This window comes from Etheostoma spectabile, chromosome 10, assembly GCF_008692095.1.
Source record: "Etheostoma spectabile isolate EspeVRDwgs_2016 chromosome 10, UIUC_Espe_1.0, whole genome shotgun sequence".
NCBI classification, from domain to species: Eukaryota; Metazoa; Chordata; class Actinopteri; order Perciformes; family Percidae; genus Etheostoma; species Etheostoma spectabile.
The window spans coordinates 21,980,450-22,124,628 of NC_045742.1; the positions used below are offsets into that span (position 1 = coordinate 21,980,450).

Genomic DNA, 144,179 nt, shown 5'->3' on the forward strand with positions numbered 1-144,179 from the left:
AAGCACTATTTCTCTCAAATATTGTTCAGGAATCTGTCTAAATCCGTGTTAGTGAGCACTTCTCCTTTGCCGAGAAAATCCATCCACCTCACAGGTGTAGCATATCACATTGCTGATTAGATAGCATGAGAATTCCACAGGTGTGCCTTAGACTGGCCACAATAAAAGGCCTTTCTAAAATGTGCAGTTTTACTATATGGGGGGGGGGGGGGGTTCTAGTCAGTATCCGGTGTGACCACCATTTTCCTCATGCAGTGCAACATCTCCTTTGCAAAGAGTTGATCAGGTTGTTGATTGTGGCCTGGGGAATGTCCACTCCTCTTCACTGGCTGTATGAAGTTGCAGGATATTGGCAGGACCTGGAACACGCTGTCTTACACGCAGATCCAGAGCATCCCAAACATGATCAATGGATGACATGTCCACTGAGTATGCTGGCCATGCAAGAACTGGGATGTTTTCATCCAGGAATTGTGCACAGATCCTTACAACATGGGGGCCGTGCATTATCATTCTGCAACATGAGGTGATGGTTGCAGATGAATGGCACAACAATGGGCCACAGGATCTCTCTCATGATATCTCTGTGCATTCAAAATACCATTAATAAAATGGCAGTCTGTGAAATGGTCACGTTCCAAAATCATGACATGTACACGTAATAAACGAGAAAATTGTGACATGTACACGGACCAATAAATCAAAATAACGTGACCATTTCATAAAATAGCGTGAGATTGGGTTGGAGGTGGATTGATTTTCTTGCCTTTTGTGTACATCAAAAAAGTCTTAGATCTTGGAGCTCAGCTCTCGAAAAATGGGGGCAAAAACAAAAGTGTTGCATTTATAATTTTGGTCAGCATATATATAATTATCCAAGGCTTATTACATGCCCGAATGCTTATTACTTCAGTATATTCAATCATTACATGTGTTTTAATCATTCTTTGTTCCCAACAACACTGGCCAAGTTAATAGCACTCCAGCATAATTAATACAAGATGAGTTTGTAGACACACACAGAGAGAAGGTGCATTTAGCTTTGTGCCTTACCCTCAGTCGCGCTAAAAGTAGCATGTATACATTTTAATCAACAGAAACATACAAAACAGGAAAACAGAAAAGGCAAAATCAGTTCTAATCAGCAGGAACCTGACCTATTGCTCACTATGCGGTGCTGAGTAACTTGCAGTAACTGATGGAGGCTATCCACATTAGAAAGATTTTTTTTTTAAGAAGATCTACAGAGTTTGCCTCCCTAATCTCAACAGACAGACCATTCTAATGCAAGGCTACCTGGTGACATCAATTGATAGCAATGACCCTGTACGGCAATGTCTATGATTCAACAAGATCTGATGAACAGGATGATATTAATACTATAACAGTACGTATGCTAGCTGCACATAAGTGTCACCTCCCAGCAAAGATTGGACAAAAGACCCCTGGACTAGTTGCTGTTCTCCTATCAAGCTAACTTGAATGTCATTGAACTGTGAGAAGGAATCAAAGCATCTTGGAAAACACAGATACTGTATAGGGAGAATATGCAAACTCTGCCCAGTAAGGATCACTTTCCAATTTGATACCGCCCTGGGACATTCTTGCCGTGACAACTAAGAGGCCATGGGAAGTCTTGCTGTTGTCAAAACAAGTAAGCAAAATTTTTGTTATGACTGAGGAGCATACTGTAGAAATTGGCAGACATTTGTAGTTTGAATTAAGTCAAACTCAACAATTAGACACAAATAATTTATTCTGTATCATGTTTAGAAAAAGTTGAGAGATGGCAGTCGTGAAAAAAAATTAAAGCAGAATTTACAAATTATTTCTCAAAGCAAGGGATAGAGAACTATAATCACCCCAGAACAAAGGTTTTTTATGCTTTAAGGTCATTCTATTTTATACTTAAAACCTCCATCCCTGCCTAATTGAATATAATTTCTCTACTTTCGCTGTTCAACGCCACAACAATGTGGGCAGGTTCCAATGCTGTTAAGCCCTTTAGAAAAACTTGTCGGTCTTGCATTAAAAGCAACACTACTGGGACGTGAAATTGGCCCTAGTTCACAGTTCCCCTTTAGTTTTTGTTGATGACAATTTATTATATTTTCAACTCACTTTAAAGCAGTTCATCTTAAAGTCTCCACTGTTATGGTTGTGTGTTTCTGTTTCCTGTTTTAGTTAGGTAGTCTGTTTTTCTGTCTTGTCTTGTCTTGCTTTACCTTGCCTTGTGTTTTCCCGCCTTTTGTGATTGTCTGCCCCACCCATTTGTTTCACCAGTTCCCAGTCCTTGTGTCACCTGTTCCTTGTTTCACCTCGTTACCCCAATGTATTTAGTCTCTGTGTTAGCCTTGTCTGGTGTCAGATCATCATATGTGACTGTTTAGTGGATTTTGCTTGCCACTGACTCTGTGTTTTACCTATTCCTGTTTTTTGGATTCTGCCTGTTCCCGTTTTGGGATTCTGTCTGTTCTCTCTCGGTTCTCTGCATTTGGGTCAGACATTCCCTGTTTCCACATGACATCCACCTTGTATTTATAATAAATTCTTCAGCACCGAAAGCATTAACTCGGTGCAATATGTATAGGATGGTGCATAGTGTTAACAGCAACAACAAAAAAGTTTTGTTTTATGCTCAAAAGTTTTGCGGAAGGACAAAAAATGTTGACATAATTAAATAACACTGGAATCTGTCAAGAGTATTAACTGTCATTCTACTTTTTCATTAAGAGATTAGGAAGTGGCTCGTCTTTCTGTATAGAATGGCATCTGCTGATGAGTGAAGGGCACTTATTATGAAAAATGTGTGACTCAATCTACCAGCTTATAAGACATAGACACACACACATGCGCATGCACGCTCGCTCACACACACCCGCTCACACCACACTACCAGTGTCATCACTGTTACAGAGACTGGAACATTTAGTTGGCATTAAAGGAATCGCATTAAGTTGGTTTAAGTGATATTTATCCAATCGCTCTCAATTGGTTAATGTTAATGATAAATCCTCCAAGTACGCTGAAGTTAGCCATGGCGTTCAACAAGGCTCAGTGCTTGGACCAATTCTATTCTCCTTATATATGCTTACTCTAGGCAATATTATTAGGAAACACTCAATTAACTTTCATTGTAATGCAGATGACACCCAATTAAATCTATCAATCAAGCCAGACAAATCAGTCAGTTTGCTAAACTTAGGCAGGCATAAATGATATAAACTCCTGGATGACCTACAATTTTCTGATGTTAAACCAGAAAAAAAAATGAAGTCTGTGTAGGCCTAAACACCCAAAACTTTCTTTCAGGTATGGCTCTCGGTTGGTATTCCCGGGCCCCTCCAGCCAATGTCAAAAATCTAGGATTATTTTGTCGGTAACCTTTTAAAGCCAAAAACAAACTAAAGAACAGCCTTTTTATTTTTTAAAAATGCAAAATTAGGAAATTTGTCTAAAACGATGTGAAAAACAGTCATGCATTTTATCCAGGGGACTACTTTAATAGGTTTTTTTTAAAATTTGAATTCTTCTCCGCCCTACAAAGTCTAAATGTAAAAGCCCCATTATTTGGTAGCCCTTGGCCTTTTTCCCATAGAGCACTACGCCCCAATTTCCCTTATTTTATTTGATTCCTAAAGTTTTAAAAAAGTAAAAAGGGACCAGGCCCCCCCTACAGGCTCCCTACGTGGAATCGTTTCCGGCGGGTTGGGGGGCAGAAATGTAAAACCCATTAAAGAGTAAACAAAACTTCCTTTTGAAAGTTTAATTAGGGAGGATGAGGCAGCCCCCTTAACCCGGCCCACTGCTTTCCCTAGTGTCAGTTCATCAAAATTAATCACAATTAAAAAAATGGAGGGGGCAGGGCAGTACACCCCGCCCAGTTCTCTCTTTCCGTCTCTTTTTAGTTATGCGATTGTTTAGACGGGGGGGATTTATTTGACACACTGACTCCTTTTCCCCTTTATTGTCATTTGGGGCGCCTATGCCCACAAATCTTTTACAAACCCTGTTGGGATCACCCCCCCAGTCCTTTTTTTCTTTTCCCCCATTGTTTCTTGGATGGGAGGCTCCAAATATGGTAGCAGCTGCGCCGTGGTACTAACGTCCTTTGATCCCCTGTTACACCCCTGCTACGCTCGCGGTCCCCTGCTATGCCCGCTGAGCCTTGAAAATGAAATCGTGGTCCGTACCATACAAACCAACAAAAAACTAAAAAATACTACTACAACTATATTACAGTCACTGTTCCAATTTTTTACTGGATTTTAAACCACTCTTCATTTCCCCCCCAACCACCCCGTCCCCCTGCCTACCAAGAGCCGGGTCTGCCCCGGGGTTTTTTCCCAAAAAGGGTTTTTTTTCCTCGCCACGTCGGCGTTGCTGCTCTGGAAAAACTCCCCAAAAAACTGGGGGGCCCTTGTAAATAGGGTTTTTGTCAGACCCCTCTATCTGGAAAGGTCTCGAATAACTTTTTTATAATTATATATAAAAATTGAATAAATGAATTGAAGGATAATCTTTTTTTTAACTAAAATAAGGGGGAAATGTCATTTTTTTGATTTAATATGGAAGTATTTTTTGCCCCACAAAAGAAATTAAAGGACTCATGATCAAAACCAAAACCCTTACATGTAAGCTGCTTTCGTGCTGATTTTTGCCCAGTAGGGGTCCTTATATTGATGACAGCCACACAGTCCCTACCATTCTGTGCCAGTATAAAGTTTTAATGGCTATCATATTGGCAAACAATTGCTACGAACACATCGGGTAGAGCAACATAAAAAGTGATTTGGAGATTCTGATTTTTACAACTGATGCATACAAGTCCCATATCTACTCTCCTTTTAGCTGCACTTTCAATTGCCCTGTTGCTGAAATGTTCTACACAAATAAAGCTGCCTTGCCTTGCCTTGCCGTCTTTGGGCTCCTTCAACTCCTGAAAAATAACATCTGGGTTTTTAGCTGCTAGGTGTTCAAGTTTCTTCACCAGCTAGTAGCCAAAAATTGTCTGTGTTTAATTAGAATGGCTCCTACTCAACACCGCAGTAAATGTGTGAGTTGTGAAAACAAAAACAATGAGTAAAAAGAGTCTAAAAATGTCTGTCGAGCTGAAGAGCTGAGTATTATTTCTCAATGATTTTGGCACCTAACACATAAAATGTTGATGAAGGGTAATACCAGCCTTGACTTATTCAAGTTTTGAAAAAATATCTTCATTCCAAAATATTTATAATAGCATACATGTATTATTCCAGCCCAATTTGCAATTGTGCAACTTAGTGGCTCAATAACTTCGATATTAATGATTTGCAATTATATTCTTCAAATGCTTCTGCCTGCAAGGCAGCATTTGAAGAATGTGTCCTCATAGTGAGCATAGATAGCTTTCTAATCAATTCTCTGTTGGCTTAGATGAGCGTTACATGGCAGTAGAGGCAGACCTAGACATCTGTTGGCATAAATTTTTCATAGGGAAGCCCTCCTTGTGGGCATACCCTCTCCAATAGTGTATGAAACATTTACTACAATCAGTGAAATGAAGCTAAGCAATCAGCAAGAAATGAGTCGAAGGTGCGAACTGTGGGCCTGCATGTGAGAAAGGGGCCAACGAAAGCTCTTTGACGTACACGCAATGGAGGACATGATGCTGCAACACCCGGGCCGGCTGCAGATTCCTTACATAGTCTATGTGCTTTGATCGCTGCCGCCTCTTAACTTGGACCATCTCTCACTTTGCGTTCTCCTTTTATTCTAAACTCTCCAAACCCATTTCCACTCTCCGATTCTGTAACAACACAGCTGGGTCATTCCTCTCATTCCACTTGTTATTCTCATCTTTCATGCTTCATGCTTAATGGTTTCATTATAGTTAAGAGAAGACATCATTTGGGATAAGTTGCATTATATTCGTCACACGCTGGTTATATTTCTTCAGGCTTGTCTCCTGTCACTAGATAACCTTGGTATGTTAAATGGAGCAACAATAGTTCTTTCCCCAATGAAATTGCAATATGACAGTGTCTTTTATTATCACTTTGTCTCGTCTTTGCCTGTCTTCAAAGACATGTCAGCACCACAGACAAAAGTAGTTTAACCCTGGGATTAGTTTTCGCTGCCGTGCACTTTCCTACCGTAGATGTGCTGTTGTGGACTGGATGTCAGGTCTGTCACACAAAATGAAAACTGACAGGGTGTGATTAGTGCTTTTCTGGACATTAATCATTGTCTTTTAGTTTAGCTTGTTTGTGAACATCCAATTGTAATTAGAGGACGTTTCAATGAAAAAGGTCACTAAGTGAAATGTAATTGTGCAACACCTCTACTTACTGGACAATTTATTACAGTTGATTAGTGTTAGGACCTTGGTTTTTAACCGGTGCCAGGCATCTGAATTGTGTTCAAATTTGCAAACTGTGTACAATAATAAAGATGTGACATCACTATGGAAAGTAGTAACATTTTCTCACACAATTTGACTTTTTGTGTTATGTATGTCAAAATAAATATCTTAAAGTAATAAAATATTGGTTTTGTTCTGCTTGTATTTTGAACTGTTGAGAAGTGCCTATTTAGTGTATTTATCTTCCTTTCCATCTTAGACTACAGAGTGAATATTAAATTACGTTTTGAGCACAACACTGACACATCATCAACTTTTAATTTGATATGGCAAACTTGTCTACAAACAGTTCCTTTGGCATTCATTTGGAGTTGTGTTTATGGCAACCTGATGAATGTAAGTCATGTAAATGGTAACACCTTTTAGCTGTGGTTTTGGTCTCTATCAATTCCTGAGGGGAAATATCTGGCTCTTTAGCGGCTAAATGCTCCACTATTTTCTATATTCAGCAGCTAGCTTAATGTGTCTGCCTGTGGTTTGATCCTGAGCAAACTTGGGCTTTTTTTTCTGAAAACAGCTGCCTGCTGCAGCTGAAAACGATGCTGTGAGAGCAGTAAGAGCGGACCAAAACAGTGCGAGCCTTACAGCTAAACAAAAAGCTGAACTCCAGATGCAGATTCAGTTGATAAATCTCTATAGGTTCATCACTACGAGCAACTTTCACATTGTCATTTTCAACATTGTTATTACTTAAACATATATATTATAGCCACTTTAAAGTTTCTCAGTAAATGACCCTATTGTGACTCGATAGCTGTATACTGTGTACAGTATGCAGTAGAGCTGAGTCAATTAATCAATGTATTCTGCATGTTGGATAATGAATTAATCATTTGAGTAATTCTTTTGGACAAAGATGTAAAAAAAATTGTTCTGGCTTCTTAAATGTGACCATTCGCTTTTGCTTTTCTTATTTTCTTTAGTCTTCTCTGATAGTAAAAGTGAATTGCTTTAGGGATTGCCTTTTGCTGCATAGATCAAATGTATAATCAAGAAAAGAAGATTAGATGGCTCCTCTCTGTATAACAGGAGTAAAAATTAACAAACTCATATTAAGGTATGGTTGGATAAGGCAATATGATGTCCAAAATCAGTGAATTAAAAAAAAGTCTAAGAAATCTGTTTATTGATTTGATGCTACAACAGAATTTATCTCCTCTTATAAAATATCATGAAACTTTGTTAATACACGCATGGGATTCCCTGTTATTGGCAACATTGACGTGTCAAAATAGAAATCCATAAACCTCCCTTGACAGTGCATTAAAGTGGACACATCCCCATGATTGATTAGATATCCAGCTGACAGATACCCAGCGATTGTTTACTGTGGTGGACCCTGGCAACGACTGGGCGTTTATTGCTGTCTGTTCCAGCAGTATTTCAACATTGCATCTCATTCCTCGGAGCCATCCGCAAACAGGTTCAACCACACACTCCCAAGAGAGCAGCACTGGTTTGTTACCAAACTGCAGCACAGACCTGCTGTGTTTGCCACTTCTACAAACTGATGCTTTCACTTGCAGGTGTATTTCACGTAAAGAGAGAGTAAAGAATTTCACTCTGTATAATTTATGGGTAATTATGCACTTTGACGATTTGACGAACATTTTCACTAAATTCAGGTTTATGAGTACTCATAGAGGAATACAAAACTGGTGTTTACCGTGTTGGTATTGGGAAATGGCATGTAAAACATTAAATGGGATAATCACTTCAGTTGCATTTGTGGTTTGTGTATTTTTTATTTTGGACAAGAGTCTATGCATATGAGTGGCTTAGCTTCTTTTTTTTTTTAAATCTCGTATTCATTATTTAAAAGCTATTTTTGCAAAAAAAAAACGCTTCTTGAATTTTAAAACCCTAAAGGGTGGGGAGGCCTTTTGCAGCTGTCGGGTGCTGCTAAAAACTTACAACTACACCTCTTCATCCATTCAGATCCCAACAGCACATGAGATGAAAGTGGCTGACAACAGCTCAACATGAAAACCACAAATAAACGATGATACTGGTGACATCCTCCCAACCAGAAGTCCCTGCATCATAAAGAATCAATGTCAACCTGATGGAGCATCACGTTCCCTCGCTGCAGTTTCTGTGATGTGTGAGAATTTTATGCTTTCAATGACCCAGGCTTTGCATTGTGCCAAAAACAAGGCTCGGCCGATTACACAGAAAGAGCAACATTACTTCCCCCCTTTTACCTCTGTTTCATTGCCTGAAGAAAGCGTATGTAGTTCTGTGAAGGTGATTGCATTTGGTGTGTTTGGAAAAAAATGTATGCTTCAATACATTGTGTGAGGTAGTTTCTAAGCAAGCCGGTAAATAAGCAAACGTTTGGGCGTGTAAGTTCTGCTTGAGCTAGAGGAAAGAAAAAAAAATGACTGCCTTTCAACAAGACATCAACAGCTGTGTGGAGAGTGGGAGGATGTGCTCATTGAATTACTACACTTCTGCTGCTGCCTTTAATAAAGAATGACTCACGCTCAGAGCGTGGTACTTGGTTTGATACATTTTTATTAAAGTAAAAATGGCGACCATTGTTCTGTGGGTGAGCAGATATTCTCATGCAGTCACAACTATTCATTTCCTATTGATCACATGTTCCCAAAGAGGTCCCGATGATGTCATGGCTCTCTGCATCATTAATATTGAAAGGTCATTTCCCCTACTTGGAAGTCGTGTCTATCACACTCTGGGTTCAATTTCCAATTTGCCACAAGACTGCCTGGGTCATTTCAGCTATTTATCTGGGAAAAGACTACCTAACAGTGTTATAGAATTCCTCTGGAAATTAGCTGACTACTTCTTTTATTGTATCCTATGGCGCCCTTGACTCGGACAGCACCATGTACCATGTACAGTCCTGTTCCTACTGCAGTCTGACTCAGACGCACATATTATAAAAGATGAAAATAAGTAAAAATATGCTTTGATTTAGTGTAACAAAAAAACACCACACCAACTTCATATGGACTGTAAAATGTGTCAGGCTTCATCAGTAGTATTTCAGTCATGAACACAGATTTGATGCCTGTGTTAAGATAACATTTTTCTGTTGTTTTATTTCTTACATAGGTGACATAGTTCAGATAGTATGGCACATTAGAATTCACAAGCAATAACACACAGACGTTTTTTTTACATATCCAAAACTAACTCCAAAATTACAGTTTTTTTCTTGAGGCTGCTTTGCAGTGTTCTAATTAGGAACCTAAGGCAACAGAGTTACTTTTATAGGCGTAATTAGTTTTGAAACCTCAAAGAAGTCTTACTTTCTATCAGCCCAAATCCTTCTATGTGGTCTATGTTATTCTATTTCCATTCCAGCTTCACTTAAACATGTGCCCTGGGTAAAGGACGCTCTACACAAGTCTGTAAGGTAATGCTCTACCAATACATTTGTGTCTACATTTGCAGAATTTGTACATAAAAAAAATACTTAGCTGCTAAAAGTCACAGATCACATTTTATTTTAAAGCCTCCTTTTCAAGGTCCTTATTAAAAGAATAAAGCCATACAGTAATGTGCCATCTGAGGTTAAATATGCTGTATTCAGCTCTTCAGTGCCAGTTGTGACCTTGTGCATGTTTGGTGCTTACAACAGCAAAGTGTGCAATGTACACTGCATATCTGAAGCACACAGGTATTCCATGGTGTCTGCACCTGTAACTCATTACAACTTTGAAATGCATTATGTTTAATTTTGAGCATCCTCCACATTTTCCACATTCTTTTTAACTTGAATCCCATTTGGAAAGCAAGAAATTAGGGCAGTATCTCCCTGGAGAATTTTGGAATAAAACAAGGTTTCTGGAATAGTGTGTGCACTGTGAGTGACGAGTGCGTTTTCAGTCGGTGGTCTGCTGGTAATTGCATTTCAGTCAGTAATCATTGATTGTTTCAGAATGATTATGAACATGCTACAGCCTCCCCATCTGTGAAACATATCTGGAAACAGAGGTAATATGATCATACAAACAACTGCAGGGAGGGCAGAAACAGCAAATTGCTTGTTTATGTATTGTCAACCACACTATTTCCCAGAAAAGTCAACATCACTTCTTCAAGTGGAACTCACTGCTCTTGTAATACACTTGTTTGATTTTGAAGACCCCTCTCAGACTAAACACAAAGCTGGAGAGATAGGCACTTACAGATCTTAGTTTTTTTCTTATAAGTTAAAAACAGACCATCTGAGGGAAATGGTCCCACAGTGGTCCCACAACAGGCACAGAAACATGTCATTCAGTTCCTGTCTGCTCCTTCTAAAGCTGAGGAGAGTCGCCACACAGAACAGAAGGCATCAGTCTGATGCCATAGTCTAAAACCAGCAGGTGGAGCTCAGACTGCTAACATTGGGTTAGCAGATTTTGTTAGCAGCAGTTGAGTCATGAGAGCTGTGACCTTCTTAATGTTCCAATCAGATGGCAAGTCTGCCTTCTGAAACCATGACATCACTGTCCTAACATCTAACTGTAAACATGTCTGATATGTCCTCCCATGGGACTTTTTGCTTATTCACTACAATAATGCATGTTTCTTTACACCTCCGCAAGAAAGTCGCAGTGAACAACTGCTAATGAGGATAACCCTTAGTGTTACTGACCTGTTGACTTTCTTTTCCACCCCTTGGGTATTGTCGTGGAAGAGTGACGCCTCCATTGCACCACACTCAATTCCAATCATGGAGGTACAAGGCCTTACTAAGGCAGGAAGTGCCTGCAGATGATATCATGCAGCTCCATGGACAGCTGTCAGGATGAGTCAGGTGGATGTGGGCAGAATGAAAGTCGCTGTGTTCGTTATGTCAGGGAACAAAATCCTCCTTCAGTAAAGGAGCTTCCGATTCAGTCAACGTCAAAGTATGAGGAACTACTCTGACAGAGAGCTATAATGTAGAGTAACTTCCATGTCTGCAAAACAATAGATAACACAATCGTGAAAGAAGCTCACCTGTGGCTGCAATCACGAGTCGTTCTCTTATCAGCATGGAGCAGTGCCAGCCCAAGACTGCCATTCGATAGTACATTGTGTTTCCTGAATAGAAATGTAAAACTAATCTATGTAGTATTACTGTGCAGTAAGTTCAGAAAACACATTTGCATAACATAAAACATTTTTTTTCTTTTTCTTTTATATCATAGCAAAAATAACATAAAGCCTAGTTACCATCTTGTTTTACTTTTTTGGTGCACCGTGGTGCCACTGCATATTTGCATGTGCTGAATTATACATTCAGTGTGTGACAAACATGTGCACTTTCTCATAATGAGAAGGAATTATTTATAGCATGCTGTGCTCTTATCATTTGTCGGGCCCAATAGGTACAAAAAGATTAAAGTTCAAGGACACTCAAACTTGTCCTCCCAGCAAGCTGTTACTTGGACAAACATTCATCATTCAAGCACACAACTGCAGCACATCTAATCCCTCTTCACTACACAGTATTAATTTGATAAACAAATCTCTGGTACACTGTGCAAGTGGCAGGTCCTCCTGTGTCTGACTGAAATTAATATTGCACACAAGATAGTTCACTGATATATCTCAGTTTGCAGGAATTTAATATGCCTATTTAATGTACAACCCTTTGGTTCCGGCATGGTCAAAACTCTATGGAGAAAACAATTACTTGGCAAATTATTATTGCACAAAAAACTTATTCAGGAGTGCCTTTCCAGAAGATAATTATATTCTGAGGCCTTCATTAAGAGCTTTGTGAATACATTTGTAAGCTCATTCTCTTCAGAACTGTAATTCATGCTGCACTGGTGGAGCTTCTTAATTAACACCTACTCCAGCCAACAAATAGAAGTGTGTTAGTTGTACTTGCTTGCAGAACAAAACACCATTGTTGTTTGTAATGTCCTTTGTGGCCACCTTCCTGAATTGCAGATGACTGTCTCCTCTTTTTTTGATGTATTTTTCTTTACATATATAATGTGAATTATGACCCATCTGCTTGCATTGCTTTGTCATATTGGATTATACATTCTTTTGTAAGACGTATCTTTAGCCAATGAGGTTTACTGAGCACACACACCAATGGAAAGGTCCTAAAAGGATGCAGGCTGAAAAAAAAATCAATTACCAAATTACTTAAAGTAACAGTCAGACTCTTTCCAGTTATTGTATATGATCATGAGGTAAGCTCTATTGGCATGATACCACTGTTTAAAGATACAGTGTATCCATTGTTTGTCTGTGTGTGTGTGCGTGTGCGTGTGCGTGTGTGAGGTGAAAAAGTGAGGCGGAAGGGGTGGCACCTGGCCTCTTTAGATAATCTATTTATGGCTTTCACAGTTAATTAAGCCCAAACCAAAATACTTGGCTCTTGAATATGTTTATCAAATGTCTCAACGTTCTCAGTCACATCTGCAACAAACCATAAAAGAGTGACAACTGCATACTCATCATAGCTTATATATAGTTTTTCTTGACCTTGAAATTGTAAAATGTGTGGCATCTGCAAGCCATCTCTAGCTATCTGAATAAAAGTCTTATCTGAATTGCCAGTGCTACTGTAGTTTGATGTTTGTTATTTAAATTAATAAAATATGAGAACCCGGAGCTACAACCTGCTCATTGTGTGTGTGTGCACCTGATGCTGCATCAGCTGACTTTGGAGCACTGTCTTTCTCTGAGCCTTGTGTTGAATTTGAACCCAATGACTTAAAACAAACAAATAAACATATAATCAGAGTTAATGATAGGAGGATTGAATGCATCAGTATATTATTTTTGAGAAGCTGCTCTGACTTTGAATAACCAACTAACAGGAAACAAACAGAGGGAATAAAATGGGTTTAAAATGAGTTTAAAATAACATTGACATTCATCAGGTTGCTAATCGAAAAAGGCTCTTTTCTGCCCACATCCACCTGACTCACCCTGACAGCTGTCCATGTGAGCTCAGAGTTTAAACAAGAAAATAAGTCAACTTCCAAAAATGATACATCTACCAGTTATAAAATATCCCACATATTCTGCCGAAAACCTGTATGTGGACAAAAAATAATTTGAAGATTGTCACATTTGGCTTATTTAGTAGGCCTAATAGTAAACATATTTCCCAAGATACATATTGCTAGATGAGTCCTTAACTTAAATCCTTTTTATTAAGGTGAACTAATACAGTACTGTGGGGGTTAAAATATATTATGTACAATCCCATTATTTTGAGGCTGAAATAACGTAATATTTTTTGATTAGTTTGGATAGGTAGCCTAGTTTTGACATGGTACAACTAGACAGTATTTGAAAACTGAAGAGAAGTGACAAAGGCTCAATTAAATGTAACTACAACAGAAAATGATTAAAATCCCTAACCATGAAATTCTGGTACTTTGTATGTTGCCTTGTTAAGATTACCTAAATGAGTTCTGGATCAAACACCAGTTTCCTCTTTAGTAGCCAAACTGAATGACTAGAGATCATGTGAATTGCTGGTGATTTTATTAGCTATAGGCTACTCACTGCAGGAAGTGCATATTTCGAAATAAAACTTTTATGTTTAAAAAAAACCTTTAGGCTATATACGTACATGAACATATTCAATTTCCAAGATTATCAAATATTTGTTTCTGCCACAGTATTAACTCCAATGTCCCGCATGACTTTCTCACTCCAAGGTTCGTCATTCCTGGGTAAGTTCCTTCGTCAAATTTAGCGTAACGTTACAACTGGTGTCCCACAGCTTGGTCTGGTCATACACTAGATTTATGGAAGCAATAATTAAACCATATATGGGCACATACGGTTAGTGCCACGCCCAAAACACCTCCTTGTTTTGCGGGCTTGCTGTGTCCTGTGGTTGCCCTGCCCCGCTGCCAGGAAGTTCAGGAACTCGGTCACCGCCCCAGCCCCCCTACGCCTCATCTATTGTTGTGCAATAGTCTGCGACATCGAAACAATCCTAACCGAAACTTTTCAGGTAACTAACAACTAGAGATCGGTTCAAGCCACTCTTGTATTCCTCTTTCGATCATTTTTCAAGAAGAAGTACCCTGTAAGGTTAGGAGCACAACTGAACCGAGTCACTGCGGGGAGGAAAAGGGAGTGAAACTTTTGAGGCAAGGAATTCCGTAATTCCCGTTCCTCCATTTTGAACTTTTAAACTCCAGTTTTTGATAGTGAATTGTTTTCGGTAAGTTCACAACGTTACCTTACTAACTCTGTTACTTGAAATAGTTAATTGTACATCGCATTAACACGACAGTTAAAGTTTTCCGTAGTATTAAAGTAAGTTAATGGCGCTAACGTTAGTGTTTGTTGTCGCCTAGCATTAGCTAGCATTAACAAGGTGCCGTGTTTGGCGTTACATACGTTAAGCTATATTGGCTCAAGTGTTAACGATGACCTATTAATAAGGAAATCGGTTAATTTAAATCAACATCGGGTTTAAAGCCTGCATACGAACATAGTTTACTTGTTACAGTTTCAATTAACGTTACTTTAACTGGGTAAAACCAAAGGTAATGTAGATAAGTTAGCTAACATTGCAACAGGTGCAGGTGCTGTGCTTAAAGCTAGCTGCATAACGTGAGTATTAGCGCTTAGCTAGCTAACGTTACTTTAGGTGTTTGACCCACCCTGTTGCTTCTACATTATTGAGTTTAACTTTAAAAGTGTTACTGTATTGAGGACGTTTCTTTTTTGGAACGAGCATTCAAACTACCATACAATACGCCATCTTGTTGTTTCTCAGGCCAAATGGCTTAACGGTACTTTGCTGAGAGTTTAAAGGGTAATTTCACCCGAATTACAAGCAACTACCCCCAGTGGTATCTAGTCTTGCAGATAGTTTTGTTTTTTATTTGACCCGATTTTGAGATATACGTTTCTGAGACTCCTTGTGCCACACCCATACAGAGGAGGTGAACCATTTACTCGGAGTTATTAGTTATAAACAAGTTATAAAAAAATTCAATGGACATTGTCCACACATCAGCAAATGACACCAACATTACCCGCATGGTTAGATAAATCCAGGGAAACACAAAGTGGTTTGTGTGACCTTTTTCAATTATAGTGTATGAGAAACCTTGCAGTGGCTGATAAGTAATTGTAGATTAAAGCCTTTTGTGAGTAGTAGGGAAGTGTTTTAAAATGTGTTATAACTGTGTCAGACCTTCTGCATCCATCCATACTGATTACAAGTTAAAAGGTGCCATAGATCATAACAAGTTAGCCTCAATACAAATTCAAACATTAGTAAGGATTTTTACGCAATATCGAAGCACCACACCCAACCAATAAGCAGTTCAATATAAACATTAAGAAGTCATAATTCAAATGTTTTCCTGGTGTTTTCAATATTTTAGCCACTTTGTTGACAATGTAGGTTAGTGGATATCGACGACATTGTTCTCGGAATACAGCTGACTAACTTTTCAGTTGAGGCCCCTCAGCCCTCAGGGCTTGATGATTATCCCTGCCCCTTCATGTCAGATAACTAATCAATGGAGTTGCAGTTGCTGCCTGAAAAGAGGAATCAAAATTGGGCCACAGTGTTAATGTGTTCTGCCTTTGGCAGTCACTCTGCGAGGGATGGAGCATTGCAGGCTCAAAGAAGGATCTTAATGTTTTGACTATTGTACAAACCTTCAGAGACTAGTGCGAAAATCATAGGAAGCTTCATTTAGGCAAAGTAATCAAATGTCTTTCTTTTTTTCCTCTTTCTTGGCAAACCAAAAGCCTGCCCTCCATTACATAGAGCCGTATAGATATTCAGAGTTTTGGAAGACAAATGTTGATGTTTGATGCAGTCTAAATTGTGTTTTATCTTTGCATTTGTAGAATTAATGCGTCTTGGTCATCTGTTCCAACTTTTTTTCTGACCTTGCCAATTTTTTATCCCCAGAATTCCAGACACCATGACAAACATCAATACAGCGAACATTAACACAGCTAACATCAACTTCAAATGGGACCCAAAAAGTCTAGAGATCCGTACTCTGGCTGTGGAGAGGCTGCTGGAGCCCCTGGTAACCCAGGTAATGTGAACACAGTTTTCCTTTTTATTTTGTGTATATAACATAGAGAAAAAAACAATAGCAAGTGAGAGATCCCGAAGTAGCTGCTTCTATTGTTGAACCATTTTGTATCCCTGCCATAGGTCACCACTTTGGTAAACTCCAGCAACAAAGGCCCATCTAACAAGAAGAAAGGACGCTCCAAGAAGGCTCATGTTTTGGCGGCATCTGTGGAGAATGCCACCCAGAACTTCCTGGAGAAAGGAGAAAAGATTGCAAAGGAAAGTCAGTTCCTAAAGGATGAGCTTACTGCTGCTGTGGAAGATGTCCGCAAGCAAGGTATATTGAAAATGCATATTGCAAAAGTGTGTGCTTTACAGCTTGCACAGAGTGCTTCTTAAGATAGGAAGGATGATAAATAAATCATAAGCTATGTACATATCATCTGCCCCAGTAGAAGACGTAGAAATAAGAACATGCTTTGAGCCTGATAGGTTTCCTTTTGCTACTGGAGCGTAGTCTCTCATTGTGAGGCCTATCGCCAAAGTGCTGCGAAGACCTGGCGAGTCCACACAACATTTCGGGATAAGAGAATAACGTGCTCTGGTTTATTGGTATTTCTTTAAACCAATCACAATCGTCTTGGGCAGCAAATCCGGACGCAGGTACGGTGCCTCTGCAAAATAGCCTCGGGACGGAACTTGTTTCAGTGGAACATGTGTACGTAGGGAGGCCTGCTCTGGAATTAAAATGGCTGTTGAGTGTGTGATAAGAATTTTACTCAAAAAAAAAGAAATATAATTTGTTTTTTCTATCGACCGGAGTTTAGAATGCCAACATAAATAAAGCGGAAGGTGAGCGACACCCGGCAGAACTTCCAGCGGCACCGGAACAATCATGTAAATGAAACGTTGTCGATATAGACTTAACAGCAGCGCAGCACTAAATGATTAGCGCTGCTGTTAGGGATGTCTACAGTTAACTGTGATTCGCTCATTGGTCTATAGCTTACTTTGCATACACCCTTTGCTAATGCCTTTGCTGGCTAGCACTCTGAGGTAAAAGGTGCTGAGTAAAACTTGAAGGAGTGTAGTGTTTGCACTACATGGTAAAATGGAAATAGCTGGTTTGCTTTAAAGGTCAGTCCACCTTAAGTAAGCCTGTGCTGAAGCTGTCGCTAGCTTTGGGACTAACCCCTTTAACTTCTATTAGGTGGCAAGCAAGACACAGGACTTTGCTTGGGTCTTGAGGGGTTAATTCACTGATGAATGGCACTGTACATGCACTGCTACTTATTACAAATGATTCCTTACAGGAATTTGTCACTTTAACTTATTTAAGTTAAAAAACCATGTAAAATACATATATCTAACTACAAAGCGGGGACCCTCTGTGTGTTTCTGTCTTTCAAATATAAGAACCATTCACCTAATCTACTTGACAATTTGTGGGTGTACTCCTGGGTATCCGATGATGCGGTTTTGGTGCAGTTTTGACATGCAACACGTTCAGTATTGACTAACCGTGAAACCTTTTATTTTCTTCAATTAACTGTGAAATTGACCGGACCTGTGTGCGTGGATGCTGTTGCACGAAAGACATGACACGCAGCATGGTGTTGTACGAGCAGGGTTGCTACGTCCATAGCGGGCTCATTGACTGTGGTTCATCGGCTCTGACAGTGGTTCACTTTTTGCTGCTACCAACATTACATTATTCCCGGGTAAACCATATACTAATCAATTATTTATTTAATCTTTGGAGCTCCACACGGAACACTTAGCTTGTTTGTCATATATCTTTTGAAAATTTCAGATGACTTTGGTAAACTGGTTGGTATGAAAAAGAGGCTGACTGTCATGATGAAGCTTAGAAGAGTTTAGTTGGATAAAATTAAGGGGGAGGGGAGGCGGGTATTTTGTCACCTTTTATGTGAAGTGCCTAGCAGGAGTTATTTGATTTTCATTCTTGTAGGTTGTTTAATCGAGCATTTCACTTCATGTATTCCCTTATTAGACATAACGACAGGTTGTAAAGGTGACACAGGAAAGTGTGGAAAGAGAGGTGAGGGCAGAGTAGAAGGACAGGAAGGAGGATGAGAAGCAAAAAGTCTTAAAGTAATTTATTTAACGTAATTTAAAATCTACAACTGTCTATATCTTCTTCGTTCTAGCAAATGTGCTAAGTATACTGTATATAGAATATATTTTATTTTGGATATTATACTATATGGAACAAATCACAAGTGTAATTGCAATGTTAAGCGGAAGAGACAGATATTCCACATAAATATCTAAGTCACGTAAGTCAACAATATGATTGGTAAATACAAAATTAGGTCATTTTGGTCAGTGTTTTTCTGATGTAAGGTACAATGTGTGATGTACAACATTAAAAACTTAAATAGCAATTTACATCTCTGTTGGAACATATTCTTATTAATTAATAAATCTTAATGAATAATTCCAACCATGTTAAGTCCTAACCTAGATATCACTTGGCCCTGCAATATAAATGTACTATAGTCATCCTATTATGTAAACCTGCCTTCACTCTTTTGTTTGAGTGGTGTCTGACCTTTGATAGACCCTTGTCCGAAGCAGAAGCATATAGTCAGCTTGATTTATTTTTGTTATCACATTTCAAACTTGTGACAAAAATGAGTCCTTCGTGGATCTTTGTCAGTCAGCATGTAGGTCGGACATATTAGTTGAATAGGGTTATCTGTTGGGTTGCTTAGTGGAGTACCAGTGTGACAGAATGAACAACTGTGCATCTTGAGACCCAAATCTGTTATCAAATCACCAGCTAATTACCCAATTAAATTACCATTTGGCTTGCGGTAACGGATTCATAGCAACTTCACTTGGAAATCTCATTTATTCCTCTCTGCTCTGGATATCTTTGTGTCTTTTGACACACTAGCAGACCATTGAGACCAGGGGTTATTACTTGAGGGATGCTGTTATCACCTTGTGAAGCAATATTTGTGTCAGTGTTTTTTCTCCCCAGATGCCCGGCGAGTTAGATGTCCCCTGCTCGAGCTCCGCTCTGAGTAGTTGGGAAGTAGATGACATGTCGCTAGATAGCCTGTGCAGTGCTCAATGCCCAGGAATGTTACTGTAGTTGTGGCAAGCTGTCACTGGACTGGAATTCACTGACTGTTGTAGCTGGTGCCTCCGCCTGGCTGTCAGCTATGCCATGCTGCTCAGTGGAGCGTGCCTAGACTGATAATATGGCTATTGAGTAAAGTAACACCCCCCATTCTTGATTCAGAAAGTATTTTCCACCCAGCTGTGGCTTACCAGCTGTTTTTAAAATGGGAGAAAGAAAAATCTGACATGATAATTAAGAATGACTGTGCATACATGAAAAGGCATGTTGAAGTGGCTACTGAACAAGTTTTTTTTCCACCATTTAAAAATGTGTGGATGTTTTTCCCCTGTTAACATATTCTCCAAATATTTTAAATCTTATTTTATTTACCATACATTTCATATCCCTTTTTAAATACGCAGTCCTTTCTGTCTGCTTTTGTCCTTGTTCTCTCTGTGTTGCCCTTCCCTCCCTGTCTGTGTCTTTGTTCTCCTGCTGTGTGGTGGGCTTATTGTGTGATATACATTTTAATCATTTCATCATGCACTTGGTGGGCCGCAGGTGAGCGTTAGATAGATGAGAGTTTATTAAAGGAGCACTGATCACTATCTGTCCCCTGAAAATGGCCTTATTGATTTTGTTCACAGGGGGGAATAACAGCCTTGGGTGCGGACTGTGTTTGAGGTCCGTGTTGTCGATCATTTGCACAAACTGCTTTTTAGCTCTCTGTCGGGTTAAAATGATCAGAATCTGTGTGGGATCCCTGTTCTACAGGTTTAATAGTGCATTTTTTTCTCTTTCAAACATTGCTTTACTGAATTTTAACTGGCAAAATTGAAGTCACTGAAGTAATTTCCCAACACAAAAACCTAACATCACCTGAATCTTAGTTTCTCAATGTGAGGTGCTTTATTTTCACATCACTTTAATTAAAATATCTTTGTATTTTGTCTGTCACTTTGTTGTGGAGCTGATAGTTGCTTAATTGACCAGTCGATTGGCAAAAAATTTAGCTGCAACTATTTTGTGTATCAACTTATTGGTTCGACCATTTTCAAGCAGAACTACCAAATATTGCCAGGTTCAAGCTTTTGCTCCTGCTGGTAACTTGTTGTTGTTTCATTTACTAAGCCAAATAGTAGGCTTGGGTGATTGTTTATATTTTCAAATCATCCAATTGTGGTTACTTGAGATCGCTGATATGCGATCTGGTCGCCAGTCTGACAGGCTGTCAACATTGGACCTGTAATTGGACTATAGATGGTCCAATACCACTTTTTGCTTCCCGATACTAATTCTGATACTTGAACTTGTGTATTGGCAGAACCAAGTATTGATCCATCAGTGTGTCATATATTTTATTGTGTCTTAACAACTGTACTATCCCTGTATGGATGTGATATGATTTCTATCTTTGTTGGTCTGGCTCAGGTTAAACTCTTTGTAACACATGAAGAAACACAAACAATGAATGCCACAAAAACTTTTGTTTATCATCCAGTTTGACAGTCAGTTATAACGGAAAAAGAACAAACTACTTTAACATAGATTTTCTCACGTGGTATCAGATCCGTGCATAAACTCCAGTACTTCCCAATACCAGCGTTTTAGGCAGTATCGCAGGCAATAGCGATACTGGTTTTGGAACATCTCTAAATTGGACATAACATCCACTAATCAACGAAACTAGCTGCACCGTCTCGGCTCTCCTACCTGGCTGACGTGCAGCGCCAAGCTGGTAGCGTCTTGCTTCAGTAGCTCGACACGGTTGATTTAGTCATATTCTCCATTACAGTGACCAAATAGCCTCTTTACATTTAAACCTACACTAGTTCACTCAGTCACTCAAAGCTCTCTCCTTCTTTCAGCAACTTTCTGGCTAATCCCACAGTTGTTTACACGCTATTAGCTCCGTTAGCTACTTTAGTTTAGCAGTTAGCAATGTCTTCTCTCACTCTCGGCATCCATGTTAATTAGCGTGTCAAATGTTTTACCTTTTCCGCTGCCTCCTACAGTGATAATTGTACATGTAATAACTGTAGTTTATTTGCCATGTTGGAAGCAAGGCGCCGCACCAGGATCGATCGTTAACAGAAGCTGCTGTAACCTAGGTCTCAGTAGTCGGTGCGGACCTGATGTAGCTCCTGTTAACCATCCCCTAGGAGCAGCTGGGAAGCTAGGGAGTCCGAGTGGCTGTCCTAAAAATAGCCCATCAGACGTCAGGTTCATGGGAAAACAGACGGCAAACCGGTTTGTAATTATCGTGAGGATTTAAAGTTCACTCGTTAATCATGCTGATTAACTTGGATCAGCCGGTGGACTTACCGCCTCACCAGATCCTAGATATTATTTTGACATCTTAGTTCGGATAGTAAGTTAGTTAAAATTGCTTTAATATGGACATAGGAAAAATCAATCGGCAATCTTTTTTTTCAATCGTCGATATATGATTTCATTGCCAATTGGCACAAGCCTACAATCCAGTCAAGTCTGCAACATTAGCCTACACTTGTACTGTTCCTTAAAGTTGCATGTAAGACATTCACCAGCTCGTTGATTCACAGTAAATTGAAGAGGCACATATTTGATAAACAATAGATCTTGATTGTAATTGAAGGCTTTCTTACCAATAACATGTTAGTAATAATTAAAGAGGTTTATAATGCTTTACTTGTAAGAACATTTAATCATTGCATTAATATGTCCACTGTTGAATACATAAAATAAGTCATGACAGATTAGTTAATCTTGTAATAACTTGATCACGTATTAGATTGATGAGCATTTATTGAAATGCTAAAATGAAAATCATATCACTACCAGTTGCAACATTAGTATTCAATAAATCGTTATTTAGAGGTTTGCTCATATTTTCTTCTGATAGTTGTTTTGAGAAGATGTTCACCACTCGTCCAATTGACAATATCCAAAGCAAATGCTGATTTCCAGTTCTTATTTAGAGGTGGCATGAATGCAAGTCAGTGGATAGATTTAAACATAGACAAACTGAAGCCCGTTTGCTTTAGATGCTGCAATTGATGTCTGCTGAAATTGAAAATGCTTCTACTTGAGTGAAAATATGTAGTTATTCTGAGTTGCATGACTCAATGAATGTTAAGACACAGGTGCCGAAAGGAGGTGGTCTAGAGGAAAATAAGAGAAACTGGCGTTTGTGATAAATTTGGAATTCAATCTGTCTGAACTGTCACGCATACAGTCGCCTTTTGTTCTTACAGCAAACATCAATTGGGGGACTCATCTTTTGACGGCTTGTGGTCAGAGCACACAGAAAACATTCCAGAGGTCAAAGCCAAGAAGTCACTTAACGTTGTATCTAAATACAGCTTCGTCGTTATCTTATCGTGATAGATTACACTGCCACTTTGACGTCTAATGAAAAAACACTCACTGGTCACTAGTCACGTAGTCAGTTTATAAGATTTATTAGATATTGCAATCCATTTTTCAGTGTTGCCTCTTTGTTTTACGAAATTCCATGCTGCAACATTTTGTTACATCCCCAAACTATAACCTGTTCTCTTTGAAAGCATCCACAATTGTCTAAACTGTTTTACCATGTTTGGTTTTGTGGTGGCTGGAGTCGATCCCAGCACACAGTCAATAAAAGAGTAAAAGTATGCTCTCTATCATAGCATGGCTTTGTAAGCACTGTTGCCAAAAGAGGAAAGCTGCTCTATATACACAAAGTATTTAGCAAGACAGTAACAACTGATGAGAATGATCTGCTGCTAAACTAGTTTTTGGTCTTTTTTGCAGACCAAACCTAATGGCTGTAAGAGAATCACTTACTTTAGGTTAGTGCTTGTCATACCATTTCTTTATTCTCTATAGAGCTGTGCCATATCATAGGAAATTGGACAAGATAAGTACTTGTCTCTTTTGGCTTAGGATCTCAAATACAGACATAGCTGTTGTAAGGCATATTTTAGATTTTGAATTCATCTGTGCCTTCACTGAAGGGAACTATTTCACGGATTTACTGTTGTGTTCGTAATGTGAGCTTACTAAGTCTATTTGTGTGCCCAGTCAACTGTGCAGGTCCATCCAATGTAGGACAAAGCGTGGTGCTGGACAAACCAGACAGTGAGCCCATTGTTGTAGCTTTGACTTCCTTTTTTTGATATATTTTGTTTGTTTGTGTATAGATGAATGTTTGTGTGTGTGTGTGTGTGTATATAGACTTTGAAGAGGTGCGTGTGTCTGTGTGTTTCTCTACATGCTGACGCTCTGCAGTCAGGGGAAATGCATCAGGTTGTCTCTCTCCAGATGAAGATTTCTGTTGCAATTAACTTGCCTGGAAAGTATTGTAACTGCTCTGACTGCTGCCAGCTTCTGTAGACTACTACTACTACTGTAGGCTAATACTACCTAACTAATACCTAACTACTAATAAACCGGTTTATACATTAAGGATTGTGTCTTATTTAATGGCTAGTAAAACAATTATTTTATGGGATTTTGCGATAACATTAATGTACTGTTTTTGTGTCTCATATTTTCATATTACAACCTGTTGATGAATCATATGCCTTGGTGATTATAATGTTAACAGCTTGATAGTAGTTGGGAAAACTGCTTCCTGGTCCCAGACAAATAGGGCTTAGGTATTCCTTTCAACACTATGAAAGCTTTTTCAAGGGGTTCAAAGCTATTAATGTTTTTTGCTGGTTCAAAAGTCTGTTTCTGATCCAGTTTTCATTTGAAGTTTCAGTTTAAACGTCAGATTTAAAACAGATGTTTTGTTTTGTCATTCTCAGGAGAGTCAATGCGGCAGGCTTCTGGAGAATTTGCAGAAGACCCCTGCTCATCTGTGAAGAGGGGCAATATGGTTCGTGCTGCCAGAGCCCTCCTGTCGGCAGTCACACATCTGTTGGTGCTGGCAGACATGTCTGATGTCTACAAACTTCTGCTGCAGCTTAAACTGGTGAGATAGTTACATCCATCCCTCTGCATGGTATACATTACAAACCTAATCATAACTTTAGAGAATAAAATCACCCCTTTTTTAATAAAAAAACAAACATATTTTGTCCGTTTTATCAACAACAGTATTACCAACTGATATATATCAGTACTGCGTACTACCAACCTGTTACTGTTCACCCATTAGTGCAAATTTTTGTGACTTGAATGTCCACAAAGATCTGTGGTAATGCATTTGGTCTACACTGATTAGTAACATGTAGGCATACCTACATTTTAATAAATGAATTCATAAACTTAACATTTTTGAATTTCTCTGGAAATAACCCTTGTAAATTTATCAAAACAAAAAAATGCTTCTTCAGTGGGTCTATTTTATTTTTCATTAATTTCTTTCCAAATTGATATAATTTCAGCTAGCTGGAAGTTTTCACCTGTTTAAACTTAAGATGACTAGCAAGTTATAATCACTAATTAAAACCACAGCTGGATTGATTGGCTTAAATTTTAAGGCAGTTTTAAACATTGCTCTTTGAAATCTAGATGTGTTCAGCCCTAACTTGGAGACCTGTACATTATAAAAAAGTGCAGTTATATTTCACGAGTTGTATGTTAATGTTGTTCAAATTGATTATGCGAACTGGCAGTAAATAACTATTTGTAAGTACCGTATTTAACTTTTTCAACCTCTGCTCAGGTGGAAGAAAATCTTGTGAAAGTGCGCAATGCAGGAACAGAGCAGGACCTTGGTATCCAGTATAAGGCCTTGAAACCAGAGGTGGACAAGTTGAACATCATGGCTGCCAAGAGACAGCAGGTAATGTACAGTTAGCAAACAAAAGTGACAAAGTCTGATTGTGGGAGCAGAGAAATCTGATGGATTTAACCCCTTAGCATTCTGCCCCCTTTTTACTAGAGGGGTGGGGGACAGGTTTAGGGGGTGATAGCAGACCAACAGATTACACATAGAAATGGTATACAGCCTTTGAAAGCTGGGAACTTGAGGAGACATGCAGTTCAACACTGTGACAAGTTTTTATAGTCATCAAATCAGAAATCAAAGATCTCACTAAATTGAAATGGCTACTATACTACATCGTCCCTCATGAAAACAATTTCTCTCATTGAATTCACACGAGTCTGTCTTCTAGTCATACACATATGTGCAACTCCAAGAGTAAAGAAAAGCAGGTAACTGAACACAACGTGTCAGCGTATCATATTATCAACATGGACAAGGTCCCCCCTTCTGTTTGACATCCCCATAGGCTGAAGTGTTGCAGAGTTAGGGCAGGAAAGTGTGAATATAGTGACAAGTGGTCATGAGAAATCTCACTTCACAGTGGTGCTGGCATGTTGCGGAGATGGATCTAAATTGCCACTGATGGTTATTTTCAAATGGAAAACCATCCCAAAAGACTAATCTCCCTCCACAGTTGTCGGGCCCTGAATGAGAAGGTTGATAAATCAAGAAATTATAAATATTTGGCTTTTAAAGTGCTACACTAAGCGTCCTGATGGCTTCTTTAAAATTACCCTGCTGGAGATGAACAGTATGCGAGCGCACATAACGCCACAGTTGAAAGATAAGTTGTTTTAATTGATTAGTTGTCAACTCTTAGCTATTTTGATAATCGATTATTCTTTTTAAATTATTTTTTTAAGACAGAAGTCAAAATTCTCTGATCCCAGCCTCTTAAATGTGAATATTTTCCAGTTTCTTCTCTTCTGTCTGACAGTGAACTGAATATCTTTGAGTTGTAGACAAAACAAGACATTTGAGGAAGTCATCTTGGGCTTTTTGAAAACACTGATCCACATTTTTCACTATTTGCTGACATTTTATAGACCAAACAACTAACTGATTTATCAAGAAAAAAATCAAAAGGTTAGTGTATTATGAAAATAATCGTTAGTTGTAGCCCTAAAATGGCCATGCTCGTTTTCCCTCATCAAAATGTAGACACTTTGGAGCATTATTCAACCACCTTCCCGACAAGCTAGCATGGCGCAGTTGGTACCTTTGGATTCTTTAAATCATTACAACTTGCTCCAGCCTCTGGAAGACAAAAAGTTGTCTGGGCCCATCGGTGGGCCATTGGATTGGCAAGGGGTTTTAATTGGGTTGGGAGGTCATCGGGTACCTGAATGGGTGTTCTCCAACCCACATAGCAAATGGTAAGTAAAACAATAAGAGGGAGTTAACAAGAAGAGTGCCTCATACTTTAACTGGGCGATTAGATGCAGTAAGCATGAACAATCTACTTATTACCAATTCCAGTGAAGTGGACCGGGAGTGCAAGAAAAGAGCACAAAGGCTTGACTCTAAATGTGACAAAACCCATTTCCTTGTGATGAGAAATGGCATATTGTTTTTCTCCGCTATGGTATAAGTGGTAGTCAAAAATAAGTGTTTTAAGCTGCATTTTCCAGATGAAACCGCTTCATAAGGTTGTTGATCCAGAAAATGCACACACCTGCAGTTTAGTTTATATCTATAGGGTTGTAACGGTTGTACACATATACCACCCCGGTTCCAAAGTCACAGCTTAGTTTGAGTTTGGTGCAGTGGAAAAAAAAACATTTCAGATGGGGCTTTCAGCTCCGTCGTTTCATTTGCGCTCGTCATAGTGTGACTGACTCGCACGCCAATCAGCTTGCTGTGTTTATCTTAGGAAATGCTAACGATGTACACGTCAACATTTTTTATTTGGTTCCGCATGAAATGTATCAATCTACATACCATGTATTCTGCGGGCACTAGACGCTGACTCCAGTACAGTGAAAGTTCAGCCTAATATTTTAGTAATGTTTTTAAGCTATCCTTCATGGCCCGTGGTATACATCATACATGGATGTGTACATTTTTTAGTTCTAGGAAATGGCAACCACAGTGATTGGTAGTAGGCTACATACATGTTTGTTAACTACTAGTTTTACACAATACTGAAACCAACATCATGACATCACACCTAGATTTTAAAGTTTATAACATGGCATTTCTCTCTGATGTGCACTTTTGTAAAAACCATCAAAATGATAACTGGAACCTTGTTTGAAAGTGAAAATTAATGTGAAATATTGTTTATTGCAAAGCCTCTTCTTGGTCAAACTCTGATCTAAAACACGTGCGTAGGCAGTATAATAATACAACTTTGTGTTCGAAATTTTTCTGATTGCACCTCTGAAGCGGCTGGGATGAGGATCAGCACCTCTAAATCTGAGGCCATGGTTCTCAGCAGGAAACCGATGGAGTGCTTTCTTCGGGTAGGGAGTGAGTCCTTACCCCAAGTGAAGGAGTTTAAGTACCTTGGGGTCTTGTTCGCGAGTGAGGGGACTATGGAGCGTGAGATTGGTCGGAGAATCGGAGCAGCTGGTGCGGTATTACATTCTGTTTATCGCACCGTTGTGACGAAAAGAGAGCTGAGCCAGAAGGCAAAGCTCTCGATCTACCGGGCAATTTTTGTTCCTACCCTCACCTATGGTCATGAAGGCTGGGTCATGACCGAAAGAACGAGATCCAGGGTACAAGCGGCCGAAATGGGTTTCCTCAGGAGGGTGGCTGGCGTCTCCCTTAGAGATAGGGTGAGAAGCACAGTCATCCGAGAGGAGCTCGGAGTAGAGCCACTGCTCCTTCGCGTCGAAAGGAGCCAGTTGAGGTGGTTCGGGCATCTGGTAAGGATGCCTCCTGGGCGCCTCCCTAGGGAGGTGTTCCAGGCACGTCCAGCTGGGAGGAGGCCCCGGGGAAGACCTAGGACTAGGTGGAGAGATTATATCTCCAACCTGGCCTGGGAACGCCTCGGGATCCCCCAGTCGGAGCTGGTTGATGTGGCTCGGGAAAGGGAAGTTTGGGGTCCCCTACTGGAGCTGCTGCCCCCGCGACCCGACACCGGATAAGCGGTCGAAGATGGATGGATGGATGGATGGACCTCTGCAGTGCACTACCATGCCAAAATGCCACTGAGAACAATGCCATCAAGTCAAAAAAGTTGTAGTGAAGACAATTACCAGCTAACTGCAAAATCCACCTCAAGACTAGACATCACCCACCCCTTAAATGGAAACCTTGCCAAAATGATCACGGATTATTTATATTTTTTTATAATACTTGTAACCATACTTATTTATGGATAGCAAACTGTTTAACCAATGTTTAACCTGGGAGTGTTCCAATTGGAGGGGTGGTTTGGTTTTGTGTAAGCAGGCTGGCTTTTTATACTATAAATCTATGCCAGCAATCACTATCTTCTCTCCTCTCTTCTATTAAGATATGGCGCAATATAATGCTGAGGTCTGAATGGCAACGTATTAATTTGCAACGGCATACTATAATGGCCTGATTATGACTGTTGTGTTACCGCAGGGGACAGAATAAATCTGGGTCATCCAGAACAAACTCTGTCACATTTAGTGTCGCCATAAGGGCATGACAGGCCCATCCTGAATCTAAAGTACATTTTCACCCGTCCTCCTGTAAGGATTCCGTCCTCCAGTTTAATCTTTTTTTTTTTCTTCTTCTACTTTTCTTTTCATCTAATTCTGCTAGGAACTAAAGGACGTCCACCACAAGGACCAAATGGCCGCTGCTCGCGGGGTGCTACAGAGGAACATCCCCATGCTGTACACAGCGTCTCGTGCCTGCCTCCAGCACCCTGACGTGGCAGCCTACAAGGCTAACCGTGACCTGATCTACAAGCAGCTGCAGCATGCAGTCTCCGGCATCTCCAACGCCGCTCAGGCCACTGCCACTGAGGACTCAGCTCTCAGTCACCCAGCAGGGGGTGGAGAGCTTGCCGATGCCCTCAACAATTTTGATGTAAGTCAAATGACTGGCTTACAAGTCACAACCCATTTGCCTTTCTCACAAGTACAACCAGACATCCAGGTATCTGCCAGATCATTAAAAATATGAACTTTAAAATTATATTTTATAACTGTGTTGCACCGTTCCAAAGTTATGACAAAACTATTAACAGAGATGGACGAGGGCTTGTTCACAAAAGTTATAGTCAGGTCATATTATTGCTTATAGATAGAACTAACCCAACTCAACCGTAAAATGACAAAACACTTGAGGGCGTTGGGGTGGAAATCAGGATAAGATATGTGGTCAAATTGGGACATTGCTTTGGGATACATGTAATATGTTCTTGAGTCACTACTACTTCATTCCTTGATTTGCTTCTATGTCAAATGAAGGACATTTACACAGCTCTAGCTTTCAGAAAGAGACCTGCATTAGGCTATAGCTATACTTATAATTATATCTTGTAAATAACTTGTTAACCACTTCTCTGCTGATAGCTACAACAATATTTTATTTGGTTTTTAGATCAGACAGGAAAAAAAGGCATTACAGCAATGTTTTTGCTGAGGACCAGACATAGAAAACAACTGTGTTTTAGAGTCTTAATATATTTATTTATTTATTTATTTATGGGAAGAGGTAAAAACATGCAAGGCAAGGTCCTTAAGTTGCAAACCAAAGTGTACTTAATGTTGACTTTGTGCAGGGAGGAACATAATCTACTAAAAACACTTTCCATGTTGCTGTCTTGTCCCTCACATATTAATGCTTAAAACCTTTTATATCTCTGAAAGTCACTGTCATCCAGTGTTTACTCAAACTATATCCAGCAGGTACCTAAAGTTAACAGTTGACTCAGATTAACTAGTTTTTACTTTTTCTATAGTTTTTATTTCTCTATTCTTAGTTAACTTGCTCTGTAATTGCTCATATTGCTGTTCTGGAGAAAGAAACTGCAATTAGCTTTAACCACAAACTGAACTTTTAAGACTGAATTTACATAAGGTACCTTAATATTAATAAGAATATGTATCCACAAAGGTATAAGAAACTTATGACATACTAGTCGTCATAATATTGACACGAAACAACATCAAGATAGCAGCTGGATAAAACGTTGCGATAATCATCCTAATACTGCCTGTGGTGATAAATGCAAAGATGATTACCCAGATTTTTTTTTTAACTGCCTCTGATTTCTGTCAGGCTTGCACTTTTTTTATTTACAGAAGATTTTTGTTAATATTCAGACGGCTTCTAAAGAAACCCCTTTGTGGTAAACCTGTAGGGACATTGTTTACACACATGATTGATGCGGTCTGCATGCTCATGTGTTACGTGGCCATGGCCATATGACGCGCAGTTTAATTAATCGTGGCGTTTTGGGGGAATCTTTAAAGGGTGATTATTGCAAACAAGGGATGTTTTATGGTGGAACGGGGGAAGCAAGTTTGTATTTGTTTGATTAAGACATGACCTTTTGTAGTAAATAGATGTTTATAGTAATTACCTAATGATAGGTTCAAAACCAATTTACAGGATGCCCAGTTCACACATGTAATTTGCGCTGACTTGTGTAATTCCTATATGGACATGACAACATGACGGCTGTGATCAGATCTATGCTCCCGCTAAAATGAAACGTCACAAAATAATAAGTTGGACATTTTCAATTTGTACAGGTTATTAAAAAAAAAGGTTTTCTTTTTATTCTTGCCTCTGATTTTAAAGTGTTTTAGCCCATATGTTTGGAAAACATAAATATTTTTATATTCAACCAGGAAATCTCTTGCGATACAAAACGTCTTTTTCTAGAGCGACCTGGCCTAAATGGCAGTGTAAAAATGATGGACATAGGATGAGTGACGTCCCCCATTGATTCATCGACTGCCGTTTAAAAGCCATTTTTCCGTTTCAATTGTTGAAACAGCAATATTTGTTACACTGTTATAAACTATAAAAGCATTTTTGCTCTGACAGATGGTATGCAAAATGCTTAATCTACATAAAACAAGCGTCAACTATGCAGTCTCTTAGATCTGTTGCATCAGTGATTATTTTACAGGTAGCCATGCGGGAAGTCACTCCCCAAAAAACTCATACTGGCTCATACAACCATCTCATTTTCTGATGCCCAATTTCAAGTGCAAGACAAAATTTGCAAATGACTCAACCCCCCCCCCCCCCCATCGTGCCTGTCTCTCTCTCTCTCTGTTTCCTCCTCCATGTCTGTCTCGTGTGCCTGTTGCCATGGTGATATGACACGCAAGCAGAGGAGGTCAGATGAGACAGAATGGAGAGGCTGGACTGCCACGTAATAAACTACAACTCTAACAGATGAATTGTTTAATATTTTGTAGCAATAAAGCGTTTTGCGGTACCCCCATAGTTTGTCATTGGGGAATTAGCTTTCTTTCTTTAGCCTCCACAAGCGTCATGGTGATACCTTTACTCTCTGCAGTGCCTCTCCAGCATTTCAACTAGTTGCCTCTCTCAGCAGTCTTGTCCCTGTAAAATCAGACATTTAAGTGTTCTCTCTCATCCTGCAGATATGAAAGAGAGGACAGTGGTTTACTACAGCACTTCTGTCACTCAAAAGAAAGGGAGCAAAGGCTATCATATCAGAATAATTTCACCAAAGGGACACACACACACACACACACACACACACACACACACACACACACACACACACACACACACACACACACACACACACACACACACACACACACACACACAGTAATCTTGGAAGGCATAAGTTCTTTTCAGAACTGCATTATTCATGGTTTTCTGACTTAGATTGTTCATCCCAGTTAGAACGTATGGATAAATCAGGACGTGTTGCTTGATATGAATTGTTTTCTGCTTTTTTCCAACATTGTGCTGTATAACAGAAAACATAAAAATGTGTTATTGTTATTCCTCTTAACCTTTTCTTTGAAGACATCGTTACATTTGAAGGGGCATTTAAAGCTTCTTTTTTTTAAGTTATTTTTAAAAATCTGTGGGCCCTTAATGTCAAACATTCAACTGCTGCTTTTAAAATTCTTGATAATTCTTTATTACCCACACTAGACTGGAGACATCACTTTGTGCTCAGTATCGGGCTATTTCATTTAATTGAAGGCAAAAGTGACCTTACCCTAATTCCCTGGTTGTACCGTTAATTAGTGAAAAAACTGTACTGTACATTATTTTGCCGTTTCTGAATTTGTAGACAAAGTTAGGCTGTCTTATATATTTCCATAGGCCAAAAAGACTAACACATTCTTCTCTTCATGTTTTCCAGCCACAGTCTGTCAGTCTGTCAAATCAGCCTTCCCCTTACCTGCCTAATTTCTCTCTTCGGACTTGTAGAGAGTGAGATTAGTGTACTATAATGCCTTTTTTAGCATTTTTTCCTCCCTGTGTAATTTCCCCTCTGACCATTTTCTTACAGAAACAAATCATTGTGGACCCGCTGGCGTTTAGTGAGGAACGCTTCCGCCCTTCCCTGGAGGAGCGTCTTGAGAGTATTATCAGTGGTGCTGCCCTCATGGCTGACTCTTCTTGCACACGTGATGACCGCCGGGAGCGAATTGTGGCCGAATGCAATTCTGTGCGCCAGGCTCTTCAGGACCTTCTGTCTGAGTATATGGGCAATGTAAGTGTCTTAACTTTCTATTCCCTACCTGTTAACACCACATTCACCACCTACTCTGTATCCTCAACACATGTCTCTCTTAGTTTAATTTTATTTTTGCATTTTAACTTCATTGGACAGTTGGACTGCAAAATTTGTTAGGTCAAAAGACAAACAAAAGTCTAAGATTTTATTTGCGGTCTTAATTTCAGCCTACATAAACTTAGAAATCACAACTAAGCACGAACTCTAAGTTGAACTTAATCCAGTTTTTGCTTGCTTTACAAATACTTTCATACTTGCATACTGCTAGGATCCATGGGAATCCTGTCACTTACCTGTACAAAACCCTGTGGAAAAATCATAATGGTTAGGTTTTTCACTTACCTTATGTCCTAAAGAAAAATATCAAGCGCCATCTAATTCTAAGCAAATTCGGTTCCTACCCAATATCGTGTGAAGTTACAACTACTTAAGTACCTCTACTTAACCTCTCTTCTTTAAGCTATGGAGAGAGTGTCTTTACGATATCTGAAAGTTAGCCTAAATCACACTTGGTGTGTTTATATGCACAGCAGTAACTAGTGCTGCACTATTGATCTAATTGCGTTGTCTCCCTGACGTCACAACAACTTCCACAAAAGATATCACCAAGGTTTTATAATACATCCATGGAACGGTCACGCTTGGTTTATGGTCGCCACTGTGCAAGTATAACTGAAGCTGTTTAGTCAGAAGCGCACATGTCGCATTTGGTCACACGGGTATCAGAAGTGTAAAGGGTTTCAGAGCATGCAGAAGAGGTTGTACAAATTAAATTTTGTAACTTAATTACTAGTTAACATATTACACCCATCTTGTATCATGGTTTACGTATAAGGTCATACAAAATGTATTTTAATAAGATTTAAATTAAAGGAGAATTCCGGTCAATTTCAACATGTAGCTCTGTTGTTTGTAAATTTGGCTTGCTGTCAGTAGAGTGAAAAATGAAAACAATCGGTGCTGTCTGCGCCGTGTTATCCTCTTGCTAGAGTTAGCATCCAACGGGTTTAAACAGGGCAAGTTTTAAATTAGCCTCTAAACATGCTCAAAATGTTATTACAAGTGCCTAGCCATGTTTAGAGGCTAATTTAAAACCAGTTATAACCTACAGAGCATATGTGGACACATTACACAAGCTTACCAGGGGTTAAGGTTTACACACGCATGACTACTAAGCAAGTTACCTAGGTCTGTTATCAGGTGTTTGAGAACTCCGATTTTAGCTGGGATGAGGGGTTTGTATGGCGTTTTAGTAACCAAGGTATTGCCTTAACCCCAAATTTAATTGGATTTTTAAACTGCATATAAACACACTGAATGTGGTGGGCTTTCTGGGAAACTCATTGTGCTTGGTACAATTTTTTTTAGTTAAAAAAAAAATGGCTGCAGGTCCACTTGGGTGCATACTGTGGATGCAGTTCGGTCTAAATAAAAACATTTTCAGATAAATGTTACTTTTGTATTAAAATTACAATTAGATTGATTACAGCATCCTGCTGGTATATAGTTATTTTGTCTCATGCAGTCGTAAAACTTACATGGTACGTCAGCTGTAGTCTCTGTGGGGTTGTCCAGGGCGAATGTTTTCTGTTGGCCAGTCCACGGAACTGATTACAATATGTTTTTTGTTTTTCTGGGCTGTATGCAAATTAGGGTTGGCCCTCCTCCAGTCCAAAAGGAGGGGTTATGCACCTGAGGGAGAATACCTCATGCACTTAAGCAATTTAGTTACAATGATAGCAGTTTAACTAGCTTTAGCTAACATCCATTTAAACCAACACAACACAAACAAATACATCTTATATATGAACTATGAGTGAGACAAAAGTGTTGCCATCTTTACAGGCTCTAACTCAACTCGATTGTGAAACCCACCAGACTCCATTTTAAATATTAGCAATTTGATCATCTTAAAACCTACTTTCATCAAAAACCACCTTGGTTGCTCTTTCCACTGTTTGGCCACTCTGGTATGTTTAAAATAAATAAAAATACTAAATCTTTAAATTTACATAAGAAATTAAATGTACCCAAAATCAAATTAAGTAATTCATGGCAGGAAATAAAGTATATAACAAAAGAGTCAGCTAATCCTACTCTGAAATTTTAAAAATTACAACTCAGAATCCCCAGGCTTTGTTACAGCTATTTTTTCTACCTTTCAAAAGAATTCTATCCTGTAAATAATTATGCTTAAGAAATAAATAAACTAATAACAATGTCTTTTGTATTGCTGAAAATAGGTTTTTCCAATTAGAACAACCGTATTAAGTAATACATTGTGATCCTGAAAAGCCAAAATTAACACTTAATTCACCCATTTACATGTGAAATCTGTGTTGGCTTTATACACGCTATAAGCATTGTTTATTTAAATGGAGTCGGAGTTTGGTGATGCTGATTTTGGTGCTGGTCTATCTCTGTAGGGATCCTTGCCATAATGTCAGACCCGGAAGTTGGCACTGCGCATTTGCCCTATAGGATTACATTGTAGCCTGGTTGGCGGTTACCACTTACAGCGTTCTCGCTCAAAATTGAACCGATTTCATATTTTATATTAGTCACTTCGCCACAAATGCAAGGGAAAATATGGTCCAAGTTGGAAAAACACAGAATTTACTATATATTATTTGGATACAGCTCTGTTTAACCACTCCCTGATTATCATCCCAGTTACAGCAGAATTTCAGAGTAAGCCATTCATCCACAGCAATATGCCTTTTTTATTATTATGTATGAACTTTAACTTTATCTGTTTTCGGCCGTTGTTGCCATCTTTTTAAAAGGTAAAATCATAGTGCACAGCATTCCCATTTCATTAGTGAAGTGTTCCAGTGGTCCTGTGGCTGCAATGGAGGTCTGGCCAGCCAGGATGTGATAGTATTACAGATTCAAACTAGAGCCCGACCAATATATCAGCCGTCCAATATCATTGGGAATTTCCCGATTTATCGACATTTATAATGGGCGATTTATTGAAAAAAATTTTTTATTACATTAATATTTAAAAAATAAAACTGACTGTTATGAGTATTGGCGTCGCATAGTTTGTCCACCAGAGGGTGCTCTACAACGTCACTGTTGGCAAGTTTTTTTTTTTTTGTTCCAAAGACTAAGTTTCGTATCTTAAGTTTGTATTTGTATTTAATTTTGTATTTATTTTATTTATCTGTTTATCTATGTTCCTCTGTTCTGTTGTGACAATAAAACAAATTATAATATTTTAATGAGAACTAAATGACAAATGTTATGGAAATCTTATGTTTTGTAACGCGTTTCTGGATTTCCTTTTTTTATATATATATATATATATATATATATATATATATATATATATCGGATTTTTAAATAACCAAATATTCGTATCGGCCTTAAAAATCCTTTTATTGGTCGGGCTCTACTTGAAACTATCATCCACACACAGCAATAATTCTGCCAGAGCACCAATATTTTAACAATGCCTTTTTTAAATTTACAATTTGTACAAGCACCTACATAGGCTTAAATGGTAGAGAGGGAGAGATTGAGATGTAGTATGTATGTGTGGGTGAACTAGAGGTTGCCCCAGACATTCATTCATTCATTCATTCATTCATTCATTTATTTATTTTTTTATTTTTTTATTTATAAACACGCCTTTATTTTGTTATGTTCTTTCCGGCTCTAAGTTTGAACTTTCCAAGCTGTGCCTTACTGTACTTTAATGTAGCACATTGATTGGATACGTGACTGTACCCCTGGGTTAAACTGTTATTGGGGAAAGGAAGGCTAACTTTAAGAGTTGGGAAATTAAAATGTGGCAAATGTCTTAACATATAGGCCGCATAGGTCAAGTGTCGTCCCCCCCCCCCTTCCTGGAGTGGAAACTGTGTGCTGTTACAATGATCATTTAACAAGACAAGAGCTTGTCGACTCAGTCAGTGAAGAGGAAAGACGGGTGTGGGTAATGTAGCCCCAGCACGGCCGCGTAGTGTGGCCTCAATTATTCTATGTTGTTATGACCGTTTGGCATGGCACGTGTGGGTGTAACTGTTTCTGCCACTTTTTTATCAATAATGCATCTCTAGTTCCCAGCATCTGTCAGGGTTTTGTTTCACAGAAGAGAGTGATGCTAGGTTGCTTTGACACATGAAGCTTCTGACATTTAAGTTTCTTCAACTTGAAGTGATACATTATTATTTGGACCTGCATGAAAAAGACTTGCCTGGCCACTGCAGTGGGACCCTTGCGTCCGCCTTCACTGGCTTTTGTGTTTCTCAATATACCCCTCCACTCAAAACTTCCACTTTCCTTACAGTTTGCTTTTTCCTCGTTGAATCCTTTTTTCTGTTTTCCCAATTTTTGCAATCTTTCCCTTCCAGTCCCCTTCTCTCTTGACAGCTCACTATTTTCACGACTCACACAATCTTTTTGCCTTGGGCATCTATAGTGAGTGGCAGAATATAGCTTTACCCATATTCCTCTCTGCCTGCATAGTTGCCGCTCATTTTGAACACACTGCTATCTGATCCTGTTATGAGCTATGTGTACGTGAATGGTTTGCGATATGCGTTTTAATGGCATGCTATTATGGATGGAGATGAATTCTGAAATGGTGCCTAAACGCTTGCAAGGACAGAGATTGTTTTTAATTTTTAAAACACCGGTTTAAAATGAAAACGTAGAAGTGACCTTTTTACATGCCCTTTTATTTGTGCTGCGACAAGTTAAGATTATAGTGTAGATCCAGGGCTAGAAAACTAACAGACAATTTAGTGGAATGTTCTAATGTGTTTTTTAACCCATTCTTTTAAGAAAACAAGGGGAAGAAGGTTCAAAGGGGCAAGGCCTAATGCAAGACCAGTGTGAAAGCAGTTCAATTTATCTAGTTGTAATCTCATCTAAATGCATAATTAAAACAAATTACACTTCCCTCAATGTAACAGGAAAAAGATTTAGTGTCCCTAAGGCTTTTCGTATATTTACAGCCTCCATAAAACACTGGTCTGTCAGTAACAGCCTGTCAGGCAACGTTTCCCAGACCTGATCTTTGCTGGTGAATTCTAGGCTTTTTAAATGGCTTAGCTGGCAGGTAGATGAGATGCACCCCTCCCCCCCCACAACCATTAAACAGAAGAAAGAATGCCATGGTCTTACAAATGGACATTTTTGCAGTTGTATGGGTGAATGGACTTAATCCATGTGAAACATGCTTGCTGTCATAAGATTATCTGTGGCTTTCGGTAATGGATGATTTTATCGGCAAATATATCAGATTAATATATAATTGTGTGCCTGTCTGATCTTTTCTCCTTTGTTGTACAGATTGAGGCACAATGTGTTGTCACCTCATAAAGCTGCAGTACTGATTTTAAGTATGCAGTTTGCTTTCCATCCTAAAAAGCTGTCTGTTTTGGCCCTTGGGGTTACTTAATTCCTCCAAATATCCATTTTGTGCAAACATGGCAGATGTGATGCTGCAGAGGAGTCTAATTCATCTTGCATGCTTGTTTTGAATTGCAGTTTTATTACTTCTAAGGAGTGAGGGAAAAGTAGTTTTCAAGGTTAAAAGGAATCCCTCCTTTCCACCTCCATGGTCTTCATATTCGTTGTTCAGGTATTTCTCCCATGCACTTTATTACGTAATGCTGGAAATTTCTAGAAATGCCTCAAATGCAATTTATTCAAAAAGTCTGACTTTCTGATTATGGCCGATTTGCATTCTAAGAACTATAATCGACAGCATACACAAATATTTGTACAACTTTTTTAATGGAGAAATCAATTGTATTTTCATAATAAAACATTGACTATTAAATAACTTACATTTTCTCTATAATGGCACCAGGTTACAGGACTTTTACTCACAAACACATCTCAAAATATAAAAGTGCTCCCGGTTACTGTACACATAAAATCAACTGACAATAAATTGTAGTATGACCTACTTTATCTAACACGTTTACCTTTTCCAAAGGAAACCTGTGTGTGTTGACAAATAAAAGAGTCAACTATTTATCATCCATCTGTGTATTTATTTATTTATCTATTCATACAAAACTATTTATGAATTAGTATCTAATTACGATAATGTAAAAGGTCCACTCCTGCGGTGAGGGGTGTCTACCTGCGCTACACCTACTGACTGACACACACGCACGGTGCAAGAGGAGTAGAGCAGTTGGCAGTAGAGCCGGTCACTGCAATTACTCTGAGCAGCATGGATGAGAATGAATAAAAATCTATTTTAATGTGGTCGGAATAAGTCGCTAAATTTAATGCTAGTCTCTTCTCAGAAATAAAGTTGCTAAATCTAGCAAGAAAGTCTTGCGACGTGTGTAAATTTGACTGGCTGCTCAATCGCATTGCATATCTAGAATGTTTTATAATGGTCCGCACCCATGTCACTTTTTCCATAGTTCCATAGTTGATTATCTTGCTAGATTGGGCCGAGTAACATTTCCATAATGCTTACCACACATTTGAAGTCTAACTTGAATGCTGTCACATTAACAAAGGCTACAGCACGCTCAATGTTAAACCTGTAATAGCGTGCATTAGGAACTGCACAAAACAAGCTGTAAACACCAAACTGACATTATCACCTTTTAACTTGATATGGCAAACTTGTTAGCAGTTGCGTATTTACACATGGTACACATCAGGGCTTTAGAGCTGATGGAGATGAGTGGTGACAGTAAACCCTAAACGGTAAAGTTGCGGGCCAGAAAACAAAACCATGACATTTTATGAATTATATCTTATATATCATATCTTATACGATATTAAGTTTGCTCTTTGTCCCACTTCTTAGAGAACTGTAATACATGTATTATCATGAACAAAATCAACAATGTTTATGCTGCATACTACTGTACATTCTGAGTTTGTTTCTTACTTAAATAAGTCTGATAAGCAGTTGTTCTCCAGCCAATGGCACAAAGGTTTTCAAAAAATGACAAATCCAAATTAGAATCTGCAGATTGCAGGTGTGTTTAGCCAGGGAATTCCACTGGCTTGAAAGTGAAGTAGGTAGACTAACTGAAGTGAATTGAGCTGTGATGAATATCTCTGAATTGAAGGCAAACCACATCTATGTTTTAACACATGCACACACATTCGCACGCTAAGCTGTAACAAGTCCTTCTGCTTTTATCAGACATCCCACTGACCTTGCCAACAGGAAATTACTGTTCACACCTCTGACAGTAAAGAAATTATATTCAATTTAAGGACAATGGAGTATGGGGATAATTATATTTTATTATAATACTAATAACAATAATAATTATATTTCTTTAAAAAAAGTCATTCCATTTCTTTTCCTTTTCTAACATGAGTACATTGAACACATACTCAAGATGTTTAATATTTATTTGTTATAGCATTTAACCTTGTCCAACTATCCATTACCTATGTCCTGTTCAGGGAACCCATCCAAGCATACATTCAGCAAGATGCAGTGTACACCATGGACAGGTCCCCACTGTATTGCAGGGCTAAAACACAGATGAACAGGTCCAGGCAGACAATCTACTTCATGTCATGGTGAAGTATGGCTTTCCAGTTCACCTGACCTGCATATCTTTGAACTGAAGCACCTTGGGGAGAACACGCAGATTCCACGCAGAAAGTCCCAGTCTGTGTTTGGACAAGGTTCCTTCTAGCTCTCAGAAAACAATTCAAACCACTAGTGGTTAGGCAGTTTATTAGGCAGTTTGGGGAAGTATTCGGGGTAATGTATCAATATTTTCTGTCATCCATTTATTATTTACAGAAAACATTTGTCTAGACTTGAAGTGGAATTGTCAGAGCTGTTACCTAAAGCAAGTGCTTTCAGCAGTGTGTTTTATTTAATGAAGTATCACATTCTGAACTATTTGCCTATAATTTAAGATTATTGCTTTCCTGGGTAGTAGACAGCAATGGTGGGCTTGTCATCTGGAGTGCTTGGATTGTTCTTATTTAGCCTTTTTTTTTAACTGAGCCAATGCATCACAAAGAGGGAAGCAAGAACTAGAACAAATTTAAATAACTGGAGTATGTGACAGCAGACGTGAGTGAGTGAGCCACTGCATAATGCCATCCGTCATGGATGCCGTCAGAATCAGCACATGCGCCTAGTCTTTATAGGTGATAGCAAGGCTCTTCTACAATGGGTTCATTAGTTTTGGCTTTCAACCGTTAATGCTCAGAGGTTTGTTTGCTTAATATCTTCTCTCTTGCACTCTTGCATTATTCTTTAAAGCTTTGTCAATATGTGGTTGCTTTAAAGACCGGAGTTTGTTTGGTCCTGGGCTTAACATCATCACCTTTTGCATCACTTGTTAGGATAATCACTGGTGTATTTTGTACAATTAAAGTTGTATAGACAACTTTAATCATGTCTTTAATGCCTAGTTGCTTCAAATTCTGTATAGTTTTCAAGAATTGCTTTGTGTCTGGGTCTGTTGCTGACTTTGCTCTTACCTTTTGATGTAAGGAAGGATTTAATTAATTATGAATGTTAGATAAAAGATGTAGATAAACAAAATGCTCTTGTTTATGATGCGAAATTGGTGTTGTCTCCAAAAGATCAATAGGAAAGTTTAGCATTTTGTTATTTGGTTTGCTCATCCCTCTATTGTTTACACCTGGATCCCCCAATGGCATGGTTGAGGAATGGCTTTAAATGTGTTAAGCAATAAATATATTAGGGCAGTATTGCTGGTGTGAGTCCAGATGAATATGTCCTTTTCTATTAAGCATTTTCTAGCGTTACTGGAAGCCTCATAATAAGTACGTGAAGCTTACATGGCATCTGAGTCCTTAACCCCTGCAGACCACTGATGCCATGAAGTCAGCTTAGTGCAGTGTACCCCAACCTGGGTACATTGCGTGGTAATTACTGAAGCTTCCTTTCTGTAGGCCTCATCAAAAAAGAGCAGGTAAAATTGAAGTGGTTCTTACATTTGGATTGCCATGTCGGCTTACATTTCTCAATGTTTGTTTCTTTTGAAACTCCAAACCGCTTGATACACAGTAAGTTGCCTTCAGATAAAGTTTACTTATCAGTAAAGCTGTGTGCCTGAAACTGCAAACTTAAAGTTTTTTAATGGAAACTGTTATTCTTTCTTTTGAGCACATTAGGCTTGTTATGGACTTTCTGACAAAAGGGAACAACTTGTATTGAAGATTTCTTGGCAGAGTGGTTGTGTTTTCATGAATAATATCTATGAATTAATTTCTTAAAAATGGCAACAAATATCTTAAGTGACCTTGAGTTACCTTGATTTACCAAATGACATGTAAGTGTTTTACTTCTTGCCAACATCTATGTAAACCTAAAATGTGGGAAAAATAGTTCTTCACACAAATGGGTGATGCACTTTTACTAATTTTGGCATGTGGAGAGATGGATTTGAGGTTTAATTTTACAAAAATTGTTCCCATTGTGTGTTAAGAAACTTTATGCTGTGGTAAAAAATGCTGGGCTTCTATTCCTGGTGAATACCACGCCACTTCAATTTATAAAACTGCTACATGGTATAATACGTAAACTTGTCTTAAACTAACATGTATACAATCTGCTCAATTGGAAACCCAGAGTTGCATCTCTGCAGTTAGTTTCTGCCATTTCCTCTTTGCAAATATTAGAGTATGAAGCTAGCTTTTTAAAAATGCTTTCACCCCTCCTTGATCCAAAAACCCCACGAGCAATGAATGTGTTATCTGTTGCTCCGGGTCACTTCTGGTTTAATTGCATTGCTGAGATTATTTGCTCTTCGGTAGTTACTACTCAACGAACACTTGTCTCACAATACTTAAACCTAGTTTAATTTGTTAAAACCTTTTTATAATTAAATGACAAACAAAATCATAATTGATCAATGCCAAATAGTCAATTTGTCTAAGATGCTACAGTTGTAACAAAGCTTATACATGAGAGGAAATACAGGTTTAGGTATCATTTAATCTTGTATATATTGCCACATTACAAAGAAATGTACTTCACTGGAGCATTAACTCACATATAGGCAATTAATGACTAAAAGGCACAAAATTCATAATCATAGATTTTATCTTCATGGTTCATGGGCCTGTGGCATTGCATGTTTTTCCATTGCATGACAAACTTTACTATTGAAGTTATGCTGACGTGGAGAGTCAGTTCTTGCTTTTTTCAATATAGTTATTTATCAAAAATTCTAAAAGAAAGGTTTTACTGTTTAAATATTGAGTTTTATCTACAATATGAAGAAATTACCTTGGGTTCTTGAGAATTGTGTTGGGCATTTGTTGCTATTTTCTGACGCTAAATAAACAAATAACCAATTAATAAAAAAAAAAATTGAGAAAGTAATTGATAATTAAAACAATCTATAGTTTCAGCCTTCTTTTGAAGCTTCATACCAATTCATACCGGTAGACATAACAGTAACAACATATTTTTCTGTATTGAGAATTATTCTACTTAAATACCCACATTCAGAAATGTCTTTACATCACTCTGCCTTTAAAGGAAGGGGATTCAAGCTTCTTCAAATTGTGGACCCTTGAAGCTTGTTTTGCATAACATTATTAGAATTGTATTCAATCGACTTGTAAAGTAGATGATCTAATCATTATGTTGACATGCATTGACGGAAGGCAATCCTATGAATTCCTCAACCTTTTAGTGCTTTAAATCACAAATGCTCTATAACAAAAGATGACATTGCAAGCTGCGGCGATGGTGGAAATGGTATCGACTTCCTGTCTAAGTCGGTGCGGTCGCCTCCCCTCCATCCCCCCCACCTCGTTTGGAAGAGTAGCAAACGTTGTGCATTGTGTATTTATATTTTATTTTGCTAACATTAGATACATACATAGCTAATAGCCATATGTCACATTACAAAAATGAGTTAGCTAGGGCTTTTGCAAACGTTAGTTGACGTTAGCTTAAAATGTTGACGCAGTTTGGCTAATTTTAACGCTATCTGTGTTGTCAGATCTCACAAGTGTGTGTTGCTGAGACGGTCTCAAACAAAGTTAATTTTCTTCTAATTTGTCCGTCTGAAGTTTTAGTGTCGGAATGTTCGGATGATATGTAGCTTTTGAGGAATGGGTCCAATATTTACTTTGGTGACTTTGGGTCAAAAGAATCTGCCGTAATCTGTGCTCATCTTCACTTCTCCTATTGTCCTGCTGCTAGTCTCCTCAAGGGGCGGGGCAGTGGCAAAACACATATGACGTAGATACAGAAAATGAACTTGTAAATGTGGTGTCTCCTTTCTGAGCCATCTGTTTAAACTGTGCTTAAAAAAAAATACTAGAAATTGTTTCATTTGACACATACTTTCAGAATTTTCACAATATTCCGATGCCTATCCACTTCACCAGTTCACCGGGTTTTGTTTGGCAAAGTATTGCTAAATATTTATACATTACAAACTGTAATAAAAGACCAAACTAAGTTGTGAGCATCCATCAGTTAGCCAACACTCTGTAAATTATAACCATTTTATTTAAAAAATATATGTTTTGAGGGGAAAATGTTTTTTCTTTTTCTTCAGTTTGGCACAACTTATCCACTATACAGATATGAAATTGTACATATTACAAATACAAAAGGATAATGGGAAGAGAAAAGCATTCATTTTGCACAAAGAGGTTGGGTTAGAGAGAAGGGATTGGTTCACTTGTTTTTTTTTTTGTTTTTTTTTTTATTTTTAGGCAGGGTGGGGACCAGAGCTAGAGGTTGACAAGAGGAAACAAAAACAGTTTACAAAGAGCCAGAGTGCAAAGGGATGTATACTTCTACAAATTTTGTGGATTTTCAATCACTTGGTACAGCCGTAGTCTTAAACAGTGAAATTAACTTTATAGGACTTCCACATACATCCCCATTCTTGGTGTTATCAAGAATGAGGTCTCACCATAATGTTTTCTGAATGACATAAGAAATATTCAACTTAATTGACTTTTGAACATGCAAGACAGATTCGAAGGGCAGTAGTAAAAGCAGTGCGAAGCTGGAAGAAAACAAAATTAGAAAGAAAGTGGAGGTGCTTGACTTTGGAAATTGGTACGAGCAGTGTATGCAATGTTTTTCTTTGAATTCAAATGTGAAGTGTAACAACTTTTGGTTGACACAAACACTTTCTTTTAAGATGTTGTAGGGCACCCAATGACCATGTGTGCAGAGACATTTACACGTTGACACAAGCATTCATTTAAAGACTGAAGCCAGATTTTGACAACCTCCTATAAAGAGATGAAGCCACAAATGGCATCTCCTGACTACCTAACTGCATACTAATTGCTCAAAGCCGGATATCTCTTTTCCAGGTGTTGTGTTATCAGAAGCATCTTGTTGTCCTAATCACTGACTTGATGAAACGGCAACATGAAAGTTGAACTGTTAAGAAAAGGGAAAGGCCATATTCTAATTTCCATTGTTAAGAATTTACTTGTAGTTAAATTGTAGCTGCTGTGTGATCAGTGTGCATTTCAAGCCAAAGGTGCCGTCACTCAGTATTTATCATTTCAGTCTCTACTACGATATTTGTCAAGAAAGATTAGTTTGTTGGTTTAAATAAACTGAGACATTACCCTTTCTTTGCCCCTCTCCATCTTCCCATCACTTACTTTAAATCCCTCTCTTTTTCACCCTGCCCCCATCACCAAACTGAACACAAAGAAGTGCGGAGCTGCGGCAGCAGCTTTAGTCTGATGCTAATGCACATCCTCTCCCTGCTGCATACAAATGTGTCCTGACCCAGGCTTGCTGTTTGCTTATCACTGGATCTCCATTTGCTTTCAGGCTATTGACTGCAGTATATCTTGACACTTGTGACTGCTAACCAAGGAACTGTTATAATATGTATTATTCACGGTAATCCCATTTTTAATACTGTAAATGACAAGACGGTATCCCTTACAAGAACAATGTCTTAAAGTAAAAGGTCCAATGATGTTTTTATGTGGTGTGGAGGATGATTCTACTAGAACTACTTTTGATTGGCCGAACAAGCTAAATGTTGCCAGATCATTGGTGTGGGTGACAGAATATTAGATTATTTTTGCCTTGTCTTAATTGGTTCAATCTTGAGTCTGTCAGTCCTGATTAGTGTGGAGGCACTAAAGAACCTGGGCTGCTGGGACAAGGTTTTATTTTCGGAATGAAGTGCTCTCCTATCTGGCATTTGCGCTGGTCATTACCCTTTCACTTGCTACCCTCACACCTCACACTAGCTCGTCCGTATATTGATCCTAATATATTATAGCAAATCAGCGAGCTGTTCTCACTAGATTAAGATGTTGACAATATTATGGTCACAGTGTGTATGGCATTTGAGGGCTAGAGAAGCCATGTACTGGTCATTGAACATTTAAAGGTCTAATCATTTCATTCTTGATTTCCAAGATCATCCATGTGTTTTTGCTAAGCAGAGTAGTATGTTAAAGATTAACCACAGATGAACAATGCTTGGTGTTTCCCACAGGTTGAGAATTTTATTTTGGGTGGTTGCCCCTTGTGGGCGGGAGCTCCAACATCCAACAAGCTGCAAAACAGCATTGCATTTACGAGGTAAAGCCCGATCAAAGAGGCCATTTTCCCAGTATACATAATTGAACGTAAACGCATCATTTCGTTTTCTTTTCAAACAGTACACACTGTAGTTGCATTTCCACACAGAATAAATTTTGGAAGAAAATCAAATATAAACAAAATAATCCCTTTTGGCTAAAGACAGCTGTTTTTTAGGGTGGGCTGCCCAAATTTATTTTGTAGACAGGAAACGCTGTGAGGCCTGATGGGAGAGTATAGCCTTGCCTAATTGACTCATGTCTGATTTGGTAAATGTAATGACATTTGATTATACTGAATAAGATTTCAGGGTTCTTTATTTTTAACATAATAATGACAAAAATGTTTTAGTTATAATAATTTGATTTTGTTCTTTGTGGCCTTTAATGTATGTTATTTTAAAATGTATTAAACAAAAAGTGACAATCCAATTAATTTGCCCTAGTAATTGAGTGAGTTGCTTACATTGCCTGTGGTGCAGTTAGAAACACGATCTTAAATATTTACTTTTTAAAAGAAAGAAGACATAAATCACATTTCTCCACTTAATGCATTCCGTTAGCAGAGGGCCATTTGGCTAAGTATTTTCTCTGTGCTGCAGAATATAGAGACAATGTGGAGACAAATCTCACAGTTTACAATTTTCTTGTTTAAAATGATTGCCCCTGCCTGATATGAACAACCTTGCATTCATAGAAAAATAAATTTGTGACTATCTCTAAATCATCTCTAAACTGTCATGTCCAACCTGTGTCATTGTAGCATTCAACATTTCACACATATTCTCAAATCTTACTTGTAGAAATTATGCTTTTTACACAAACTGGAAAAAAAAATAAAAAAAGCAAACCCTGTATCATCTGAAATGGTCAAATGGCAAACCATATGCTCTAGGAATAAATAAGAGTTCATACTTCACACTCTTTGTAAGGCAGTTGCTGACACTTGCACTGCCCATAGCCGTTTATGATCACAAGTGCCCCTTCTTCATGGCTGGGCTCATACTCATTATAGGGTACCTGTGTAGCTAGATCTGCCATAGGCTGCCGCTGCTGGGTCCTCATCTGTCTGCGGTTCTGAATAGCCGAACAGTGGCGTATCCGGCGCAGGGTGGGAGGGCAGCACTTCCGTGAGATGTACACAACGAAAATGATGAAAAAGAATGAAAATAGAAGGGCCATAGTTCCAATGATAACCCTGTGAGTCATAACAGTGTTGTCCATTGCAGAGAAGTCCTCTGTTACAGCTGCCTCTTCCAATTTAGCAGTAGTTGCTTGAGCAGTGCGTGGTGGTGTTGTTGTAGTTGTTGTGGTAGTGACTGTGGTAAAGCTCACAAAATCCTCTGCGTAGTCCTGCGTGGGGGTCGGCTGCATAATTCCGAACAAGGAGCTTGTGATCTCTGCAGCTATAGAAGCGTCTGTGGTAGTACTTATGGTCTGAACAACCGGCGCTGAAAAATTCTGGCAAAGCTGGAATCCATAAACGGCATCAAGTATCTCCTCACCTTGGGCATATTCAGGACTATGGCAGAGAATGGAATGTTCCCACCTTCCTTTAAAGGTGCTTAGCCAAGTGGCCAGAGAGCAAATCCTTTTGGTACATTCCCAAAAGTTGCTAGACAGCCCAATGGTACCCAGAGACTGCCACATATCCATGACTTGTGGATCCAGACTGCTTAGTTTGTTGTTATCCAGCAGCAAAATCTTTAAATTTGGCAGCGTTTGAAACACATCAGATGTCAGGACACGGATTTCATTCCCTGTGAGGTCCAGCTTCTCTAAAGTGGTCCAGGTCCACTCCATGCCACATGTTAAGTTGCTGATTTTATTCCACTGCAAATAAAGAAACTGGAGGGCAACAAGGCGGGGGAAATGGGCCAAGTTGATCTTGGTCAGCTGATTGTGCTCCAAGTGGAGCTCTTTAAGCTTAATGAGCCCAGCAAATCCATTCCGGGCCAGACTCCGTAAACGATTGCTGCTTAGGCCCAGATATTCCAGGCTGCGGCAGTCCCAGAATGCCCGAACAGGTGTGGTGCGAAGTAAATTGGAGCGGAGGTGGAGTATCTGAAGCTTCCTCAGTCCATGAAACAGTTCTGGTTCCAATGCAGTCATCTGATTGAAGGACAGGTCCAGTATCTGGAGATTGATGAGGTGGATGAAGGTTGTGTTGGGCAACTTGGTGATACGATTGGAGCTTAGATTGAGGTCTTTCAGCTTGTAGAGCCCTTGAAAGGCGTCCTCTTGTACGGTTGTAATCTGATTGTGGTCTAGATGTAGCCAGGTGAGCTGGCTGAAGCCATAAAATTGATCAGGGCTGAGCTCAGTGATGCTATTGTGGCGTAGTGACAACCCTAGGGCCCCCTTGTCCACACCATCTGGGGGTGCCTGAAGCCCCTGGGTGTCGCAGTAGAACTGCAGGTCCTCACAGCGACATTTTTGAGGGCAGGTTGTGCACGATGCAGGAGGCAGCAGGCACACTAGGAGCATGCTGATCACACACAGAGCCGCTGGTGCAGGTCCCACCAATGACCACCTTGAATGGAAACCTGGGTGGGTTCAAAGATAACAAAATGAACTGTGGGGGGGGGGAAGCTTATCTCTGCAACACTTTTACTAATTCCTTGGGGACGATTGTGCTTTTTTGTGTTGCTTTTCCCTTTCATCCCGTTTAGTTATTTTTTATTGCCCAAATTTACAATGTACTTTAAAAATGATTTTCTGTTTAGCTTTTCGTTATTGGGGTCTAAATTTTCTTGGTCTTTGATGATCAATTTCATAAATTTTTCTGGCTTTGTTTCCACACCCTTGCTAAAAAATTTCTTTTAATAAATTTTTTGTTATTTGGGTTTTAAAAAACATTTTTCATCAAATTAAAGCCATATGCTTCCCTTCCCTTTTTTTTTGTGCCCCAAATAGCTTTTTTCCTTTTGAAAAATTTTTAGTTTTTTTTAAATTATTCAGTTTTTTCCCCAAAAATCCTCTTTATCCTAAAAGGTTGCTTTTAAAATTTCCAAAAAATATTTATAATTTTATTTTCCAACTTTGTCGTTTAAATAGAAAAAATGAAAGGGCATTTGCAGCCGAAGGCTTTTGTCCCTTTTCCCCCCTCCTTTACTTTTATTCCCTTTTTCAAAGTCCAGACCTGCAATATAAAGGGACTAACTTACCCATTCTTTTGTGCACATCGGAGGCTGCATTCAACTGTCCTTTTCCGCAGAATCTTGAAGCAACCAGATGGAAGAAAAATCCAAAGGGAAAAAACCCTTTTGAGTAAGCACAAAAGGAATCAGCCTCTTTGGAAATAAAGCAATTCTGAACCCACCCAATTGAAACAAAATATGAAATTCCATGTCCCAAGATGATGGTTATTCCTGTTATTTTGCTTCGAGTCCTTTAAAATCCAAGCTCAAAGAAAGGTTGAATCTTCTCCATCCCACGAATCCTTGAAATAAATATTTATATATTTTTTTAAGTTGATCAGTTGCATCCAGAGCGACTCCGGTGAACAGACCCCCCCTCCTTTCCTTTTTTTCTTTTTCTTTTTTTTACCCTTTTGTTTCCCTTCCACCGCAATGATGTCAGCTCAGATGGTTAATTGAAGATCAAGCTTTTCTCTTTCATGGCTGTGGTTTTCCAACCCTAACTTGTTGATGGCAGCCAGAGATCCCGTATCCGAAGCCGGCTCAGCCTCAGCATAGCCTCTGCAGAGCTGTGAGCGGAGCCCTCGTCTGCTAGCTGAGACGCAGGGAGAGAGAAAAAAGCAGAGCAGGGAGTCAGGGATGTTATTCTGTGCTTTTTGTTGCAGCCACTCACTGCTACAGAGTGGTGGCAGCCTGGCGTCGATCATCACTACTGTTTCTCTCTCTCTCTTTTCTCTCCCACACTCACAAACCCCCTCTCACTCTCTTGCTCAGTCACTTGCTCTCTGCCTCATACACACTGCTTGTGCACCTCAGTCTTCCTCCACCTCCCTCTTGTATCCTCACTTCCCTCCCACTGGCTCGTCACCATCAGAATATTGATATCTTGAACGTGTTGCAGCAGCTTGCTGTTGAAATTAACCACAGCTGTAAATCTCAGCCTTGCCTTGCTGTTTTGCATGCACTGTGTATGAATATATACCAGAGACATATTCAAAATGAACACAACAAAGCAAAAACCTAGTTTGTAACATGTGGCTAAAGACAACATAAACATGAGCATGGATGAGCAAAGATGTGCTGCATTCCCATATCTCTGTACAGGAGTGAGTATGCTATAGCACTGCTAACATAAGTTGTCTGGCATATATTCACAATTTACATATCCTAAGTGCAGTTCTGGCATGTAGTGTATGGCCTGCTACTCTGAAGTTAAATTAAGCTAGCTTTAAACATGTAGTCGACAAGGCTGAAACTTACTTGATGATGTGAACCACAAGGTGAAATAAAAAAAAACTAAAATGCTGTTAAAATGCATTTCATTTGTGGTTTTGCTCAATGAAAGTTACATTTCAGCACCTTTCAGAGTGCTAAAGAGATTGAGATGTCTGTAGTTCAGTGCATGAAAATGCTGACTTTTCTTTAAATATTTAATGTGGGTGGAGATGAGTGTGGGGTTAATTTCAATGAACTAGATATAAGAGATAATATGAAGCACATATACTGGTTCTTTAACTTTGGCACTTTAACATATTATGTTTCACTCAAGCATCTATTACTTAAACATGCTTGCTGTAGCCCACCACATGCTTCCCTGCTTTATACAGTATGTATATATTACTTTGACATACTGTAGGTATTTGATATGGATTTGAACTCTTTTTGCAACTGTTACTCGCAAAAAAATGTTCTTAATGAAAGCAAATAATTACATTTCCCCTCTGTTTTGGCAGAGCAACTGAAACTCAAGTCAAATTTGAATGTGTATTGTTACTAAATTTAAACATTATTTTCGGGTCTTAACAAAACATGCATGTAGCTGTGACTTTCCAGATCACTTGACCAGCGTGCTGCTGTCATTCTCCACATTTATTGTGGTAGACTACATGTCCCCACTAGGACTTTTCTTCAGAATGTGAGTGGTAAACACAGGGAGGAATTCTTAATCTGAGGAGGCATGATGGATATTCCCTCTATTTGATGTGTGCTAGTTTCCCGTTTTTGAATTCAAGATGTTTAAAGAGCACTTAAAGAATAAAAATTGTTAAATTAGAAGTCAACGTTCAACTTGGAAATGAACTTGCTGAAATAAAAAACAATATCCTGTAACTCTGATCATTTGACATTTGGGGCATACTTTATTTCCATTGGATTTTTCCATAATCCAGCAGAATAGTGGTTTTGTAGAAATGTGATGTTCCTAAATCTGTCCTAAAGGAGATAGATAGAGACTCACTTGAGTATCATAAAAGATGCCTCAGAGAAACTGCCTCCATAATAAGCACCTGAAGAAGTGCTTTAGAAACCTCTGGCGTGGAAATGAAATATAGGCTAGGCGTGAATGAAATAGGATTGAGAGAGTAGGGGCAGAGCAGACTAAAGCCCGACCTCAGCACTGCATCCAACCAGCACAAAATTAGAGCCCGACCGATTTATATCGACGGGCCGATATTGGGCATTTCCTGATCTCTCTCTCTCTCTCGATGGATAGATGGATAGATGGATAGATATAGAATCATTTATAATGACAAATAAATTATTCTGATAAATGAAAATTTAGAGAATAAAAAAAGTCAATGTGTTGCCGTTGCATAGTTTGTCCACCAGAGGGTGCTCTACAACGTCCCTGTTGGCAACACAGATTTTTTTAGTTTTTGTTAATGTGTTTTTGTTCAAATTACTTTAAGTTTCATATCTTAAGTTTGTATTTTTATACATTTTATCATAACTTTAATATATTTTGATGTTCCTCTGTTCTGTTGTGACAGTAAAACTGATTATATTTTAGTGTGAACTCATAACTAACTACAGACTAATGTTAGGGAAATCTGTTTATTTTTTGTAACGCGTATGTTTTTTAAAATATATCTATCTATCTATCTATCTATCTATCTATCTATCTATCTGATTTTTAAATAACCAAATATTCATATTGGTTAAGCCTTAAAAATCCTTTATCGGTCGGGCTCTACACAAAATCACAGGGGATTAGCTGTTGGAGCTAACTATTTCCACAACCCCCCAATGGGGAAAGGGCAGTGGGGGATGGGGCAGGTCAAAGCCGCCACCATCAGTGCTTTCATGTTGCTGTTGATTTGAGCATTATAAGCAGAAGGAAAAGCCAAGCGTCCAACTGGTTCTTTGCCTGTTCTCTGTTGCCCTTTTCTGTTCTTCTAATTTTATTATTCTCCAGTGTCTCTCTTTCGATAGATAGATAGAGCCTCCTGAAAGTTTTAGATTTTCCACATTTCGTTTGAGCAGTTTGCAGAATGTATCTCTGTCAGGCTTTCAGTGGGGACCAGTAGTTAGGACTTTGACTTGCTGTCTATTGCTGAACTCTGTGACTACTGCCAACGGTGTTGCAACATTACACAGCCATGGATATTAAATTGTAACCTTTTAATCAACACATGTTTCTCATCGAAATGAGAAAAAACTGTGGGGAATAGATTAGAATATTTTTTCAGTGTTACTTTACATTATTAGTGCTCAGTGTTGCCACAGCAATTAATCTTTTTACAGCGGAGTTTTATTTATTAACAAAGAAGAGGCCCGGTGTAGTGTTGATGGAGAGAGCAGCGCGCGCACCGAACCGAGTGCAGTTGTCATTCTGTCTTGGTCTGCTGCAAGGTTATTATAGTTTTGCATTTTTCATTAGTTTATTTTAATTTCGTTTCGACTTATAGTTTTAAGAGTCATTAGTTTTCAAAGCGGGTTTGCTAGTTTTAGTTTTAATTTTTGGAAAATGCTTAGTTTTACTTTAGTTTTTATTAGTGTTAGTTTGTCTTTTTTGTAATATGGGTTACCTAAACAGCCAACAGACTAAAGAAGACATACATGGGGTTTTGAACTTTGGTTTAAGTAAAGTGAAGGAACAAAGAAAGAACAAGTCCCTCTCCCTGCTGAATTTAAACCGATCTCCATGCAGATTTAGGCAGGGCAATTCAATCCATAGGTAAAGCAAGACAGGTTCATCCTTCTCGCCAACATTGCAGCAACACCGTAAATCCTGAATGGGATTTTTTTGCAGAGGAACATAGAATGAAAGTAGAATAAACAGAATAGGGTTGGTTTGGAAACAGTGTATGTTTTTGTTATGTTATAATTAAAGAGGAACTATAGCATTTCCATGCTCATACTTGTATTTTTACTAGACAATGTTTACATGATTTAATGTCTAACGTTTAATCTTTCTCAAACTGCCCATGTAGAATTAATGTTACAGGCTACTGCTGTTAAAAAGAAGTCTAGTGGTGGTGAAGGTTATGCTTCACGTTATGTTGATGGACTTAGTCTATAATGTCACTGTATTTGTATAGAAATATAAAAGCTGCTGAATTTTTTGAATTAGAAAACCATTTTTTTTCTTTTTGTTTTGTTTAGAATTGACAAAGATTACGTTCCTTATGTTCTTAGCCACTTAACTTTTTTTGTATCAAAGTGAAATGAAAACCGTAACCCCAAAACTGTGATATGAACCTTTCCATGGCTTTTGTGAACCGTTTTACCCCTAGTATATATCTATCAATGTGGTGTACAATATCCATGTAGAGAGCTGTGGTGGCAGGTAGGCTTGGGACAGGATTTGGATAGCCTCCTCTGATCCCTGCATGGATAAAAATTCAGATTTAATAGCAGTTTGCGACAGCAGCACTTAAAAGGGTGTGGTGCCCATGAATTATAGCACTGTATGGATGCAAATCAGCTGTTTTTTTAACCCAAAGCAGCTGTGCCTTTTACTGATGCCTGCATTGAGTGTGTGTATATATATATTATTAATTGAAACTGTTGGTCACTGTTTGTTTGTGTGCTCAATGGTTTGTTCGCAATGCAATCTGTTAGGAACAACAGAGGGCAATGGGGTGCCTTTGACAGCTGGTCTACCACAATGGGTTGCAATAAATAAAAAGATCACAAATGGATCAGGCTGGGGTATCTGCAAAACAATGGCTACACTAAAATGTGAAGATCACTTTTATTCCCTCACACTGGCACTTTTTACATACAAATGAATGGATGAATTATTTAGTAGTTTTAGTTGTATGTCCCTCATGGGATTGATTATTTAACAAACCAAAACATTCATAAATAGCCCAAATTGTAGTTCTTTAGGGTCATCACAATGTATGTGATATGAGCATTGGAAAATAGTTGTCACAAAGGTTCAAATTATGATTTCATCTTTGTGGGGGTCTCTTCAAAGTAGCCTATGAGCAGACACGGCGTATGTAGATAGATAAATAAATAAATAGCCAAACACTGCACTTTATTCATATGAGTTTGTTTATTAATAGAGGAATAGAGAAATGGCGATAATAACAAACCACCTTATATTACCCTGTTGCTACTGATGGTATGACTTTGTTGTCTTCATGCCAAATAATGGGCTATTCTAAGTGGTTTCCTTTGGTATTTAATTCACTTTTACTTTACAACAAGCAGCAACCGATGTATAACTTGACCAATAACACCCCCATGCATGGTGAAATAATGCGAAAAGGAGGATAATTCCACTTAACGCACTCATACTGTCAAGAACAGGATCATACAAACCAAATTTTAGAACATCTTCCCTTAGATAAGAGCAATCTTTTTTTCCTCTAAGGACTATATTTAAATTAATATTCAAATATGAAATTAATTAGGGTTTAAATATGTCATGAAATTGATATTAAACTTGATAGCTGAAATGTCTTACGTGTTTACAATAAGGCTATTCATTTTTAATATTTAGATATGTACATGTCTTATTCAATGAAAATGATTGGACTTTGTCGTAGACAGAATGAAAAAAACTAAACCTTTCTCAATTGTGGCTGAACATTTAGTATGTGTTATTTTCCAGTATAATCTAAATCTTACACGGGAGAATGCAATAGCCAATTAAACAGTAAAAGCCATTAATTACAACTATGCAGAGAAAGTGGACTAAAATGATCTGATTTAAGCAGGCTGTGGTCGTGGTCCTGGCCTGCGGCGCATGATGCTGACGTCCAATGTCTGGTCTTTGTCCACGATTGGATGAATGGTGCAGGATCAAATTTGTCGAGGGGAGGCCCATTTAAGTCCACGAACAACAGTCTGTGTCATTGCATGTAGAAAATCCTCTCTCGCACTCTGCAGAGGTCGGGACAACTGTGTTTTTGGTTTTAGTGTCTCTGAACTCACTGACTGTTTCAGTAGTGGACTCTCCGAGAAGTTTAGCAATTGTCTCAAACTCACGCTCTCCAAAGAGAACTAGTTCTGTTCTCTCTTTGGGCCAAAAGTGTTGATCTATTGGCTTCAACATAGTCACTGCACTTCGGTGAGAACGACTCCTTTTGAGCTATCCCCTGGTTATGGCCATTTCATTTCAGTTTTGTCCTCTCGGCCTTCTATGACAGAGAGCACCTCAATAAAACGGCTTGTATTAAACAGAGATGTGTCCCGTCTCTAATATAAGGGAGAGTCTTTCATTGTCGTTAAATCCTCGTCAAACCCGGTGGCTTGGTGGTGAGGTACATAAACAACCATGCTGCAATCACGACATGCGCCTAGCTGTCGCATAGGCCTAACGCGTTCTTTTGGACAACACTTTTAGGCTGTTTTATTAACATAAATATGTCTCGATATATTGAAGGAAAAAGTGCTTTATTTGTGATTTTAAGTAATGCTGCTAATTTTTTGAGACCCCCACAGGTGTATGATTTTACTGCTTTCGTGGGAGCTCATCGTCTCGCTACGGGAGCTCAGCTCCCACTGGCTCCCACGTAATTCGAACCCTGGTTGTCACTGCACCATGCTACTCATTAAATCCTCTCCTTTGTTCATTTTTGCAGGCTGGAAGGAAGGACAGGAGTGATGCTCTGAACACAGCCATCGACAGGATGACAAAGAAGACCAGAGACCTTCGCAGACAGGTTTCTTTTTTTCCATCTTGAATTTTTTTTTTCCATTGGGTTTTAATCTTGCACATAGCCTGCTCACTGCGCTGCTTTTAATTGCATCAAGCTATCCTCTTAGGCAACTGGTGTCTGTCTTGACTATGGAAGTAAAGTGTACTATGTAGTCGGGTCAGCAATCTGTACTGAAGATGTCAGTGCATATGCACAGGGGATCTATTATTTTAACCTATTTTCTTTCTTCTTTTCTTACTTCACAGCTGCGTAAAGCTGTGATGGACCATGTCTCTGACTCTTTCCTGGAGACCAACGTTCCCCTCCTAGTCTTGATTGAAGCTGCCAAGAATGGCAATGAGAAAGAAGTCAAGGAATATGCACAGGTGTTCCGTGAGCACGCCAACAAGCTTATCGAGGTAATGTAGGTTTTTTAAATTATATTTTAGTCAAAACTTCATGTGACCCATATACAGAACATTTATATTGTTACTGTCCATCCCATCGGTTAATGACATTTTAGCTTAGTTTATAGTAAACATCATTCTTAACATTCAGCTTCTCTGTTTTCTCTGTTTTATCTTCTGTAACTCTGTTCTGAAGTTGGGATACAACTTTAGGTTTACAGCGCCTCAGAAAATTATAATCTGGGATTTTTTTTTCTTAATGAAAACAAATGCATAAACATTTTCTTGTTGTTGTTGTTTTTTTTTCTGTGTTTAGCTGTAAATAGAAGGTGATACGGACTCTGATACTGTGATGTGATAGTGAGCAGACAAGCAGAACATTTGTGTGTGGTTATAGCAACAGATCAAAATTTTAAGCAGAACCAAAGGACTGAAACAACCACAGCTGAAGGATAAGTGCTACCTCTGGGAAACTGTTGTCCTTGCCGCAACAGATTGATGTTCTGCTTCTTATTGGCTAACTCCACATGTGTGCTATAGTGATACTCACAGGGTAAATATCATAAAAGGGGCCTAGTGTGTCCTGCTTTGTACCCCTCTCTGTGGTTGGTCTTTCGTCTTAAAAGAGATTCGTGATTTGGAAATGACTGGGATTTTTATGTCTTCAGTGCTTTATACATAGCAACAAGAATACATATGCAAGGGAGAAGGCAAGGAAAGTGTTGGTGTGGCAACACACTAACAGAAACATGAGTGATCCTCAGTAGTGGGTTCCTTCAATTTTATAAAAGTGTTTATTATATTACAAAAATATAGTCAAAACCTTATCAAAAGTGCAACTTTAACATCAAAGGAACAAGGGTTCAGCATGTAAACAGCTTATTTGTCAGGAACATTTTCAGTAGTGCAGATTTAAATTTTACAAATCCAAACATTCAAGCTAAGACATACAGAACACTATGTAAACAAATTCAAGAAACACCACTAATTATGTACTTGTTTTTGTTCGTCATCTTCAGCAGACTCGGGTGAAGCAGGGAGGGATTAAGCACACGGTTTCCACACCGTGGTAATCCACCGTGATAATGATATTTTAAATGAAAGCGGTAATTGTTATCGTCAACATTTTTATCGTGGTTTACCGTTACACCGTTAATCGTTACATCCCTAAGTAGTTGATGGTGATAATTTTCACTATCATCTCCTTAAGCCAAAATATTTTATTCCCTGGCCATTCTCCAGGGATCTCATTTATCAACGTAGCGTAAGCACGAAACGGGCTGAAAGTGTGCGTCAGCACTTCCCACGCAAAAGTTGGGATTCATGAACAAACAAACTTGATGGGAGAAAGTGCGGTCCTCCACCCAAACTCTGACCCATGCTTACGCACATTTTGGAGACGATGGGAATTGACGACACAGATGGTGAAGTGGTGAACTGAAGTCAGACTGCAGAAAGTAAATGTGGGAATAATGATTACTCGTAATATTCTTGTAAGTATTAATGCCTCACACACGCTTCTCTACAGATCATCCTCGTTATCATGAAGATCCTAAATGAAAAATCAAATCTTAAATGAAAAAATTAACACTTTCACATTGTCAACTACGGAGCACATGAGGATGAGATGGCCCAACTCCATGGAATACAGGAAAGCATCAAATACCCTAGCATTAAATAACGGCAGAACACAGTGTAAATAACTAAATGTCTGTCTTTAATACAGTGCACGTATCCTCAAATGTCAGTCTAGAAATACAGCCGCAGTCGTTTTTCCATTACATGGTACTTGCTCGACTCGACTTGCATTTTTTGTTTTTCCATTATGAAAAAAAAGTCTACATTATAATTCAATTTACAGCAATTCCTGAGTGTCTGAAGTTTTTTGCTTTTTTCCCCGCCAGTCGTAAAAACTTTAGATGTAAATGAATGGAGCTTCAATGTCCACAGCGAGCTGTAACGTTTTGCATGGCATTTGCAGCATAGTCATTCTTCATCAGTTAAGAAATATTTTTTTCTAAATGCAATATGTCCCTTATTCAGAGGCAAGAACAGCAAGTGCCACCAATCTCAGGCTTTGTTTCTATGACACGAGTTGTGCATATGTAGGCCGCCTTAGGCCAAATGCTCCATTAGTTCACACACTTATTTGAAAGCAACATTATGATTGACCCACATTCATTTGAAATTTTCGTTTTAAACAACTCCTCTACTCGTTTGTCAAAACATCATGCTTTTGCGAGAGTGGAAATGCGCGCAACAACACACACGCACACACACACGCGCACGCACGCACACACGCAGATTGAGTCAGCAACCCTGGTTGAGCAATGGTGAATTGAAATCTACCAACGTCCGACTCACCTCTTGACTTGGGTCGAGAAGACGAGTTGTTCAGCACGGATTAACCCTTTTAAACACAGTCAACCCTGGTTGAGCCCTTGTTGTGACAGGGGTATAAATCTCTAAATTAATTAAATAAAGGTTATTTGACCTTACAACAGTCTTTGCCACCACTGTAGCCCTTTGCTCTTGAGAGTTGGGCTGAAATGTTCTACATTGCATTCATAATCTATTCACTTTGTTCCTAATGTTATTAGACTGTGTTCAAATGCAGTCGCAACTTGAAAGAAACCATGGCAATAAATGTTTCATATTGCTATTTGTTGCCAAATCCAATGGTTTAGTGGTTTTTGTCCCATGATAGTATGCATTTTTAAGCAGTAAAATTCATCATCTTAAGAGCAGGGTGAAAAATAGACTGAGCTTAGTGTCCTTGCCTCATGGCCATGTTCTTAAAGCTTCCAGGGTGCTCAGGAATGATGTGGAGATTTTAGCACTGAGTTAACAGAGAAAGAATGTAGCTTTGAAAATCAGCTAAATATATACAGCATATGTAATGTCCTCATGTAAGGTCTTCTTTGAGGCTCTCAACCATGGAAAGGGATGGTACTGACATTAGATAGGGGGTTAGTTTACGTTATTTAAATAAGTTAATGTTTATTTTGAGTGCACATTCTGTTTTGATTACGGGCTTTGGAGTGAAAAGCTACTATAAGTCATAGAGATTTGCAACATGACAAGTCAAGATGCAGAGATTCCTCCATTGAGGTGTGACCAGTGATCCAATGGAATAGCGTAATCAGCAGTGAAAATTGCCAGAACCCTCTGGATTTCTAAAAGCTTGTTTTTTAATTCATTTATCAGAAAAATAGGCTTATGTCTTTACATTTCTTTGTTCAGATGTATAATACATAACTCAATGTCTAAAGTTTAATCCCTTGTCTTCATTAATTGGATAATGGAAGAGATTTTATTAGTTAAAAATTAGAAATAAATTTGTCAGTTTATGAGCATGACTAAACTTAAGTTTCCAACCTTTTTATTTAGGGAGCTACTAAAAAAAGAAATACAGCTACAAATGTTTACCCCTGATTTTATTAATACATTGATGACATTGCATATTTGGCTTCCAAAACACCACCTTCTCTCTCACCCTCCTCTCCTCCTGTCCTCTCTCCTCTCCTAGCAGCAAGGGGGAATATAACCCTGTTTGGCTATACGTCAGCTTTCTCTCTGCATTTTCTCAGCTTTTCAAAGTCTGCTCATTAACATGTATACATATTATTTTCGTGACACCCAGTAATTCATTGCTCCTTGTTTTATTGTATTAAATTGGAATAATGAGATGGTAGTGGTACATATGTTATGTACATTGTTATATCATCTTTCTAAAACCTACATAATATCCATAATTTTATACATGGACTCTCACGCATAGCATTTCTACTAAGCCAGTGGGATGAAGAGATGGTGCGGTAAAAACAGTACACCATAAGGAAGGAGAAAGTTTATAGGATTGTCCTGACATTTAAAATGGTATGGTTACAGCAAAGCAAGTGAAAAAGCATTACTTGACTTAAGGTTAGAATTTTCTTGTTCGGCTTCCCCCACAGTCCCTTTGTGCTGAAATGGCTGCTTTCCCAGTGGTATCATGGTGAGGGTAAGAGAAAGCTGATGTGAAAGATCATCAAAGTGAAAATGCAGGTCTCTTCATAAAGTGCCAGTTTTTCTTTATGCAACCACTCTCACCCCTCCTCTCGGGTTACTGAATGTTCCCCCTGTTGTCCCTGCATGTGTTTGCACTGTGATGTAGGGATGTGTTTATATCAATGTTTCAGTGCTTCGCCAGTGCAATGGAATAAGTGCTCATCAGCAAAATTGCTCAGGAATTTTGAGGTGGTGGCATCTTCTTTTAGAATTGAAGCGACTGAGGAGGAAGAGGAGAGTATCTTTCACTCAAGTACTCTGCCAGTCTTGCAGCCGGCGATGCATTCCACCACCACTGCTTAAATGGAAATGCAATATTTTTACAACTTGATTCTTATTGTTGTAGATTCGCCCCGCATTTATATCATTTTATAATAGCATTTTATCTACCAGCTTAAATTTGGAGTTCCCAGACCGCAGTAGAGTTCATTAGGGAAAACATGAGCAATCAGTAGATTACACAGGTTAAAAATAAACATTTTCCTTTCTTATTTTCTAGAGAAAACATTACAAATATTAAATTCAATACCCATGTTGTGTATTATAAACATTAATTTGATCAAATGCTACTCTGTGCCTTAGCTTAGTTCTATCCAGTGTACAGTAGCTAGTTGAAAATGCATGTAGTGCTTAGATGCAGTGTATGATCATAACTGACTTGCAGTTTTATAGTGTTATGGTAAAAGTATGGTTCTCCTTACAACCCATGTGATAGTCTCATTGCTTACGTTGTTCTGTGACCCAGATCTCAGTCATTCAATTGTTGAGTAAAATATAACGGATTGATGGCAGAAACTACAAAAATAAGACTTCAGTCCTTGTTGTGCTGTAGTGCAATCAAGAGTTGTTTTTTGGCTTTGTAATTGATTATGTTTCAGCACATTTTCTGTCCATTGGATAATCCCACTTTGGCACACTTCCTTACATCCTAGGCATTCTGTTTCAGCATTGTTGCCAGCACATCCCAACCAACAAATGGGAATCTTCAAAGTCTCTGACCTATTTTTTTGTGACTATGAGTAGATGCATAATGTTACTCTGGAAGAGGCAAGAATATTTAGAAATGATTGTGCGAGAGCATGATTTGTTGGTCAATACAAGAAAATATACTCCGCAACCATAAATGTTGGCAGCCACAAGGAAGACTTGCTTAGCTCAGCACTCCAGTTCTCATTTTTGAAAGTGTCAGGAATATTTGCCTCTCTGATCCAAGAGTGTAATGGCAATCTGGCAGCCTTGTGATTTAGTCACAAAATAACCACGTCTTTTGAGTCACCAGCTACAACTTGCTTTAACATTTGGAGGAATTTACTATTTTTGTATTTTATCTATTCATTCAACAGCTTAGCTTTTGTTTTCTGTCCTGCTTCCCTTTCCCCCTCTGTGCTATCATATTGTATAATTTTAGCAGCTTTATAAATTAATCCTCAGCAGTGGGTTTGTATTCCACAGGGATTGGTTGTATTGCAGAGCTGCTCCCTTTCTGATAGATACACTCATTATGGTAGCATGGGTTAGGGATTCTTTAAGTTTAATTACTGTATGCTTTTTTTTTTGTTTCTTTCAAAATAAGACTGTCAGAGTCCCTGTCTGTGGCTAAAAAAGAAGATGTGTGTGTTCTTCTGTTTAGGTGGCCAACCTGGCATGTTCCATCTCCAACAATGAAGAGGGTGTGAAGCTGGTCCGCATGGCAGCATCTCAACTGGAAACTCTTTGCCCCCAGGTTCCTGGTTGTTTTGCCCCCAACTCTGTTCATTGATTGTGCACCTCTTTGAGAGGCTTCCACATTGTGTATTAATACAAGCACTAGGAATTGCCAATATATATCAATATGGTTCATACACATAGTGGCTAATCTAATTTCAGAATGTAAGTAAAATTGCAGCGCTAATTTCTTTTCTTTCTTTTTTTCATTAAAATCATGATTTTGACACAAAGATTTTAACTACTCACATGCAGTTAAGGATTTTATGACAGGACAAAATTACTTTTTTTGTAGTTGCCACGTACACACCTTAATTTGGTTAGTGTCAGCATTATCAAATATTAGAGCTAGCTTTCTTGTTAATCTTTTGAATCAGGGTGGTAGTCTAAATTCTTTCATGCTGTGATCCGCATTTGTGCTAAAACGGTGGTGGAATGAAATGGACACAGAACTGTGTGGGTGTTTTGGCCTTCCACCCACAGTGTATTCATTTGAACAACAATACAATTACATAGAATATGGAAAACATGCCACAAACATGCCAAACAAAAGGTAGCATGAGTTGCCAGTGCAGCAACAAGGACATTAACACCCAAGGGTGATTTTTGTTGTTTAATTGGAACAACCAAATACAAATACTACAACCAAGCCAAATGTAACACGACTACATTTTAGGTCTCTGTGCTGGCGTGGTAGAAATTTGCCCCTATGCAACCTGTTTACCACCCTCATACTGATATTAAGAGGTTCTGTACACCAAAGGGCAGTACAATACTGACTGGTAACATCTCTCTATAAGCCATTTATATTATGTATTAAATTAGGGCGCTCTGTTTACGTTTGTTAAACTGGGAAACAAGTGATTTAGATTTTATTTTTTTAAACATGAAATAAGAATGGTACAGTTGAAAGACTTAAAAGGGTTTTTTATGTGGTCATTTACAGTGACAATGTTTTGGTGTGCTTTTGAGCGAATTGATTGACTCACTTTCTGTGCCCTCAACCTTACTTCTGTTGGACAACATTGGGTCTGTAGTTGTACATCTCCCACCCTTCCTTCTCAAAAGCTTAGCTACATAATTTTCTTACCAAAACTACAAATTTATGGGGTGCTTTGTGCATCCAACACTGGGGTTTTAATTTCAAACATATTTTAGTGGATATGGGGGACAAATTGGGTAGCGTAAGAAGAAACCTAAAACATCCATACCTCAAGTCTTGTTGTTCATGTCCGTGTCCGCCATCAAGCCTTTTTTTTTGTATCCCCCTTACCATTTTAACTACCAGTCCCTGATGTGTACCTTAGTCTTCCCAGCTCGCACCACTATCTGCCACTGCTCCTTTTAATCTCATCTGACTCCCATTTATCCTGAGCTTTGATATTCACAGATGTTTCTTTCCCAAAAACAAGCATCTTTAGTTTTGTTTCATTCAATCTTTTAAAAACACTGTGTCTATAATCACTCCAGGAATAAATTGGCTTCATGCTGCAGTCGCAACATTGGGGTGGGAGAGTGGGGGGCTTTGCGCAATCAACCTATGCTAATGTTGTGACTGAGAGCTATGTTGTAATGGAGCTTTAATGGCTGTAATTGGGTGATTACAGGTGATTAATGCAGCGTTAGCCCTTGCTGCCAAGCCCAACAGTAAAGTGGCCCAGGACAATATGGAGTTGTTCAAGGAGCAGTGGGAGAAGCAGGTCCGCATCCTCACCGATGCTGTTGATGACATAACATCCATTGATGACTTCCTTTGTGTGTCTGGTGAGTGGTACTTATTTGCATGTCTTAGCCATATAGGGAAACAATAAATGTTTCATACCGTTAGCCCATTGATTTTTGTGACTTTTTTCTTCAAATGTAAAAACAGAAAGTGCACTGCTGATTGGTAATAAGATAGAGTTGCACGAAGCACTTGAGACCGTTCTTAAGAGGAGGTAAATAACTGTAAAGTATCAGTGGTATTAGTCTTTTCTGATGAGAGCCATACATACAGTGGCTGATTGGGCTCTACAGAGGAAAGCCCTGAAGCATCAGCAGCACTACGTCTGAAATTGACATCCTGTCACGTGTGTTAAAGCACACAAAGGGTTTGTCGGACATACCCTTAGAGTTAAGCATTAAGCAGAGAGACTTCTCTCACCTCCAGCCAAGGGCGGACTGTAATTTACACAGTGGATATTTGCCTTTTACAGGCTCCCCATTAATAAGCAGTCTGAGTCTGATTTGTCTTCAGCCTTAGAATTACTTCTATAAACATTGTTCATCTTTCTAACCTCACAACCTCTTTGCATCCAGTCAGGATTATGGCATATTTGGATTGAAGTGTTTGAGTAACACAAAGTATGCACATCACTAACCGCAACACTTTTTTATGTCCCCAGAGAACCACATCCTGGAGGATGTGAATAAGTGTGTCATCGCTCTGCAGGAGAAAGATGTTGATGGTTTGGATCGCACTGCTGGGGCTATTCGAGGCCGTGCTGCCAGAGTCGTCCATGTGGTCACTTCTGAAATGGACAACTATGAACCTGGAATCTACACAGAGAAAGTCTTGGAGGCCACCAAGCTCCTTACTGACACAGGTACCACAAAAACTAATTTATGTAACTTGCCAAAGAAAATTGGTTTATTTCTGCCAAAAGATTGCATTCAAATACACTAAAAAATGTCATTGTAACAGTGTCTGTAAACAGGAAAAACTTTTAATTTTGCAATCTCACAGTTACAGGCTATGTTTGTGTGATTAGGGGAAGGTGCTACATTGATGTTGGTGACATGTGGTGATGTATTCATTTTCAAAACTTAGGTTTTAACGCCAGAAAACGTTTCTCCTGTGTATACTGTATGCCACAGACACAGACCGATTTAGGCCCACAGGATTAATTATCTTGCTTTTGAATTATTGTAGCAGTTTTTGCCTTAGTCAAAATTAGTTTTTGTTTTAAATGTGAATTCACGAGAAAGTTTATAGATGCATTATAAGGGGATGCTTGGGCTGCACAATTACGGCCAAAATGATAATCCCGATTATTTTGATCGCGATTATTCTCACGATTATTTGTTGATTTTAGCCAAAACAAATTTTATTGTCATGTAGGCTATTTATAACTGCGAGAGGGAGTGTGATGGACGTACTCACAGAGAGACGGCTGATCATTATGAACGGGTCCAGCACGGGTCGAACGGCGGATACACATGTCGTGTGTATGAAATGTCTGTATCTTCACTGCGCTGCATTTTTATGAACTATAATATTCTGGCCATGGGTCATCTCTCTGGTCCAGGTCCAGGTCCAGCAGCTCCGTCTCACGCTGTTACTCTACCAACTGAAGTTAGTTGCATTCAATAACTTCTTCTGCGTTCTTCGCTGTGGCGGCCGCGATAGCAGAGTTATCACGGAAACACTGGTACAAACACAGGTTTGCCCCTCATACTTAACAATATACAGCTGTGTTAATAAAAAATTAAAACTGTAGACAAATGTCAGAAGTGTGGACCGCCGCTGTGTGCCCGTGCGCGGACAGTAAGAGTAGAGAGAGGAGAGATCCCACACAGGCACGGCTTTACAGAAGAAATGGGTCATGTACGCAAAATTAAACCACCATATAACAACATTGCAGCGGGTGCAAGGACATTAGCGGTGCGTCTTAGAGGAGTTAACAGCTAACAGACGTTACTAGCACCGACTAGCACTGGTCACTGCTGTTGTCTGAAAAACAACAGACAGGACAAATGTTGCGTTTACTGGCAAACTGGTAAACCTTGTAACCGACGTATGACCGACTGCTATCTGAGTTGAGTCCTCCTGTTACTCTGTCCTCTGGGACTGTCTACATCTAGAAACTAAGCTGCGTGGTGCAGGGACAACTGGCTGGCACATGAGCAGACAGGTTAACCGAGAGGTAGATGGGCTATGCAAAAAAACCGGGGCGTTCTATGAAATGACGCTTTAAAAAAAATAATCGCTTGATAACGCAAATTTCATCGTGGGAAGTCAAAATCGTGATCGCGATTAAAATTCGATTAATTTTGCAGCCCTAGGGGATACTATGCTTTATATTGATGTAACTATGTATATGAAACTAGAATACAATGGGCCCTCAAGGATACCGTGTTTTGACTCAGTGTGATGAGAAAGAAGGTCAAACATTCCTACCTGTTCTATCCTAATAGTCTAAGTAAGGCAGGCATGGTTGAACATTCCCAACCCTCCTTTTCAGAGATCTCCAGAATTGGCTTGGAAAGTGCAATTTTCTGTTCAGTAAAGTTGAGGCCCTCGTGTATTTATTATGAATGTTGCATTGTGAGATCCATCCATCTCCGACTCAACTGACACTACTATCTGCACAGCCGGCACTGTTCCGTTGTCAGATAGCCCTGAATATCTTAACCCACGTTATGTTATAGAAGTTGTTTTGTCCATATTCTGTGCTGTATCATTATCAGCCTTTATGTGTGAGCTGTGTTAGCTTTCATCACTAGCAAGTTAAGAAGATGGCAGAATGATTTGTTGGTTGTCAGATTTGGAAATGGCTTGATCCTCTTGATAGTGTGCCCATTAAAAATCAGGAAATGCAGGCTGTAGCTCAAGCAGGATTTTTTCTGTGGGTGAGCTCTGGAGACAGAGTGTTGAGAGACTTTTTGTCAGATTTTCTCATATCGACTCCACAATAAAGTGAGTCAAGTTCCACTCAACAGAGTCACTATTGAATGGAGAATTTCTACTCTGACATGCACTGTCATCTGTGTGACAAATATAGGCAAGTATTTGTACGTGTAACTGGGCAACAACTTTAAGTTTGAGAGACTATGGCTGAATCCCATGTCTCTGTCTTACCCCTACCCCTTACCCCTATGAAATGGGACACCACTTGGTGACATCACCGGACAGTATTGATCACAAACTTCCAAGATGCTGGCTCTGTCTGTTGATTGTGTGGGTTTGGACAACGGTGTCATATGTGATGGAGAGCTTTTGACTGATCTCTTGCCCTTTTCTACATTGTTTTTGTTTATTTTATATTTATTATTTTCATGCTCTCCATGTGTTTTATTTTATCACTTACTTTTTTACCATGTAGCACTTTGAGATTTTTGCAAATATAAAGTGCATTACAAATTAAATTTATTATTATTATATGTATTTATATATTTTATAGTTATTTTAGGTTTACTTTGGTGGTGCAGAGGCAGATGTTCTTATCTGTGTAGTACTTAAGTCTGTTTTCAAACCAAATGTGTATACATATGTATCATGTGCACATACATATACACCCTGTATACATGGTGTGTTGTATATAGGTTTCAGTTATCACCGTTTTAATGTCATTGATGTTCAGAAAAACATTTTGTTGACAAAAATCTGTTTTATTGCTTATAAATTGAACATAACAGGCAAAAACGTTTCATAAAATTATGTTACAGAACCATTATCAACTATTAGAACCATAGCTAACATGTCACACACATAAAAAGGCACTAATATGTGTAAAACTAAAAAAATACACACAAGACCACAAGCAAACAAATTAACTACATCTGTTCTGATACTCCAGACCAGTCTGATGCATGTTGGCCAGTAACCCCCCCCCCCTCACATTTCATCAGTGTCCCATATCAAAACCAACAACAATATACAAGTGCATGAACAATGAACAGGAATTAATTACAAATTATTACAATAATACAGTACCAATGCAATATGAATGGGTACAACATGAACACATGAATTAGGAAACGTCTGCGTTTTCAGCCCCAAAGTGGAACAGCTGCTGTGTCCTCCTGTGTGATACAGGACGGTATATGTAAAGCACATAGCGATGTATCATAGGCCATTAAAATATATATATATATATATATATATAATCTATGTGATGTATACGATCCATTCAAGGCAGAGAAATGTGGGACTGTTGTGCAAATTAACGATTAGAGTTAGCTACTAGCGTTAGCATTCCAAGCTAGCGATTTTTCAAAAGTTTCAGTTCGGAACATGGTTGCAAGTATATATGCACAGGACTGTATAGACCACAAAACAAGACTGTTGTAACTTTTAAATCAATTATTTAAGCCGAAAGTACTTACATTTATGTGTCTCTCTGGTCGATGCAGCAGCCACACACTGATTGTGTGTTTTCAAGTGAGGTCGCGTCCACACTCGGTTCCTAGAGTATACACCCCTTGGTCAATCCCCTTCCCCTCGGTCGTAAAAGGTATTGGGGCAGCACTAGGTCCTGCGTGAACGCGCAAAAGCTAGGGTAAGGGGTAAGACAGAGAAGGTAAGGCAGGGCAGCTTTATTTGTAGAGCACATTTCAGCAACAGGGCAATTCAAAGTGCTTTACACAAAATCAGTTAAACAGATAAAACACAAGTACAAACAGTTAAAAATCATAAGCATTAAAAACCGGTAAAACACATGAATAGACAGTTAACAACAAAATAGAAACATTAGGACACATAAAACACAAGAATAAAAGTTACAGTGCAGCATAAGAAATTTAAAGAAATGAGCATTAATTTAAAGAAAGGCAGCATCAAAAAGAAAGGTCTTCAACCTTGATTTAAAAGAACTGAGAGTAGCAGCGGATCTACAGGTTTCTGGGAGTTTATCCCAGATATGAGGAGCATAGAAACTGAAAGCTGCTTCCCCCTGTTTAGTTCTGACTCTGGGGACAGAAAGTAGACCTGTCCCAGATGACCTGAGAGGTCTGGGGGGGTCATAGTGTAGTAGCAGATCAGAAATGTATTTTGGACCTAAACCGTTAAGGGATTTATAAACTAGCAAGAGTACTTTGAAATCAATTCTTTGAGACACAGGATTCCAGTGTAAAGACTTCAGAACTGGAGTGATGTGATCCAGTCTCTTGGTCTTAGTGAGGACTCGAGCAGCAGCGTTCTGAATCAGCTGCAGCTGTCTGATTGATTTTTTTAAGGAGACCTGTAAAGACCCCATTACAGTAGTCAAGTCTACTGAAGATAAAGGCATGGACAAGTTTTTCCAAATCCTGTTGACACATAAGTCCTTTAACCCTTGATATATTCTTAAGGTGATAGTAGGCTGACTTTGTAATTGTCTTAATGTGGCTGTTAAAGTTCAGGTCTGAGTCCATGACTACACCAAGATTTCTGGCTTTGTCTGTTGTTTTTAACATTAACAGTCTCTTTGGGGGCCGGACCCTTAAATAAAAATTAAATAAAAAATTATGATTGATGTTTATTGTTAATACTTTTTCCATTTCATTACAAAACTGAAGGCACTTTATGAGTCAGGTTCCTATCACCTATACCACAGACAACCACCAGGGGTGATAGATATTTTGCCTCAACTCAATTAAGTCAATTTTACTTATAGAGCACTTGAAAAACAAACACCGAGGAAGTGACAGGAAAGGGTCTCTTAACAGAGGTAAAATGGCACTCTCAAAGGCTATGAAACGCAAAGTTGATATTGAAAACAGGTCCTTCAATGATGACTGGACTGAAAAGTACGCATTTATCATGCCAACCTTCCGGAATGCCTCACCAGTATGCCTAATTTGCAACGAAACTGTTGCTGTTGCAAAAGAATACAATCTGCGCCGTCACCACCACACTAAACATTCAAATTTTAAGATTTCATATCCTGAGCAGTCAGAGGCGCGTCAGAGAAAAATCGCCGCAATGAAATCTGCCTACTCCCACGCAAGTGGCATTATTACTCGAACTTTAACTGATCAAAAGAGAGTAGTTTGATTTTGGGGTGTAGCCTAAATAGAGTCATACATGGTGGTGATTACTGAGAAGAGACTCAGTTGTTGCTACCTTTAGTTGCTTTAATAGTGTAGAATAGGCCTACATATTTTCTCTTTGATCCTCACAATTTTGGAATCAGTCGCGGGCCGGATCGAACGGCTTGGCGGGCCGCATTCGGCCCGCGGGCCGCCAGTTGATGATCACTGCTGTAGGCATTATCAGCTATAGTGCAGTAGGCTGTAATACCATTGCATGCCCACTGCCTGAATTGCATATCTAGACCCGATGGTATAAACTCTGAGTCATATGAAACTCATTTCAAAATCTTGGCATGTTTCTCAAGATGGCATCTTACTGTTCCAGAAAAATCTTGATACCATTCTATTCCCTTCCATAAAATCCTAGGGTACCTCTACAGGGAGTGAGTGGAATAAGTACAGAAGCCGGGGAAGGACATTCATTTTTATTGTTTTGATTCTATTAGACATGTCTAGGGGCAGTACAGTCGATCTTTCTAAATCTGTCCTGATTGTCTTAATAACTGGATCATAAGTTGTTTTATATATTTTAGTGATGTCTTTTGGGATCCAGACTCCCAGATATTTGAAAGCAGGGGTGTCCCATTTAAAATTAAATCTGCCTTTCAAGTCAGTATTCGGAGTGAAATTGTATAAGAGTATCTGTGTCTTATGTGTATTCAATTTATACCTCGAATAGGAGCCAAACAATCTCAAAAGGGACATAAATTCAGGTGCACTTCTCTGTAACTCAGTCAAAGTGACCAATATATCGTCTGCAAACAGACTTATCTTGTATTCATTCTCTCCAATTGAAATCCCTTTAATCTGTGGGTCTTCCCTTATTGCCTGAGCTAAAGGCTTGATGGACTGAGTTAGGTGGCCATTGATTCTTATCCTAGCAGTGGGGTTTGAATAGAGTGATCTAATGCACCGAACAGATTTTTCATTAAAGCCAAAACGCTGTAGTACTAGGTAAAGGTAGCCCCATCCAACTGAATCAAATTCTTTCTCTGCATCGAAACTGATCTGTGTTGCACTAATATTTTCCTTGATCACATAGTCTACCACATGGAGTGTGCGTCGAATATTGTCCTGTTTGTCTTTCCCGGACAGTTTGGTCTGGGTCCATCATTTCAGAGACAATGTTTTCTATCCTTTTGGCCATAACTGAGGCAAATAACTTATAGTCCGTATTTAAAATGGATATTGGCCTAAATTAACCACATTTGCCCTTGTCCTTGCCTTCCTTAAGAATATGCACCTGGCCTTCCTTAAAGGTGTGGTTAAAGCATCTGAGAAGAAGTGGAGTCAACTCAGGCCTTCTGTACCATTCATTAACAAATCTATCCGTGCCTGGAGTCGACAAACGGCGCCACCCAGTTCAGCGGTTGATATCTCAGCAGTGAGCACATTATTCTTTTCTCCTATTGAGGGAAGATCCAGAGATTTTAAGAACTCTCGTGTTTTTCAAGCCCCCCCCCCCCGATATCTCCCAGGGCCTGATTAATCTCGTCTCAAAGATCAATCGGCTCGTTCTTCACATCCTCTCTCAACGTAGACCGGAATGAGAGCAGCTCACTCCTTACGTTGGACCGTATTGCCTTAATCTCTGAGTGGATGCTAGCTAGCAGGCTAGTTTCAGCCGGATCACATTCGGCCATGCTAAGTGAGCTAGGATTAACGTCGTCATCGCTCTCCGCGGCCATTTTATCATATTTCCCAGATCTTGTTGTCATCTTACTTTTAGCTTTGCTGGTTTTGTCCCTTCCATAGTATACCAATTAGATTACAGTGTTAAAGCACTTGTATCTGGGGAAATAATCAGTGTTTTGGGGAGAGTTTTAAGTCAGCCTGCCATCTGGTCTACGTGCCAACCAGAACAAGTCGGTAACTTAAAAATAAAAATCAACACATTTAAATATCTATCTATCAATCTATCTATCTATCTATCTATCTAGTTATTTATTATTATTTATTTTGGCATTGACTCGTTCTAGAGAGAATCACAATGCACCTAAGAATCGATTATTAATAATCTCAAACCTAACTTTATCAGATTGATTGTGTTGATGGTTTATGCCAAGTAGCCTTTGATAACATGCAATCTCAGGAGGAATGTAATAAACATGGAATAGAAAGGAAGTCGTTGCGAGGCACACAGCTTTGGTGAGCTTCCATCTTAGTGCTAATGCTTTTACAAACAATGTTTTTTTTCTTTCTTTTTTACATTCTTGTGGTACAGCACATGCCATTCCTCACTCAAGGTATATGTCTCTGTTCTTTTATGGTGTGCCCTATGTACCTAACTTCTCTTTGTTTGTTGTTTTGAGTGAATCTTCATCAATATTGTTTTTCTCTTCCCCTTCTTCCTCCCACCCTTTATCTCGCCTCTTTCAGTCATGCCACGGTTCACAGAGCAAGTGGAGTCTGCAGTGGAGGCCTTGAGTGCCAACCCCTCACTACCTGTGGATGAGAATGAGTTCATTGACGCATCCCGTCTTGTATATGATGGCATTCGCGACATTCGCAAGGCTGTCCTCATGATCAGAGTAAGTTCCACTGTTTTTTTAATTTATTTTTTATTCTACTGCAAAATAGTCATTTCCCCTGCCATGAGGTTAAAACAAATATTTTTTGTTGCCTTTCCTGTTCTGTATTAAATCTGGACAGAGCGAGTAATGTTTCCTCACTAAAGCATTGACACAGTGTAAACTGTCAGGAATAAATAAGTGCTGTTCCACTTCAGGATGTTTTCACAAGTTTAGAACGGTTTGCCATTGGCCACATTAAGAAGCTGTAATCTTGCATTAATTTGATGTGGTTTGATTTAAAACATTTCAAAAGAAACCATCTAACCCACAACATTGTGAAAGTCCTTGGTTATTGTAGTGTAATGAAATTGTACAAATATGGCCATTGGTCTGTGCACCAGATGCTACTTTTAATGGTATGTGAGAAACTTTATATGCGTGCAGTCCTAGAAGCCAATGCTGAACTTGTCTCATGCAAGAGCAGACCTAATTGACCAGGCTTGCAATCTAGTGCAACAACAGCCTTAGTTGTCTGTGGGTTAATGGTCTTTGCTTGAGTAGAACTATAACTGAGACAGATGGTAGTTGGGTACCTAATTGACTGACAATGAGCAAACAACAAAACCCACTCCAGTTATAAAAAATAAATGGATAGATCTTAAGGCTTTATAGTATAACTAGTTTGACTACTCAACACTGCCAAATTAGATTTTGTATATTATTAAGAAAGTGGATTTATTTAAACGGCATCTCATGTGTCATGGTACCTAATTATGTATTTACTATGTTAAAATACAATGTGCTGGTTGGTTGTATTATGCCATCTTCTATTATTTTCAACACTTTAATCTTTTGAATTGTAATCATTAGTCTTGACAGCACATTTTGTGTTGACAATGGTGCTCCAAAACTGTGCCTGGACTATGAATAAAGCTGCTCAGACAGACAAGAACCAAATGAGAGAGGGACCATTATGCAGTATTCACATTATAATAAGCAATTGATTTAAGATGGAGGTTTTAATTAGCATTCTTAAGTTGGACTGCAAGCCACAGAACTACATTCTCTTCCCATCTGCCCCAGCTTTTCTCTTGTTATCCAAATTGATTATGCTGTTAACATTGGGCCTGTGGGGCAGGCTGTACACTTGCAGCACCGTGTGTGTGTGTGTGTGTGTGTGTGTGTGTGTGTGTGTGTGTGTGTGTGTGTGTGTGTGTGTGTGTGTGTGTGTGTGTGTGTGTGTGTGTGTGTGTGTGTGTGTGTGTGTGTGTGTGTGTGGTGTGAAAACTTACCTATAATTAATCCGTCAGATTAATTTTGCCATTCTTAACTGTGGGCAGGAGATAGGGATGAGAATCAACTCTAAACTAAAAAACGATGCAGTTCCCCATAGGTTTGACAGGATTTCTTGATCAGGTGTGTGAGGTAATCCTCACTTGTTTTCTGGCTTTTATTCAGCAGAAAATGCTTCTGCTACTTGGCTGGGTAGTGATGGAATTTCCAGAAGCATGTGCACAGCAGTCTACTTAAGCGTACTCTTAATTGCTGTTTGTAATCTGTTTCTTTAAGATCAGACACGTGTATCAAAACAATAATTTCTATCCAGAAGAACCCTTTGCTTGGCTGAACTGACTTATAATAATAATAATTTATACTTTACTAATTCAGCAAGGAAATTATGTTTTCACTCAGTTGTTATTGTTATACACATTACACATAGGCCCGAATTACACACATTTGCTCAGTACCTATACATGCACTGATGGTGAGATGTCAGAGTGAGTTGGCTGCCCATGGAAAGGTGCCCCAAGCAGTTAGGGGTTCGGGGCCTTGCTCAAGAACACTTTGGCAGTGCCCAAGAGTAGAACTGGCACCTCTCCAGCTACCAGTTCACCACCATACTTTGGTTCGTATTAGGACTTGAACCAGCAACCCTCCAGTTCCCAACACATCTCCCTACTGACATATGTGACACTAGGCATGTTCTGCTTGGAGTCTAAATAAATATGAAATATTTAAAATCAACTGAGTTGAGCACTATGAGACAACTTCTCTGAAGTGCACTGACACACACACACACACACACCACACACACACACACACACACACACACACACACACACACACACCACTCTCCAGCCATCTTTCTATAAACCCTCACATGCATGCATGGCACAGTGGCCCAACTCCTAAATCAGAACAGACAAGTGTGAGGTTGGGGCTTTTAAGATAGACAAGTCTTTAACCTCTGTAAGTGGTGCACAGGCAGCCTATGTTGGATGTCCCTTGGATATTTGACAGCTGGCCAGAGCCCTCTCTCCACCTACAGCCACATCATAGAATATGCCTCCCAGACATCGAACTGTCTCAAAGTCAGGGATCTGCTGACAGTGAGATACATGGGGCAGCTGTCGTTATTACCTTATGATTTGTGCAGTGCGTCACAGCCCAAGGTGATTTAGCTGGCTCTGTCCCTAAACACTTTACTCACAGGGGCTATAAGAATAATGTCACAAAAATAATTGCAAAGGGCGATTTTACTGTTTGACTTCCCACATCTACATCAGCAGACAAAAATACTAGATACGACTAAAGCCTACTTCCTAGTGTTGTCACAAGACTATAATTTTAGCTCTCTCCCTGTCTTCTCTTAACTATCACACTTCAGATACCGTGTGGTCATATGGCTATACAGAGGTAATACAGGTGGAACTGAATATTGCAGCTTTTAGACAGACCGTGTACACCCTGGACATTACAAAATGAAGTATTGATTAACACATTTTTCCACAGCATGACAAAGGGTATTAAAATGTCATTTACTGTGCCAATAGTACTACCTTGACAAAACCCTTTTTAATTAAATTGCAGGCTATTGTTGTCATTTCACTATAGTAGTGTTGTAATAGGTGCACAGCATGAGCTATAATTTCTGAACCTCCCACATTTACAGGTTATCTGTTGCACAGGCTACAGCAGGTGATATCTCTGCCCCATTGAGCAGCATTGTCTGGGTTGAAAGAGATGCCTATGAGTCACTATAGCTTTGTATCTAAAACCATACCCCTATTCCCTTAAGAACAAGAGCATCTCTACATTTCATGAAGCAGTGTAAGGTTGGTAGACCTTCAGCTATTTTTAGATGTGAGGGCTCCAAATCCATTACAGAAGGGAGGTATTGAGACAGCTGGATAAACACAAGTAGTGGCAGAGGCGTCATGATGCACCTTTATCTCTCCACATCATCTTCCCTGTGCCCATATTACTACCAACTACCAATTTTTCTGTCAATCAGTTTTGTATTTTGCCTTAAGCATGACCTGTTGAGATAATATTATTCATTTATGGAGAAATACTTCCTTGTAGCTTATTTTGCATTCAACGCTAGGGAAGAGGTGAAGGCTCAGAGATGAAGTAGCTGCACTCATCGAGAACACAACTCATGCCTCACTTGCCTTTGTACAGATAGCAGCGACAGATGGGACTCTGAAGTATTTTGCTCCCAATATGTTTCATACCAGCTTGTACCTTCATTTTCCCTCTCAAAATGCACAGGCAGCACATTACACTTGATTTACAAATTCATTTAGAGTGTACTGTTTCTTGTACCAAACTATGGGGAAGAAGACATTTATCTGATCCCGCCCTGGCTGGCAGAGTCGAGACATTTCTCATAATAGAAACATTTTGTTTTTTTGATTGGTAAAAAGGCTGGGTATGCCTCATTTTTGGGTTCTCCCTTAGAAAAATTCTTTTTCGCCCTTTTCCCCTTTACTTTTTACCCCCTTTCCTTTTTTTGTTTTAAAACCATTTCTCCTCTCTTTTGATCCTCACAACCCAAGGATTGGACGCCGGGATTTTTGAACGAAGACTTTGATGTTCGCGCGGACCAGTGTGCGACAGAGGATACCAGTTTATTCCGGGCCCAAGTGCAGGGAAAGATGTCAGCTTCTTGTATTTTTTACAACATTTTTGGTTTGGATCGCTGCCTTTAAACTGGTTGTCAAATGGACAGAACCTGATAAGAGATTAAGATATTGGGAAGGTAAACACATTCCCTAATAAAAAAACAAAAAAAAAGAACTTTTTTCCAATGGAGTTGTTTTCACTAGTGCCCCAAAAAAAAGAGGCGTACTGAAGTGGTTCATTTTGGCATCATATTGGACGTCAATTTCTTGGGAATACTATAAATTTAAAAAGGCAATTTGAATTAAACCCCACAAGGCTGTAGTAGTAGAAATAATTTTACACATCTTTAAATTTGTAACAAGATAATTTGTTATCTTTTGTTTTTGTATTGTACGCTCATGTTAATGTCAGAGCTACTGTTATTCTTTGAAACACAGTTAATGGGTTTAAAAAATTCAAAGACGTTAAGTAAGGTCAAGATTTTAGAAGACTTCGAGTGTACTTAAGGTGCGCAATAAAAAAAATTCAGTAATCGACCCAAATACCAGTAAAATAACACGTTCCAATGAAATTTTTAATTTCACGGTAAAAAGGAAAAAAAGGATTTATTAAGTTCCAGTTTTAAACTTGAAACAGAACTTTTTTTTTTTTAAAATATTTGAAAAATTCATTTAAACAGATGTAAAAACATTCCCAATAGGCATAGCCAACATAGGAAATTAAATATGCACAACTAGTGCCCCCGAACCCTTCCAAACTTCCGGGGATCTTTTAGGCGTACTTCAAAACAACAGTGCTTCTAACGTTTTCTGACCCAAAAAGTTACAAACCCCGGTAAAAATATGTATTTTTAAAATTGTATTTTTAAAGAGGAGAGACTTGAGCCCCAAAAAACACTGATTGGTAATTTTGCCCAACAGGTTACTAAGCTTATTCAGGCTAATTTTTTCCAGCTACGGGGCCGGGATTTTGGGTTTTATTTGTCTTTCAAAATTCAGAACCACGTTGAAATATACTAGGGTACCCGGTTGGTTACTCGCAAAAACAAAAAAGACCAGCCGTAAAGTGATGCCGACCCGGGCTTAGCTAACCGTGGGAACGCGCCATGCTAACTGTAGCTAACGTTACTGTAGGGGAGGGAATTGACCACGACTGTTTCCCGCTTTTGCCGGTTTTTCCGCCTAGCAGACAAAAAACGAAGCCAAGAAGGGGGGAAACAAAAGAGACCGCGGTTGAGTAACTCCGGGTTTTTTTTGGGGGGAAGAATTTCTCTGCGAAAATTTCCCTTTCCTTCATCTAATTTGGGCTGTAACGGGCTTCCCCATATGACTCAAGTAGGGTAAACCCCGTTAAAAAAAAAATTTTGCGTATTACATCTGCCGTCTTAAAAAAAGGGGGGGTCAAAAAATTTTTGGGTTGGGGTTTTTTGTTTAAAGGGTTTAGGTTAGACTTTCAACCTTTCCTTTGCTCCCCGAAAAAATCAAGCGATAATGATCTGCGGTAGTTTTTCCCCCTTTTTAAAGGAGGGAAAGGTAAATTTAAACCAAAAATCCCTAATGGCAGTGTGATCCATCATTACATTTCCATGCTGTTTATTTTTTTCACCAAAGATTATCTGGCTGTTTTGTTAGGAAGGGGCTTTTCATCTCTGCACTGCCCCAAACAGCTTTATTGAAGGTTAGGGGACTCCAGAGAAAGTCCTATTTACCAGTAATAGAATGAACGTTCTCGCGATGATATTCAATTTCCTGCTCTTAAGTGTCTGCCCACTTTGGCCTCACAAGCTCCTTCATTGAATGTCTGATTGCCTGTTTGGTAACTGCCCTTTACCGGTCAAGCCCAAGAGGATGGATAGATATGGTGCCAAACACGTGCCCTTATATTGATCTTGTTCAGTGACCAGAGGCATAGAGTTCAATAAATTTCCTAGAATATGTCACATACTATTTCTTAATGGCTGTGAACCCTGTTTCGAACCCAGCTTTTGTAGTGAGGAAAAAAAAAATGTCTGCACCTCACCTGGCGAATCAGCAAAATGTCCATCTTAGAGACATCTATTTACAGAAAAGGCGTAGCAATAAATGTAGCCATTTTTTGTTCTTGAGACTTTACGCCAACATGCCTATAATGCATTTTGATGACTAAAACACTTAAACGTAACATAAAACACTTCTTGGAAGGCTTTAACATCAGCTGGACATTTTAAGCTTTGCAAAGGAAGAATTTGCGGCAGAGCTGTTGTACTGGATTGCGTTAGATTGTATTGATGTACCTAATATAGTGGCCAGTGAATTTAGCAATCATTTAAGCAAGTGTAAAAAAATTAAAAATAAAGAATGAACAAGGAACACCGTAGTTTAGTGTATCACAGTACCACAGTGGTCCTCTGTTTTAATGTCAAACACCACCATGATCTTGCCTGGCAAGAAAACTCGTGCTTCCATGGAAACCATAGGAGATAATGTAAAACAAAATGCCCTGGAGACAGAAATGGCCTCCGTAACAGTATGTTGAGGTCTTGTATGCTAACCCTCTACGCGTTCCATAATTCCTCCTTCAGGCTATCATGGCCCAGTTGCCCCAGGAGCAGAAGGCGAAGATTGCTGAACAGGTGGCTAGCTTTCAGGAAGAGAAGAGCAAGCTGGATGCTGAGGTGTCCAAGTGGGATGACAGCGGCAATGACATCATTGTGTTGGCTAAGCAGATGTGCATGATCATGATGGAGATGACGGACTTCACCAGGTGAGTTTGGACTAACAGCTTGGCTCAAACTGAAAGCCATTTTTCTTCCCCAGTAAATGATGGCCCATTTTGTAATTGTACATATTTCTCTGGCCTCAGAAGATATCTGAATGAATGCTTTGCTGTATGGCTGCACATTTTTAAGTTTCTAGTCTGCAGCGCCAATATTCATATGTCACCTTACAGTCCTCACGTTAATATTCCAATAGATGTGCAATTCAAGCAAAATGCCTCAGAGACCGAATTCAAGTTTTAAGTTAAGCCAAATACAATCACCCAATAAGCCTACATTTGTTTCCCAGCATTTGCCCATATCTGCACAATAATATGCACCCAGTTTAACACTACTTTTCATGCATCAACGCTCTTCATTTTGATAAGCAGCACTGTAGGTAGGATTTTCTTCTTGATTATTTTTCTCCCTTCCCTAATCTTAATATGCACAACCATAAGTACTGCATCAAATCTCCCTCTCTCTGGTACACAAATAAAGCTGGGTGTGTACTGTAAATCTTACATGGACAGTCTCACTCAGCAGAGCTGCTATAGTGTGGCCATATTCACCCTGGTCAGTGGTTTGGTGAGACAATAAAGATGGTGGAGAAATGGTTGAAACAAAAACAACATCTTAGGAATCATAATGTGTCCTGGAAAAGTATAAATCATCTTTGCGGTAAAAATGGCTTCATAATATGCCTCTAATAAAAATCCAGAAGTGTTTCTGAAATGTGTGGTTACAAGCAGGGTATTTGCTGAAAACTTGTTTCACATTTCAGAAATATTAATTTCTGCAAAAAAGCTGTTTGGCAAATGTCAACAGTGTAACCACCTACTTGACTACTATTTGAAGTTGACCAAAATCACATTATAACATTAGTGGTGGAAATGAAAGGATAGCCCCACCAAAATATAAACATTCATTCATGTAATGCTTTCTAATATTGTAACATTTTATTTTAAAGTTTGTTTTGCCAAGTACTGTTTGTAAAACTCTTAAAACACAGAACAGACATCATTAGGATGTCCCATTTCTTATTTTTGGATATTCTAGCTCTATAGCTGTGTTCATGATAGTGTACATGACTGGAATGTGTAGCTTGGTGTGCTAAAATTAAGACTTTTTAAGGTGGGTGTGGGTGTGGGTGTGGGTGTGTGTGGGTGTGGGTGTGTGTGTGGGTGTGTGTGTGTGTGTGGGTGTGTGTGACGTAGCTCAAGGAGGAAATGGTGGATTGTCTTGTTGTTTTTATGTCCTCTCCTAAGCTGACTGTTGCCGTTGTTCTTTCTCAGTGGCGATGTAAAACTCAAGCTTCTGCGTGTGAAAGTTGCCTGACGGCACCATTTCGTAGAGTTTTGTGGAGCTGATAGGCGTAATTAGCTTTGTGTCAACCTAATTTGGCATTGGCCTGAATGTAACGGACATTCATTAATATGAAATAGTTCTGCATTATAGGTTTAAATGTACATAAATATTCTAAGGGAAGCATAACTTTTAGCTCTGTTTTTAAATACATTAAAAACAATACTATTAAGCAATATTTATAATGGGTTGCCACGTTTTAAATTCAGAGCATTTTGGGTGAAGCGTTGATGTCTTTGACCCTAGTGATGATCAACATGGCCAGATTCTTTTATATTCTCTATGCTCGGCTGTTGCCATTTGAAATAGTTTATAAAACAAAGTTGTGGGAATGGCTTTTGTGCCTGTGTTATATGCAGATTACTCTGAGAGTTGGCGGATTTATGGCCTAATACCCATACCTGGCCTCAGAAGATATCTGAATGAATGCTTTGCTGTATGGCTGCACATTTTTAAGTTTCTAGTCTGCAGCGCCAATATTCACATGTCACCTTACAGTCCTCACATTAATATTCCAATAGATGTGCAATTTAAGCAAAATGCCTCAGAGACAGAATGCAAGTTTTAAGTTAAGCCAAATACAATCACCCAATAAGCCTACATTTGTTTCCCAGCATTTGCCCATATCTGCACAATAATATGCACCCAGTTTAACACTACTTTTCATGCATCAACGCTCTTCATTTTTGATAAGCAGCACTGTAGGTAGGATTTTCTTCTTGATTATTTTTCTCCCTTCCCTAATCTTAATATGCACAACCACAAGTACTGCATCAAATCTCCCTCTCTCTGGTACACAAATAAAGCTGGGTGTGTACTGTAAATCTTACATGCACAGTCTCACTCAGCAGAGCTGCTATAGTGTGGCCATATTCACCCTGGTCAGTGGTTTGGTGAGACAATAAAGATGGTGGAGAAATGGTTGAAACAAAAACAACATCTTAGGAATCATAATGTGTCCTGGAAAATCTTTGCGGTAAAAATGGCTTCATAATATGCCTCTAATAAAAATCAGAAGTGTTTCTGAAATGTGTGGTTACAAGCAGGGTATTTGTTAAAAACTTGTTTCACATTTCAGAAATATTAATTTCTGCAAAAAAGCTGTTTGGCAAATGTCAACAGTGTAACCACCTACTTGACTACTATTTGAAGTTGACCAAAATCACATTATAACATTAGTGGTGGAAATGAAAGGATAGCCCCACCAAAATATAAACATTCATTCATGTAATGCTTTTTAAATATTGTAACATTTTATTTTAAAGTTTGTTTTGCCAAGTACTGTTTGTAAAACTCTTAAAGCACAGAACAGACATCATTAGGATGTCCCATTTCTTATTTTTGGATATTCTAGCTCTATAGCTGTGTTCATGATAGTGTACATGACTGGAATGTGTAGCTTGGTGTGCTAAAATTAAGACTTTTTAAGGTGTGTGTGTGTGTGTGGTGTGTGTGTGTGTGTGTGTGGGGTGGGGGGGGGTGAGGAATCATTTTGGCTAGTCAAATGACTGTATTTGTATGACTGTCCCTCTTTACATTTTCAAGTTAATTACTCAGAGGACATTTTGTGTTTAGGGTTAGTCAACTGTGAGTCACATCCGTCATGACGATGAAATGCTTCCTCACTATCTTCATTTTCTGAATAAGTCAAAGATCCCGTCTCCTGAGCCAAAGAAGTACAATACTGGAAAGCTATATCAGAGTTTCAAATACTACCACAGCCAGTGATGGGAGGTCGCACAGAACCCTGGCATTTTTTAATTTGCTGCTTATTTTTTCAGAGGACCAAGAAAAATTAATTGCTTCACATGTAAATGTAATGCAAATGATGCAGCTTCCATCTAAGAGTGCCATCCGTGTTTTTTTATTAGTTGGCGTCAGCTGTGTATACATTTTAAGAGGTTATTGATTGCAGAGACATCTTTTTATCAACATAAAGGCTGCTTCTCTCTGTTTTACAATATAAAGCAGACCCAATGAATTCAACTGAAAAAGATTTTCCAATAAGGAAAACGCCCCCTTGAAGCTATTTTTTAATACTGCATTTACTGGAAAACATATTCTACATGTACACATTTACAGACATAGGAACACTAGCTATGTATTACTGCAAAGAAATGTATTGATTTTGCATGATTCCAATTGTCGTCTAAAATTTGTTTTGTCGGATCAAAAACAACTAAGCAAGCCTATCAGAAAAAAGAACAATTGTCAATACATTTTTGAGAATACAACATTGATTCTGAGTGCTTTTTGAGCACTGAGCTGTTAGTATCAAACTGGTATGCGCTGACTGCATCATGTTTGGTAAGATTTTGGCCGTTTATACTAATCGAAAAGTTATTTTGTTACTGAACATCGGGTTTTGTTTTTGCTAAAATGTAGCTGCTTACCCTGAAAGCAAAAATCATGAACACTAAATCAGAGCACAATCATTAGCCAGTTATACTTAAGAGAATGGTAACCTGTGGACTAATTCACAGTAAGTAACTTAAGTTTGATCGATACAGGAAGAGAAATGCTACTGGAGGCATTTTTATAGGCATTGACAGAATTTTAAACCATAACAAATCCTAGCTTATCTCCTGCATATATTTTATCTAGGATTTAATAACAATCGTCCTGAAAAATGGATGTTTTTAATTTTGAATGGCGTTCCATATTTACAACTAAGGTTTTCCGAATCAAATGTTCATTGAAAATGCACCTGGTCGCGCACCACCTTCCCCTTCAGTTGCTAGTAGTTCAAGGAGGAAATGGTGGATTGTCTTGTTGTTTTTATGTCCTCTCCTAAGATGACTGTTGCCGTTGTTCTTTCTCAGTGGCGATGTAAAACTCAAGCTTCTGCGTGTGAAAGTTGCCTGACGGCACCATTTCGTAGAGTTTTGTGGAGCTGATAGGCGTAATTAGCTTCTCATCAACCTAATTTGGTATTGGCCTCAATGTAACGCACGTTCATTAATATGAAATAGTTCTGCATTATAGGTTTAAATGTACATAAATATTCTAAGGGAAGCATAACTTTTAGCTCAGGTTTTAAATACATTAAAAACAATATTGTTAAGTAATATTTATAATGGGTTGCCAAGTTTTTAAATTCAGAGCATTTTGGGTGAAGCGTTGATGTCTTTGACCCTAGTGATGATCAGCATGGCCAGATTCTTTTATATTCTCTATGCTCGGCTGTTTCCATTTAAAATAGTTTATAAAACAAAGTTGTGGGAATGGCTTTTGTGCCTGTGTTAATAGTGCAGTTACTGTGAAAGTTGGCGGAGTTATGGGCTAATACCACAACTTAGTATTGTGACTTTTCTTATTTGGCCCTCAGTGACATTGGATTGCAGTCTGTATATGCCGGTCTGAGTGTCTGACACTCATGGATGTTTGTTGGGATGTGAATACGCCTTGACTCTTGCATGCTGCAATAGCACATGGAAGGTCAGTTGCCGGCTAATTCAGCAGGGCCCAAATTATTGCCCCCTTAACCTTGAGCTGGCACAAAGCCCTGCCAAGGTTAATGCTGTGTGAGGTAATTGTTCTCAACCTCTCTCCTGACAAATCTGCAGAGAGTGTGAGAGATTCTTGCTAAATCCTGCATCGCTTATGGCTGTATGGCAGCACTCATGAATAAGGCATGTGTGGGTTGATAAACATGCAACGTAATATCTGGAAGCCACCTGTCTTTTAGCATTCTGTGCTGTAGAGTACTCAGTCCGATGTGGCTTACACCCATCTGGAGGCTTGCAGCTGTCACCTGACCTGGAATCCCCAGTATCTTCTCCATGTACAAATCCACTACGAAAACCTTACAAGGGTGTCCTCCTGTCAGGAGTTTGCTTGTCTATCTCTGTGGCCTCTTTGTGCTTTTCCCCATTGTAACTTGGCCACTCAAGCCAAGGAACAGAGCTCAGACCTGAAGAAGAAATTAAGCAACTGGCCCTTTTTTATTTTCAGGGCTAAGGCAAGGGATATTTTTAAGATAAATCAGTGAGAAATTAGTGGTTGCTGTTATTATACATTATGAAGTGCTGTTTTTTTTTTTTAATTGAGGCAAACTACAGCATTATCCTAGCAACAGTAACAAACACATCCCTATGACAGTTTTTGTTTTTCAGAACCCATCACAATGCCTCAAGCTCTGTTTCCAGGGATTGACTTGTCCCTGGAGAGCTCCCAGTCTGTGCTCTGACGTGTTTCCTCTTCCACTAGGACCCTGACTTGCTTTACAGCCGAGCAGCAGAGGGAGAGCAGAAGAGGGGAAGGGTTGGAGGTGGGAGGGGAGAAAAGAGGAAGCGAGGGAACACAACACAAAATTCCATCTGTTCTGGGTTGGACGGCTCATTTTTTAGCCTGGAGAGAGCAGCTTTGAATCCAATTTGTGCCTCTTGCCAACTGTGTCCCAGAGTCCCTTGTGAGGGCAGAAAAAAACCGCGAATGGCTGACAAGCTTTACAGTGGGTCAGGTCAGGGCTGGACCCGTCCGGTGTTGGGACGGGCGTTGTTTGGCTCTAGAATGGTAAATAATTGTGTAATATTAGGATTAGGATGTTTAACATTAGGACAATGGCCAAAGATAGGCCATGCCATTGAACGTTGTAATAAAATAAAATAAAAAAAGTATCCGGTTACGCCAATATTCATTTTCATGCTCCTATAATCACATTAAGGTTTGTAGGCACACAATCTTCATCCTTTCATGTGTAAAAAAATAAAAATGAAAGCAAAACTAGTGACACTTTGTTGGGCTATAAAAACGAGTCCTGTGTGTGCGCTATAATATCTGGAATGACAACGTGACTCATTTTAACAACGCTACTATATTATGCTACTAAATAGTATTATTTTTATAGGTACAGGTAGATCCCATATGTAGGTACATGATCAGATGGCAGGTTTTGTGTTGACTGTTGAACTGAAAGAGATGAAGAGAATTATAAACGCTGAGGCGACTAAATGTCACTCTTTTGTTTGAAAAAAATGTGATCATTTACACTAGGGATGTACCGAGTGTTGGCCCACCAAAATTGCAGATTGCAGCATGAAAATATTTTCTAAAATAGCATATTTTACTGTACACTGCTAAGAGTACACTAGTTTTGTGTGGGTTCAAACTGTTAGAAATTCTATCTGGCTTTGAAAAATGGGTGGGGGCTGCATTTGTCCTTGCTGCTATAGAGATTGTTGATGCATTAATGGCCCATCAGCGATAACAAAAGGATACAGACGCTCTTGAGCATTGGACTTGTAAGTTATAGTATCCCTAAAATGCCTGCAGGTGATTTTGTTAAATACAATTGTACTCAATCTCTACTTTCAATTATTTTATTTTTTTCTTTGGCACTTTTCTTAGGGTTTTTGTACCCTTTTGGTGGGTCAAACTGTAAAAATCTATCTGGTTGTGGTGGGTGTGGGTGTGATGTTGTGGTTGTGATAGTAGTTGTTGATGGCTTGTCCCATCGGCTGTATAGGATAGGGGCTTTGAGCATTGGGTTGTGTGATGTAGTCCCTAAATGGCGCTGCAGGTGATTTGTTAAATAATGTCTCAGTTGTAGTTTGATTGTGTGTGTTGTTTGTGGTTTGTTTGGCTGTGTTGTGACGTTGCTAGGGCCCATGGGGATTATAAAGTACATATAGAATGTGAGCTTTGGTGGCTAAAATTAGTTTTAGGTGTGTGTGTTGGTGTGGGTGATGTGTTGTAGGGCATGACATTGTGTGTGGTGCAGCGAATTGTACGTTGTGTGTTGCGATTATGAGGGCACTCCCTTTCGCAAACAAAGAACTGATTGCATTATCTTCTAATAACCCTCAAAGCGCTGAATTAAAGGCAAGTAGATGAATGAAAGTTGTGGTGCTAGAAACATAGTGTGGGAGATCTTAATCGGGTTTCTGAACATTTCCTGCAGAATTCTGCCAATTCTTACAAGCTCTTCTTAAAGATTTAAGATATTTATCTATCATTTGCCAAAATTACAGGAAATAATAGTTTAGCACCAGGATTTGTAAGTGGGGTGATGGTGCAACAAAAGAGTACAGCACCGCGGTCCTGAGAGTGAAGGCTGCCTCTCTACGTTTCATGGGTTGCTTTAATGTGCTCATCTCTGACTGAACAATATGGTGCCAGACTGTTATTGTTTTGTTTGTATGGAATCACCTGTGCACTTGCATAAACGTGTATTTTTAAAATTTTTCAAAAAGAAATGTTTGTGTGGAAACAACCTTCCCAAACAAACCACTTGATGACTGAGATGTGGCTCCTGCATATTGAATGAGGCTACAGTAGATCAGAAACGGTGACTGGTTTTCCACTTTTTCTCCCCAGGGGGAAAGGGCCACTGAAGAATACATCTGATGTCATCAGCGCTGCCAAGAAAATTGCAGAGGCGGGATCACGGATGGACAAGCTGGGCCGCACTATCGCTGACAATGTAAGACCTTAATGAAGCACCAAGTGCAGCAGCACAAAGGACGAAAACAAAACAATCCAAAGCCAGAGTAAACATTGTAGCACAAACTTTGAGACCTAACACGAATGGCAAGTGTATTGCAAAATAACATGTTTCATTCTACATGAAATATGTTGTTAAATTAGGGTTTTACTTTCCCGTTGTGTATTGGCGATGAAAGACCTCAGAATGTGCTCTAAGAATCGGACGTATGTGCGATTGTTGTGTTAGGTGCCTACACATGATCCACGGTAAAACCACGGGCTGTGCCTTTGTTTTTCTATGGGGAGAGCAGTACAGACCAACTAGGCGGAGTGCTACCCTCAGCGAGGGAAACTGGCTGTTGCGCTCAAAGTTCCCATTATTTTAACTCTGACCTTTCAAAGCACAACCAATGAGATAACTGGAGGACATCAAACTGCTTCTTGTCCAACCTAATGTATTATGGAACCTTTCGTCGTGGCACCGTAGCTCTCTAACCAAGTTGAATTCTCCTTTCTAATGGCGAGTCAACCCCATTTCATGTACATGCTCTTTTTGATTGCCGTTATTTTCATCGCCGTCTGAGCTGAACAGAAATACAGAAATACATTGTACAATTTAACCATATATTTTATAAAAAGTGAACACAAATATATCTTTAAAATTAACCATGTTAATGAAATAATCATTGGGTCTATGGGTTTATCCCACACCAAAGTCTGACTGCACATACTGCAGACAGTAGTACGCCGTAGGAAACCGCACTGGGGCATAAACTTGGAACTCACACCACCATTGCAAATGAAAAATACAACTTATTGAGCTTTATATTTTTGTTTACTTTATAATATCTTTATTTTTGCAAAATAAGCAAGTAAAACAAACTCTTATGAACTGAAATATTAAATCTAATGTAATAAAAGGTTATAATTATTTACAAGATGGTACTCAGGCTGCCTGTCAGACGCTGTTCTCCTCTCCTCGGCCTCTCCGTTGGTGTGTGTGAGAGGTGTGAGTGTGCTGTGTCCTCCTGTGTGATACAGGGCGTATATTTAGGCACGTAGCGATGTATCGTAACCGTTTAAATTTTATATATAGCTATACAATCTATGGATGTATACAGTCCATTCAAGCAGAAATATGTGGACTGTTGTGCAAATCAACGTTAGCGTAGCGATTAACGTTAGCATTGCAAGCTAGCGATTTTTTAAAAAGTTTCAGTTAGGAAATGGTTGCAAGTACACATGTACAGGCTGCATAGACCACAAAACAAGACTGTCATAAATTTTTAATCAAATTATTTAAGCCCGAAAATACTTACATTCATGATCTCTCTGGTCGACGGGCAAGCCATTGATGCTTGTGTTTTTAGTGAGGTCGCATCCACACTAGGTTTTAAGGGCTAACAGCCCCTCGGTCTTCCCCTACCCCTAGCTCGTAATACGTATTGACCACAAATAGTCCCGCGTGAACGCGCAAAAACTAGGGAAAGGGGTAAAGGGGTAAGGGGAAGGAATGGGATTCAGCCTAAGCCTGACCGCATACCATCTGTTTCTACCTTGCTGCTAGTTAGGGTCCTTACGCTTGATCCAACGCCAGTTACTGCTTTTTTCGGCAGCACTTGCCATAAACTTGATGGCCTTTTGGAGAGAGCGACCCTTCACCCCTATCCTATTTTTCTCAGTAAACTGGTGGTAGATGCGGTAACAAATCCCCTGCAATCAACCTCTACTTGGAAGATGCTGGTCTTCCAACCGTCCTGGGATGCTTCAGCTGCCAGGTCGGAATATTCGTTCTTTTTCCCTCATAAGCCTCTTGAACTCCATTTTCCCATGGTACTGTTAATTCCTCAACATATGCCAGCTTTGTTGTTGGAGACCCCAGTACCATGTCTGGCCGGAGTGTTGTAGCCACTATTTCTGGGGGGAAACACAAGCTTCTTATCAAGGTCCACTTCCAATCCTGCCCTGACTGCAGGATGCTTGAATCCTTAGCTGTTGTGTGATGCTCTTGATTTTGGCCAGCTAGTATGAAATTTGTAAAGTTGACCTGTCCTGCTGATATTTGTGGGAGGTTGTTTTTGGTGGTACACTTCTGTTCCAGTATTGACGCCAGCTCTCTGAGTACTTGTTTATGCCGTATATAGTATAGTGCTCCTGGGTGAGACTTGTAGTGCACCCTGATAGAATGTGCTTTAGGGATGCAGGTACTTGACACCGGGGACAGGCGGGATCTTCTCCATACCACACTTTCAGATTTTGGGGGGAGGGTAGCAGATTGGATGTGGCTCTGATGGCAAAACTCAGCCGCTCTTCCTCCATCTGCCAGATGCTATGCCAGCTGAGCTTTTTCTTCTCCAGGCCCTCCCAGTTGGTTCATCTCCCCTGCTTGACTTGGCATGTCGCTCACCCTGCTCCTGTCTCCTGACTTCTTCTACCACTAGCTGTCTCTTCTGCACTAATGTTGCTTTGTGCCACAAAAGAGTTTTTGGGATGAGTCCGAACCCTGCCCTCCCATGCTGGACTTGTACAACCACATCTCTGAAGTGAAGCGCAGACTTTGCGCTCTGAACAGCTTCGGATGGAGTCCACTTCCTTCCTGCTACCACCCAGGGGGCTGCTGTTCAGATGACTTCATCCTCCGATTTAGTTAGGGTCATGACAAGCCTTGCTTTGGTGCATTTGAGCTCTTGCACAAGCCCTGTGATTGGCAATTCCAACATGCCATGTCCATAAAGTCCACCGGAACTTAAACAACGTGGAACTCCAAGACACCGCTTTAGCTGTGTGCTTATCAGCCATTCTAACTTTTCAACCTTGATGATGGGAATCTTATACACAGTTAATGGCCAAAAGAGTCTTGGGAGTATGCCAAACTGACAGCACCACAACTTGAGTTTTCCTGGCAACAAGGTCTTGTTTATGTGCTTCATGTACATGCTGGTGTCATTTTTTAGTTGTTTAACTGATAGGTGACTTTGAGCTTCACATCATATCTTCTTGCCAAGCTCTTTACTGGCATTTCTGAAACAGTTGGGACAGTTGTTCCACCAACATAAAACCTATGGTCTGTGACTCCTTTCACAATGGAAATGCTTCTGAACTTACTGGTGTTTAACTTCATCCTTGCCCATGTTATATTTTGATGAAGTTTCTCCAGCAATCTCCTGGTGGAGCGGACAGTTGTTGTGAGTCCACGAATCGTCCACGTAGGTTCAAAGGTGATAACCTCTGATTACATTGTTGTACCGACAACCCATTTTGAGGCGCTGATAATGAGCTCCAATGCCATCGTGAAGGCCAATGGGGAGATGGTACACCCCGCCATGATGCCTACTTCTAGCGGTTGCCAACTTGTGGTGAAGCCTGATGTTGTGAGGCAGAACTGTAGATGCTGGAAGTATTGTTTCACTAAATTTGTGATTGTAGTCGGCACCTGGAAGCAGCCCACAAAACTGAATGAGGGACTGACCCATAGGCATTGGCCAGATCGAGGAACAAGACGTGGAGATCTTTCCCTTCTTTCTTCTTTCTTTGCAGTCTGGATTTGATGCCATATGATGGTGTTATGTTCAAGGCGTTATGAAAAGCCTGCAATGCCAGCCTATTTGATTGATGTGTCAATGAAGTAGTTTTGTTTTAAATACTTTGTCAGTTGTTCTGCCACACACACTGAAAAATATCTTGCCTTCAATGTTCAGAAGGCTCATCTGGTGGAACTGTTCAACGGTGGTGGAGTTCTTTTCTTTAGGATTAACCACCCCGCCTGCTCTTCGCCAGGCTTTTGGAATGATTTGCTTGTCCAACGCCACTTTCGTGTTTTTCCAAAGGATTTTCAAAACATTTGGAGCCTTCTTGTAAACACTATACGGTACGCCATTAGGGCCTGGTGCAGATGCCTGTCTTGCCTTTTTCACTGCCTGATTCACCTCGCTCGGCTTGGGAGGGCTGATACTAAACTGATGTTGTGGGGATGATGTCGGAGGGATGTCAGTGGGGACAACTATCAGTTCATCTTTTTTTCTCCTCAGTATAGATGGTTTTCAGATGCTCTTCAACCTGGTCTTTTGATGTTTTCAGGGATCCACTCTTATCCTTTGTGAGTATGCCTTTTACAAATTTAACAGGGTCTTTGAAGAAATTGGTTAAGGCTTTTTCTTTCTTTTTTTCCCGTGCATCTGTAGGCTTCTGCTCGGCAGAGTTTTAGGAGCCTTTCTCCACAACTTTCTTATCCGTCGCCTCTCTTTCACAAGTTGTTGGATTTCTTTCAGCCGATGGGACTTGGGGGCAGGAAGCACATCTTTCTGACGTGCTCCTTCATTCCACATTTCTCCTCTATGTAGCTGTAGATAAGGTCGCCCATTTTCTCCAGCTTCTTCTTGGCCGATCCTTTGATGTTACTTAGGATAAGGCTTATATCTGTGTTGATGGTTTCCCACTCCTTGCTGTTAGACTTCGGCCATTTCACCAACGGCCTACGTCCTTGCATAGTGAGAGGCTTGCTACAGTTAACCTTTTTAGTGAAGAATTGACAAAAACACGTTTTATTTCTCTGACTCGCTGCTCCCTCTCTTCAGTCAATCTCTATCTCCCTTGACCATGTGTTACCGTGCTTTCGGGCAGTTGTTGAACTCTGCCATTTCGACCAGCTGTATGTAACATTAAAATAAAATGTTATGTATATGTTGATTATAGTGACATTCCTTACGTTCTAAAACCAGCCTCTGTGACTTGAATAGCTGAAAGTCTTGACCCCCAATATAAGACAACCCCACTTTTTCAGACAAATTTGCAGGAAAAAAAGTCTCATATTTGGGCAAATACAGTAATTTAAGAGCACTAAACAAAAAGATAGTAACAAACCAACATCCAGTACATATCATTTCTTTTTTGCACAAACGCTTGTTTCATTTTTTCACATTTGCACCTTTAGGAACAAATTCAAGTAAAAGGCTTGCACGTCAAAGTCTTTCAGATGTTAACAACTGATATGATTTGTGTTATTCATGAGATGCCCCTTACCAGGCTTTGCCAATTTCTTTCTGGATCAAACACTCCCTCCCTCTTTCTCGTATCTCCATCTCCCACTCCCCAATTCCCGATTCCATCATCTCTCCACATCTATCCCTTACCCCAGAGACTATGGTCCTGGACACTGGGAAACACGCATTCAATTATCCATGGCCTCATATTTCACTTAAATACTTGCACTGTACCACTCCTCAGAGAGACACCGTACATGATTTATCCTCAAACTCATTCATTTGCCATCTCTTAGATAGAGAGTTATGGCCTCTGTCTGCAATATGTATACATTTTGTTGTTAAATCTTGGACGAGTTTGGTTTTAATGTTTGCAGCAAGACATGGTTGTCAGATTGAGGTCTTCTCCTGTGAAGACATTGGTTACTTCTGTGGTTTAGATGTAGCAGCTGTGTGTGTCTTCCATTGCTATCCAAGAACACACAGTCGCTCAGTAAGGCACACACTGGCTTTAGATGTTTGATGTAGGATTTTGATAACATTGCCAGGCTCTTTTGCTCTGCTTTTGTTCACATCACTACTGATGTGTTGGTAAAAATGTTAAAACAGATTGAAGCTTCTTTGTTAAGTAATGAGTTAATACAAGTTGAATGTTTATTTTTTATTTTTAAGATTTTTTGGGGGGGGCATCTTAGGCCTTTAGTGACAGGACAGTGAACCCTGGCCCGCTGCCTTCAGGAGTAAACCTCTATATATGGGCTCCCGCTCTACCAATGTAGCCATCCAGGCGCCCACAAGTTGAATGTTTCAAGGCTGACTACAACACATGGATTTTAATGCTATGCATTGGTCACTAACAAATCTGTTTGGATCTATTTAGCACCATAATTAAATATTTATCTCTAAACAGTCCAGGTTTTCCTACTCAAGGCAGTGGTTAATAATTGATATAAGGATTACATTGTTTTATATCAATGCTTTCCCCCGCCGGTTCTTTAACATGAGCAGAGATGTGTTGGGGATGCTGCTGGGCCAATTGTGAGGTATATTCCACATATACTGATATTGCCACCAAAACAAATCCCATGCTTATAATTTTTTTTCATAAATTGAAAGGGGATGTAAGAGGTAGATCAAGAGTTTAGTCTTATTGGTCCATGGCAATGGGTTTCAATTATGCCAACACATTCTGGAAACATCTGCATTTAGATCACTCCCTCACAGTTCATAATGACATGCTGGCCTCTAAGTTGCCTGCTTGTCTGATATTTTATTTAAGGTGATCTCAGATCCTAAATATTACAGGCCCCTGTCTATCAAGTACAAGTCTTATCTGGTCTGACCTAATTGCATCTGAATCCAAATCATGTGAATAGGGAATAAGCCGTTCTGGAAAGTGACTTTTTTTTATGCCTCATTGCTGCATTTGAAGATGCTTATTAACTTTTATGAAAACCATGTAATCCCCCAAAGAAAACAGATGGCTGTGTGTGGGTGGGTGGGTGGGTGTGTGTGTTTTACACAATTAATTGCAATTATAACGAAATTGCAATATGGACCAGTTAGGGCTGCACGATTATGGCCAAAATGATAATCACGATTATTTTGATCAAAATTTTGATCGCAATTATTTTCACGATTATTTGTTGATTTTAGCCACATAGGCTATTTATAACTGCGACAGGGAGTGTGATGGACGCTACTCACAGAGAGACGGCTGATCATTATGAACGGGTCCAGCACGGGTCGAATGGCGGATACAAACGAGGTGTGTATGAAACGTCTGTATCTTCACTGCACTGCATTTTTATGAACTATGATATTCTGGCCATGGGTCACATCTCTGGCCCAGGTCCAGGTCCAGGTCCAGGTCCGGTCCAGGTCCAGCAGGCTCCATCTCACACGCTGTTTCTTTACCAACTGAAGTTAGTTGCATTCAATAACTTCTTCTGTGTTCTTCGCCGTGGCGGCCGCGATAGCAGAGTCACCCGCGGAAACACTGGTACAAACACAGGTTTGCCCCTCGTATTTAACAATATACAGCTGTGTTAATAAAAATTAAAACTGTGGACAAATGTCAGAAGTGTGGACCGGCGGCCGCTGTGTGGCGGGGTGCGGAGTAAGAGGAGAGATCCCACACAAGCACGGCTTTACAGACGAAATGGGTCACGTAACGCAAAATTAAACCATGTCCATATAAACAACATTGCAGCGGATGCGAGGACATTAGCGCCGGTGCGTCCTAGAGGAGCTAACAGCTAACAGACGCTACTAGCACCGACTAGCACTGCTCACTGCTGTTGTCTGAAAAACAGACGGGACAAATGTTGCGTTTACTGGCAAACTGGTAAACCTTGATGCCGACGTATAACCGACTGCTATCTGTTGAGTTTTCCTCCCGTTACTCTGTCCTCTGGGGCTGTCTACATCTTGAAGCTAAGATGCACGGGGTGCAGTGAACTACTCTGACTGGCTCATGAGCAGACGGTAGTAGCGGTAGATTGGCTTTGCAAAAAACCCGGAGCGTTCTATGAAATGAGGCTTTAAAAAAATAATTGCTTGATCACGCAAATTTGATCGTGGGAAGTCAAAATCGTGATCGCGATTAAAATTCGATTCAATTGTGCAGCCCTAGGACCAGTGCAATTTCCAAATCGCAGAGGGGCGCAATATTTGTTAATGGCAAAATATGTGTCAAACCATTCTAAAGGAAGTATTGGGGTGCTGCAGAGACGTCCCGGCCAGCAAATTATATCCTACAAACAAAAGAAAACGTCTTTGTTTGGTACTGATCCATGCAAAAATCACACTATAATCATTTTAATTTCTTTCAATGGTAATCATTTTTAATGAGAATAATGATAGAAAAGCAATAATTCCCTCCAATATTGTGAATCACATTGCAATGTCAGTCAAAAATAATCGCAGTTAGATATTTCCCTCATATTGTGCGTGCATGTGCACACGCATGTCTGTTGACTGGCCTGACTGACTCTCCACCAGCATGTGCTTCAACTATTTTATTCTCCCATCCTTAACTATTTGTAGGTACTCGTCTTTATCTTGTTCTGTGTATACGTATGTATGTACGTTTGTGTGTGTACACACTATTAGGGGATTTTGGGGTTTGAAGCACTCAAAGTATGAATAAATGAAGAGCTTTGGCTGTTGGAACATAAGTATTTGCCAAGAGTGAGCACCCCTCCAGCCTCTGAACCCATCCAGCTGTCCCTCTTAGCCCTTCTCTCTCAGCAGAGACCAAAACACTAGCAAACCAGTTGACACTTAACCGTAACACATGAGCCAGGGCTCTCAGGGATGGACATTGGGTATGGTGGATAATGATGGAAAGATAGGAAAGGTAGAAAAAAGGGGGATTGCATTTGTGTAGAGAAAGGAACATCCCTCCTGAGAGATGAATCCATTAAGAGTGCTTCGCCTTTTAATTAGCAGTATAACTGCCAGGTGGCAGGTCTTTTTAAATTAATTTATTTACGCAGACAGTTTATATTTAGGGCCGTATCTCTAATAAAGCGGGAGATGCCACAGGCCCACTTGCAGAAAATGCATAGTACGTTGGGATGGTCTACATTCTCCAGCAGCAATAGTTAAGTGAACCACCACCAATATGCAGACACACTGACAGAGTCAGAGGAGCAAAGGCAATGCTGGGACTGCTCATTAACCTAGACATATTAATCACTTGTGCTCTGTGTCTCTGGCCTGGAAGGCCTATAAGGGGTTTACTCCTCATATAAAACACATCGGCAGATGGTCCCAGACTGATAGCACAGCATCTTATAACACATTTTCCTTCGCAAGACTGTGTCATGGTGTATTTTCTAATGTACATGTTGTGTTCAACTTAGATGTTTAGGTGGACATGGGCTAGTTTGGGTTTTCAGAAAAAAAAATCAGTTAAATATGTGTAATAGAGCATTAGTAAAGTTTAAAGAACTGAGTGTAGCGCAGAGATGAGCTGCAGAATTTAGGTCAGTGCTGTACAAAGGTCTGCACTGCAGTTTATTAAGAATTTATGACCCTCCTCTGCAGGGCACCTTATGAGAATTCCATCTAAGCTGCCTGGTAAACAAATAATGCAATGTAATTGAGATTTATAATGCAAATGTGTTAGCCACCATGTAGCCCATAAATTTCAGTTTGCCTTCTCACCACATAAACACTTGCATGCACACATACAAACACATAAAATAAGGCTTGCATATTTAGAGAATAGGTGTGTGTGTGTGTGTGTGTGTGTGTGTGTGTGTGTGTGTGTGTGTGTGTGTGTGTGTGTGGTGTGTGTGTGTGTGTGTGTGTGTGTGTGTGTGTGTGTGTGTGTGTGTGTGTGGGCGCAAGCTTTATTCTCATGATTGTATACTGACATACATAGTGTACTTTTCCAATTTGCATTCAATCAGTGGAGATTTATGGTGATCCATGGACTCTGTTGCTGGTCAAAGTCTAATCCCGGCTCTGGCCCTAGACGCTTTACAACAGACAGGGTTGTAAATTACCTACTGCAGTGGAGAAGCAAAATCACCCAGAGAGTCCACAAATTCTCAGCTCAGCAGTTCAGAGGTCAGCCCTCAGCCAACTTCAGTTCCGCCAAACCAAGGAAAGCCCACCTTATTTACTGGTTGAGAAAATATATCAACTTCCAATTGGTTGTTTTTGAAAGGCATGTACCCAGGGTAATTCAATATAGTGATGCTTTGTCTCAATCCTGAAGGATTGGCCTGGAAAGAGACACGTTTGGTAACCAAAGCGCTCCCAAAGGTGGATAATCGTTTGGGAGGAACATAGACATTTTTTTTTCTTGAAAGCTTCGATGGTCTTGACTTTCAACTTTTTTGGAGCAGTCAGGAAGCAAGTGAGCCAAAAAGCATTCAAGGGACAGGCCAAATAAAAGTCAAAGTCTAAATGTCAGAAATGCATATACTGTTTTGACATGCCTGTTAGTACCTGCCTATTCAGTAACAGCCGTGGTAAGTTGATGGTGGTTATCAGTTTTGCCTACAAGTACTACATTGAAATGCCTGACTGACAGGTGCAGCATGAACATTAAAAAATGACGAGGGCCATTTAATTGGTCCCTGTGGATACTTCTAAAGTCAGTCTTTTTAGCTTTCCCCCAGTTGTATTTTCTCCTGTCATACTCAGACTCTCTGTCTGCTTCAGTGTCATATTAACATTCCCAAGTGCCAGTGTGATTGAATTTGCCCCACGCAAATATGGAGCATCTTTTTAGCAGATGCAGTGAGGAGAGGCGATCTGGTTATCATGCTGTTTAAAATGAATCTCTGTTGACATTTGTAGACCATGGCAGATTTATATTTAGCCATTAACAGTAACTTAATCAGCACCAGACTGACAAAATCTAATGTACAGCACATTAACTGTAAAGCCCATTAAAGGAGAATTACAGACAATTTTTAATGTTAAACTTGATTGCTATAAATATGCAAGTACATTTGATTGGGGGAAATAAAACAACCAGAATTGGTGCAGGCAACACTGAGTTGCTGCAGCTACGTGTACAAGCTTCCACTGAGCGAAAACGGCAGTTAACGCGGAAGATTTTAGAGTAGAGTGACCAGACGTCCCCGTTTTCTTTCTTTCATTCCAATTTTGGGTCGGTCAGTCACAGTGAAAACCGGGGACATTTCCGCCAACATTTCGGGGGGAAAAACCAGCCGGGGACAGGTCACCAACATTGACCAATCGTAACTGATAGTTGCACACCCTACACACACAGCCAGAGCAAGTGCTGCTCAGAGCTCAGATGTTTTAGAATGTCGTATTTTAACGATGCTAAAATTACAGATTATTTAGATGGAATCTGGTGGGTTTAACGAACGCAATTTCGCGGCTTTTTAGGTTTTAAAAAAGGATCTTAATCTTTAACAGAAAGGTCAACCTTCTTAGGAATTCTTTCCATAATGTTGTCAGACATTTAGAATATTGATCTGAGTCTGTCAGTAGCTAAACGAGCACTTTTATGAACGTAAATACAAGCTGGACAACTATCCTATTAACTTACATTGTAGCTTGTTTCTCTGCTGCCGACTGCAGCAATCTCGTTTAATACCGCATCACTGTCAAAGGAAAATCGTTCCTCAATAGTTTTTATTGTATCCGATACTCAATGAGCTGTTGCAGAAGTAAGCCTGAACCAATAAAGTAAAAGCTGTCAGATAAATGTAGTTCAGTAAACATTACAACATTTCCCTCTGAGGTGTAGTGGAGTACAAGTATGACATGGCAGCAGGGGTGATTCTAGTATCAGACCTTTAGGGGGGCTCAGCCCCTAATGAGAACAGCTCTAGGTCTAGTGTCCCCGTTTTAAGTTTTACAAAAATAAGAACATGACGTGTTTTGGAGGTATATACGCTTCTGAGCTGAAAATGTCCCTGGGTTTTGTCTGAGAAATCTGGTCACCTTCTTTTAGAGTGCCTTTGTTCCTCGTAGCAGACACACAATACAATTATGTCTGTACAACATGAGCAGGGCCCTTACGTAACATCAAGATGCGTTTTCAACTCAGACATTGTTTTAATTCACCTACCCTGTCTGGATCTTGCCGGTGGGTAGCTTTCTTATCTGGTTAGTGGTTAGAGCTAGCTGTTAGCTACTAGCTGTTAGCTGCTGTTGATAAGTGGGTTCAGCCAGGCTTTTGTGAAAGTTATAACGCAGCAGTTCTGTGTGTATTTATAGCTCATCCATTTTATGTGTGATCGATCTGTTGTTAGTGAGTAGGAGGCTTGGCAGTGTCTATCTGTGTGCTAGTTCCCTTAGCCAGGCAGGCAGCCTTCATCCCCGCCTTCCTCGCCTCCTGCAGCCGGCAACAATTCCCCCTCAAAAATGGGTAACGGAGCACTGTAGTAGCTCTGACCTTACCAGTAACTATGTAACTACATGGAATTACCTTTTTTTTTTTGAGGAATTACCTATATGTATTCAACAAAAACACCAGTACAAACCATGTACTGATGATGATGAGCTCAGATATGTTACTGTCAACACAAGACGCAGCAGTGAGTGCAGAATGTGTTTGACGTGTTCCAGGTGAAAAACTTAAACACACTAAAGAAGTCAGACATCAACAGGTGTTTTGAACTTTGGTTCGAGCAAAGTGCTGAACTTTTTGAAGTCAATCAACTCTCACAGTTGTGTAGACATCCCAGTATTAATCCACTTATTAACCCACGTTGCCTCCCGCTCTCGGTGTTCCTGTGTATTTACTAACCCGCTACCGGGTCGCCGGTGAAAGCAGCCTGTAGTGTTCTCTGTCCTGCGGGTGTCTCCGTCATGCTGCTGGCCCTACGTATCCATGCATCCATGCCCGTAACGTTACCGGGGTTAGCTTCTGTTTCAAGGACGGGGTAGGGGCTTGGCGTGCTCCTTTACCTTGTAAAGGTAAGCTAGGTTAGCCTCCTTGTGTTTGTTTCTCAAATGTAGGCTACTTTCAAATTCGTGGGCTGTGTCCCTGTTATAAACTGTCCACATATTTTACAACCTTACACTGCAAGGCACTTTCTTTTATCTGACAGTCATAATCAGATAGGACTCTGCCACTTTCTTGCGCCTTTTGGTACCGCAGGGGGCCAGGCAAGGGGCACGGACTATGTTGTTGAGTTAAATTTTACATGGAATGTTGGAATTTCTGAGTTCCCAGTCGGAAACTATTCAAGTCTATTGAAAATACCACGGTCGGAAAGATATAACGTTATTTGCTCTATTAAAGACATTGACAAAGACAAAAGCTAAGGACATTTACTCGATAATTTTAACCAAACAGATTTTTTTTTTTGGGGCACCTGTAGCACAAGCCTGTAAACATAGAGGGCTCAATGAAGAGAAGGTCAAAGTCATAAAAAAATCAGTCATTTAAAAATTAAATCGTGGGTGATTCGAGATTATTTTTTAACGATTAATCGCACAGGCCTACTTTGAGCTATGAGCCAAAACACCACACCGAAGTTTACCTGATTGAAGGTTTTTGTGTTTGTTTGTTTAAGATTGCATTTAATCATGGTGGTTGAACAAATTGGGCTGCCAGTACATTATGATATGGGGCAATTTAGAGGATTGAGGCATAGTTATCTTTATACTTTTGGATATAAAAATGTTTCTTTGTAGCGGTTTCTCAGTACTGTCTTGCTCTCCAATAGCCAGGCCAAAGATCAAGCAACCGGCAAAGTCCCTGCAGTGAGAACATTAACAGAATCACCTTACTGACATCTGAGAACAGTGGCAGTATGAATTTTCTTAAAACAGGAAGTGACTAAAAATCAAAACGCATCAGAAAATACGGCCCCGTGGCACCCCCCCAAACAGGTTGCTGGCAGCCGCACATTAGAATGCTGCCCTGCCAGTAAATATTGGAAATTGGCATTTCCTGTGGGTGATGCGTCCTAAAAGGTCAGCGGCGGGCGGCAGCAGCACAGTGGCTTTGCCTCTGTATAATGGAATTCAGCAGAACTGCATGGCATTTCCAATGATGGGTCCTGACCTTCCTGATCATCATTTATATCATGGACATTACCCAACACGTAGCAAAGTGAAATCCTTCTGTTCGACAGCCTGCTTTGTCATTGATATTGCCTCATTTCCTTTCCTTAATTCGTGGCATGTGTTGTTTAGGGGAAAAGATTTTTGCTTTGGTTTACTCTGTCCTCTGAACCTTTTTGTTCAATAGCTTAAATGTTAAGGAATCCAAAATAGCTTATGAATATGGAACATACTAAAAGTCATCAAAGGCATTTTTCCTTGAGCGATTCAGTTAGCAAATTAGAATAGTGATCGGCGATCCTTTGATCCAACTTGGATGTTTCACCTTTATTTTTCCTGAGAAGGCACTTAAAGCCTACAGTGAAAAGATAAGGGCATGTTTGAAAGATGGTGACTCACCTTTTATATTAGTTTGCCTCGAAAAGATATCCAGAGTCTTGTGATGAAGTCTCTGGTGCCCCTCTCCCTGCTTTGCCATCTCTCAATATTAGCTGAGCAAGCAAGGTTAACTGTCCCAGTCCATAACACACAGTGTGTGGTATAAACACAAGATATATCATCAGGCTTGAGGAACATTTTACAGCAGCACCCAGAAAAGATCTTTTTTCTTTATTTTTATTTTTACAATGATGGCCTATAATGGTTGAAGTAAAGCATCACTCAGTGGGAACGAGAGTGATTTATTTTCACACCAAAGCAAATTTTGTGTAGTGAAATGGAAATGTTTGAATAGTGAGGCTAGACGTGATTTTCAGCATGACGACTGTGTTATGAAGTTTGCTGCACAACCTGCAGATACAGTAACATAATTACAGCTACATTATTTGCCACATTTGTTATTTGCACTATTAATCGTTCATACCATTGAGTATAAAACCAGAGTTAAAAAGGTTTCTTTGTGAAAAGTGAGTTGCCTACTGATACCTCGGGAGTGCTGTTAGTCGGTGAGGTACTTTGGCTCCTGAAAAGATGACCAGCATGAGAATAACACCCGAGGTAATCACTCACACAGGGCGCTCCATTTGCATTACCAAAACAATCCAAGGTGTTCTTGTCTCTTCTTTGTGCAACTTCTGTATTCACATGTCACACTCAGAGGAGCCTTGCAGAGTTTCCTGAGTGCTGAGTGAAGCCAGCAGCTGAGCTGAGTATGAGCACAAGTGATGCTTTCACAGTGCCCTGCTCTCAGCCGTCTGAATACTTCCTCAAGCTCTCATTAGCATGGCTGCTGCATTCAGCCTCATCCCAGGTCTCGCTATTGCATGTGTGTCTGTGACACACACACACTCTTAGTTACTCAAACCCCCCTCGCAACTACAGTTGAATCCTCCTATGTATGTCTCGTTTCCCCAGTTGGATTTCCCCCTTCTCTTCATCCTTGTCTTTTCTCCAATTACTTATTTTCCTCTGGTTCTTTCCTCTTTTTTTAACCTTTCTCCTCCCATTGTCTCAAAGTCTCTGTCATGTATGCTGATCATCCCCTCTAGCTCCTTTTCCCCCTCATCTCCTCTTCCATACCTTTCTTTAATAGAATGTCAATTTCTACATTTCCCTCCTCTCTACTTAGACCGTCCTTCTATTAATCAGGAGTGGATGGTGGTGGCAGAGAAGATTTAGTCCATTTTATTAATATTGTCTGTCCTATAGAATCCTCCATAAGGAAATACATAAATGTGATGGGTTTAGTTGTGTTTGGCTTTGTGTAGATAGGCTGGGCTTCTTTGAGTACGGTGAAAGAATTTTACCATATATTTGTGTCCTTACACTACTATAGCGCCCCGTCACTCTGATGTTTGAACGAGCACAGTTGTGCTGGCTCGGGTGGTGTGTAAACGCATGCATGCTTGGCTGTATATCTGGGAGTGAGTACACTATATTCAGCCGAGCGCTCTACTCGCACCAGGGATACGGACGTGCTCAGTAGGATTAGAGGCATCCTAAGTCCGCGTTTGTTTGAAGTGTCAGAATATCTTGATGCCAAATATGTTCGTCCAGTTTTCCTTTCTCTCTTTGCATAGAGAACTAAAACTTGGTTTCATCACCCTATGTGGATTTAGTACTTTTTAATAGCGGTAATGGCCATTATTGAGAGATGTTCACCTTGTTATTTGTTCACTTATGGCCAGACAAAATGCTTCTTCAGTTTGCCTTTTACACACGCAAATACTCTGCACACTTCAGTTTGTCGGAACTGACCCCACCAACTCCTTCCTGCAGAGATTCCATCAATTAAAAGATGCTGCCATTACCTCTCTTTCACCTTTTCCCTGCCCTCCGAATTAACAGGTGCCAAAGGTCTCCGGGCTGCCAAGCACCTGCAAAGACTGGCGTTTCAGCCAGTATGTTCTTTTGGCTTGCTCACTCACATGGTCACCGCTGTGCTTTCCACAGGTATTGTTAGATTAGTAGGGTATGTGAGAAGCTGGCAGCCTCTGATCTGTAACCCAGTCAGTCTCCCCATGTCATGATCGCTGTTGACATACTGTTCGTGTGTCAGGCCACTCTGAGATCTACAATGTGATGTAAAGCGTCAGAGCCCCATCAGGGTGTTTACATCTCTCACTTGATGAGCAGCTAACAAGAGTACTGTGGCCTAATTACTATGCTGGCAGGGGGCTTGTTTAGTAAACTAGGAAAGAGATTGGAAATGTTTCAAGGTACAACCAGAGTCTAATTATGATGAGATGAAATAATTCAAAAAGATTGCCAATGTTAAATGACATGAATTTGTGGAGCTCCTCGCATTTTGCCACTTTCAAGTGGGTGTTATGATAATTTATTGGATTTCTTGAAGTTGATGCATTTTTTTGCATGGCTCCAAAGTACTTTGTTTTGTGTCCCCAGCTGGCTTTTGACAATATTGCAATGCCTTGTTGGGAACAGGAAAAAGAGGCTTTTTCAACTTAATATAGAATTCATGGTCTCTGTTTTCTTCTCATCCATTGCATGTTTCCTCTGAGAATAAATTGGATGTATCCAAGTCTTTTTGAATGCTTCTCCAACCCTGAGCAGTTTACTTGCACCGAATTTATTTGCACCCAGTTTATTTACACCTAAAGACATTGTTTAAGATGTTGGGATGGAGGGTTCTCAAACTTTTTTTCTTGCAAGAAGCCAGGTTACTTATGGGAGGTGGGATGATGACTTTGTTTCATTTTATCTACTAACAGAGCTGCTGTTTACACTTTGCATAAAGTATTTTTGTTTCCAAAAAGACTTTATGCAAGATTCTTACCAACACCTAAAAGTAATTGATTGACAGCAGTGTTTGCTGCCTAATAGAATTTGCATTCCGTGTGACTTGATCGTGCTTAACCCTGTGAAAAGGAGTTATCAATCTACCAGTTGTGGGCGTGCGTTTGTCATTTTGGCACTGAGCACGGCCCTAATGTGGGTGTTTACCTTACTGTCAAACTGCTACTAACTCATCTTGATAAAGTGTGAGATCATCATTCAAGAGAAGAATCACATAAATATTCAGATTGTCGTTCCAGCAAGTTCCAAAAATGTATTCATTGCTCAACCAGCAAGCAAGTAGTATTATAACTACTTGGCTGTATACTAACTGATGCATGTTGTCTTTCTCCCGCACAGTGCCCTGACTCTACCTGTAAGCAGGACCTGCTCGCCTACCTGCAGCGTATTGCCTTGTATTGCCACCAGCTCAACATCTGCAGCAAGGTGAAGGCCGAGGTGCAGAACCTGGGAGGGGAGCTGGTTGTCTCTGGGGTAAGTTCAACGTTATTCTGACCATGGACACATTGCCTACAATCGTCATTGTGCCAAATGCCCCACAGTAACTAAAGACTAGTAGAGCAGTTGAAATGGGGTATTAAATTGTTGTTATAAACTATTTTTGAGGACTGCAGCGTGCGGTCAGAGTTGGTGGGGGTAACTGTAATGAAGCTACAGAGGTGGCAACGTACCAATAAAAGAAGAGAGCAGCAGATGCATGGTGTGCCCATATACATTTTTTTTTTAATATATATATATATACAGTATATAACTAAGACTGAATGGCATTGGCTGTTGGTTGTGATTAGTTAATGATTCATTCTCTGCAGCTTATATTTCATATTGAATAACAGATAACAGAAATAATGGCTTTCTCTGTGCTTGAAAGGACTAATGTAATGTTGACTAATTGTTTCCTACCCTCAATACGACTTAAGATAAGACTATACAAATGTTTACAGACCCACTTCAGCATTTGTTAACCACTTATTTGCCGATCAAATGAATAAAAATAGGTAGTCTCTGTGTGCAGGATATAATGAATTCCTCCCTGCTTTCTGTGGGGCTAAATGAGCCTACGCTTCCAACACTTCCAGTTTTGTGTCACCATTGTCTCTGAGGCTCTTGTGGAGATTAAATTAGTGTGACCTTTTCCCATATTGTCAAATTCCTTAAATCTGTAGTTGAATGCGAGGTAAACTCTGGTAGTTAACTCTTCCGTACAAACACTTTGGTTTCCCCTCGGCAAACCTGCAGTACAAAACTGGACGACATTAGAGAGACAGGAACATTTTACTGTCACTACACATGAATTTGAAACCAGTGTACATTTGAGAATAACAGGCTTTGCTTTCTCCGTTTTACAACCGTTTCTCTGATGTTCTCTCCTGTCTCTTCCATGTACTCAGTTGGACAGCGCCATGTCCCTGATTCAGGCTGCAAAGAATCTGATGAACACCGTGGTGTCCACCGTCAAGGCCTCCTATGTTGCGTCTACCAAGTACCAGAAGAGCAAAAACATGGAGTCCCTTAACATGCCGGCCATCTCCTGGAGGATGAAAGCGCCTGAGAAGAAGCCTCTGGTGAAGAGAGAGAAGCAGGATGACGGCCAGACCAACAGGGTCAAGAGATCCTCTCAGAAGAAGCACATCAACCCTGTGCAGGCTCTGAGCGAGTTTAAAGCCATGGATAGCATCTAGACTCCCCCATATCGGATTCAAGAGACCACAAAATATTGACCAATGAGGTTATATATATAGATAGAGCTTGGCATTCTATAAAAAATAAAAGGTTTTATCATATTTGTTCTACCTTTGCATAGACAGCTTGTCTGTTCGACCCATTATATTTCTACACTGCCTCATTTCTATTCCATAATTTCCGATTGTCTCTAGTCTGTAGCATTAACTGTCTCTTCTCTGGAAAATGCAGTTAGAGGGAAATCAACTGGATGAATGCATTTGGAATTTTTTTCTTTTGTTTACTGGAGCAATGAGAGTGGATTCCATAGATATAAAAAGTAATTCCAAGAGGCTTTTGATAATTTTGTATTCTAACCAGTTTTATAATAATACTGTGGGTTCGCTGGTGTTTTCCACTACAATGTCTGATTATGGCAAAATACCTTCTGTATTGCAAATATCAACTATGCAAAATCTGTCTGCCTTCTTTTAACTTGAGAAATAACTGGTTCATTATGATGTGCTGGGCTAACTGGTCAATTTTAAATGTGTTTTGGTTCTTAAGGCCTTAAGGAACCAAAGTCTTTACATTTCCACGTGCACCTGCCTTTTCCTGACTATGCATACTTTGTTATGCCACTATAAACAGTTACAATATGTTTAAACTGACCTGAACACTATTTTCAGTGCTAAATGACTGATATGTACCCCATTAACTCATAAATGTTTTCTTTTTTTTTTAATAATTTAAGCATTTCATGTATTTTCTGTATTCTTTTTCATGTACCCATGCTGCAGCAAACCAAACGTGACAGAGTATTCCTCCCAGCCTGGTCCGTGGGCTTAATCGTACACTAAATGCAGACGGATTCAACCAGTTCAGTCAAACTTTGTAAATAAGCCGCAACTCCTCCGAGTCTGGGAGAACCCAGTGGGCTAAACAATGAGTAGAGCGCATGCCGTTACTCTTCCAAAGCTGACAAGCTTCATTAACTATGAGACCAAACCCTTCCACAGTCTCAGAATGGGTCCAAATTGAGGGATCAATAAGTTTTCTCTCCACAGCTTTGAAGTAGGCGAGGAAAGGGGATTTCACTGACTTTAAACTCTGCTTATTGGTTATATTCCTTTGTCCTTAAGCATGAACACTAATCAAGGTTTTATGTCAGGCACAATCTTTATAGAAAACTAGAAAGCCATTGCCAGGAGTTGGAGCTTTAAAGTTAAACAGGAGAGTGGTTTTCTTAACTTCAGGTAACCACTGCAGGATGTTGTCGAGTCGTACACGGTATTCTGCTGCGTAGTGGTGCATTAGTGTACAACGCGGCTTTGAAACCCCGCTGCTTTGGTCTTGGGGCTGAATCTTTGTTTTGCTCGTCTGACATCTGTGAACTATAGCAGGAGGATTATCTATTTTTTTTTTTTTTTTACTGTAGAAACAACCATTTTGACAGTTTGTCTTTTGCTGTATTTGAGTTTGGATTTAAAGCTTGAGTGTTATCAAACTTTGCTGTGGATTTTTTGTTATTGAGAGCTGACTTGTGCACACGTTTCTTATATTCATGTGCCTGCTTTATATCTTAATAAACGGTTAAATGAATAAAACCACTGTTTTTTCTTTATCGGCGCCGTGAAATAATGTTTAAGAGATGTTCGGATATCTTCGGTACACCAATACCAAAGATGGTCGTATACAGCTGTTAAAACCTAATAAAATATATGACCCACTGATATTGGATCAGTACTCGGTATCGGCTGATCCAAGTTCAGGTATCAGTCGGTATTGGGAAGCAAAAAATGGTATCGGGCCATCTCTGATGTTTCTCTCCCCTCACTTGAACTTTTCCTTTCCTTTTATATGCTTTGTTTTGCCATTCTACCACAGTTATGTTGTACTAACAAGAAAAGTGTAAGCCCCAAAGGATATTGTCAATAAATATAAAAAATATTGGCCGTTCTTCCCAAAGTGCTGTAGTAATCACGCGTCAGTCGGGTCGACTCATCGCAGTAAACACTGAGAAGACAAATCCACTACTTCCTATTCTTACACATGCAGGTCAGTTTCAGTATCAGTTTATTAATATTAGATTTTTGAACTTTGAACAACCCACATGAAATGGATTTGAAATGGATGGTGAGCAACATGGTGGTAGCCTCCATGCTAGCCGACCTTAGCCCCGCCCACAACACTTGAGGTCGGGAACTTCGGCCTGGACTTGATGGAGCAACTACGGTCGAACCAGAGCTGTTCGGATCAATCAAATTGTCAGGGCGGGCCTTTATACGACGATGGACATATAATCAACGATCATCAGAGAACTGCGATCAAGGCATTTGTCGATCGGAAAGACCTGTTTGCCGTCCTTCCTACGGGATTCGACAAAGTTCAACGTACGTCACGTACTCCGTTGCTCTGATTGGCTGTAGGTCTATCCAATTGATTGCAGAGGCAATTTCTTTCATGGTTCAGTTAACACCCCCCCCCCATAATCACAGCCCAATAGAGCAGGATCAGACTCACATTCTGACTAGAATCTGAGTCTGACGACGTCAGGCTAACATTGTGGCAGTAGAGTGAGAAGATTTCCACACCATGGCCTGATGACTTTGGCAATCAAACCGTTCCTGAATGCTCCTTTACTTCAGGATGCATTTTACACACTGATTTGATCACATCAGATGTGAAGAAATTGCTAATAAGTATTTCAAAGCCAGAGGTGGAAGTAACCAAAAACACTGACTCAAATATTATGCTCCAGTGCAAGGTGAGGTATTTGGAAAATATATGGCACAAATAATACAGATCATAACTCATCTGAAAGGAAAAACTGGGATCATACTTGGGAGGTATGTAACTTGAGTAGATGTCACTCCTGTCAAATTGTATAAGATGGGTGCTGTTGACTTATTGTTGTCACCTTTTCCCACATGGTTTGGGATTTTCAATAATAAATACATTTTGGGAAGTATTATCAGATCCATGGGTAAGAATATAGGTCATAACATCCCTTGTGGCCCAGTGTTTTGTTTAAACTACAAATAAGGGATTTTATTTAAAGCCAACAAACCACATCTGGGAGTATGGCTGCAGCAAAACATAAAAGCGAGCAATGAATTGGATGGATGCGGCTCAACGACTCAACAAACATCATCGCTCCGTATATTTCTAGCGTTTTAAAAAAAGACAAAGAACAGTGGAATGACATGAACAAACTGAATAGTCATGTGAACAAAGACACACATTTTGGAAAGGTGTTTTTGGTTATACAGTTGTAACTATCTCATATCCCATGATGCATTTAGATATGAAGATATTTTTATTTTCTTACTTTTGGGGTGGTAATTTACAAGTGGCATAGGAGAACTTTACAGAAATACTTTTTAAAAGGAGAAGAAGCTGTGCAGCACATGGACCAAACTGTCATCAATTTATTATGGAGTATAGACCCTTTTCATTGCAGACATTTTTTACGTGCCAACGCAGGAAAAGCCCAGGGCCCTCATTTATCAACCTAACGTAGAAACCAGCGCAGATATGAGCGCAGAAATCCTCTTTCGACAGACTTCACGCGACAGACTTCACGTGGGATTCGTGAAACGTTCGTATCACACCAATCAGAGCGTAAGGATGGAGCTGTGAGGGAGAGCGCGTGTCTCCCTAATGACTTCTCCTTCTCCTGTTACAGGCTGCACCGCAAGTCCACACTAACTCAAAAACTTGCGTACACAAGGTCAGACCAGACGATTTTTTCGCAGCCTACGCTCACGTTCAAATTGGTAAATGCCGAGCTTTGCGTAGGAATCGTCGTAGGCCTACGCCCGTCCTGGGTCTATTTTAGGTCGTACGCACGTTTCGTAAATGAGGGCCCAGGTCTCTGTCTATGGGTGTAGCCACTATTAACAATGGCTCCATTCCAAGAAGTGTCCGATCAGGGAGTGAGCGTGCACAATGTCAGAGCGCTTAAACTACCCCACCTAGACGGAATGCAGCCATAATTAACGTTAACAATCCCACCTGTGATTTTCCTGTTTGAGCAAGTCAAGCCATGAAAGGGGTCTACGAATGGGAGTGAAGCCGCCAAAATCGAGTTAGCTAGCAAACATATACTTTAAAATGTTTTGTTCGTGACCCAAACGTTTAAACTAGCACTGTAGCACCCGAGGAAACAGAAGTGTAGACTGAAGTTCTAGCACATTCTACATCAGTTTCAGTGGAGCTAATTCCTCGGCAGCTGGCATTGGTCGGCTTGTCCTCCGCGCCGTTGGACTAAGCATTGGACTAAGCCTTGGACTAACAAAACAAACCAAGTCTGGTTACACCTAGCTAACAGTTAGCTAGTCCGTTTGCGCTGAAGTGTGTAGCTTTTAATAACAGTTGGTGTTGTGAAAGAGATGCTGCTGCTATAGCGAGTGTTTTCAGCCTTTGCTAAATGGACACAAGTTCCCACTGTGGACACATTCAGTTCCTTCCTTCTGTGACATTTTCTTTGAAACTCGTAAAAACCTTTCCTCTGAACATCCGCGAGCCATGCTTTACACACCGAAGGACCAGTTAGCTAGATGCATAACGGGGGTCTAGCTGACCTTTGAGAGGAGCATTACCTGCAAATGATTTAACAGTCAATGACAGCTGGAGGGATGTAATCCTGAGACGGTTCAACACCTACACTCGCTCGCCTCAGCAGTCTCAATGGTAAGTGGAATATAACTGTTTTAGTTTGTGACACTGCTATTATTGTACTTTTGTCGTGGTTATTTTTTTTGCACATTGCACACACTCGCTGCAGTCTGCTTCTGTAAGTACTGCTTAGGTTGCTATGTGCTGTTGATGGATGTAAGACATGGATGCATTGGTTACACACATTTTGTGGTGTGTTGGTGTGTGATGCGCTTGTGTGTTTGCATTTCTGATCTGATGTCAAAGTCCTTGATGGCCTTGAAGTCTGGTTGATTCTCCTTGTTCAGCAGCCTCGAAGCCTACTATAAATCTCATGGCTTATGCAGTTGTGGCACAGAGTGGGATGCTCATGTCTGGTGCATGTGTTAGTATGCAGTTAAGTGGCATCTGGATGAGGGCCATGTTTCTATGAGGCTGGAGTACCTTAAGCTTGGAATTGCAATCCACAAATTGTTGTGTTGCTACTTTTCAAAGGAAAGTATCTAAACACTACTTGTACCACACCACAAAAAAAAAACTATCCGCCTGACTTCAGAAATGTCCCTGACACCAGGGCCTGATATATTACTGAACTTGTGCTTTACAAAAATGAATCAGTATGTTAGTCCATGCACACACTGTTGACTGAAAAAGAGAGGGAAAGAAAAGAAAAGCCTAGGCACAGTCAGCATATGCCGTACTTGTCTCAGTGGTTTAGACTTGTACCCTAAATTCATTTTGAGGACTGGAGTTCCATAATAACCCTTTCATTATTACCTTACATTTATTATCATGAATAGAATTTTAAAATATAACTCTTCCGCTTCATCTCTGTGTAAAGTGGGGCCACACTAGCTATTAGAGTGGCCACGTAAGGAGTAAATCTGTTTACTACAATTTTAATATCCAGGTGGTTTACATCACTCTGCCTGAAGGAAAGAAGCAGCAACGTCTGAAACTGTAAAGGCTACACACATCAGTTAATGGTGATAATAAATCTCCCATGTATTTCAGTGACTCCTGTGTTGATGTAGCCTTTGACTTGGGGTGACAGTGTTAATGCATGAAGCAAAGCCAAACAAGTACCCTGCTCTGTCAAAAGTTGTAATTACTTTCACTCGACCATGCACAGGTGCAAACTTCATAGGACTAAGAAATTTGTTGGGATTTGTATAATTCAACACATTGTTAAGACAACAATGTTGTAAAGCAAACAGAAATGGGATTGGTTTTTGTCACGCTTAAAACCCCTCTTTGCTGGGGCGACCTCTAGCTCACCCAGTAAGAGCGTGCACCCCATCTAGGCTGAGTCCTTTGCAGCGGCCCGGGTTCGAGTCCGACCTGTGGCCCTTTTCTGCGTGTCATCCCCCATCTCTCTCCCACCTTTCCTGTCTATCCATTGTCACTAATGAAGGGGAAAAATGCCCCAAAAATAATCTTTAAAAAAGAAAACACTCTTTGCTACTGTGTTGTTTTGTATCAGTGCCTTCCTAATCCACAAAGCCTGATCCATTAAGTAAAGTGCTCAACCCTTTGGAGGTCACAGTGGGATTTTATAAATCAAATTTTTAATTTCATTGCAATCACTTTTTGACTTTTCATTACTGTTTGCATACACATTTAAAACTTTGCAATACTGTCTTTTTTGTGTGGACGCTTTCAAGGGCCATAGAAGCCTTTTTAAAATAACTGTAGTTCCTTACCGTAGTTTTCTGTTTGCCCTCAAAAAATTTGAAATTCTTTTGCATTTAATTTCCCCTGCAGCGGTTTGGTGTTCTTGCCCTTGTGCAAAAGTTCAACCCTCCATGGTCCAATCACAGTAACTGTCATGTTCATGGTCATGTCAGATAACGTACTGTAGCTTATAAGATTATGTATATGGATATAGCCTCAAACTGCATTTACTGTTGTTTCTATTTAGTTGTAGGGTTACCCCTGATTTCCACCAACTGCGGATCAGCTCGGCTCCGTGCACCGCTGTCCTTTCCTTCAATACCCACTAGGTCCGGATTTGTTCGGAACGGCTGCATGAGATCTCACAATTTTACGTATGATCGTGCAACATAACAGGATGTAGTTTCTATAAACAGAACCACAAAACCCCTGACCGGTTGACCTCAGGCCTGTCTTCGCCCATTATGACATTTTCAAGGTGTAGTGCAGGGAAATATGATCCACGGTGAGCACGGTGTATTTTGTTTTGAAAATTAACCGGATTGTTTATTTTGTTTCTGTGCTCAACTGGCCGTCCTGCACAATCTGCCCTGTGCTGAACTGCTGCGGAGCTCTCCGCCGTCCGTCAAAAATAGAAGATCTACGTATCTCCTCCGGAGGGCCGGAGCTGGGACGCAGTCGCAAGCTATTGACTCAGCTGCTGATCCGCAACCGGTGGAAATCAGGGGTTATAGTGAACCTTGCTTTGCTTGAGGTGGCGCTGTCCAGTCTACTGTGGTGCTGATTACTATCTGGGCAGAGTAGCTTGTTTTCCTCAAGCTCTCAAAGCCCTCACATGCGTCCACAGGCAGCTCTGTCCACAGGCAGCTCTGTCCACAGGCAGCTCTGTCCACAGGCAGCTCTGTCCACAGGCAGCTCCGTGTTGCTGGAGGCTGGTCACCATAGCGGTCTTAAATTACAAGTTAAGCACTTTATTTTAGTTGCTACTTTTCAGGTTTTTCTTAAATTATTTAAATGTTGACAAAGGACATTTTGTATTTTGTGTATTACCCTTGCAGTTAACCCTATGCAGTGCACCCATTCGTACGATGCATATTGCACACATAATTTGGGTGATATGAATATAAGATGATTGCAACAGTGACACTGATCTGTGTTTTGGTTTTCAAGAAAAATAAATCAATAACGGCGTCGGCACCAAAAAATTCATATTGGTCGATCGTTAATCATAAAATCAGTCCTCAATATTTTGATAATTAATCAGTAAACGACAAAGATTGACTTTCTGACTTGTCAATTGAATATCTGTCTTTCTTAGTCCTGTATGATATTAAATTGAATGTCTTTAAACAAGCAATCTGAAGGGGTTCTTTGTTAACGTGCATTTTATACATATCAACTATTTTATGTGAAGCCAAAATTAGCCCCTAATTCATGAAATCTATTGTCTTTAAACTGTAGCTGGATGGAAGATGCAATAGCAAATCTGTGTCTTTTGTAAGAAAGCAAATGTTCACTGTAGCTGGACTTAGGGTTGGCCAGTATGACGGTCATCAGAGTTTTACACCATGGCAGTTATCTATTTAATATCTCGGGGTGTATTAGGTCATTGAGAACATTGTTGCAAATCAATGAGCGGGACTTGTTTGTGATAGTATTGGATTTTTATGTGGCTTTTGCAAAGTATTCAATTCACTGCATTAGCTATAGACGGATGTTCCTGTCTGGTATTTTATCCATAAACAATTTCCCAATTGATTCTCTATGAAAGTACTCTTACGATACATATTGATAATGTAATATAAAATTACATATGCTGTGATAGATTTTATCCATATGGGCCACCTCTAGCTGATGCAGAATGATCTGGAATATCTTCCTACAGCTGCAGCTCACAGGTGTTTAGAAGCAAAGGCACAAAAAACATCTCCCAAAATCGTACTTTGTAATGTCCATCTGGTAGGAATTGAAATACATATAATTGACAATACCTGGTGATGTCCATTATCTGACTCAGTTTCTAATAACAGGAGACCTTTCCAAGGCCATTGCCTCAGGATGCTCTGTGCTTCGTTTCTTCCATCACAACCATTCAGGGAAATTCATGTCCTATTAGGCAAGACTTCCAGTCATGTTAGCAACACGGTAGTCATACAAAACACGATTAGCTTTAAAGTTTTCTGAGGCATGCCATAATTGTATGCATAGGCTTATGGATTCTAATCATTGCTCTCACCTCATGTTTAAGCCAGAATCCACTACAGTTGTCACCAGACAAAGACTGCTCTGTAAATACGGCTGGTCCCCAGAGACTAGTTGAGTCTTGACAGATCATAAGAGGACGGGTTCTCCTCTGCTGCTCTCTGCAGACCTAAATCTAAGACCTAAGCCTTGTAGAGTATAACACAGCGCACACACACACCACACACACACACACACACACAACACACACACACACACACACTCACAACACACACTGCTAGTTTCCTCCCATTTGTGTTTTGCTGTGTCACTCAAACTGCTGTCATCTCATGACAGTTTTGAATGAAGTTTTATCAATCACAGTGGTCAAGTGTGACAGTTTAATCAATAGAGTAAGTTTTCCCAGAGATTCCCATTATTTTAAAATTAGTGGACCTGGGCCGGGGGAGGCCGGGCCACGAGGAAGGGGTGGGTGGGCTCATAGCTGTCAAGCTATGCTGTACATGAACACAGGACTAGAGAAGCTTCTGAAGTATTAGCCCTGAACCAAGTGAGAGAGAATTGGCACAGGCTGCTGGACTGGCAAATCTGTCAGTGCCAAGGTGGACGTCTCAGATAGATAGACTTGGCTCTGTTGGAGTATAAGTGTTGAAAATGACTAGTTGAAAGGAGCAGTGAACCATACGTATGCCAGAGCGCAATCATGCCAAATAAGGTAGTCCTTACTAAAATGTCAATAGCTTTCCACAGGATCCAGAGTCTAGTGTTTTCAGCAGGACACCCAGGGAGACAGTTTTATTGCTCTCCAGTGCCTACAAACACATCAAAGCGGCTCTTTTTTGTTGTGCTGAGCTTCTTTGTGGTAAAATCATTTGACAGGTGAAGGTTTCAGATGTACATATCAAACCAAACAAGGTATTGGATCATAGTCATAGTTCATTCAGATGAGTTACTTTACAGTCACAACACAGACAAAGACATGTCTCTTCTCTACTTAACAAACACCAGAGGCTACTGGGAAGAGTAAAACCTTTAAGTGCCCATATTATGAAAAAAATCGCTTTCTGGGATTTGGGGTGCTACTTTTTGTCTCTTGTTCTTCCACATGCATACAAACTTGGAAAAAAACTATTCATGCTGTTTTGAGTGAGACACATCTTTCTGAATGTCCTCCGCCTTCAGTCTCCGGGTGAGCTGTTCAAAATCTGCACGGCTTTCTACTTCACTAGCCAAGACCAGGTGGCTAACCGCAGCACATGCTAGCGCTAGCTTGCTAGCTTGTTCTCAATGGGAGAACACTGCTACAGCAAACAGTACTTCACCATAATCTCCATAAGAACTACTTCCTGTCCCTGTTCTGCAGGTATTCCACAAGTGTCCCTCGTCTAGAAGAAGTCTCCCAGCTAAACTTGCCTTCTACTGACCAAAGTTGGAGAGAAAGTTATCCAGCTGATGTGATCTTACCTAGCTACTGCACATGTGACTCCCAACAAAGATAGTAAAGAAGTGTGATGTCTCACTCTGTAGCTAAAACGGAGATCTAAACACTAGAGTTGGGCAGTATCAAAATTTTGATACCGTTAAACCTCCCTATTTTACCGCGGTACACGGTATTACCGTGACTAAAATTATGCCAAAAGGCTCAGACAGCGTCATCATTTTTGGCTTGTGCCTACACCGTTCAGAAACTGGATACCAAACACTAATACTGAAACACTTCTCCCTTCTCATTAGGTCGGAACCCAAAATGCATAAAATCGTGTTGTTCTTTGCGACCAGGTCACTCTAAACTTGCCATCTCTCCCCCCCCCCCCTTTTCTCCACACTGTCACGTGATGACATTTATATATAAGCATTTTTAGTCATTAAATAAACTATTATTTAATCCTTGTCTCCTATGTAAGTGCTTTGCGTTTTTTAATGACAGTATTGAAACTGACACCGTTATTTTTAGGACCTTGCGGTACACCGTATTGCCGCATTACGCCCAAACCTACACCCTACTAAACACACAGGGTGAAAACAGGAACTGCAGCAATGTGCAGTACAAATTAAATCTGTAAAAAAAAAAAAAAAAAAAACATGAAACCATGTAAGCTTATTCTGGTACAACCTCAAAATACAATTATGAACCTGAAAATGAGCATAATATGAGTGCTTTAAAGAAGTAAAAGGGATGTACTTAATCCAGTATGAAGTTCATCTAACGGCTCCCCTGACCTTATGCATTTAACCTTTCCAGGGCATCATTAATAATGACATCTTTGCATTAATAAAAAATATTTGCCAGGAGCTGTCTGAACAAAAATCATTCTAGAAGTCCCCTAATACTACAGCCTCAGGCTGAGAGCTGGGCATTTGGGAGAACATTAAATACCCGAGGCTAGCAGGAGAAATGGAAACTGTTGTAAGGTACTGAATTGTATATTGGCCTGCCTGTGTCAGGTTTATAGTGGCACAGTAACCCACTTATCATGTTTAATGGAAGTATTGTCCTTTGGGGAATTTAATTTTGCTTTTCTTTGTAGAAGTGTAATTAGTGATGTGCTGTGGGGCTTTCAATCTCCTCAGCATTCATCTCATAAAGTTGAGAATTCCTCCCCTGTTGGCTGGTCAGAGATTTTTATCGTGACTGCTGAGTCTTGTGGTCGTTTTTTTATGACTGACCAGTGACAGGCCATGTTGGCTGAAGACGGGAAGGAGTTCTCTGTCGGCACTGGCTATGGTGGTAAGACTCATTTACATTTAAAATTAGCTTTTAATGGTGCATTTCAAAAGTGTTACTTGTAATGATTATAAAAAACAAAACATTGACTTCAGGTTGAAAAGAGTAAAGTAACAAAAGCATTTTACTCAGCCTTTTCCCCCTCATAAAGAACCCTCACACATGGTTGTCTTTCTGAACACAATTTCAATACCTTCTCCTTTTCATGGCATGGCTTCTGAGACCAGTTACATAAAATCTATATTCTAAAATCACCTCTTTCTAATGTGAGTGCTGGCCCACGGTACCTATCCCTGGGGCCGTGAGTCTAAAAACATTGTAGAGATAGATTTGATGCTATGTAATCCAGTGAAATGGTGCCAGCATTCAAAAGAGCACCATCTTTTCATTTAAAGTCACTTTTTATGATCAGCTCCCAAGGAATCACAAAAAGGCAGTATAAAGTAATAGAATCAGCAGTGGCACAGACCTAGATAATTATGTTAAAAACTCCTTTCACAACGTAAGCTTAAAAAAACTAAGCTTAATACTGTAAGCCTTGCATTGAAGGCTCCTGAATTGCAAATGAATGGCTGTGGTGAACATGTGTGTGCTGTCCAGGACAATTTGTGGGATGTAATTATATGTAAAATGCTTTTTAATTGACTTTTGGCTTGAGTGATTTGTGGCTATCAGGTTTTCCCTCATGGCGCGGCGTTGTCTTCGGTCAAGGCCACTGGATTATTTGCGAACACCTAAATCCAGTTCCTTGAGCTGGATTTCTTCGATTGCCTCTTCAGCTCTCTCTTGGGTGGAGGTGATTTCTATAACCCTAAGGAAGAAATGCATTAAATGGTATATTCCTTTTTCTAGTTAAGATTCCCTCTCTCTGGGGCTTTACTTGAAATACATCCTGACAGCTATTTAAACAGACCCCTATATTAAACATTCAGTTGAACACCTTTGCATAAGGGAATCCAGTAGTGTCATACAGCGTTGCTGACTACCAATCATCTCATATTCCGGTTAGCCAGCACTGTATTTTAATGGCTGACATCTCAGGGCTGCAATTCAAGTGTGATTTATATCTTCTCAAGTCATCAGTTACAATCAGATCCAAGGATCTGACTTTGTGCTTGCTGGACAAGCATAGCTAATACAAAGGGCAGGCAGAAAAAGAGCGGTGTCACTTTCCCAATTTTTTGTGTGAAATTTGAATCACAGATGCCGCAGGAGGGGTGGAGAAGGTTAGACAGACAGAGTAAGAGAGGGATGACGGGGCTCAGCATTGGTACGCAAGGCTGTGTCTCATCCTTAAACCAATTTCCTTCCTCAATACTCTGGGGAGTGGTCTGATTTGCACCGTTTCCTTTCTCTGAGTAAGTGTTTATCCTCCTTTTACAATTAGATCTCGCTCCCAGCTGCAGCATTAATCAAATAGCCAGACATACTCTCCGCATTTGGAGATTGAGGGAATGTGTCCTACATGTCTTCCACTGTGGTAACAGGCTGGGAAGCACTGCTATTTGTTTAGTAAGCGTCTCACACATACTGTACAAAGATTTGACAGGTGAAGAGTTTTGCAGAGAACTCTGCAAAGGAGCCAGACTAAAGGTTATTTAGATAAATGGTTCTGGGAAACATGCTTGTTGTTGTTTTTGAGAGTCAAAGACCGGTAAACCACGATAAAATGTTGGCGATAACAATCACTGTTTTCATTTAAACTATTACTTAGGGCTGCACGATTATGGCCAAAATGATAATCAAAATTATGTTGATCAAAATTTTGATTGCAATTATTCTCCCGATTATGTTGATTTTAGCCAAAACAAATTTTATTGTCATGTAGGCTATTTTATAACTGCGACAGGGAGTGTGATGGACGTACTCACAGAGAGACGGCTGATCATTATGAACGGGTCCAGCACGGGTTGAATGGCGGACACACACGTCGTGTGAATGAAACGTCTGTATCATCACTGCGCTGCATTTTTATGAACTATGATATTCTCGCAATGGATCACATCTCTGGCCCTGGTCCAGGTCCTGGTCCAGGTCCAGCAGCTCCGTCTCACGCTGTTACTCTACCAACTGAAGTTAGTTGCATTCAATAACTTCTTCTGTGTTCTTCGCTGTAGCGCCCGCGATAGCAGAGTTACCCGCGGAAACACTGGTACAAATACAGGTTTGCCCCTCATACTTAACAATATACAGCTTTTAATAAAAAATTTAAACTGTAGACAAATGTCAGAAGTTTGGATCGGCGCTGTGTGGCGGGGCGCGGAGTAAGAGGAGAGAGAGTAGAGATATCCAACACAGGAACGGCTTTACAGACGAAATGGGTCATGTAACGCAAAATTAAACCATATCCATATAAACAGCATTGCAGCGGATGTGAGGACATTAGCACCGGTGCGTCCTAGAGGAGCTAACAGCTAACAGACGCTACTAGCACTGGTCACTGCTGTTGTTTGAAAAACAACAGACGGGACAAAATGTTGCGTTTACTGGTAAACCTTGAGACCGCCGTATAGCCGACTGCCATCTGTTGAGTTTTCCTCCCGTTACTCTGTCCTCTGTGACTGTCTACATCTAGAAACTAAGCTGCACGGGGTGCAGGGAACTACTCTGACTGGCTCATGAGCAGACGGCTTTACGGAGCGGTAAATTGGCTTTGCAAAAAACCCTGAGCGTTCTATGAAATGACGTTTTAAAAAAAAAGAATCGCTCGATCACACAAATTTGATCGTGGGAAGTCGAAATTGTGATCGTGATTAAAATTTGATTAATTGTGCAGCCCTAGTATTACTATCACGGTGGATCACCACGAAACCGTGCGTAGCCTACGATGTGCGTTTCTTGAAGTTGGAATCCTGGTGGAAGGAGGAGATGACAGTGTTAAGGACATTTAGGACTCTTCTAAGAGGAGTAAGTCTGAAGCATGGGCATATTTGGGTTATTACAAGAATGCCGAAGGACAGTTGATTGAAGACACTTTTCCCGTCTGCAGAACGTGCAAAAAAATAAGTTGTTGCTAAAAGCATTGAACACATTTTTTTCAAAAAAACGCTATTACGAAAACGTGATAATTTTGGTCACTATAACCGTGAGGGTAATTTTTCATACCGTTACATCCCTCATAGAACTACATAATAGAGTCATTCAGCAGAGAAACCATGGTCCTCATAGTTGATGCTTGCAGTATTGTGTGGGTGTGTGTTCATTCCTCTTTCTTCATAGCATAATGTCAATAGAAATCTACTACAATCACTTAATGTACTCTACTGACCCACTCTACATATGGGCTTTAAATGCTTTAATCGAAGAGCTGCTCATTTTTATTGGTGTTCTTTATAGGTAAGGTTAGTGATGATTTTCAAATGTACACAGTGATTTGTGGCTAATTAGGGCGAGAGTTAGTTAGACCACGAAAATGTATGTTTGCTCGGGGGCAGTGAGTTGGCCGGGGGTGAGGGCCACAATACACAGCGGGGCCAAATCTCCTTTGTAGACAGGGAGCAAAGGCTATCTAATAAAGTACAGGCAAGGGTACAGAGGAAGAGACACGCTTGTAGTCTTGTCATTACTTTACAAGAGAGGAGAGCAGCATTGTGGCATTTCTCAGAAAGAGATGCTTTATCAATTAGTTTGTCTCTGTCACCATGGTTACCTGTGAAAGTTATGACATTCAACCAGGAACATGCATGAAAACCAATTTATTAGTCTAGAATTATTTCTGCGAGCCAGAATTAGAAGTGCAAGGAAAGAGGTGGTGAAGATATAAGCAACTAATCGGTCTATTGCTTTCCCTATGATGCTGCGTACTGCTGGCGTCACATGTTGATTATCATAGGCGAGACCTGCAACAACAACAACAACCCCAGCAGCAAAGCAGCACCCGGCTTATTATTCACTTATTAATGCTTTCTCAGTTCTAAACTTTATCTGCTGCGAAACCTGTCCCTCTGACTGGAATTGTTTATTCTGTATTTTCCCACTAAGATTACTTGCTCTGCCAAATATATAAGCAGCTATTTTGCTGTGTTAGCCTAAATTATCTGCATCCACATGGAAGTGGCCAATGCAGGCCTCAGGTGGGTAGTTACTTTATGTGCATTTCAATATTTAATGAGCTAAATGCCAATGCTTCCAAAAGAGTCTCATAAAACTATGATGCAAATTGGTTCTTGTGGACAGGATTTATATGAAGATGATGTTCATCAGCCTGCTCCATAACTTTGAAGCATGGGCCAGTGCTAGATCTGTTTGTCGAATGGTGGGATGAGGCCTTTCTCATATTATATGCAACCGAGACCAATACTATGTTCATGGATTATAGAAAATCATCCCTCAGACGTTTATTAAAGGAACTGGCATTGAGTTGGTAGAACATTAAAAGTATTTGGGAACAGTCATTGAAACATACTTGGAAGTTTGATGCCAATTTGGATGTGGTCTGTATGAAGTGACAGCAACGTTTGTACTTCCTTAGGAAGTTAAATACATTTATTGCAGATGGGAAAAGTATGTCTTTATTTTACAAGTCCTTCATTGAACCTGTTCTTACTTTTACCATGATTGCTTGGTGTGGTAACATAAACATCAGGGACAAAACCCACCCAAGCCATATTGTGAAGGTGGCTGGGAAGGTGCTAGGTATCCCACAGACCCCCTTGATGGCTATCTTTGACCAGCAAGGAATCAGCAAGGCCCGCTCCACATTAGACTGCACATATCCACCCCCTTCACTTTGAGTTTGAAACCCTCCCCTCACGACGTGGATTCAGAGGACCCCGGTTCATTCCCTATGCAATATCTTGACTTCATGTTCACATTTAATTAAGAATGTTTAAAGATTGTTGCTGCAGTATTGTGTACAATTCTGTTCTGTATATTGTACAGGAAACAATTTTGTTTTTGTGTTGTCTTTTCGTTTGCGTTTTATCTTTTACTCCGGACTGTAGACCAAGTTTCCCGTCTGGGGTCATAAACTGACTGAACTGAAAAGACCCGAACCAGCTATGCGCTAGTCCTATCGGAAGTAAATCTCAAATACAGTGCATTATTCAGCCCTACATGCAATACTTGCTGTTTTTGCTTTTATACACTAATATATAAGAAGAATATACAGTATTACTAGACTTAGGCTATACTTTATACACTATTACACTGAAGTCGACGGCAAAACTAAGGCTCAAGTTAACAATATTCAGCATGATCTTTCATGGTTTTGCATTTACAACAGTTTGCCAAAGAAAAATCAGTCAGGTTTTAGTCAATGTTAAATAAGTATATTTAAAAAAAAAAACATGATAAAAATACTGAAAGTACAAGCTGGGAGTTGAACTGAAGTTGAGAAGCTGAAGATAAAAGCTCATGGTTATTCATATCTCCAACCACAACACCCTTGTTTTGCACTTCTCTTCCAGTGTCAAAGAACAGTACTAATCCTTTAATGCTGAGAAAGGTGTATCTGTTGTTGTGCATGGTGCACGTATCATCCTTACTCGACAACATTTTGAAAGGCCCAGACTGGTGGGAGGGCATTTAGACTAATGCATCGCCAAGACCAGTGCTACTCTTATTCTGCTGTCACTTTCCAAATTACTGCTGTCATGTACGTTGTAATGTTTGTAGGCCTGCAGTGACACCACTGAGCATGGGGGTGAGCCTGAATGGACACAGACACAGGCGTAAACTCCACTGAACTGAACTGAGCTCGAAATGCTCTGAGTAAATCAACCCTCCATTGTAATGAGCTGCTGTGTAGACTGACTTAATTAAAAGTGATGTTAAATAATTTCTCTGTGGTGATGGGGCCATGAACTCGACTCAGCCTCACAGCACGACCTGGTACTCTTCTCCACGCCTGATTTCCGTCATCATGTACACTTGAGAAGCTGTATTTATCAGAAAGGGAGTATTAGGAAAACCACCCATGGAAACCACCCGTAACATTAAATTTGGATTTGTACGTGTGCCCCCTCCTTTCTTGTAACCCTCCACAGGTTGAGTGATTCAGGGCGATTGTCGGTCTGTATATCTGATAAGGCGGTGTGCAGAACAACAGAAAAATGAGGCTTGTCTGTTGAAACACTGCCTCAGCAGTGTCTGCTATCTTGCCTTGATTGCTCCGTGTTCCTCGAAGGCTGTGTAACATGGAAGACAGTTCAATATGAAAGTAGTGGGAGGGAGCACTGTTGAATTCAGGGTTGAGTGGACTTGTCATGGCATCAGACACGCACGCACGCACGCACGCACGCACGCACGCACGCACGCACGCACGCACGCACGCACGCACGCACGCACCACACACACACACACACACACACACACACACACCACACACACACACACACACACACACACACACACACACACAGTTTCTCCTAGAGATTGATTCCGTTGCACAGAAATAGGCTTAGGATGAAGTCATATATTACAACATGATTCAGCCTCATTAGAACTACGGCACACTGCTTCATGGACGATGCATCAGACATATCTTCAATTTAAAACCAACGAATGGGATCTTTTTTTGTTAAGCATGATATGATAAACATGATGAGTCAAGTCTGTCTGTCATGCAAGAGGATCAGTAACTGTATGCAGGGATTTTTTAGTAGCAACTAAACCCTGTTGAAGAAAAATGTATTGTTTTTGTTTTAGCCGTCAACTGAAAAATAACAAAGTACCACATTTAGAGATGTTGTAATTTATATGTCAAATAGAAAAGAAAACAAGCATAAGTTGTCCTAAGAGAATCATTAAAATTCAACCAATATCTCTTAATACGTAGATGCTTAAACGTAATTGTAGTTGGAAGCGTGTAATTTAATATTCTTTATCTTGTCACATCCCCAGTCAGCCAGTTCTCAAACAGCCCCCAGCCCCCATCAGCCAGTAGAACAGCAGAGTGCTGACAATGCAGCCGCCGTCACACTGCTTTTATAATAGCATACATCAAGCCTTAAACGCTTCGGCGAAACACTCAAACATCTGCGTGGGGGTAATTTTTGTTGCCCTATAGATTCTGCCAAGACAGACAGAGTGCAAAGTAATAGGTGTGCAGCAAAGTGAAGAGCACACACTGTTTTTAGTGGCAGCAGTGATTTTTGGACTTTGGTAATCAGTGACTTGGTGGCATCTGCAGAGGCCTCCTGCTTTTGCTCTTGCCCCAGGCAATGCAACCAACTTGAAGTGCTCCAGTATGTAGAATGCTTTTCAAAGGGTTCTAATGTAAATACTTCATAGCATGTGAGTGGCCCTATGAATATGTGATAAGGATACAGGCACCAATTTGAATTAAACACTTACACGAAGCAACCATTTGCATGAACGTGTGTACTTTATTTTAGACATAAAGTCCCGCCCCTTTGACAGCATGTGAATAACAGCAAACGTCTGACTGCATCTTTTAATGCATTCTCCTTTATGCCACCTGGTTTTATCTATTTTAAATTAGGTTTTAGTGGGGTGTGATAGTGTTTGTGAAATGTAGTGTTTTGTAGCAGTCAGCCATAGCCCTAGTGGCCACCTGAACTGCACTGGTGTGCGGTGTGACAGCTGCACTGGCAGTCGTCACTGCACATCATAACTGATGTGTTGAACTCAGTGCCCGTGACTGCAAAAATCTCTGGTTAATTGACCTGCAATAACTCCGGTCAGTGGCTCATCTTTGCCTCCCTGCATGGTCAAACGAGTCCAAATGTATTCTGAAAAGCTGGTGTTGTATCCATTTAGACATGCACACACTGTCAGGATTTTGTTCTTTCTTTTCATCACACTTGTTCTGTTCCTGTTCAAAAAATAAAAGCCTCTACTGGGGAACAGTAATGCAGTACAACTCAAAAGCTAATTGGCTTGTACCACAATGAGCGTAGGTCTGAATAGTAAAATGGATGAGTTCCTTTGAGTTCTGTCAGTTGACATGACAACCATGCCCCGCAATAAGAACACATCTGTTTAGCTCCTTGTTTAAATGTCTCGTAGCGTTGAAGATTTGTTGTTTCATCCCGCAGCTAGACCTGTATGTCTAAAGAATCAGCTAATTCAAATTTCCCACAAGACCGTTAACTTAAAATGGAAGCTGTACTTGCACTGTGTCGTTTGTGTTGGCAAGTAATACACGGCTTTTTAAAATGTACCAACACCCAACAGGAAGTGATTGCTGCTCAGAGGACAGTGGTTGTGTTTGTGTCCTGCTGCAGCACACAATGCACTTCATCACTGAGTAGCTCATGAATGAGGTCCATTGTGGATTAATACATCATTTCCATGGACACTTTCATTATTATTTCTTCTAACTGCAGAGGACACATACAAACAATCACCCATTAACGAATGAGTTAAATCATGAGCAGACTGGACGTTAAACACACTACTGGCCAATTAGCTTCTCCACCAGAGTGTGATCCGAGGCTTTACACCACACTGCCTCTGGCACTTCTCTCTCGTCCTGTTCAGAGTTTTGTGAAGTCCAGATTCTTACCCCGTGTGTCCTGGAACTGGCTCCGTCTTACTCTTCTGTAGCCTTCCAGTTTCAGACTGACAGTGACGCATTGGTTGCTGTTGGCAAAATTAGATAGGTAAATACAAAGAAATCTGTAACCCCCAACCTAGAGTCCGTGTCTCACTTATTGATCGGGTCATGCACCAGTAGATCTCCATTTGCCTCGACTAAAGTACATTTTGCTTTTCTTGAAGATGACCCTGAGGATTTATAGACAATATAAACAAAACTTCAGAGCTTATGTTGTGTACATGACAGGTACACAGAGGAAAGATTCAAAGAAAACTGTCAAATATCATCTCCCAGGAAATCTTTCATGAAACAGTAAGATGCATATTTACAGTGCTTATTCATATTTATCCATCTCATGCTGAGCTCTCACAGAAAGACAATCGTTGGCAGGAATTGTGGCGATGTACAATTCTTTCATAGCAGCTTTGCTGCCAAAGCCCAGTAGTGTTTAAACTGGATCGTAGCAAAGCACGGAGTGATGGATGTTTTGAGCTGCTCTTTTTCACTGTGTGGTTATCACATTGCCCTAGCGTGAAAAATCCTCAGGGGCACAAATTGTCACATACCATTAAGTGAAATGTAATGTTAGCGAGGATATTCATCCTAAAATAAAAACAATAAAGTACAGAGGATGTAGCTTAGGAGTTGGAGGTCTGGCTATATATACAGGACATGTATTATGAGACTGTAATTCCCATCCTAAAGTGTAGAATAGAAAAACGGAAGGAAGGTGAGAGAGAACTTTGACCTAGAGAGGTGCCAAATGAGTCATCTTTTAATGTTACCAGCCACTGTGTAGAATCGACTTGTCCTCTTTTAAATGAATTACACGCTGAACCATAGAAAATCACTAAACTGAAAGTGCATCTTTCAACCATTTGTGTTGCTGTTGCGTCACATGGTTCTTTAATCTCTGCTATATATATCGATGCAATGAGAACAGATCACTGTATTCTCACTTAAAAGCACAAACCGCTGCATCTTATCTGGAGGGCGTACTCACTTTTTCACAGATTTAAGCACTCTGGACTCATCTGCATTTATATAAGCAACCGTAAAAGCTGGTTTCTGGTCCTTTTGCTTCCCTCATCCTTGGACAGTCTTGAAGAACAGGAATAGAATTGAGAGGCTGGCACAGGCTACTTACTCGACGGAGGCAGCAGCTGCATAAACAATGCTTTATTTCACATCCTCCTAATGTTTATTCACTGGCTCCCATTCGTACACTGATAGTGCTGAGTCACACCCTCATGTGCATGTTCTCTAATTATACTGTTCCATAGCAACTGTGACTTAGCAATTGCGAAACCTCCTCCATTTAAGAAGTTTAGAAAAATGTCACTTTTCTCTATTTATCCTTTCTGACACGACAGTATGAAATAAAACCAGCAGTGGCTACATTATTATGACTTGCTATCTAGCCATCTCTCCAAGAAACCTTACCCACAAAATGCCATTTGTGATATGCTGATTTAAAGTCTTTCAAGTCAGTCATTAAAATTGACTGGTTGTAAATGACTTGTAGTGTCATGTAAACTATAGAAAGTACATTGTTTCATTAAGGTGTAGGCTATTAAAATGTAGTAAGAGACTCATATCTGATGTCCTTCCTGCACAACCATGCAGCACTGTCTGGAGGAGAGCCACTATGGATTCTGGGCTCTCTGACAACTAGTGACACTCTCTCAGCTCATGTGTCTTAAACCACATTGAAAATTATTGTAATGGATGAATACCACAATGTTGGGATTCTAGTCTTTAACTGTCTTACCAGTCTAGTCTTCATTGCTACACAACTGAGTTTCTTATAGAAAGCCTTAAGCCCAACCGCGCTGTCAAATCAATGTTGTTAAAGTAAAAAAGAAAAGGTGCTTTGTGCACCATTACATTTTTTTGTGAAATCTCTGACTGAGGCAATACTTTATTAACTATAAAAAGTGGAATTTGTTTGAATTTTATTGAGGTTTACACAACTGCTATATAATTGCAGCCCAACCAGAGACCATACAGATGTGGCTTTGTGTGCTTCCTATTTTATTGCGCCTACTTACTAAAGCATGATAAGCACCAGAAAAGCACTCTCTGTCGCCGTGAAGTTTTGGGCTCACACAGATAACCAGCCCAGCTGCCATAGCTGGTGTTATTGATGGGCTGTCGCTTCCACTGCACAAGCCAATCATTGCTAACCTGGACAAGGCTCATTTAAAAGCTTTTATTTCTTTTCTTTTTTTATTCTCACGATGCAGACGTTTTTTAAACAATAGGCCTATGTCACAGTTCCTGCTTCCGGAACGCGGAGTAGGGAATCAGAACCTCTTTCGCCATAATAAGGATTTAGATTATCAGCCATAATGTCTACACCATCCGAGGTAGACTGACCACGAGCTACATGTTTGTGAAACGAAAGTTTCTGCTCCTGTAGAATGTAGAAGTCTGTATGAAATCAACCTTGAAACCCATCTCTGATTGGTCCAACTCGCTGTTACCATAGAAATGGTTACCAAAACAGCTAGAGCAGGCTTCTACCATTGAAGTCTATGATAGTTTCTGTGCACAGTCAGTAGCCCAGTCTGTAGGGGGTTGGGTTGGGAACTGGAGGGTCGCAGGTTCAAGTCCCTGTATGGAGGGTGGATTGGTAGCTGTTTTCAGAAAAGATAGTATTTCAACTTAGCATGTAATATCTCATAATTAATTAATCTCATGATGCATAGGGGTCATTTATTACAGTAAATATACTACATATTGGACCTTTAACTTTCTATAATTTCCTGTGGTTGATATAGATATCTTCTATATCACCTGTCACTCAGTAAAACTTGCAGTATTTGGCAGGTTGTCTTTAGGTTAACAAATAAATTATGTCTGAACAATGGGCAAACATTACTGCTTTGCTTTTTGTGTAGCGCCTAGAATAGAAAACACTTGTCAGTCATAAGAGAGTGGATGTTTTCTATATTGCAAGCAAAACGGAACAAAGATCAGTTACACCGAGGGCTCCTTTATTAGACTTAACCTCTGGTGACCTGTCAGACCCCGACGGTAGAGATGTATGTGGTAGAGGGTTGACTGAATAATTCAAATTCAAGTAGCCCGAGTTTTAGCTAAAATTGGTGATTCAAATGATGAACATCTATCTGCGCTTCAACTGACCTTCTCTGTGGTTTATATCTAGGGATGCAAATTTTAGACAATTTCTTTTATTAATAGTTGGCCGCCTTTACAATTGATTATTAAAGAAGTTATATAATACGTTGGACATTTTTCATAAAGAAATTGTATTAACCACTGACATGAAATATATAATGTGTGTTTGATGCAAAATCTGATTAGGCCAACGTTACATTAGGAGTTAAAAGAACAAGTTAACACATAGTTACTAGAATGATAAACTAAAATAATGACTTCATCCACAACCCTGATCAACATGATGGACTGATGTGGCGTTCGCTGTAGCTAATGTTAGCCCTACTGGGGTCGAACAAAACTGTCGCACTGACTTTATCTGTCTATTTACGGACACAGCTAAAATGTGTTTATTCTCCGCAGTTTGACACCCGGCTCCTAGCCAGGGTTAACCGAGCAGCTCGATTCTCCACCTACTGACGCAACCGCATACTACGGTTGATGTGTTTTTGTTTGGTTAAATTATTATCGATTAATCATTCACATCCCTATTCACATCGATTCAAAACACATTCAGAAACGGCTGAAAATCAGTGCACATCAGTAGGCTGTATTTATTGTAGTATGTTCAGCTTTCCCAGGTATAAGGCGGAATTTCAAGATCTTTGTCCTGGCATTAAAGCTATTAGTGCATAGTTTCTGTCGCCCCCATGAGGACTTCTAAGTAATAACAACGCTGTCGGCACATTCACAGCCTTCTGTGATCGCGTGTCAACCCCACCCCTCCTCCACATAGTTGCTAGTAGTGTTTATCCCGTCAAATCAAGAAGGACACGGAGGATAAAAAAAACCCACAATGGACTCTTCAGAAAAGGTCTGTGTAATTATTATGTCCTTTTCTTCTTCATAGCTGAACGCGGCTGTAAAACGCATCACTCGAGCTGCTGCGCGCGAATGTTGCAAGACTACACCATTTTGTAAACACAGCCACACTGAGAAATAAAGACAGTTGTGATGATATACGTAATTAACAATGGCAGTGGCTTGAATTAAACTTTCTTTTATATAAAATAGTGCACTTTAGCTTTAAGTAGTTTACGGTCATTTTTGTGGTGGCATTATGGCTTAAACTACAATCATGACTGGTAATTAAGTGCACCACAGGAGACAAATTTTCAGGCAAACCTAGTGCAGTTATATATAACTGCACTCAAATAATAGCATAGTTGTCACCTCTTAAAAGCAATAAACTCTCCAGAATTCAAGAAAACAACAAACAAAAGTGCTCAGTGTGAACATACCCTTGCGCCTTATGGCTTTGAGTATCACCTTGTCTGTCTCAAGAGCTTCCTGTTGTTGACGATCCCCGGAAAATGTCCTCTTTTCCTTCACTGGCTGTCTTATCTCGTTTGTCATTGCCCATTCTCTGGGCTCGACTGTGTGTTCTACACTTGCACGCACGCGAACACACACACACACACTTTTTTCCTCCCCTGCCCTCGCCCAAGGGTTTGGTTTGATTCATACCCTTTGTCAGAGTTTGAGTTGGTCTCAAAGAAATAATGGTGTGACTTCTCTGGAAGTGTGGCGCCTTCCTTAATTGGTATCTTTTCTCGCATGTACATTACATTCGCCCTTGTTCACTTGAAATCACCCATCAAAGAATCTGAAAACTCAACTCCTTCAGTGTAAACCTAAAGTTCATTGCACCGAGGTCCTGATAGGAGCTGCACATCAAAAAATGTAAGAAAAAGGGAAGGTGAAAAACACAAATTAGAGCCAGCCAGCATCACATCTACAGTACACCTGGTGTACACAGCAGTAATTTCATAATTACTTTTAAGATCATCTCTAAAATAAACAATAATACAATCAGTGTTTTATAGGGATAGAACGGTTCAAGTGAAAAGTCCAAGCCTTTCAATCTGCTAGTCACGGTTCGGGGCATGCATGCATTGTTTATTTCATTTTAGCCTCACAGATACAAAAAACAAAAGTTAAGTAATGAATACCACCAGCCTATAGTCCATAGTAAGCCTGCACGATTCAGGGAAAAATATGAATTACGTTGTTGTTTTTTAAGCTTAGAATTGATTCTCTGTCACCATTTTTTTCTCAGAGTGTGATGTTTGTTGCACACATGAACCATGACAAAACAAAACAAAACAAATTGGCAGTACAAAACATAGATTTCTTTTGGCACCTACAGCATCACCACAAGCCTGTAAACATGGAGGCTTCAATGAAGAGAAGGGAGAGCACTGCAGCGCTTGGGAGCGCTTTAAAACCTATTTTATACACAAGAAACAAGAAAGTACAAGAAAGTAGTAGCGATTGTGATGCAGTCGGTAAAATTAAATGAGAACCAAAGTCATTAAAACATTTTTTTTGACTTTGACATTTCAAAATCAAAGTCATTTCAAAATTAAAATCGTGAACAGGTTTGACTCGAGATTGTGATTTTATTACGATGACTGGTGCAGGCCTAGTGCCGGTATGTATGGGAGCATTGCGCTTGGTTTTCACTGGCAGCTTTCTTCATCTGCAACTCCGCTACCGCTCTGCAAAAGCTGACTCATGTTATCTGACAATGACTGTACACGGTAAATCCCAAACTAGTTTTCTTGCAGAGGAACATGAAAATATACGCCACATTTGAAAAAAATGTATTTTAGTTTTGAGTTTATAGTCAGAATTATGAGAATCAAGTCAGAATTCTAAGAAAAAGTAAATACGTAAAAACAAAAGTCAGAATTCTGACATGTGGCCCTAATCCTCTTCCGTAAAAATACAATGAACAGAGCAGTAGCGTTTTGAAAATGTGCATTTTGTTTTTGCACTTATTAAAAAACCTTTTCTAGTTTGTTTTAAATATTTGAAGAAGAGGCGACATTCACATTTAAAAGCTTCGACACATTAAGAGGCCGGTTCAGAGCCTCCAGGCAAATACGTATGGTACAGGGTGCTGCGTTAATTTATTTATTTGATTAGGACAATGCACATTAATGAACATTTCTGTAAATGCGCCAGTGTTAGCCAATTGGCTAGTTTTCAACTGTAGTCCTACCTAGGATGCATGTCTTTTATGGTGGGAAGAAACCGGAGTACCCGGAGAAACCCACACAAACACGGGGAGAACACACAAACACACAGAAAGGCCCGGATCGACCTGGATTCGAACCAAGAACCTTCTTGCTGTGAGGCAGAAGTGCTAACCCCTTAGCCACCGTGCTAATGAAGTCAAACAATGCCTCAGCCCCTGAAAACCACAATGTCTTTCTTAAAGAACACCACACCTACCATACTTTAGATATGATTGCCATCTGACTAGAATCTTGAAGGAATGATCCCTCTGAAAGCTGTTTTGTGTTTCACTAACCCACACATCAGACAAGGCCAATTGGAGTTAGTCATACAACAAATGATGTCATGTGATCACACTGAACTGAGAAATGACATCTAAACACAAGGAGAAGTTTGTAGGAAGACAAGTAATCTCAGAAAATAATTGAATAGATAATTATAATGAAATAAATGTCTTCCCCAGCTGCTGCAAACACTCTTTTGTAAGATGGGGAACATGTCTCATAAACGATGGTTGAATTTAAGCCGCGAGGTTTTCGCTGTTACCAGTAGAAATGGTCATGTTTTTTATCCACTCAGGTGTGAAATTTCTGCTGAATTTGGCAGATTGGTGCGGATTAATGTACTCTCTGAGGTCCTACTTCCTATCCCTTGTCACCGCCCTGGCTAGCATGAGCAGTCCGTAACAAAAGATTTGTGAGGGCGCTTGTGTGCAGGAATGTGTTCAAATGCGGAAGCTTGGCCACAAACTGCTCTGATGGATCTGCCCAAATGGCTCTAACTCCTCAATGGTCACGCTGGCTCATTTACTGGTTCAACCAAATGAGGACAAGACTGGAGCTCCCCCCCCCCCCCCCCACTGTTAAAATAATGGAAGTGGCCGTCTAATTGCTGGTTGTTTTAGGGGAAAGGGGGCAGGGAGTCGTTAAGATAGCTGTGCACCTGCCCATTCTGCCGTGCAGTCAAACGGCCTGGTTGCAGTCGTTGGGCAGCCAGTCTCATCTGTGCATTGATCGCTCTGTTGTGGATCCTCTTTCATCTATAAATAATGTAGTCCTCTGCAGAGTGTACTCTCCCTGAAGCCCCCCTGATGCCAGCGCTGGGGAGGCAATCAGCCCTACCAGGCATGTCACGCATGTCTATGATAATTGTTTTATGGAGTCAAATCTTACTTTCTCTTTTCTCTGTCGTTTTAAAAATTGTGACAGTTGATTGAGCACATTTCAGGTAGACCAACTGTTAAGGGCTCTTTTTCCCAGTCCCCCTACATCTGAAATCCCCTCACATCCACCCTACGACGGCCGTTCATAATATCACTAACGCTGCATCAAAGTGCTGAAGCATGCTGATGGCAAACTCCACTAGAGGGGTAAATAGAAACAAGAGTTGACTCTCTCCTTGTACTTGTCTGCAAGTATTGCCCAAGTAACACTTTCTCTCTCTCCATCCCTCAATATCAATGCTTGATTGCGTGTCTTACCCAGTGTACTGTAAATGCTTTCAATAGCAATCTGGGAGGGCTGAGAGTGTTGTGATTTCCATTCTGTTGCACATTTTCTGCTGGTCTCCAGAGAGAGTCAGACGATTGCTGGGGCTCCCCTGAGGTTGCACACCAAGCCCCAGGCAGTGTGAACAGATTATGTTCAAGATAGAAATTCACATTTCTTCAATTATTTTTTTTCAACTAGAAATAATCCATACTGTTGTTTGTGCGCCATGGGGCAGGATGGGCACGTGTTTTGTCAACTTACAGCACATAATTGCGTAAATAACTGTAAATTGAAATGCCGTCATTCATGATATTTGTTCACATGCAGTGATATTATATAATAGTGAAGTGCAGTTTTGTTTTTTCTTCTTACACTTCTTCACATTAAAGTATGCGAATGATGCAGAGCTGCAATGGCTGCTCAGTCATGTTGCAGTTTCTCTGTCCTTCTAAGCTGTGGCCAGCATTTCCAAAGCACCTGGCAAATGTGGAATACTAGTTTGTTTTACTTCTTCAAAGGCCCAGCGCTTGAATTCCATTTTAATCTGGTTCTTAAACTTTTCACAAGCCAAAGAACTATAAATATCACATGAAAAAGCAGGATTTACCCTTTTAATCTTTCCCTTTTTTGTAGCACCACTCTTAAGTAAGACATAAAAAAGTTGAACAATACATGAATCAATAAGAGGAATAGCTGTGAGTCACGTGGTTGTATCAGCAAGTTTGATTTATTGATTCTGTTATTATTTAACTCACTGCCAGCTTACATGTTATTGACAGAAAATAAATGAGAATGTTTTCACACCAAATGGGGATGGGGCTGAATTCCCAGTGTGACACACAGTATGACCAGTCCACTGACTACCATGTTGTTGCTGGCATTAAGCCTTTAGAGGACCCTGTGCGAGCCTTTTTCTCATTGTGTTGTTGCGAGGAATCCATACTTGCGCTGTTGCTGGAGGCAGCCATGTTACTTTTAGACAAATTAATTGTGTTGACGGATTTATGTAATCAATGGCGTTCGACGATTCGTCGACGAATCGTCCCAGCCCTAATCTGTAATCTCCAGACATTTCTCCTGCCAGTACCACTGTCTATTTGCTCCATCTCTGTGAGAATACTGCTGCATACTACAAACTGATAAATGATTCTGTTGATGAAGACACGCTTGGCTAAATGGCTGCCAATAAACAAGACTCTGTGGCAGCAAATCACCCTGGCAATCATCCTGCTGCTGTCACAATTCTTGAAGACTGGTACATACGAATCAGTATGGCATTTGCTTTGTGCACAGCTGAATAGAAAAACTTGCAAGAAGAAACAACTGTAAATGCTAGAGGTACCTTCTAACTAGGGCTGCACAGTTAATTGAATTTTAATCGCGATCACGATTTTGACTTCCCACGATCAAATTTGCGTGATAAAGCAATTTTTTTTTTTTAAAGCGTCATTTCATAGAACGCGCCGGGTTTTTTGCAAAGCCAATCTACCGCTACTACCGTCTGCTCATGTGCCAGCCGGAGTAGTTCCCTGCACCACGCAGCTTAGTTTCTAGATGGAGACAGTCCCAGAGGACAGAGTAACGGGAGGAAAACAGATAGCAGTCGGTTATACGTCGGTCTTAAGGTTTACCAGTTTACCAGTAAACGCAACATTTGCAACAGCAGTGACCAGTGCTAGTCGGTGCTATAGCGTCTGTTAGCTGTTAGCTAGTAGCGTCTGTTAGCTGTTAGCTCCTCTAGGACGCACCGGTGCTAATGTCTTCGCATCCGCTGCAATGTTGTTTTTATGGATATGGTTTAATTTTGCGTTACATGACCCATTCGTCTGTAAAGCCGTTCCTGTGTTGAATCTCTCCTCTACTCTCTCTCGTCTACTCTCCGGCAAGCCCGGCCTCACAGCGGCCCGGTCCACACTTCTGACATTTGTCCACAGTTTAAATTTTTTATTAACAGCTGGATATTGTTAAGTATGAGGGGCAAACCTGTATTTGTACCAGTGTTTCCATGGTAACTCTGCTATCGCGGCCGCCATGGCGAAGAACACAGAAGAAGTTATTGAATGACACTAACTTCAGTTGGTAGAGTAACAGCATGAGACGGAGCTGCTGGACCTGGACCTCGGCCAGGACCTGGGCCAGAGATGTGACCCATGGCCATAGTTTAAAAAAATGCAGCGCAGTGATGATACAGACATTTCATACACACAACGTGTGTGTCCGCCCTTCGACCCGTGCTGGACCCGTTCATAATGATCAGCCGTCTCTCTGTGAGTACGTCCATCACACTCCCTCTCGCAGTTATAAATAGCCTATGTGACAATACAATTTGTTTTGGCTAAAATCAACAAATAATCTTGAGAATAATCACGATCAAAATTTTGATCAAAATAATCGTGATAATCATTTTGGCCATAATCGTGCAGCCCTACTTCTAACCACTAATTATGTAGAAGAAATGTGGTGCTGGCTGTTTAAACGATTCAGATTTGCAAGTGGCTTCAGGTAGTTTTTTATTTGTATCCATTGAAATACATGAGACATGAAGACTTGAAATGTAAGAAATAATATATCCTTTTTCGACATGCCTATGTAGGCCGGCGGAAATCCCATCTTTGAAGGTGGTTTTGATGGACCACTTACACATTGGTCTCTACTTTGAGGTTTGTAGCATTAAACTTTACAGACACCTCTAATAATCACTCTTCCTGGCTGCGCACATCCCTAACCTTGGGGCCATCTTTGATCAAACCCTTTCGTTCGGTCGCTATGTTAACAACATTACAAAATAGCTATTTTTCATCATCAAAACATTGCCCGTCTTTGCCCCTCCCTCTCCTTCTTAGTCGCTGAAAAGCTCATCATGACCTCACCACTTGACCACTGCAAAAGCATTCTGTACTGCACATCCACCAATATTCTCAACACACAATACATCCAAAACTCCCATGCTTTCCTGCTCACCCACTCCCACACCAGAGATAACATCACCCCAGTCCTTACAAATCTCTACTGGCTCCCAATTTAATAAAGAATCCAATTCAAAAGTATCATCACCTACAAAGCCCTCCACAACCTAGCCCCCTGTTACATCACTGACCTCCAGAATCGACATACTCCTGCAACCTCAGATCTGCCGACACCAAGCGCCGGGCCTGGGGGAACAGGGCCGCCACTGCTGCCCCCTCCTTCTGGAACACCTCAGACATTCTCACTCACCCCCCTCCCTATTTACTATGACCGATCTGTATAAGAAATAAAAAAAAGATAAAAGCGGAAGGAAGCAACCCTGCATTGAGCAAGTGAAAGTGTAAACTACTGTCTGAGTTCTGTTGGTAAGAAACATGATAATCCATCTGATGAGTTCACGATCTAACTGGAAATAAGAAACAAGCTTTTTTTCCGGCTGTGTGGCTCAGAGAGGCTGTGTTCAACGTCTAAGTTTATCACTGTGGTAACCCTTTTCTCTTAAAAATGACCTCAAGCCTGTTAAACAGCACGGTTAATGGCAACAAAGGAAAATAATCTTTTTATTGTTTTAAAGATGTAAAAATGTTTATAGCCAGAGACGCCCAGAAAAGTCAATCCGTTCAGTCAAATATATGTATGATTACATTCATTATGACCACTATCATGATGATGAGGAGCTGTAGTGTTAGCAGCAGCAGTGGTCATGCTTCCAGCCACAACTTACAAATTACAGGAAAATGCAGCTTTGCTCTGCTGCAAACGGACCAAGTCGACAAACAGTCAGACACCCTCAACCAGCATAGAATACACAAGATTAAAATACAGGAATTTTGCTAGTGCAACAAAAATATCAAAGAGAAAGAAGGGCGAGAGTGGGAAAGGATGTAATAGCCGCTGGATAAATTGTGCTTAATAGTGTAAAAACCTTTAAAATTAATTGAGCAGCCAAATGTTACTTCATCTTTCTCATGCATGCTTGCAGCTATGGAGAATCCTACTGCAAATGGAAATGGCTTTGTCCTCTGTCTCAGAGCCTAGCGCATGTGTGGATATCGTAGTCATCACATTCTTTTCTTTATTATGGGCCATGATATTAATGTTGCCAAATGCACTCGCACATGTATGTAATTGTACAGAGGTGGTAGGTTATGGTAGACAATACATGGCATGCTGAAATATTTTACTGTGAACATGTTTATTGCCAACAACAGGTAATAGCACAGCAATGAGCAGCTATTAACTGGATGTGGATTTGCATAAAGATCAGATCATTTACATGATCAGACTGTTCGTCAATTCATCATCAAAGGCAGGAGGGTCTGGCCCTTTTACACATTGAGCTGATTAAGCAATGCAGAGACATGCGTGACAAAACCTTAAGTGGCAGTCTGGCTTTTGACAAAAAACATAATTGCAAAAGGAAATTTGACCTTAACGTAGGGCTGGGCAATATGGTGAAAATCAAATATTACAATATCTTTGACCAAATATCAATTCCACAACAATATTGTAGTGTTTGTAGTGCTTTCACAACATTTTTACAGAACGAGATTTTTGATAAATAATCATAAGTAATGGATATAATGACTAAGTGGGTTAAGGCAAATAATAGAACCGTAACAGTCTGGTAAGTTCAGAAAATGACATAACTTTACTGTAAGGCAGCCTTTTAAAACCAGGAAAAAACAACACTTATGCCATATTATGAGATTACGGTATACTCTTAGACGATATCTAGTCTTATATCACAATATCAATATGATACAATATATTGCCCAGCTCCACCTTAACGTACATTAAAAGCCAATGAGAAGACTCAGCTTTCAGGAGAAGCTTGGAGTCCCAAAAAGCTTATGGCCAATGTTTTCAATTATATCTCATCTCAGTTTGCTGGGCAGTAGGTGTGGGCCAATGTGGAACTAAGGCCACTGTATCTATGTTGTCGGAGATTGTTAGCGGACCAGTATTCAGCCAGGGCTTCATGCTTCACAGAGCCTCACTGTAATCTACTCTATTGTAGCACCCAAGAAATTGGGGATGGGAGCGAGCCACAGTACAGCAGCATTGATTTCATCTTAGCTCAGAGGGCTGTCTTTCTCATGCAATCAAAAAGCTGGGGCCCAGCAGCCAGAGTGTCCTGCAAAAAAGGGCTATGAATCCTTGCAAAGCCAATGGGGTTTTATAGGCTATTCCCTGGGAAGCAACAATTATTCCACTGTAATGAATAATGCTCAACTGTGATGTGGCATTCCACATGACCATTTTCCAGATTATAAACACATCTCTCTAGAAATGATTGTACGTGCCTCTGTCAGAATGGCTTTGCTGCAGTCAACCCCCCTCAGCTTTTTATGTGTGAGGAAAAAAAAGGAAAAAAATTGTAACTAAATGCCACAAATGGCCTAAAAGTGACACTGATAAGATAAAAATCTTAGTCACAGAGTCACAAAAATGATGTGTATTTGTCAATGACACGACAGAAATTGCAGTGCTGTGCAGTGACTAGGACCACAGCGAATCTACATGTCCTGTCCCTGGAGGCTCCTTGGTTCAGCCTCTTCCATCTTTACTCAACGAGTCTGTATCGTGGATCCAGCCTAAGATAAATCATATGGTTTAAATTGAGCAATGATCTGATTTTTGAGGTGCTGAGGGACAAGAGAGGAGGGCAAAACACTGATCCTACAAAATGCAATTTTATGACTTCTCCTGTCACATCTACTTGCTTTGTCAATTTAGTTACACTGCTGCCTTGGGGCCTCAGCATGGAGACGTGGTGTGTAGATGTACAGTACCAGCCCCGGTTGCCTCTACTGCTGAAGCATGCAAGAGGGGACTTTGCATGTCTTACAATATACAGTTAGTTCAGGCCCCCCTGCCTGCCTACAACTATTCAGTACTAGTACTATTAAAGAAAACAGTTTCCGCCAGGAATGGCTGAGGGAGTTTCCCTGGCTTGGATTTAGCAAAAACACCAACACCAAGAACTGTACTGCATCAGCTGCACTAGATGTGGTCCCCAACATGTGTGGAAAACCAAGTTTTAAATCAGTTAAAAATCATAAGCATTAAAAACCAATGAAACACATGAATAGACAGTTAAAAACAAAATAGAAACATTAGGACACATAAAACACAAGAATAAAAGTTACAGTGCAGCATAAGAAATTTAAAGAAATGAGCATTAATTTAAAGAAAGGCAGCATCAAAAAGAAAGGTCTTCAGCCCTGATTTAAAAGAACTGAGAGTAGCAGCGGATCTACAGGTTTCTGGGAGTTTATTCCAGATATGAGGAGCATAGAAACTGAAAGCTGCTTCACCCTGTTTAGTTCTGACTCTGGGGACAGAAAGTAGACCTGTCCCAGATGACCTGAGAGGTCTGGGGGGGTCATAGTGTAGTAGCAGATCAGAAATGTACTTTGGCTATAAACCGTTAAGGGATTTATAAACTAGCAAGAGTACTTTGAAATCAATTCTTTGAGACACAGGAAGCCAGTGTAAAGACTTCAGAACTGGAGTGATGTGATCCAGTTTCTTGGTCTTAGTGAGGACTCGAGCAGCAGCGTTCTGAATCAGCTGCAGCTGTCTGATTGATTTTTTTAGGGAGACCTGTAAAGACCCCGTTACAGTAGTCAAGTCTACTGAAGATGAAAGCATGTTTTATCCTACTCACATGAACGTGTCCAGCAGGCTCTGTCTCACGCTCTACAAACTGAAGTTAGTCAATAACTACTTCTGTGTTTCTTGCCGTGGTCTCCGCAATACAGTTACTAGCGGAAACACTGGTACAAATACAGGTTTGCCTCCCCTGCTTAACAATATACTGCGGTGTTTATAGTAATTAAAACTGTGGACAAATTTCAGAGGGGGAATGGCGCTGTCACCGCTGTGTCTCTGTTGCTGGGAGCCGTATGTGAGTTAATGGGGGCGGGGCTGCGCCGAGAGTAAGAGGAGAGATCCAAACACAGCCACGGGTCATCATGTCATGGGTCATGTAACGCAAAATAAAACCATATCGATATAAACAACATTGCTAGGTTTGTGGAGAGGCAGCGGATGCGAGGACATTCGGTGCACCGGTGCCACCTAGGAAAAATGTTAGTCGCACCCTATGAGCTATCAGACATTAACTAGCACTGGTCGCTGCTGTTAAACTCGGAGCGTTCTATGAACGGAATGACACATTTAAAATATTGCTCAATTATGCAAATTGGATTGTGGGAAGTCGAAATCGTGATCGTGATAGTGATTGGATGAATTGTGAAGCCCTACTTCCAGTGTCCCACAGGGGGATGGGCTCTAGCCGCCTACACATAAGAGGTTAAACCGCGAGGGAAAGTGCGGTCCACGTCATCTTTGCTTCTGGCTTTAGTTTCTTTGAAAGGTCAGCAGCAACAAGGTCAAAGTTGAAATCATTTGAACTTAAAGTGGAGCGCTGAGCGACAATTCCGAGAGGTGCGCGACGCCAGGGGTCTCCACCGCTCGACCCGTTGGAAAATAATTGCCCAGTCAGCGCAGAGCAGTTTTTATCACAGATCATGTGTAGGCGCCATGCAGGAGAGTAAGGAGAAGCACAAGTTGTTTACTAGTTCTGATGCTGTAATGTCTGTAAAGTGACCACTTATCTCGTGTTGTGTGTGTGTGTGTGTGTGTGTGTGTGTGTGGTGTGTGTGTGTGTGTGTGTGTGTGTGTGTGGTGTGTGTGTGTGTGTGTGTGTGTGTGGTGTGTGTGTGTGTGTGTGTGTGTGTGTGTGTGTGTGTGTGTGTGTGATGCCATGACAAGTCCACTCAACCCTGAGTGGACGCGCGCGCGTGCGTGTTCCGTTCCCGCAGCTTGTATGTTGGGTCCCGCCCACATGGTGTTAGATTGATTGTCAGTAGATTGACTATTGATTTTGTGTCTTCTCCCCTCCTGCATGGAAACTAGTTATTTTATTGTGTAGTAATAAATATGTATATTGTCGGTAATTAGTAGCAAAATTTCGTTCTAGTGCATAAGTACATTCATATAAGTGCAATAATTAGTTATTGTAGTGCAATAATGGCAAAGTGACATTGTATTCATTTATTTATTTCACTTATTTTAGAATGTGTTGTTAGGTGTGGTTTGTTCTGCTCAGCCTGTTTTATTTTGTTTTATTTCCGTCCTTTAACACACTGTAGCATATTTCATGTTAAAGGCCCTGTTGATTGGATCCCTCAGGTCGGGTGGGAGAACGGGGAGTTTTGTTGTCTCTGTGTCCTGTACACATGCAAAGGATCTTTGACTGAAAGATTGTAACCCCCTGTGCAAAAGCTACTGTTGTATCATTGTAAAATACACTGTAGAATGGTTTCTCGCTATTTATGTTTACAACAAAAAGCAATGGTACAGTAACATTTTGTCCTTGGTGGTCACATAAGTTGTCTTTTTGTCTGTGTCTCCTCTTTTGCCATCAGTGTTTTATGTTGCTGCTACTCAATATGTGAAGTGAATAGGGGGTGCTGCTCCTCATAGCCATACAGTAGCCGATTAACGTGACAAAGATGGTTAGTGTGATAGTGTAAACCTGTGGCTGGCTAATATCCAGTAATGCCTGGTTCTGCCTTAGCTCCAGACTTGATGTCACAAAGTGCCTCCACAGGATTCAGCAAGCGTCACTGGATAGCTTGAATTTAATATTGACTGTGAAATATTCACCTATCTGATGAATACTCCAGATTAACATTACTGCTATCTGTGTTTGCAGACTGGCGGGGGCTCAACAAGAGCACCGCAATAGTTCCGTACGGAGGAGAAATAATCTGCTTAGAAATGGCGGATGAGACGCCTCAACCTTCATCTCCTCTGTGCTCTGTGGAGGTGTTTGTGGCCTCGACAACATCATTACATGCTCACCAGGTGAGTCGTATGACCCCCACCACCATCAGCACCCCCTCCTTTCCCAAACACACACACACACACACACACTGCACATACCCCGCCACACAAAGGCTTATCCTAACAAGTGTTATCTTTATTGAAGGCCTTCGAGAATCTAATCATAAGAGCTCTGTGTGAAAACCTGAGTGCAGTTTATTCTGCTGAGCTGTACTCCTAGATAGCACTCCAATTCACTCCTCACACATGCCACACATGCCAGCATCAAGTCCTCACTTCAAACAAGATGATGCCCGTCAAATAGAGAACACAACACACTGCAGAGATACAATTTTATTGTCAAACCTTTTTTTAATAGAATCACTGCTCTTGTGGCTCTGACTGTAAATGGGCTTTAGTCTGATTGCTGCGTTACAGAGCAGAGAGTCTCCAGTGGATGAGCATACAGCAGCAGGGGGAGCCTCAAATCCCCGGAGGACAAGCAGAGCCTAGCTATGCCTACAGATTGAAGCCCTCTGGGAGGCAGAGAGGCTGGGAAGCCTCTTGGGAGAATGCTGTACATAGGGTCACATCCCCTACAGACATTGTTTTTTGCCTGTGATTGTTTGTCTCTGCTTTCCTGAGAACGATACTCGGGTATTGTATTTGTCTCTCTGTCTCTGTCCTCAATAGAATGAGGCTAAGATGAAATGTCGGCATGCTAAATTGGTTGCTCCTTGGTGACTATGACATTTGAGGTGCTAATTATTATGTTCTCTCATGCACAGTTTCTCCACTGACTCTAAATCACTCTTTGAACACCCCAGGTCAGGAGCAGGCCTTTTCTCAAACTAAAAATTGGAGTCTATTATGAGTCAGAATGCAGTCTAGTAATCCTGAACATGTTATTAACTGCCTATTGTATCACCAGACATGCAATTTGGGAACTGTTATAATTAATTTTCACTTTTTATTTATTTTTTAAATTTTCAAATTTACCTTTTTAATTTGGATATGCCAGTTTTGTACCAGAATTCAAGTTTCCTTTATCTTTTAACAGTTTTCAACCCTACTAAATAAAACTCAGCAATTCAGACATTGCCTGCAGTAATATACCCACATAAACTCCCCTGTTCTCTCTCTGAGCCTCTCATCTGGCCGGCCATGTAAGTAAAGGAAACAGTGTACACATAAAATGTGTTCTTGACCTTCCACAAGCATCTGCAGTCATCTCAGAGAAGCACGAAACAGCACTTTACCCTCGCACGTTACACTGACGGCTAGCAGAGTTTCTTTTTGCTCATAGTTTGATCACGACTAAACACCATGCAGATAAATTTCAGTCTGCATGCACGTTTTTGTAGCCTAACAATGTTATAGCAGAGCAACTGATATTAGTAGCGAGAGCAACAAGTTAGCGGACCTCTCTCTGCGCTAAGCTGCTAGCCTGCTGCGCTGCAGAGCCTCTGCTCTGGCTGTGTGTATGAGCTGGTGACTCACTTTTTAAAAAAAGCTTTCTGACCTGTCTCTGAAATACTATACAAGAGCTTTCCATTGTGTCTATTATGTAGATCATTAGCAGTTTTTTTTTTTTAAAGCCCATGTTGCAGGTTTAATTTTCCAACAAATTTGCACTTATTAATTGTTGGTAATAAACATTCAAACTGTTATCCACTGTATATGATATTGAAAAGTATCACATAACATAAAATAACACGAAAAAGTTGGTCATATTTTACAGTGGTTTGCTTTTCTCCCACAATGCATTGCATGACGTCACACAAGGCCAGCCAGCTTAGAGAGACCATTGAGAGTTACGAGAGAGATAAAAGACAACAGTGTAAGAAAGAGTGTTCAGCAACAGATTATAGATAATACATACATACACATAGATAGCCTATATATATAGCGAGACATATAGACAGATAGACACTATTGATAGATATATTTAAAGAGAGAGAGATAGATAGCTATAGCTAGCATACCGGTATAGCTAGCGAGCTAGCTAGCTGTAGGTTAGCTAGCTAGGTAGGAAGGTGGGTACAATTTGTCCGTGTTAGGCGGGCCGATTTTTCAAAGACGGACGTAACCAAGAATTCAAAGATCTGAAAGTGAAACACAGCTTAGACGGGGGATGTTGTTCGGCTTTTCACAAGTTTAGAGCTAGCTAACGCTACGCCGCCG

General features: G+C 40.1%; 2 protein-coding genes across 3 annotated transcripts; one reads left to right on the plus strand and one right to left on the minus strand.

Annotated features, from left to right (window-relative positions):
- Window positions 1-14,224: 14,224 nt before the first annotated feature.
- ctnna1 (catenin (cadherin-associated protein), alpha 1) lies at window positions 14,225-107,332 on the plus strand. Its single transcript, XM_032528667.1, has 19 exons — window positions 14,225-14,552; window positions 16,269-16,401; window positions 16,524-16,719; window positions 24,255-24,421; window positions 25,118-25,237; window positions 28,967-29,236; window positions 32,670-32,873; window positions 56,386-56,466; window positions 56,709-56,861; window positions 62,530-62,622; window positions 64,211-64,367; window positions 64,988-65,188; window positions 72,756-72,907; window positions 73,517-73,523; window positions 76,730-76,818; window positions 79,359-79,540; window positions 87,216-87,321; window positions 104,411-104,545; window positions 105,460-107,332. Exons 2-19 carry the CDS (start codon window positions 16,282-16,284, stop codon window positions 105,748-105,750), a joined length of 2,724 nt encoding a protein of 907 aa, XP_032384558.1. The 5' UTR covers window positions 14,225-14,552; window positions 16,269-16,281; the 3' UTR covers window positions 105,751-107,332.
- lrrtm2 (leucine rich repeat transmembrane neuronal 2) lies at window positions 44,400-50,359 on the minus strand. 2 transcript variants are annotated; one of them, XR_004333706.1, is made up of 3 exons: window positions 49,595-50,359; window positions 45,439-48,973; window positions 44,400-45,141 (listed from the first exon to the last, which is right to left on the minus strand). XR_004333706.1 is itself a non-coding variant. In XM_032527307.1 (2 exons), the coding sequence occupies exons 1-2, from the start codon at window positions 49,596-49,598 to the stop codon at window positions 47,337-47,339; spliced, it is 1,641 nt and encodes a 546-aa protein (XP_032383198.1). In that variant the 5' UTR covers window positions 49,599-50,359; the 3' UTR covers window positions 44,400-47,336. The 2 variants fall into 2 exon arrangements, 1 of the variants encoding a protein (XP_032383198.1); XM_032527307.1 differs by having other exon boundaries at window positions 44,400-48,973.
- Window positions 107,333-144,179: the final 36,847 nt, after the last annotated feature.

Bases quoted from the DNA above. Each gene is read 5' to 3' on its own strand.
- ctnna1 (XM_032528667.1), top strand. From the start codon at position 16,282: ATGACAAACATCAATACAGCGAACATTAACACAGCTAACATCAACTTC. The intron at 29,237-32,669 runs GTAAGTCAAATG...ATTTTCTTACAG, and splicing joins ATGCCCTCAACAATTTTGAT to AAACAAATCATTGTGGACCC. The intron at 65,189-72,755 runs GTACCACAAAAA...CGCCTCTTTCAG, and splicing joins CAAGCTCCTTACTGACACAG to TCATGCCACGGTTCACAGAG.